At 44.7% G+C, this 144,179-nt stretch overlaps 1 protein-coding gene across 1 annotated transcript; it reads left to right on the top strand.

Annotated features, from left to right (window-relative positions):
• Positions 1-50,002: 50,002 nt before the first annotated feature.
• HS3ST2 (heparan sulfate-glucosamine 3-sulfotransferase 2) lies at positions 50,003-132,740 on the top strand. Its single transcript, XM_040973903.1, has 2 exons — positions 50,003-50,921; positions 131,977-132,740. Exons 1-2 carry the CDS (start codon positions 50,425-50,427, stop codon positions 132,593-132,595), a joined length of 1,116 nt encoding a protein of 371 aa, XP_040829837.1. The 5' UTR covers positions 50,003-50,424; the 3' UTR covers positions 132,596-132,740.
• Positions 132,741-144,179: the final 11,439 nt, after the last annotated feature.

The raw sequence follows: 144,179 nt of genomic DNA, 5'->3' as shown, positions 1-144,179 counted from the left end.
ATTAAATGGTTGGCTAGGCTAAACCGCTGCTAAGTTCATTGATGTGGATAATTTGGGGAGTTTGAAATAATGCTGATGAGAAAAGTAAAAAAAATTTTTTTTTCAGAGTTCTACTTTCATTGCAGTAGTGAAATCAGGTGAAAGAAAGTTGTTAATCCCTTCATCGGCAAAACTAGATTTGGAAACAGCTGTTGGGAAGCTCACTGGGGCATGGGGGTTGGGAAATGGAAAATGGTTTTCAATTAGTTTGTCACAAAAGGGAGAAGAACCATGAGGAGCAAAGTATTAGCCAATATACATACTCACGCTTAGGCTAAATAAATATGCCCATTCAACTTCTGTTTTAGCTTTGTGAAAAGAATTAGTAATTTACTTTCACCTGGTTCACTCCTATAGGTAGAGGAAAAACTTTTGGAAAAAAGACCTCTTCCACCAGCATTATTTAAAACTTTCCAAATGGGTGGGAAAAAATGGCTATTGGTTCATTAATGTTACTGTCCCCCAGAGGAATGGCTTTTGAAGATACAACTCTCCCCACTCTTTCTCCAGTAAGATTTGGTCCAAGAGGGTAGTGCTTTGGAAATAATTATGCTCAATGTGGGTATGCAGACAACATAAGGGCAGAAATTCTCAGTTGATATTAGTTCGCCATTTGGCAGCCTTGATGAGAGGCATGTTAAGGCCTCTCAATAATATATGGAACCAGCTAGTAGAATCGATTCCTTGTTATACTATGTAAAGTTAGAGGTTCAGAAATGGATACAGAAATGGTAACTGGAATCCCGTTGGCCAGCCTCTTCTTTAATGCCAAGGGAAAATATTATCAGAAAGCTTCTCTTCTAAAATCTAGTCCTTTGCAGATAAATTTGACAGATCAAAGTTTGTAAAACCTTGCCCACTCTGTGTGTGTGTGTGTACAGATTGGGTGGAGGAGACTTCTGGGTCACAGGAAGAAATATCTAGAGAACTATAGTGTATGGGGAGAGGATTGGGACTAGGGAGCTGACATTTTTGCCAAAGCGACATTGTGGGAGTTAGGGAAGGTCATTCTTCTGAGTTAAGCTAATTCTGCAAGGCCAACCAAGTCTTTGTGTGAGATAGTCTGCAGGCTTTTTGGACGTGGCTACTTGCACTCAATGTAAAGCCTAGTAAAAAGAATGTATAGCATGCCTGAGGCAGAAGAAATGAATGGTAGGAAATAGCCTTAGGGGTCAAGCCTTGGCAGAAGGGGCATTTGAAAGGTATTATAACTCTAAAGTGAGGAAGATGGGAATATGTTCACGTGGAGGAAAGGCAGTCGGGTAGATTCCACAGAGAGATGACGGATGGCTTCATTAGCTAGCATCTTATTAAGCTGTGAACTGGACGCAAAGACCCAACTCTTCTTAGTTATTATTGTGCTTGTGATATAAGAACTCAGATGTGCTTGAAACCATGGTCCCTTCCCCCGTGGGTGGAACACAAAGGAGTGAGGGAAGAGACGGCTGTACCGTACCCAACGCAAGCACCAGGGCCTAACATACATGTTTGCTCCCAGGAGATAAAGCCACAGCTCTGGACTGATTTTCCTTATGCTGTTTGCCCATACTTGGTATAAGAATATACCCACGTTTCAGGCGTCCTGGGAGATGCATGTTGAGAGGGTGGAAAGAGCATTTCAGGACCTATTGTACTGGGCACGTTGGACATTAGAGTAAATACAGTGATTCTGTGTGTATTAGCTTCTCGTCATCAAACTTGAAATTCCCGAGGCAGGCCGACAGGACAAAGCAGAGAGATTTGTTGTTGTTGCTGTTGTTCATGGTTCTGAAGATTCACCACCCAAAGTCAGAGGTGGAGGATATTGATTCAGCCTCTGCTGCTTTTGCTGGCAGAGCCCACGGGTGGCACAGGCCATGGTACAGTAGGGGGTGTTTAGGGAGTACACCTGTCTGCATATCTTTCCCTGTCCTCACAAGGTCCCTAGGATTCAGTCATGGATGCCCCACCTTAGTTATCTAATGGAATCTTAGTCCAACTTTGGGGTATAAATTCCTGCCTGAATTTGGGGGCCCAGTTATATTTCAACCACAGCACATATCATGCAAACACAACAAAATAAAAGCCATGAGCCACGGTGAATCAGAACCATGGCCCCCATCCCTGTACATCTGCGGACAGACTTGCCAGAGTGGCATTGGAGCCACTGAGCACAAATTCCTTCTATCAGGACCCTCTCGTGTCCTGACTCTGTACATATCAGCAATGCCTTGTTCATTTCTGCCAGCTCGCAGAATGTGGGCACCAAGCAGTGAGGGTGGTTGCTGTGGCACTTTATAAGGAACATAGATCAGAAATTGCCTGGAGTAGTGAGTGATAAGGAAATAATGAGGTTATGCTTGTCACTAGGCATTTTCACCAGCTGATACTAGTAAGGAGAACACTCAATCACTCCTTAACCACCCACTGACCACTCTGCCCCGTGTCTCAGTGTCCCTTCTCATCCAGACAAGCTTGTTTTTTAAACAGGAGGAGGGGAGAGTCCAGTGAGTGTCCTCGTAAGAAAGCAGTCATCATCACTCCCTTGCCATTCTGGTTTCCAGCTTTGGGCAACAATTCTCCCAAGGCAGAAGGAGGCACGTATGTGGGCACATCCTTTTCGTAGTCTGTTTTCCAATGATCATGGCTAAATTCCAAGATTCTTTTAGGGTCACAAATATGTTTCTTTATGTCGCTGTAACTGCATTGTCTCTAGTATCTTCCTTCCTTTTGTTTCTGCACGAGGACAGTGTCTCCAGGAGCTGCTAGGATAGGGAAGACCCTGTCTGTAGATCTGCCCAATGTGGAACTTCAGGAAGCAGTGGATGAGACCCTTTCCACCGACACAGAGAGTCTTTTGTGTAGCTCTTTGGCTCTGTAGGCGTTACTTATCAATGCTTCCCTGAGATCATCAGGTGAGGCCTCAAAGTGAATCTATTCCTCCTACATTATCGGCCACATCTGAGCAACCCCCCCCCTTTTTAATTGCATTTCATTTGATGACATCATTTCATAGGCTCTGAGGTTCCCCCATCTCCTCCCCGTACCCTCCCCGCATGGTGGATTACTCCACCTTATTGCAGTATTATAGTTCAAATCCAGTCATGCTTCTTTCATTGCAAGCATGTACCATGCATAGAGTCCAGCACCTTATTGTCCAGATAAATTCAACAGTTTCTTGGGGAGACCATCTCTGGTCTAAAAGCAGATGAGCAAACCCCTTTTGCTATGTGGGTCAGAGACTCTATTTGAAGTGTGCTTTGGAGTAATTTTCAGTTAGCTCTCGATGTTATCTGAATGAAGCTTTTCAACTTTAGTACAGATAAAGGCACTTCCACTCCTTCAAATGGGCTAAAGACAATCAAATTCTAGGAGATGAACACAAAGGACCAAGAAACAAGTGCTATGAAAAATGATACATTTAAATAAAATGGCAGGGTTATGTCAGTTTCCTATTTACTTCAGTAAACATTAAAGATTAACAACAGGTAGGCCTGGTGTGACATAGTAGATAAAGGTCGTGATGCTGGCAACCCAATTGGTGTGTCCCAGCTGCTCCACTTCTGATCCAGCTCCCTGCTGATGGCCTGGGAATAGCAGTTGGAGACCCAGATGAAGCTCCTGGTAGCTGAAAGATCTCACTGTGTGTCTCCTTCTCTCTCTTTATAACTCCAACTTTGAAATAAATAAATCTGTGAAAAAGAAAGAGGGGGAATGAGCATTTAACCTAACAGTTGATGTTCATGTCCTGTGGTAGAGTACCTGGATTTGATTTTTTACTGTCTCTTGATGAGAGATGGAGAGAGAGAGAGAGAGAGAGAGAGAGAGAGAGAGAGAGAGAGAGAGAGAGAGAGATTGCCTATTTGCTCTTTCACTCTCCAAATGCCTGTAAGAGCTGGGGCTAAGCCAGACCGAAGTCAAGAATTTAGACCCTAATCTCTGATTGGTAGGTATCAGAAGGTGAAATTGGGGGAAAAAGTGGGGACTCCCACCCTGGCAGTCTGGTTTAGGAAATGAGTGTCCCCAACACCTTTTAACTGTGGTGCCCAACAGCTGCCCTCCCACATTTGAAGGGCGCCTGAGAAGAGGTTATCACTGGGGTTAGCCAGAGGTTGCCTGTAGGGATCTATGGGGCTGGGGATTGGCAGCTCAAGCCGCCAGAGAGGATACATTCTCAGGCGTGCCAAGGGAGTGCCTGAGGCTTGTTGGCAGCTGCACAAAACATGGATCTGACACAGCTTTGTTCCTTGATGTATGCCAAGCTGCTCAAGCAGTACCTGGCATGCAGTAGATGCTCAATAATTAGAGATATTAGGCAGAGTTTGGCAGCATGATGTCATCCTCAACATAGAAATATCCTGCTGTACTCCTCAGTGCCTGCATCACCCAGGACTGTTCTTCATCTTTTGAAGAACTGTTCTTGGAGGAACCCCAACATCAGAAGGGCCCAGATGGGCGAGCCATGTCCCAGGATCACTCCGGGATTTCCTGGCTCAAAGAACAAAACCTAAAACCCCTTCTCCAGCTGCCTCCTTCTCACCAGCTGGAAACAACTCTGGGCACAAGTGACTTGTGCCTCTGCATATTTCTCACTTGGCAAATCAACAAGCAGTTGGATTAGAGGATTAGGCACTAAATGAATGGTTAATGGCTTCTGTGAGATGTTGCAAAGAAGGGGATGTGAAGCAGGTGGCAAGGCGCATGCAGAGCAGGCCTGGGACCTTGCTCTTGCAGAAGCCTCAAGAAAGGGGAGGAAACCCATTGATTCCTCTTTCCTGGAGGCTCCATCTGGCTGGTCTCATAGCCCCTGATCTTTGCATTGCAAAACCGAGATGAAGATCAGCCAAGCCATATTTAGTTAACAAATACTGTGTGCCAAACTTGTTCCTTGAGCTGGAGACAAGGCAATGAATGGTGCTGGCGCCTGTAGTGTCCTCCCCTGAACTCACAGTGGAGTGACTACACCAGGGCCACCTGGAGCTTGCTACATTGCAGGTTCTTAGGTTTTGTGTATGGGTCAACAGATGTTCTAGGTTTGGGTTGGAGACAGAATCTGCATTTATTCAAAACAAACATCCTGGGTGATTCCTAATGCAGAGAGTCCCAGCCATGCCTCAAGAACCCTCTGACCCAAAGAAATCTTTCTTGGGTCATAAGCAACACCCCATTTCCCCAAACTAGAATTCTGCCTCAACTTAGAGACTTGCATTGGCAGAAGAGGAAGACCTCCATGGCCAAGGTAATCCTTAAGAACGCTGATGCTGGAGATTGTCAGATCACCTTTGAGAAGGAGTACCTCGATTTCCCTCCGCTACGCCAAGTACATCTCTTGTTTCTCCCATTGGGTGCCACGTGAATGACTGGCTCAGAGATCCTGCTGTTAGCAAGTTCCTAAAGCTGAAGGGGGAGTAGGGCTTTTGAGACACTTTGCCTGGTGTGGTGTAACAAGCACACGAGGACCGGCACAGGGAGCCATTTTAGGCTTACTCTGCGGTGAGCATGAGTTGAAAGGAATGGCAGAAGAATTGTCTGTACCATCAGTGATTATTTCCTTCTCCTATATTTTCTCCCACAATCCAGGCAGTGGAATTTTCAGAAATTGGTCCAGCTCCGTAGTTCTAGAAAGACTGGCAAAGCTACCTATCACTTGTATTTCCCCATTGAGCGGGAAGGCTCAGGATACCTCCAAGCCCACTGCTTTCCTAAGAAGGATTTGTTGTGGTTGAGTTCCAATGGTTTGCATCATATAATCCACAAGGTACCCAGGGACTGCACAACCTGCAGGGGTGCTTGTCACACAGACTCCAGGGTGAATGGTTGTTCTGGGATTGTACAGCGTACCAACTGTCCCACCTTATATGGTGGTTTTGCCTGTAGCTGAGGACTCTTCGGGCAAATCTAAAACTCTGCCCCAGGCCTTTGGCTGGGTATGGGTGTGTGTGTCTGTGGCAGGGGAATGCATTTATTTTACTGCTTTCAAATAATATAGCCCCCAAAATGCAGACAACCAAAATCCCCCAGAGAATACGAGTATCCACATTTCCAATTGCACTGAACATGCATTCTTTACCCACCTAAGTGCCAATTTATACTATTCTGAGTTCCACTGAAATTGGCCCAAGCCCCTGGGGTTCTTCTTGCCTAGTTTCACTTGCCACCCTGGGATAATTGGTTTAAAACTGATTACTGGGTCACTAATTATGGGGCCTATTGACAGTGTATTTCAGCTTAGGGAAGCAATTAAAAAGTTCACCCTAATTAATCAGGGGTAATTAACAGGTCTTAAATTTTGTCAAGAGATTAATTATCAAGAAATCCAGAACAAATCAATGAGCATTCCAGAAGAGTGAGAGACGACTCGGTCCTTGGTGCTGGCGGGTATTTGGATTGTTCATCCACTCACTTTACAAATATTTACTGAGCACCTGCACAGTGCCCAGCCTGGAGCTAAGTGGCTCTGGAAGTGCCTTCCTGTCAGGCAGGAGGTGGTGGGACAGGCAACCAGGCACTTTTTCAGATGCTTAAGGAGAATCTCTGAAGGCACAATTGCAATATTCCAAGCTAATTGTTTTAGACACCCATTAGGTGTGATGCACAACCCCCTGTGCTGACATGCATTGTATCATTACACTAATGCCAGTGGGTACCTCCATTTGGCAGATAAGACGTGAAAGGCACAGAGGAGTTAGGAAACTTGCCCAGAGACAATGCTCAGTGCACCTGCCAATGTGTTAACGCTCTGATAAATGATTAGGTCAATTAAAGTCTTGTCTCACAGACAGCAAGCAGGAAGGCAGTACAAACAAGTGTTGTCTGGTGCCACACTGCCTGGGTCAAATCCTGAGTGCAGTGACTAACCCTGTGAGCCTGGGCAATTCACTCCACTTTGGACTCTACTTCTGTAAAATGGGCAGGTAGTATTACCGACTTCCCCACATTCTTTTGAGACGATGCACAAAAATCATTTCCAGGAGTTCTGGGCACATGGTATCACTCAATGAGCATGAGGCTGTAGTAGAAGCTATTATTGCCTTATCGCTGAACCATGAAATTATTTCTTTAGGTCTTCGTCTACCAGCTTGCCTTGTTCTACCATGCAGATCTCTGCTGGAGTTTTAGGAAGGCATCCCACTTTGGGGAGTGCGCAATGGGCTGAATTACGTGCACACAAAATTAATCTGTTGAAGGCCTAATTAGTGATGTGATGGTGTTTGGAGAAAGAACCATGAAGTCAGTAGGTTTCAAAGCAGTTAGGAGATTGGGGTCTTCAGAATGGAATCAGTGTGCCTGGAAAAGAATATCCAGGAACCTCTCTCCAGCCCCTTCCCAGTTCCCCTCTTTGTCTCCCTTTCTGTCTCTGTGCTGGCATCTGAGCCCAGCCTGCCAGCTTCCACCATCTCACATATCATGGTGTGCACCGACCCTAGCCTGGCTGATCAGAGTGATGACTTTCCCTGGTACAGGCAAAAGTGTCCCTGTAGACCCAGGGTGGCTGTCCTATGGGCTCTGCCTTGTGTCGTTGGGAAGCTGGGACACTGCTTTTATGATGGCTGTGAGGATGCAGCAATGCGATGAGATACAACCTAAGTCCAAAATGGACAACTGTCAGCAGCTGTCGGGGGAAGGAGTCTGCCTGGCAATGGAACCATTGCAGCGGAGACCTGAGACATGCAAACATCAGGGTCCTGATGATGTCAAGAGTCCTAGGATGTAGCTCAGCCTGATTTGCCTACCCTCTGCTCACCAGCCTCATGAGTTCATAGCATTGTTTTCCCTCAAACACGAAAATTATTTAAACCTTTTAAACTTTTCATTTTTCTTTTTTTTGAGATAATATATGTGTATATTTAGAATATTTATTTATTTTTCTTTGAAAGGCAGATTTACAGAGAAGGAGAGGCAGAAAACGAGAGATCTTCCACTTGCTGGTTTACTTCCCAAATGGCCATAATGGCTGGAGCTGAGCTGATCCGAAGCCAAGAGCTTGGGGCTTCTTCCAGGTCTCCAATGTGGGTGCAGGATTCCAAGGTTTTGGACCATCCTCTGTTGCTTCTCCAGGCCATAAGCAGGGAATTGTATCAGAAGTGGAGTAACTAGGACATGAACCAGTGTCCATATGAGATGCTGGAGCCTCCAGCGAATAATTAGCCTGCCACAACACTGTGCCAGTTCCCATATTTTAAATTCACATTATAACCAAAGGCTCTACTAGATAATGAGCTCAACACATAGGAAAGTGATAAGACCATAGGTGAGCAAGAAAACAGGCTCTGATGTGGAATTCTGCTACCTGGAACCCCAACGTCCAATTAACAGGGTGCTCAGTGCGTACTTATTGAATGGATTAAAAATATCCAAACTTTGCTGGAAGGAACCTTAACCAACCTGAATCCTACTTTATTCCTGTTGTTCACATTGAGAAATTCAATGGAAACCCTAATGGGACATTGATTTTTCATTTTTACCTTTGCAGTCATAAAAAAGGGGGGGGGAATTTTTATTTATGTTCAGAGTCATGAAGTATCGGGAGTAAGATGTGCCTTCTAAGCACGTTGAGGTATGGCTTCACTAGGGGAGATGATGTTCTTCCATTGCACACGACCACAACATTCTTTTTTTTTTTTTTAAGATTTATTTTTATTATTTCTTTTTAATTGGAAAGGCGGATATACAGAGAGGAGAGACAGAGAGGAAGATTTTCCGTCCGATGATTCACTCCCCAAGTGAGCGCAACGGCCGATGCTATGCCGATCCAAAGCCAGGAGCCTCTTCCGGGTCTCCCACGCGGGTGCAGGGTCCCAAAGCTTTGGGCCGTCCTCGACTGCTTTCCATGCCACAGGCAGGGAGCTGGAAGGGAAGCGGGGCTGCTGGGATAGAACTGGCGCCCATATGGGATCCCGGGCGAGCAAGGCGAGGACCTTAACCACTTGCGCCACCGCGCCGGGCCCGACCAAACATTCTTAACGACCTGGCTATTGTCTACTTCTTGAGTCCTATTTTTTCTTTTCTTTTTTTTTTTTTTTTTGTAATTCTTCCCTCTTTATGATCTATTCTTTAGGTGCATTATTAATTTTTCTTTTGGTCTCTTCAATTTAACATGTGATGGATGTTTTGCCCCAGGCGCTTTGCACCGGTGGCCCTTCTGTCTGGAATTATCTCAATATTTCTGAACTCCCCAACTCCAATCCAGATGTTCTGACACACTCCACCTGCTCAAGTGCCTGCTTTCTTTTGGAAATTTTCCTGCCCTTCCACCTGGGTGAGGATGCCTGATGCATCATTTTAAAGCTTAGGAATCCACCTCTCTTGGGACCAGAAAGTGAGGGGGCCATGCGTCCTTGGGGTTCCATGTGAAAAGAGATGACCTGGAGGCCACCTTGAGCTGGCCAGAGGAAACAGAGGCAGAGTCTTTGTATAGAGTGGGCTGACTGCCCTTACCTTTTTGCCCAGACTTCTGGAAAAATCTGCTTTGTGTCCTTTATGCTAACATTTGGGTTGGAGTTGAAAGGGAGAAGCAGTGACATTTAGGAAGATCCCACCCCAGGGTGGACCTCGTCCCTGGGGGATCCTCCTCATGTGAAGTCACACAGACTCGGAGCACCACACTGGTAAGTAACATCAGTAGCTGTGCCACGCTTTACTGAGCTTTCCCCAAGCCCTGCTTTGCTGTGTGTGTGCCAATCCTAGCTTACAAACGCTTCCGTCAGCACCAGGGACAGGGAATTCATGTTTCTCCCTGCTGAAGGGCAGAGGTTAATTAGTGGTACAACTGGGCTCAAACGTGGTCTTGTCTGGAGCACAAAACGGGCCAATGCAACACGCGCCTGGCCTCTTGGACATTCATGTCGCCAACCCCAATCTTCCAGAGTGGTGGGACCAGATCTCTGGTCTCAAAGATCCAGCAGCCCCTGCTGTTGGTTCTGTATCCCCTTCTCCCGGCCTGTTCCCCTCCTCCTGCCCGCCCCGGCTGCTGAAGTCCCAGCATGCCTCAGGCTGGAGCCAGACTGAGTTATGACATAACTCGCCTGAAAATTTCCCTGTAAAGGGAAAGAGGCCAATCTGATGTGAGTTATTCTTATTGTAAGCTCCCCCAAGCCGGGGACCTTGGATGATTTATCTTGGTATAGCCTACAGCACTGGAAACAGGGCCTGGCACACAGCACACAATAAATGTTTATGGAATTGACTGGCATTTTCGGAAAGATGGAGAACCGGTGCCACACACACACACACAGAGCATACACATTGTCCACACACACACACAAGTACATGCATGCTCTAACTGCATATCACACACACACACACACATACACACACTGTGTTACTGTGGCTGTGAGTCTGTATGTCATTTCTTTTCCAGTCACATGCTATGTGTGTCACTCCATCATTCATGTTAATTACACTATGGTGGATTGTACTACTGGGCCTTTTGGCTATTTGGAGACCGAATTAGAAAATGTAAAACCAGCCATCTTTCTTACAGAAGAAACTATTGCCACCATTGCCCTGGGGTGGGCTGCTGGGATGCAGCAATACAGAACTGCCTCTTCTCTGTCTTGCCTTTTGTTCTGTTTGAGTTTTTCTTTTAAGCATGCACCTGTGCTATCCTTTCATAACACAAAAAGAGAAACGTTTCGGAAGGAAATGAGAACAGCTGACTTGTTTTCCAAACAACTGCTGATTGCTGTGGAAGCTTTCCTGACAGGGTTAGAGCCTGAGGTTCACGTCTGCTTTGCACAGGTTCACGGGCACCTGGGTACACGTCACTGTCACCTCAAGGAGGGGTGGGGCAACCTGCACAATGAGCTGGCAACTTCTGGGCCCTTCTTTCTGAGAGCCCAGAGTGAGGTTCCTTTTCTCGGGAGCTGCGCTGTGCTGACCCCAAGCACTTCGTGGGGTGATTCTGTTTGCTGGGTCAGTAACAGATCTGCAAGGATTAGGCGAGGTAAGCTCTAAAATCTACTCAGTCCGATGAAAATCTGTCCCTTCATTCCCAGGCACAAGTGGCCGTGATTAAATCAGAAGCCAGGCTTGGGGGTGGAGGCAGGGGAGGGACCAGGGACTGGCTTCAGCCTTGGAGTTCAAGGGTCTGTCGCCACTGTTCTTGTGATTTTTGAATCCTTGCCATCTGGTCCCCAGACTCCGTGACAGCTGCTGGAGTCTTGGAGTGAAAACCGAGCAGGATTGGGGTCTCCAAGGTAGATGGGGTACTTAGAAGCAGCTGATGAGAGTGTGGCGGCTTTCTTCAGAGTCCAGGCTACCCCTGCGGGGATTAATTTCTACCAAATGACTTCTTAATGAGGGTACGTGCACCTCCAAATGTGGAAACTGGAAAGCGCCTGAAATGTAAAGCTCATCAGCAGGCTGGTTGGCTTTGGAGAGTGTGATGAGACCAGGTTAGCAGGAGCCGGCAGCTAGCTGAGTGGAAACGAGTAGTGTGAAATTTAGCAAATGGTCTTGCTCTTGATTCCTGCAGGAGGCACACCAAATGCCAAATTGGGGCCTCCCGTTAGAACCTGGAAGGCTGGGTCTGGCTTCTAAGGAAGGGCTTTATGGAGCCCACATGAAATGCTTTCACGTGGTAGGATTGCATGTGACAGTGTGGCTTCTGGGCATCTTTGTTTAAAGTCAGAATCTCTGCTGGCGATGAGGCTTGCATTCTGCCTGGACATGGATTCTCTTGGGCTGCTCCTTGGCAAAGAGACATGGGTGCTGCAGGTGCCATGGTCCTCACCTTTCCCAAAACATGGACGCTGTTCTGGGTGTGTTGGCTGCTCAGCCCTGAGTATTCCATGACTTCCCCTTCTCTTTCCCCCAAGACAAGCCATACTCTGCTTGTAAGAAGCTACAGGAAAGAGCACTTTGCAAACCTGGGTCATTAGCTAGGCAGGTGAGACCAACACAATCTCATTGCTCCTCCATTCCCATCCATACCTCTGCTTCGATTTGCTTTCTCCTAGGACTTAGCTCCAGAGAAGTATATCTCCTTGTGTGCCCTGTGGACTCTAACACTGGTCCAGATGAGCTCTGCCACCCAGGACTTGTGGCATAGGGAAACTAGGATGGCTATTAGCTAGAGATGAGTGAGCTGGAATTTATGCCAGCTCCACAGGGGAACTTGACCTCATCTATTGGTGTGACAAGCCCACCTTCCAAATGACACTCCTTTGTCTTACTCAGCATGAGGAAGGAGGTGATGTCAGGAAGGTCAACTCCATGTGGAGTTGAAAATTGCCCCCAGAAACCTCACAGACACTGGGATCTACCCAAGCCCCACCACTTTTGTGTATTCAACCAAAGCACCATGCCCTATCTCATTAAAAAAAAAACTGATGGCACAGGACAGGCCCTTTTCTGCTCTTGATTATACTCGGGGACCCTTCTAAGGCCTCCTTTCCTCCATGCTTGTCTCCTCTTGTGCAACCCTCTGACAGGTATCTCTCTGTTATGGGATGGCCCATATTCACATGCAAGTTTTGACTGAATCGCACTCCCACTTGGCCACTGTTCATAGGGCTCTGCTTTGGATTCTTATCTCTGTGTGGGCAAGAACTGGAATAAAGAGTAAGATATTTAGGGTTTTGAGGCTGGCCCTGTGGCACCGCAAGCTAAGCCTCTGCCTACATTGTCAGCTTTCTGTTTGAGACCAGTAAGTGTCCTGGCTACTCCACTTCCATCTAGCTCGCTGTTTATGGCCTGGGAAGGCAGCAGATGATGGGCCAAGTCCTTGAGCCCCAAGACCTACTTGGGAGACCTGGAAGAAGATCCTGGATGCTGGTTCCTGCCTGGCCCAGCTCTGGCTCTTAAGGCCATCTGGAGAGTGAACTAGCAGATGGAAGATCTCGCTCTCTCTCTCTCTCTGTAACTCTCACCTTCAAATAAAAATTTAAAAAATCTTCAAAATAGATAACACCTGTAACAGCCACACCTTTCTATAATTTCTCTGCTTGAGGCTGGGCAGGATCTGTGACTTCTAACCCATGTAATAGGCAGGATGTCACCCTCTGGGTTCTATGACAATAATTATGGTGCCTGTCTTGCTGCTGGTTGCCTCCTTTGCTGGCTTTGAGCAACCAAGTGACCATGCTGGGGAGGCCCATGTGCAAGGTTCTAATGGCAGCTATGACCAGCAAAAAGCTGGGGCTGATGGTCACTTTTGGCCAGCAGTCAGAAAGAAACACAGATCCTCAATCCTGTAGCCCACCATGATCTGAATCCTGCCAATAACCCATTGGCCTGGGAGCTGATTCTTCCCCATCCAAGCCTTTGGCTGAGATTGCAAACCTGGGTGATATTTTCAGCAAACTCATTATTGATGCTGAAGATTCTACAGCATTTATGAGTACAAGGTGATTTTAAAACAAAAGATCTACTTGTTTGAAAAGCAGAATTACACACACACACACATCTTCCATCTGCTGGTTTGCCCCTCAAATGGCTGCAATAGCTGGGAATGGGCCAGGCTAAAGCCAGGAGTTTCTTCCAGGTCACCCATAAAGGTAGCAGGAGGCCAAGGACTGGGACTAACTTCTGCCACTTTTCCAGGCACATTAGCAGGGCAATGGATTGAAAGTAGAACATTCCAGGACCTGAACCATTGCCCTATGGGCTGCTGATGCTTCAAGCAGTAGCTTAGCCTGCTGTGCCATAATGCTGGTCCCATCATTTTCTTAAAGATTTACAATGTGATGTATTGATGCTTTTATCACACACTGTGCTATGATAGGGGTAACTGGCATATCCATTTCCCTAAAAATTTATATATTTTTTGCTTTCTTTGTGAGAACATTCAACAATGTTTCTGCCTTTATTATTACATTTAGAAAGTCCTTTCCCACCGTCAACATTATATTTCCATTCTCCGACCTTGCTTTCTAGGGGAGTGTTGCTCTTTAGCAGGCTTTCTTTTAAAATTGGCAGCTGCTACATAGAATTTCTCTGTATTATAATGGGTTAGTCCAGCATAATTGAAATCTAGTCATCTGGAATCAGACTGGTGCCACTGCTGGCTCCCATCGATAGGTTCCTGGCAGAAACACCGTACATGAACTTGGAGAGGCCCTCCCCATGCCATTGCCCACCAAACTGCACTTCCTCTTCTGATGGTAGAAGCCACCTTGTATCTTGAGCTACACTTTCAGAACAGAAAGCTTCCTCGGGAGATAGACTCATGAGCATTGGGAGGCAGAACCATCGTCTGACCACAGGCAGGGGGCTGCAGAAGTCATCAGTGTTCAGAGTTGTGTAGTAAACAGGAGTGCCCTCTCACATGAGCAGAAATACAAGGTGGGATCAGGCACTGATTGTCAACTCAGTTCATGTTATTGTGTTGGGATCTTAATAACTCCTCTTACTATGCCTACTGTGTGGATGTTACCCATATTTTAAAAAATGAGAGTACTACAACTTAGGATCTTGATTCAGGGATGCTTTACTTGAAAAATCTCTTTTCACCATGCTGCACTGCCATTTCTTGTTTCTCCACATGCATATAGGTGAGAGTCAGGTGTGCAGGCAGCATTGGGAGCAGAATGGCCCCGTGGTGGGGCGTGGTTTCTCATGTGAGCTGTGTGAACACTGGCTAGAAAGGTAGCCTTATATAAATAAGGAGTTTGCGTGAGTCTCATGAACTCAGGGTGTACAGTCACCTGCCTATTGAAATACCAGAGCTTTCTAACATCCTGTGTCTTCTTATTCAGGGATGGGATCATCCTGCGTGAGCCTGCATTCCTTATACCAAGTTTGCCTTTACCATCATCCTTTGCTTTACGCAAGATTTATCCCTTTAGGGGGAGAAACTGTAGCTAGATCAGATATTCTTCATGTCAGCTAATGGAAGTACTCTGGTGTGCCTACCACTTTTCTGACACTTGTGAGTAGGAATTTTACATCCTAAGATCACAGGAGGATAAGGTAAGTTCACAAGATAGTGTTACTGTGAGCAAAACCACATTTCACTAATTTATTTCACCAATATTTATTAAACACTTCCTGTATGCCAAGCACTATTATAGATACTTGGGATACATTAAGTGAATAGGTATTTGTCACATATTAAATGAATTTAACTGAGAAAGAACCCACCTAAATGGAACTTACATTCTAGTAGAGCAAGGAGAAACCAAAAACATAATAAGAAATCAAATACTACCACATGAGGTGGTAGTGCTATTAAATTAACAAGGCAGAAGGGGAGAGGAGTCATAGCATTGAAAGCAGTGGACAGGGTAAGTGTTACTGAGAATGCTTCAGCATAGATACATGGCAGAGTGTGAGAGCTTAACAACTCAATATTTTTACGGGGAGAAACAAAGACCATGAAATTGGACTAAGCTGCAGGTGTTAGAGTAGCAGCAAGGGGAGTGTATATGGAGAAAGGGTAGGAGAGGAGTGTAGGTCAGTGTGAAAAAAAAGGGGCAGGAAGAGCCTACAGGACCATGTAAGCCATTGTAAGGACTCTGGCTTGTCCTTTGAATAAAACGGAGACTCGCTGAGGATCTTCCAGTGGGAGGAAGGACAAGATTAGACATGTCTCTTAGCAGGATCTGATGGCTGCTGAGTAGAGATTAAATCCTAGTTAAGCAAGCCTGGAGATAATGAGGTCAGTAAGGAATCTCATGAAAAACTCGTGAGATGATGGTGATCCCGGCCAGGAGGAGAGGAATAGAGTTGGTGACAGGAGGTTGGAGCCAGGATATATTCGAAGGACGGAGCACTGGTTTTTCCTGATGGGTTAGAGGTAGGGTAGCAAAGGATGAGAACATTCAGGGTGACATGAGCAGATCAAAGAATGGAGTAGGGCAGAAAGACGGGGAAGGCTGTGGAGGGAGATTGTCTCGAGTAGGAAATCAGGAGGCTTAGTTTCAGTTATCTGATGGCTTGAGCCTTACACCCCTCATTCTATCCCCCAACTAGTCCTGGCCTGGGACTTTGGACAGTGGTGGCTGAAGTGACTCAAAAGGAAACTGGAGAATGGAAGACGAGAGCTCACCCCTCCAATCCTCAGGGGATGTGCTTTATGGGTCCAGTCCATCCTCCCAGAGAAGGATGCAGCCCCACCCCCACGATGTGGACCAGGGCTATGCGCTTAGTTCTGAACAATGGGCTGCAGGAGGCATATTCACCTCTGTGCCAAAACATTTAATTATGATGACACTGTTTCTCTAGTTCACTGCTGTGTGAACATTGGAGGCCTTTATGTTCCAGAAGGTTTTGCAACTAGATGTCAGAGCCTCCTCCATCATCCTGGATCCCTACGTGACTCAATGGAGCAGGGAGTTCCCCCTGACCTCGCTGGAAGGCCCATCCTTCCATGAGTTGGATATGTTCCTTGGGAGGTAAAGTCACTGAGATTGCAGGGTTAATATGTTATCATAGCAAAATTTAAACTCTCTTGACTAGAACAGCTCTTCAAGACAGAAGAAAATGACAGCATATTCGATTTCCTCTTTCATCACTTCTCCTTTACAGAAGTAGAAAAGCTGTTAAGAATCTTCTGATGCTCCTGATAATACATCAGTGCATCGGAGCTCCCACCCATCCTGGGGGACTCAGCTCTGCCTGAAGACTTCCCCACCCCCACCCCAGGCAGGGGCAGACAATGCCTCCTTCTCATTCCCATGACAGTCTCATCATACCTCTATTAGAACACTTACATGTTGTATTGAAATGGTTTGTGTACGTCTATCTCTTCCACTAGAGTCTAAGTGCCAGAAGCCCCTCTATTTCCTTTTTAAGAATAAGGGGGGGGGGAAATACACCAAAAGAAGGATATATGCAGATCTAAGGCAGCCACGCCAAGTCTCTGCCCACAACAGTGTTGTTGTTGAGGCTGTTTGGGTTGCAGGTAACAAAAACCTCATCTTGTTAGTTTTTAAAAGAAACATTTATTTATGTATTTGAAAGACAGAGTTACAGAGAGACACAAAAAGAGATCTTCATCTGCTGGCTAACTCCACAAATGGTTGCAAAGGCAGAGGGGCTGGATTGGGCTAAAGACAGGAGCCTGAAACTCTTCTGGGTCTCCCACATGGATGGCAGGTGCCCAGGTATTTGGGCTTCTTTCTGCTTCTTTCCAAGATGTGTAGCAGGGAGCTGGATTGGAAGTGGAGCCGCCAGGACTTAAATGGCACTCATATGGAATCATTCTGGAATCACAGGCAATGGTCTGTGTTGGATTGCTGGCCCCAAATCTTGCTAGCTTAAATGAAAAAAAGAGAGAGAGATAGAAATGGTCGGAAGGATTCAAAGATACAGCAGTTGCTGTGATCCACAAGAAGGAAAGCAAGGAACTCGAGAAAGTGCAGGAGCCAGGACAACCCTGGAGTCTCAGTGGCAAGACTTCACCAGCCTTCACTCACTGCTGTGCCAAAGCTCAGCACTGACTTCTCCCAGACTGGGTCCAGAAATCGACTTTTTCAGGAGCATGAATCTGATTGGCTCAAGTGCCTGCCTCTGACCCAATCACTGCTGGTTACAGGCAATACGCATAGAAACTCAGAGGTAGGAATTTGAGTGTCTGACACTTCTCAGAGTGAAAGGGCTGGCACATCCTCTAGTTGATGTACATAAGATAACATCTTGTCCAACCTTTGGCAAAACTGTCTACATGCTACACAGCTCTGTTGACTCTCTTGACAGCATTTCTGATAGATTCTGTGCAAGTGTCCCTTCCAGAGCCTGCCTTGAGTGTCCCAAGTCATTCCAAATGTCTGTACAAGTTCCTGTGGATCCCTGAACACAACCAAGTGATTTGGATAATTTTGTTTGCCTTCAGCTGGCTGTTCTAGTGCCCCCAGTCCACTCACTGGGTTCTACTCATGGCTTTATCAGACTCCTCTGAGGCTGGTCGCTCAGTCAAGCTTGATCGTTAGTTGGGCACTGGCGATGCCTTTTTCCATAGGAAGCCCATAGAGAATGCTCATTGAGCTAAACTGTGATGCATTATTTAAATAAAGCAAAACAACTAGACAGTGTTTTCTCTTACCACTTTTTTTTGGAAAAGGAAACCAGAGCAAATTAGCGTCCATTGGAGAAGAGGGCTTGGAGCGTCAAATGTGGGACGGATCATCCCAATAATCCTGACTGTTTATTCCTATTCACTCACTCATTCATTCATCCGAGAACATCTGGATGAATGACTAAAACGATCAGTTCTTGGGCACATAATGCATGTGTGTGTCTGTAAAATATTTTGGAGGAAGATGCTAGAGAGAATGTTCATCTTTAGTATCACAAACGTGTGTTCCAAATCTCGGTGTGACTTAGGCTCTGTCTTGGGTAAGGGTGCTAGTAGCTGAACCCTAGTTCTTGTGCAAGCGAGTCAACTATTTTGGGGGGGGGAAACTTGGGAAGCTGAAGGGAAAAGGAAAAACAAAGAGAGGAGCAAGTGAATGTGTGGTTTCTGGTGCCTCCTTCCAGCCTCAATCCGTTCTCATAGGGAGCTCTGGAATGTGAACTGTGACTCTCTGAAAAGAAAGAGGTGTTGGTGTCCTCGCATCATTCCTCTACTGGCTGTGGGAGGTCTTGGGGAGGTGACTGTAGTCTTTCAATACCCCTAGGCAGAGCGGTCCCCATTGACAGAACCTAAATAAGTACCCACAGGAGTCAGTAACCAGAAGCTAGATGCTGTAACGAGACCTGGGGTGGGAAATCAGGAGCAAATACAGGTTGAGCAGGTGCAACGTGAAGATCCAAAATGCCCCAACATCCAAAACATTTTCAGTGCTGAAAGAATGCCACAAGTGAAAAATTCCACACCTGGCAGCACATGACTGAGTCGAAACACATACCCAGGGACAAGTATTTGGCCTATAAGTAAAGACCCCACTTAGGGGGCCAGAGTCCCACCTCAGGGTACAGGATTCAATATCTGACTCTGGCTCCTGACTTCAACTTTCTGCTAATGCAGATCGTGGAAGGCAGTAATGAGGGCTCAATGAACCGAGTTAAAATTCCCAGGTGGTGACTTTGGCTTGGCCTAGCCCTGGCTGTTGCAGGCATTTGGGGGGCAGGGTGAACCTGCATATCAGATCTCTCTAGATCTCGGTTGAATAAATAAACAAAGATTTTAAATGCAGGTACACTAACAGCAGTGTGTAAAATTACCTTTGGGCTATAAGGTATAAATGACATATAAATGAATTTTGTGTTAAGACTTGGGTCCCATCCCCCAAGAAATCTCATTAAGGCTATGCAAATATTGCAAAACCTGACAAAATTCTGACATCCAAAATGTTTCTAGTCCCAGGGACTTTTGCATAAGGGATACTATGTTTGTATGACAGGCTTGTAAGTATTCTAATTAAAAATAACACTACCCTGTAATTTACTGTATGTGAAAATGCTGAGGGATCAAGAGCTTATATAGCTCATCTAAGGTTACCTAGTTCTGAGGAAAAAGCGAATGCCAACAACAACTCATGTATTCATGAAAAAAACAACTGCAGTACTAGAGCAATTAAATTATCATCTGCTGAGTCATGGAATCCACATGATCCTCAAACAACATGTAAACACTTTGCATACTCTCTTCCATTTACTGTTCACAACCTACAGGATAGATCGTCTTATTTTCCTATAATTCAAATGTAGGGGAAAAAAAATCCCAAGCAGGATTAAATAACTAGCCCCAAATTTCACAATTTTAGTGTTGGTAGAATAGCCAGGATTTGAAATCAGGGATTTCACACTCTGCAAACCAAAAGTCTTAACCATAACTCCAGGAGAAACATCACGAGATTTCAGGATTCGTTTCTTTCCGCGCTGATTCCCTTTCCAGTCCCCAATTTCCTTCCTTCCCCTCAAGCATTCAGCAATCTTGTGAAAGTCTCTCTTGGGGGCTGTTTCCATTCGAGTGGAAATCAGAAACAAGGGTTTCCCCCTCAAAGCTTAAACCTTTAGGGAAAAGAGATCCAAGTAATGAGTGTATATATGTACTGGCTTGAAGAAATAAAGAGACACTAGAATTAAGGTCTTCTAGACTAGAAGAGGAAGAGAAGTATGAACAGTGTGTGGTAGAGAGAAGGGAGAAGAGGGATGGAGGGAGAAAGAGAGAGGAGAGAGAAGCAAAGGAGAGGGAAAGAGATTAAGACAGAACCAGCAACAAAGAGGCAGAAAAAAGACAGATTGAGAGAGAGAGAATGTGGTCTGTCACATGGACAGACCCCAGGCAGGCTCAGAGTCTCACTCTGCCCACCTTACAAAGACACTCAGAGAGCAAGTGGATGGAAAAGAGTTACACAGGGAGGGGCAACGGCTGCATTGCCGAGCAGTGCATGTGGGAGCGTGAACACCAAACTCTTCCCTTGGATGGGACGTGATCCTAGGAAGAACGAAAGTTAACTTTTCCTGCAGATCGCAATAGAGAGCTCGCCAACAATTGGGCTGAGCCGGCAAGAAAAGAAAGGAATATTGACAGCACACCTGAGTTTAAAGTTTGCCATGGAGGCCTCCCAGGGACCCAGGAGTCCTGGGTTATGTTGAGCAGAGAGACTTTCATGTCCTGAGGTCAGCATTCCTCATCGCTGAAAGAGAACATTTTTCTTCTGTCTCCACGTTGCTTTACTCCCTCTCCCTACCACATGATGGAAGGAATTGGAACGTGAGGTCTACTTGAACTGCAGCTAGAACCCTGCCTGCATACAGTCTTGGGAAGCAAGACTAGCAAAGTTATACTCAGCCCAGGGAAGTGAGGTGGGACTTTGTCACCAGCAAGGGCACTGGGTTGGAACGTTACAAAACAGCCCCTCTATGAGAAACTTAAATGCAAGCTAGCACCGCATGGTGACACTGAAAAACCAAATCTATGCTACTGGTAAGTGCAAGGATAGCTGAAGACATCAATTAGAAATGTTATAAACTTGATCTAGACTAGTAAAAATGCCCAAGGTTCCCTGTGGACATAAATGGAAAGCTAAGCCATAATAGCATTGCTATACCTCCAGGCTGCATGAATCTCCCATGGTATAAGTGATCCTCACTAGGATTTAGCCGTCATTCAAAAACTACAAACCGTGGGAAGACATGATCAACCACGAAGAAGAGTCAGCAGTTACCACGGGGTAGTGATCAAGCCCCAGAACTCCAGGTGAGGAATAATCTGAAAGAGCCTGGAAACTAAATTGGTTTGAATATTTTAAAGAGATCGAGAAAGCGCGAGAGATAAACTTGAAAGAATGGGATAGTACGAAAATATACAGCAGAGTTGAGAGAGAATCCAGCAGAATGCTTGCCAACATAAAGATACAGCCATTTCCCCAAGAAAAACATCTCAGGTGTGTGAAAAGTACTGAAGAGAGAAGATGGAGATGGAAGATGGAGGTTAGAATATGAGAATATAACCCTGAATAAAGGTCACAGGATGATAAGCGATCACATAAGCAGAATGTGGAAAGTGTTCTAGAAGGAAAGAAGAGAGAATGAGAAATGGGTAACATAAAATGAGAATTTCCAGGATTCTGGAAGCACATTGAGTTCTGAACAAGATAAAGAAAAATAAATCCACATCTGGACACATCAAGGTGAAATTATAAAAATAACAAAGATGGAGCAGACACCATGGCATATAGGCTAAGCCTCTGTCTGTGGTGCTGGCATCCCATATGGACACTGGTTCAAATCTTGGCTGCTCCACTTCAGATCCAGATTTCTGCTAACAGCCTGGGAAAACAGAGGAGGCTGGCTGAAGGCCTTGGAGCCCTGAACTGACATGGGAGAGCTACAGGAATCTCCTAGCTCCTGACTTCAAATCGGACCAGCTGTGGCCATTGTGGCCCTCTGGGGAGTGAACCTCTCACTGGAAGATATCCCTCACTGTCTCTCCTTCTGTAACTCTGACGTTTAAGGAAAATAAGTAAAAGTAAATAAACATTTTTTTTTAAATAACAAGGACAAGGAAAATTTTAAAAGCCACCAAATAGAGTGAAATTACCCACAAAAAGAACAGCAGACTGACAACAAGAGAAGTTGAAAGCAATGCAATGAGGCCTTCACAGTCCTGCAAAAAAGACTTCTGTCCATTTAGCATCCTTTGCCCATGTTAAAGATTAAAATGAAGATAATAAAAAGATATTCTAGACAGCAAAGATGGAGTGAATTTAATAATCCCAGCAGTGTAGTTCTGTAAAGCAGTCTTAAACACAGAATGAAGGAAGAGAGAAGTGGGGGTGATGTAAGCCAACAACCTGGTGATATTTTTGAGTAACTCCCGGGGAGCATTTCTCCTAAAAATAGTAACAAATTTGGGGGTAAGAAGTAAGAACCTAAGCTAAGCAACTGAACAACATAAATAATTGCTGGGGCAGTGGGGGTGGGGGACAGCAGAGAGCTCAGGCTTTCTTTTTCTTTTTCTTTCCTTTTTTTTTTTTTTTAAAGATTTATTTATTTATTGGAAAGGCAGTTATTCAAAGAGGGGCAGAGACAGAGAGGAAGATCTTCTGTCTGATGATTCATTCTCCAAGTGACTGCAACAGCCGGTGCTGTGTTGATCCAAAGCCAGGAACCAGGAGTTTCCTCTGTGTCTCCCACGCAGGTACAAGGTCCCAAGGCTTTGGACCGTCTTCATCTGCTTTTCCAGGCTACAAGCAGGGAGCTGGATGGGAAGCTGGGATTCCGGCGCATTCAAGGTGAGGACTTTAGCTGCTAGGCCACCACAGACAGACAGAGATTTTCATAAACATTTCTCAGACATTGATGATGAGAAAATGAAAAATAAGTGAGAATATCGAAGTTTTGAATGTCACAATCAATAAACTTGGCCTAATGTACACGGCAAGGATATTGAACCCCAAAATTAGAATATAGTCTTGTTAAGCACACATAAAATATTTATTAAAATTTCCCAAGGCTACAAAGCAAATCTTAACAAATACCAAAGGCTCAATATTATATAGATGACTTTCTAAATAATGCAGTGAGACTGGAAAAGAAGACGAGAAAGGCATGTAGACACTTCTTCTACTATACTTGGAAATGGTAACACTTTAACACAATTCACCTGTCACAGAAGAGATCTAATGGAAGCATAAAAATCTTTAGACATGACCAACAAAGAATATTACCTATTAAACCATGAGGATACCAACTCTCAGAGTTCTCATGGAACATTCGAGTCAAATTCCACACACGTAGGGGAAATGCAAATGGAAATAGTGGGGCAGGCACTATGGCATACCTGGCAAAGCACTCCAGCATTGCTTACTGGCATTGCAAGCTGTGTGGCTTACTAAGCTGGGGCACAAGATCAGTCCCAAAGGGATCCTCTGGGCAACCAGAGAGAGAGTGCAAACATGCTTTCGAACTCAGTAAGTCATCTTTGGGCACAGCCACTGGACTGGTCACCCCTCAATAGTGCGTGTGAAACTAAAAGGAACCTCAACAACTTCAGAAACATTAAAAAGAAAAGCCAAAATCATCAACATGCGTTACACATAGTAATTGCAAAGTTGTCCTTCCATGTGTTTTTGTGTGTGTTGGTGGCAATATAAATATATTCTTTCTGGAGATTGCAATGAAAAAGAACTAACAGTGCCCTAAAGAAACTCATGGGTTGGTACACACTGAGAGAAACATACACATGCTTATTCACTCAGTGGAATACTACCATATAATTAAAATAGCCTAGCTTCACCTAGATCAACAGTGAGAAATCTCAAAATCCTAACACCAAAGGTACAGCTAGCCAGTGGCATTTCTCTAAACCGCAAAGATGCAGTTACATAGGCAGTCCCAAAAGGAACCTTACCAACCTCACTCCTGTGTTTACATATAAGGAGGAAGGTCAGGAGGAGATTCTGATGGACCGGAGAATCCTTTGCTTTGCCTGTGACATTTGCTATGTGAACAAATCAGGAGCAAACACAGGAAAATGCACACACCTGTGCAATGTGCATGCTGGACACACAGATGACTGTCATTTTATTCACTGTGCTAGCTAAACAAACAAAAATCCAAAACAATAACCGTAAGAACACTGTCCTTGGATTCTCTACTCTGGAAAAAGCTCCTGTACCACATTGGTGTGTACTCGACTGGAAGGAAAAGCTCTCTGGCATTTAAGCTTGAGGCCCAGGAGACAGAATGTAAATTTATATCACACACTCCAACGAAATCAATAGAGGTAATTTCCTGATTCAAACCCATAGATGCACATAGAACCATCCAGATCTACAGACAATGAAACACATACAGTGGATGCTTGGCGGGGGGGGGGGGAGGTCGAGGGCCTGAATTATTCAGTATTTGTCTCATGTCCCCATCACGTTGGCCTTCAATTGGGGTGCGGTGGAGAAGCCTGGATTCGGCAGCCTCAGCTCCGCTGCTGACAATAACAGACCCGTGATGAATGATAATTGCGTTTTCTCTACATCAGTGTATGGAAATCTGTTTATAGATTCGGATTACAAATTCTGGAAGCTTTATATGTCTAATGATTTTGCACCGACCTTAAAGGGCTCCATACTATTTCAACTATGACTTTGCCTAAATTCCAGGCACTGCTGAATGAACGGTGATTTAGCCTGGTGGAATGAACTTTCCTGATGAAGAAAAACTAGCAAAGCCGCTTCTCCCATGCCTCAAGTTCCTTGTGTGATTCAGAAAACAGGTAGAAAAGGAAAAAGGCAGGCAGGCACTGGGGACGGACCTCAGCCAACAGCTGTTTTTCTTCCCTGGGCTTATTGGAGCTTAGTGATTCCAAATTTCATCATGGAAGTCCCTGTTGTGTGGGGGGTAGTCCATTAGGTCTCATTTGTGCCTCTTGAAAACCGAAGCCACTGGCTGTACAGTTCAGGTCTAACAGGATTAAAAAATACAGCAGGTGGACAATGGCTACAAAATCAAAAGCTACTGAGTGACACACATATTATAAAAAGAAAATTGAATTAGCAGTGACATTTTTTGGCCTGAGGTCTATTTTTTTTTTCTTTTGGACTGTGGAAATAAAGACAAACTTTGATCTAGTCTACTCAGAACCTGACAAAACATCAAGGGCCGAATATTGCCTCTCATCTTGTTTGTTTTTCCTCACGGCATCCCTTTGGTTCTTGGGTGTCTTCAGAATGGGGCCCTGTGCGTCCAGGAGAGGACTTCGGATGCTTCTGCTACAACAATCCCAGAGGAGAACTCCCCCAGGACTCTCAGAAGTAGGTCTGTGTCTACAGTGAGAGACAGCCATTGGCTGCTGTGGTTTGTGAGGGTCTCAGGATTTAAATGTTCCTCATTAGGGTGGAAAAGCCACAACGAGTGGAGGTGAAATAGCAAAAGAGCAGGAGAATGCTAGTCTGGGGGTTTCTAAAAGCTGTAAGCAGCAAAAGCTTTCTGGTTCTTAAAGACATGTTCATGGTCTCAGGGTGAAAAATAAGTGCAATGGGGGTCTCCCATGAGACCCAATCTAAAATGGCCTTTAACCTTTGGAAGATAAAGAAATATAGCTACAGCCCCTATTCAAGGAAGAAAATAACTGTCTTCGAAAGCAGGCACAGGAGTGGATGATTGGGCAGAGTGATGGAAGCTGCTTCCAGCTATGCTCACATTCCACCTCACCGTGCCCGATTGGAAGCCCAGCTTCTTGCTAGTGCTCCCGAGAAGCACGAGTGGATGGCTACAGTGCTCGGGTCCCTGACAACCATCTAGGAAAGCCAGACTAAACTCCCGGCTTCTGCCTTGAGCCTGGCCTAACTCCAGCTGTGTAGGCAAGTGAGGAGCAAATCAATAAATGGACAGAAAAACTCTCTCTCTCTCCCTCCAGGATAGCACTCTGCCTTTCAAATAATTTGCAAATATTTAAGAAATGGAAACACCAAAGGAAAATAAGGCAAAATACCAACTTTAAGAGGATCAGGGGAGACTGAGACCTTTCCACTGCAAGAATAAGTTCCAACATGGAGTTGGAGAATATTTGCACAATGTTAGTAGCTTTGGGTGGCTCAATATGCAGCCTCATTGGTACTCAGGTGCAATGGAAGCAGCAAAGCATCTGAGAGCTCTTCTCCTGCAGTCCAAAGGTCTGGGAAAAAGATATAAGTAGCAAAAGCTTTCTGGTTCTTATATAAAAGACATCTTCATGTTCTTAAGCCTCCTCAAGTCCAAAGGTCTGAGAACATGGAATGCTGAAAACTTTTTCCCTGCAAGTTTTAAGCAGAAGTTCATCTAGCTGCTGAGTGAATAACAGACTAGAGGGCTAAGAATGGGTATGGATAGTCAGGAGGAGCCCTTGGCCTATCCCAGGTAAAGACTGGCAGGTTTAGACTGGCACAGACATGGTGGAAGTAGAGGAAAGGATGGATTTGAGATATTTCCAGGAGGGTGAGGTTGGGAGGAAGATTCAAGGAAGATGAGAAGATGATATTTCAGTTTCCTGAAATAAGAAAGACTGGGAGGGGGAGGGTGCAAAAAATGGGATTGAAAATCATCAATCCAAATGGGCTGGTTTTGACCTTGCAAGGTTTGAAAGACTTATCACAAATGAGATGAAGGACTTCACTGTGTGTGTGTAAGTCTGGGACCACAACCAACATGGTCAGCCCATGCCTCTCTGGGTATCCCTGGGTATTCCTGATTCCTCCTTTCTCACCATCTCCCAAACCTTCCCACAGACCTCTGCAACTCCCATCCTGGGATCCTGACCTCCTCTACCTCCAGCCCTGTAGGTTTCTCTCCAAGTCTTGCTCATACTGATGAGTGGCACGCAGAGCCACTTACCAGTATGTCAACACAGAGCGTTTGATTCTCAACCCCCATCCCAAACCTACTTTCTCCACAAGCCTTCCCAGTGCAAATAACGGCACCGCCAACCTTTTGGTGACTGCAGTCCAAAGTATTGAAGCTGTCGCTGACCCTTTTCTTTAACACTTCACATTCAACTCTCCAAAAATTGTTTTTTTCATACTACAGAGAGAAAAAAATTGACAAACTAAAGATCTTGCAATACTCCAGAAAGTCCTGTCTTCTTTGGATCTTCTGGTCTTATATTCTGCCTTCTTCACCTTCCCTCCCTCTGTTCCTACCACATTAGCCTCCATGTTGTTCCCTCAGAGATCACCCCAAGATCTTTGTGTTGAGTCTCCCTTCTGCCTGGAACTCTTCCCTCTTTCATTCATGTCTTCATGACCTCATTAATGAGGCATGCCCCAATCCAATGTGAAGTAGCATCTGTCTCCTTCTTAACATATTTGACATATTTGACATATTTTCTGTATTTATTCGTTTGTCTCTCTCTCATGCTTCATTAGAATGTGCATCCCATGAGGCCACTGTCTTCATTCTGTTCACTAGCGTACCCCTGTATCTATAACAATGCCTGGCCACTAGTAGATGAATAACTGACAGTGTTGCTGATGACTAGAGATCAAGCAACCTGAAATTCAGCCTCAGTTATAATTTTATGTGACTTCCTTGAAATTCATTGTTCTTAGTTGTGGGGTAGGGACATCAGTATCCACCCTGCTTGGCTCATGGGGCCATGGGCCACTGTGTAGACTGAATGAGCTATTGTTCCCCATGGCTTAGCTGTTAGAATGATTTTGATATTTTCATAGGCCATAGTCCCATGCCAAAAATGCAAAGGAGAATACATGCAACTCAATAAACAAATGTTTGAAAACGTACTTAGAACTTCTATAGGAGATGGAGGTGAAAAGAAAGATAGGTCTACAAGAATCTAGCATGTTCTTAAAAAGGAATTTTCTGGTGAGTTCTTGTCTTAAAGGCTGAAAGAAGGAAAGAAGGGCATAAAACCAAAGATAAATACAAGTGGTAAGCAGGAACATGGATAGTTTCAGGAAGACTGTGTTTAAAAAAAAGAGAGAGAGCTAGGATGGCAAAAGTGTTAAGGATAAAAAAAAAATGATTTGGGGGGAAAAAATGACTTGCTCCCACCTTGAGCAAGAACAATGACAGGATTGTGCCAACAGGTGACGGATGCAAAGAAGAAGTTGGATTTCAGTTTGTTCCTAACAAAGAAAATGGTCTTCAAATTTGAAACACAAAATCCTTTGAGATGGAATCTACAGAGCAAGAGAGAACAAAAGAAATACATTGATTTCTGCTTCATTAAATGAAGTTGAGCCCCTTGACCCACTGTGACTGTCAACACATCCCTCACTTCATTTCTTCAATCTGTAGAACTTGGCTCTCAGACAGGTTACGATCTTATTCTGGGCATGCCCAGTTCTCAGCTCAGTCTGATATACAAGGTGGTTCCAGAACCACATTGATAGGACTTAGCAGATAAGATTCTCCTGCAGAGCAGCTTTTGTTATCTCCCCTTAGGCTTAAAGGGGTGTGAGTTGGGTGCGCATAGGACTGTTTGATCGTGTGTGTGTGTGTGTGTGTGTGTGTGTGTGTGTGTGTGCGCATCTGTGCAAAGGCTACCTGTTAACAAGGGGAGCAAAGGTCCCTTTTGAGGGTAGTGACCTTGGTTTATTATCTTATTACTTTTTATCCAAGTATCTCCTTCTCTACAGAGAGAAGTATTGGGGGGAACTATCAGGGCTATTATTCCTTTGCTGCTAAAAAGTACAACACAGACACATTTTCTGATTTTCTGGCATCCTGTTAAGCACCTCAAGACCAGTTGCTTGCATTTACTTTCTTTTCCGGGAGCCCCAGAAAATGTTTCTGAGATGCAATAGCCCTGGGAAAGGTTGTTGGAGACATGCCCCAATTAACAGTCGCTTATTCAACAAAGTGATGGCCCTGAACAGTTGTGTTTGGATAGCAGTGTTGACCATATGAAATCACAGATGGTCTAATACAATAGAGCAAATGAAGCCCTTCTCAGGATCTTGACCTCCTAACCCTGAATCACAATCTTTGGATGCTCCCTCCATTCTCTGCATGGCCACTAGTAAACATTTTTCAGAATTCTGTTGTTATTTGAAAGTGATTTCCTGGAACTTCAAAACAGCTCAATCTCATGTTTAATCTGCTTATAAATTCTTTCTTCTGAAACCCATTGTCCTCCTCCCCACTCATCCATGTGTAGCATACCCCTCTTGACTTCTCCTTTGTTCATAAGCCAACTCATAGTTTATAAATTATCTCCATATAGACTGACCTTGACTGTTGCACTGTTTCCACTTAGTATCCATGTGGTCTTCCTGTTGTTGGGATTCAGCTCTGTCCTCCATGATGTACTTACTCATTTCCCAAGTTCATAAAAGTAGACTTCCATAATTATTACTAGTTTTTTTTTATTCTTAGGATTTGTTTAATATCTTTCCTTTTTAGGTACTACCCTCCTGTTGCCAGCAGGAGACTAGGCAGCCTCCCACGTTAAACCCAACGAGATTTCCCAGACATTCCCACTCTATCTGCCTCGGTTGAGAAGAAGAGAACATTGCTTCTCTGGGGCCTCTCTTCCACTACATTTCTTTATCACTTTCCCCAGTGGTTACTATGGCAATCAACCATTCACTTAAGCCATGAGCACTGGTCATCTCCTTGGGAAATGAAAACTTACTGATTGAACCTGGAAAGTTAGTCATCTCTCACTTTCCACATCTTTTGCCTTCTAGATCATATACTGCCCACGCTATCTACTCAACGTTGCCATGAATTCCCTGTTCTTCCTGACCCAACTTGAGCCACAATTACTCTAAAATACATGAAAATGGGATTCTCAAACAATTGTCAGTAACCATCGAATCCTTGAAGGGCGGATCCTGAGTCTCTTTTCTCTCTTTTCACCCGGGACAGTGAGTAGCCACCGTGTTTATCGGAACAAGATCCAGAAAGTTGTAAGAAGATGCTAATCTTTGTTTCCACAAAAGGGCAAATTGTTTTTTGTGTTGAATAGCAACACCCTAACTGAACCCTTACATTTCTGTTTTGCAAGCACTTGGAAAACAATTACATATTTACCAAGTAAATCCTATGAAACTGACCTACTTTCCTAATTCTTAGGGGGATTAGTATCAGGGATGTGATATAAGTTGTGTGTCTCAATTTTTTAAAACATATACCATGTAATATGTCTTTATATTGTGGAAAATATGGTTAACAATATTTATCATTCTGAATACATATTCCTTTGGCTTGAAGTCCATTCACATTATTGCATAATCATCATCATCTATCTCCAACACTTTGCCATCCTTAACTCTTAACTCTCAAATTCTTACCATGCCCAACCTGTATGACCACAGTTCTACCTTCTGTGTCTACAAATTTGGTTATGCCAGGTACCTCAAAAAGAAGATTCATCCAATATTTGTCCTTTTTGCCACTGACTTGGTTCACGAAGATAATGTTCTTAAGGTCCAGCGTATGTCAGAATGTTCTTTCTTTTTAAGGCTGAGCCATAATATGTCTCAACTTTTTAATTCCCCGTGGTCCTGTGATTAAACCATAGGAGTGAGCAGACTGAGGGATGAGACACTGAAATATGACTGCATCCATGTCCCCTGTGGCAGAGGCTGTTTTGGGAATTTTCACAAGACACTTATCCAGATCCCATTCTTGACATGCCCAACATTGTCTTCAGTAAGTACCCAGAAGGGCTGTGAATGACACAGGATTGGGCACAATAGCTTTTCTGTCAAATGAATATGGACTTGAAATATATAGTGTTTTAAAATGATACACTGAAAATAGGGAGATGAAGCTGAGCAGCAATAAAAGTCATGCGCTAAAATTAGGTTGAAGTACACACACACACACACACACACACACACACTCCGGCAGAAGCACAGGATGGAGTAAAACCAAGAGCAGCACAGCCACCAGTTGTGGGTTTTAATTGACCACAAGCTCAGTCTGAGTCAACAGTGGGATGTGGTTATCAAGAAAAACACAGCTGATGGGATCCAGAGATGCATTAATAGAAGCATGATGTTCAGATCCAGGCAGGAAATAGCTCTTTGGGTCTTGATGGTTAGGTTGCACTTGCAATATTTGGTACTGCAGATTCTGAGGAATAAAACACTTGGAGGGCATTTGGCAGAGGGTGAATGATCTGGAAAACATGCTGCGTGTGGAGAAGGAAGCAGACTTGGAAACTTTGCAGGGAGAAGAGAAGGCATTGCAGGGGGGTGATCCAGGAGGTGATGTTAAAATTTTAAAGACTTTTTTTTTTTTTTTGTAAAGGAGAACTCTTGAGAGATCTGTGAGCAATACCTTAAGAAGTTCATGAAAAGTGGAATTAAAAAGTGGGTTTGTTTAGGAGAGGAAGAAAGATTTGGATCACCCTACCATGTACAGGACAGCTTCCTGGAACAAAGCAATATCCAGCTCAAAGTGTCCACTGTGCTAAGCTTGAGAAACTTGCTTTGGAAGGAAGTCTGTGCAGAGCCACGGCTGCTGGATCTCTCCGTTTGTATATCACCTGCCAACCTTGAAGAATCCTGAGATTTCACATAAGGGTTGGACCACTAGTCTCTTGTCTAAACAAGTTCCCAGTATATGGCAATATTATGTCTGCCTTCCCACATGGAAACAATTGCCTGGGATAGAGTAGCTGAAGTTTCCTCTGGATGGCTCCAGAGCTCTCAGATCATCACAGCCCTCTTCTGATGTCCTGTTTGATATGGCTGGCCTTTCAGATTGTCGCTCCCATATGCATGGAATCAGTGGTTCTCCACTTGGTCTATGCCTTGGCGTCACAAAAAAAAAAAAAAAAAGCTTTTATATATCCCATGGTTAAACATGCATCTTGCAGTTACTTTAGTCTCTGGGGGATGGGGCTCAGGCATTGCTGTTTTTGTTTATTTATAACTCTCTAAATTTGTTTCCAAGGGCAAAGGTAAGACCCACAGCTATAGATAATGAAACTACAACCTGTAAGAAGATGTTGTAAGACCACCAAAGTTATACTCACTAGACACTCAGTAGTTAGCAGGACTTTCTGATAGAGTGTAAGCCACTGAACAGGCTGCTTCAGAAGTAAGCTCCAGGAAACATTACCACTTTGGAATATCTGAGAGACTGAAACAAAGAAAAGATCTGCTACTTAGTATGTGGATGAACCTCAGGTGGGAAATATCCCCAGGGGCAGGGATCCAGGTATCATCCTGGAAGATTATAATCCAGATGATTCAGGTGGGCTAATGTCAGTTGAAAAAGCTCCCCAGACAACGCTGATGACTGCTTCTGTGGGGCAGAGCCACTGTGTGAGATAATGACCTCCACAAGCTCCCAATCTCAACCTTGGCGGTGACTCAGGTCCTTCAAAAAAAAAAAAAAATCCATGTAAATCCTCCAAAATGCACACCAAAATAGAAACATAAAGAATATGACCACCATGGCTTGGGGAGTATTTTACTACACACAGAAATGAAATTTGAAACTGCAAAATTTTCTGGTTTGATCTAACATGGAGATCCAACGGATTCAAGGGGAGAACTGTTTCCTAGGTTCTAGCTCCTTTTCTGATACACTTGACATGTGATGTTACCTTAAACAACCTCTCAGAAAGCTGCTGATACAGTTGTGTGAGAGCTCTTAGCTTCAAGCAACAGCCCCTGATGCTGCTTGCTTTAAGTGAAAAAGGAATTCTCTCCAATGGATGTTAAGATAAGGTTTTTAAATATGCTTGTCTTAATAAAGTATGTCCTGTGGACTCTCTCCTATGGGAAGGAACACGGTCAAGGTCTGGGTGTCCCAAACTGAGAGTCCAGAAAATAAGATTTCCCTCTCAACCTCTTAGTACAAGACAGGTTTTGCCTGTTGAGATTCATATTGTAGGGAATTCAGTAAGCATAGGAGAGCAGTTGAAGCCGGGTAACCTAAGGGAAGAACAAGCGTGTACTATGATGCTTTTACACCTAATGTTATGCATTGTCAGCTCAGAGGTTAGTAGATGATGATGAGGAAGAGGATGGTAATGGTGATGATGAGGACGATGGAGACTAGCCTTTAATGAGCATTCACTTCTATCAGGCACAAGGCCAATCTCTTTAAATCCATTATCCTATTTAATACTCAAGACGACGCAACATGAAGTTGCTGATCATTGCTATAACCAAGAGATAAGAAAGCTGAGATGCTGAGAGGTTAGATAACTTGATCAAGGTTACATGGGCTAACAAGAAAAAAGGCAGGCTTTGAACTCAAGTCAGTCTGGCTGCAGATGTATAAGCTTAACTGCTACACTAGACATCCCCCAAACAGTAGACTGGTGGGGTTGATTTTCAACCACGAAATTAGACTATTTGCTAACATTGATCTGCCTGGAACTGCACAAAATCTGATTAATGCTGTGGGCCAATGTTGGGCACTGAGTCAGGACACCCTTTAGGGTCAGTTCACCGGTCAGTGTGTCTCCTGGGACGGGCCATTGAGCTGACTTCAAGGATATTTTAGCACTGTGATCTGACACCTCCTCTCATCAACCTTCTCGAGGACCAAGGACTGACACAGGTCAGAGACATACAGATAGGACTAGGGAATCCCAGTAGAAATGACAAATGCATGGCAAGATGGAAGTGAAAGCACACACACCCTTGGCGGGGAGGGAGGGACAAGGCAGGTATTTTCTCGTCCCTCTTCTTTTGTCCTCCACAAACACATATGTTTTTGAGCATGGGATTATTTTTCTAAAATATATTGATTTATTTACTTGAAATGAATGAAGGGAAGGAGACACGTGCTCACGCGCACACACACACACACACACACACACACACACACACAATCTTTCATTAGCTGATTCACTCCCCAAATGGCCACAATGGCTGGAGATGGGTCGAACCAAAGCCAGGAGCTAGGAACTTTTTCCAGGTCTCCCACATGAGTGTAAAGAGACGCAAGTACTTGATTTATGTTTCACTGCTTTCCCAAGCATATTTGCAAGGCACTGGATCAGAAGTGGTGCACCTGTATGAGATGGCTGCACCACAGCAGGCAGCTTTACCTACTGTACCAATGGCCTCAATGAGGTGTTTTTAGAGATTATTAACAGAAAAAGATTTCTCGACTTTTCAGAGGGTTGGTAAGAAGTGAGAGATCCTGGGCCCGGCGCGGTGGCGCAAGTGGTTAAGTCCTCGCCTTGCACGCCCGGGATCCCATATGGGCGCCGGTTCTAATCCCGGCAGCCCCGCTTCCCTTCCAGCTCCCTGCCTGTGGCCTGGGAAAGCAGTTGAGGACGGCCCAAAGCTTTGGGACCCTGCACCCGCGTGGGAGACCCGGAAGAGGCTCCTGGCTTCGGATCGGCATAGTATCGGCCCGTTGCGGCTCACTTGGGGAGTGAATCATCGGATGGAAGATCTTCCTCTCTGTCTCTCCTCTCTGTATATCCGCCTTTCCAATAAAAAATAATAAAAATAAATCTTTAAAAAAAAAAAAAAAAAAAAAAAAAGAAGTGAGAGATCCTTTTATGGCTGAGGACTTTGGGGTGTGTTTCAGCTAAGTGACAGGGAGACAGAGCAATCCAGGTTCGAGAACGTTGCTGCGTAATGGTGACTCTGGCAAGTGTTTCCCAAACTCATCACCTGAGTGGAATTATCTGGGGTGCTTTTCAGACATATAGCCTTTGAGCTGTGATTCAGACCTACTGAATTAGGATCACTCATGGAGACTGATGGTCTAATAGGTGGTTGGCATGGTTTAAAGGAAACAGGATGCAAGATCATACTCAGCTTACCTCTGGGTCAGGTGAAATAAGGAAAGAGGCAGACAGAGCCTCTCACTGGAAATAAAAGTCTGGGGGCTAGAATAATGTTTTTCTGAGCGTGGGATGGTGATGAGCACAAGATAACCCACAAAGAAGCTGTGGCGCCGTCAACCCACGAAGAATGTTATTCTTTTTACCAACACCTTTCTGAGTACAAGAAGAAAGATTTGTATGCACAAAAACGTCTTTAGCACCTTTCTTGCTGATTCACCTTTTAAACAAGTCAGCCTCTGGAAGGCAGGGCATCTAAAAGATGTAATGACACTGTTTGTCTTTATGGTGTATGCTTTTCCTTTAAAGATCTACTATTTTTATTTGAAAGAGTTAGAAAGAGAGGGAGGAAAAAACAGAGAGTAAGATCTTCCAATTCATTGGTTCATTCTCCAGCTGGCTGCAATGACCTGGGCTAGATTAGTACAAAGCCATGAGCCAGGATGGCTTCCAGGTCTCTCATGTGGGTGTGGGGGCCCAAGCACTTGGTTCATGATCCAGTGCTTTTCCCAGGTGCATCAACAGGGAGCTGTATCAGACCTGGAGCATCCGGGATTTAAATCAGTGTACATAGAGCATTCCTGTGTTGCATGTGGTACCTCAACTTGTCATGTTGCAATGCCAGTCATGTATGCTTTTTTTTTTTTAAAGATTATTTATTTATTTGAAACAAAAAGTTACAGCTAGAGATAGGGAGAGAGAGGAATCTTCCACAGCTGGTTCACTTTCCAAATGGTGCTAATAGATGGGGATGAATTAGATTATAGCAAGGAGGCTGAAACGCCTTCTCCCATGTGGGCACAGAACCTGGGGCATCTTCTGCTGCTTCCTCCTCCACCGCCCCATTAACAGGCAGCTGTATCACAAGTGGAGCAGCTGGGACAAGCTGATGTTCAAATGGCAGCTTAATCCATCTCACTGCAACGCCAGAACCTCTTGTGTAAGTTCTTAAGGTTACCTTCAACTTTAGGAAATGATGCTCTTTTTTTTTTCCTTTTGAGTAATGATAAGACTCACTACTGGAAAACAACGCATGTGTACATTTAAAGTGTGAAATGATATAAGCAAATGTCACAGAAGAAATCCTATTGTTGGTACATGAGTGGGACAGAAATTACAAGGGTGCAATGGGAATGACTGAAAATATCACCCTGAAATATTCCCTAGTCCCTGTTCCATCTCTCTTGCAAATCCAAGTGTGGTAGAAAGGGCACAGAAAATTAAAGACCCCCACTGAGTAATTACCACACCTTTTTCTTCTGTTTTATTCTCTCATTGTATACTCATAAAGGGGGATTCTTGACGGTAATATATCACCTCTTTTAGGATGCTAATAAATTATCTGAGATGAACTGGAGGCCTGGCGGCTCGCAGTATCATCAGGCAAGGGAAGGGCGGGGGCTGGGAGGCAGCGAAAGGACAGTTGGAGGGATTATCAGAGAGGCAGTCGCTGATGAAAATAAAGATGCATTTTTCAAGGTCTGTAGCTAAGCCTCCAGCCATCGCTGTGTGAGCAAGGAATGCTAGAAAGTTGTTTGTGTGAAATGGAGTGTAAACTGCAGACTTGCGAACGAGGTGGAGGAGAAGGGACTGGAGATGGAGGGGGTAGAAATAGAATGTGTGGACAGAAGGAGGGACCCACTTAGGAAGCATTAGCCCCCTGCAAGTGGGAGACTGTAGGAGTTTGGCTGTCCTTATTTATACAATACCAGATCACGCTGCAGCTCACACTCTGTGTGTTTTGCTGCCGCATCCCCATCAACAGATGGAGGTAATAAAGAGACTAAAAAAGGAACCGCGAACTCGTGTGTAGCTTTGCTCTGGCAGTTTGTCACAGCACAGTCAAGAATCCCTCGCCGGTAAGTGTGCTTGTCAAGGTCACCCATGACCTCTTTGGTTTTAAATCGAATAGACATTTGACTGTCCCAGCTCTCTTCTGGCCAGGGAGGCCCTGCCTCTGGGGGCGCAAGGTTGGGCTGCTGCCTATTTGTGATCAGCCTGACTCGGGCTTCCTGGAGTTTCTGGAGGGCTGTTAGTTCCAGCTTTGGTCAATAGCCTATGTAATTAATCAACTTAAAGGGAGTGCTGGTTAGCAATGGATCCTAACCCTGGCGGCACATTAGCATCATCCAGGGAGCTTTAAAAATAATACCAAAGGCCTAGCCATACCCAGGACCAATTGAATCAAAATCCAAAGCTGGGTGTGTGTGGAAGGGGGGTGGGAGAGGTAGTCTTAGAGAGCGACTTTTTTTTTTTAAAGGTCTCAGGTTATTCTCACGTGCAAGCAGGGTTGAAGCTCAGGGTCCAAGTTTAGATATGCATGCACAATACCAATCTTTTTCTTTGTCCAATCCAAGATCTCTTACCTCCCCTTGCTTGGCCCTGAACTGGGATGGGAGACTGCCCCAGAGAGAGCAAGAGGTCATAACTCACTTAAGCAATAACCAATGGATGCAACTTTCAGGTTGCTTCCAAGTTTGTGTATACGTTATGTGCTAAATCACCTACCTTACACACAAATCTTGGTGTGTGTCTACAATCTATTTTCTTGGGACATATTCCGAACCCAGGTGAAAAGGCACGGAAATGCTCTAAAGTTTGTAATGCGTATTGCCAAAATTTTGTTCAGAACTGTGGTTGAAACACTCAAGTGTGTGAATATATGTGGCTTTTATTACTAAGCTAGGTAGCCAGAAGCTTCTCATGTTAAAAATATGGGCCAACTTAACAGGCAATGAATCCTACTTAACATGTAGGAGAGTACTTAAAATAGTTCATACAGGGACTAACATTGTGGTATAGTGAGTTACCATGCTATCTGTGACACTGGCAGCCATACAGGCTCCTGTTGGTGTCCTGGATGCGCCACTCCTGATCCAGCTCCCTGCTGGGGGCCTGGGAAAGCAGCAAAAGCTGGCTCAAGTGCCTGGAAAGCCTGCCACCCAACGTGGGAGAGCCAGATGAGCCTCCTGGTTTCTGGCTTCAACTTGGCCCATCCTTTGCCCTTGCAGTCATTTGGAGAGTAGGCCAGCAGGCAGAGGAGCTCTCTCCTCTCTGTAACTCTGCCTCTCAAATAAAGAATACATTTTAAAAATAATTCATGGCCAAAATGTAATTGGAAGAAGTTTATTCTGCTGACATTTTTAAAAGCCCATACAGTTTTTTTCATAATGTGTGTGTGTGTTTTCATAATAATTCCTGTGAGTTTTTGAAAATTCTATCAATTATTTCTTCTTTTTCTGAAATGGCTATTCATGTGTCTTCTAAGTTTTGCCTTAGTCGCATTCACTTTTAATTGTATTTGAGTTATTTTTCAAAATATATGTTAGCAGTTGCCAAGATGTATCAGCTTTATCCTTAGCCACTGCTTTCACGTTTAAAAATTTTTTCTTAATCCCCAAAATGGTCTTGTAATGAATGAATGATCTAATTTGTGACATTAAATAGTGTGTTTCATCTGAAATTTTGTCCAACAAATCATCTCAACTTCCTATTCCATTCCGTTCTGAACACGAAACCCCATGATTTGATTTTCTCTTTGTCCTGTTGATTAATATGCCACATGTTTTGTTTGGAGCCAACATGACACTATTTTCATAACTCTGTGTATTTTAACATTTGGCAAAAGTATATAATTTTTCTTTTTATTTTCAGAAGCATAATGTCTAATCCTGATGGCTCTTATTTGAGCATTATTTTGAAAAATCTTATAGATACATCTCAGAATTAAAGCAGATTCTCTCAATACTGTTTGTAAACATTGATAAATAGATTTATATACTCAGAAAAGTTCAGAGATGAGAAATGTGTAGCGCTTTAGAACAGTGAGAAAAGAGAAGATTATTCAGTAATTGATTTTTGACAGTTGTTTATCCAACTGGAAAAAAATTAGGTTACTCTCTCAGACTATATACAAAATAAATTCTAGGAAAATTGGCAGGATACATGAACAGTTTGTGGACAAACTTGAATGGCTAAGTAATGCTTTAAAAAGTCTCAGTCTCAGCAATGAGGAAATGAAAGTATAAACAATAATTAGATACAATTTTTTTAATCGAATGATTGGCAAATTATTCGTTTTAAGGTATAACTCATTAAAAATTTTACTTTTAAAATTACTTACATAGTTGGGAAGGATGCAGGCCCATGTGAGCTTCTGGTTAGGGTAGGGAGGGTCACGTTTGGAGGAAGGAAGGTGGGTGGGATATTTGTTTCAATCTTTTTTTTTTTCCTCCTGTGCTTACAAGGTGAGGTTTAGCTACTGAACCATCATGCCGGGCCCCAAAATTATTCTTAAGATAATTTCTTACTATGTAGAATTGACAAGGTTGAGATGAATTTCTGCGAGAGTGTAGGTTAATAGCTACTTTGCAGAAGATTTGGAAGATTGTTAAAAAGAGGCACAACATATCTTGTGGTCCAGAGTCTACTTTAGTGAAACGTGGACATGTTTCACAGTAAGGATTAGTTTAAGCAGGGCTCCAGCAAAATACAGAACCACTTCTCTCTTGGTTGGCAGACAGCCAAAACCTTAAGTCCTGAAAATGCCCTGGACCCCACTACCCAGATCCCTGTAATCCCTTCCCTTCTGCTCCATATTCTCCTGTAAACCCAGCAACTAAAACATTAATGAAGAGCATGGGGCAACTCTCCCCTTACCCTTAGGCTAGAATCTACTAAAGATATTTTAACTGCTCTTTGTGTTAAAAGATGTCAACTGAGGCATTATTATAACAGCAGAGTAAAAGCAACTCCAGGCAGAAACTGCCACCTGCCTACCTAATACCTATTTCCCCTTTCAAAATAGCAGAACTTACTATTAACATAACTGTCCCTCAAACGAGTACGTATCCCAGCTCTCCTTGCAGCCAATAGGATCTTGGGATAAGGTTCTAGTTAATGAAAGGTGAACAGGCATTAGCACAAACTTCTGGGACATCTTCCTAAGAGGCAGTCACGTGGACTGGGTTTGCAGTAGTAGGAACTTCAGCACCCTCTTCAGCCACAGGATCCCATCCAAGGCTGGAAGATGCTTGGATGTCTGAGCACTTCATGGAAGTCTCAAACAGACACAGATTACCCTCCCAAATATCTATAAACAAGACACAAAAACCTGTTTCTTTGAACTGCTGTTGCTTCGAGTGTCTCAGGGACAGGTAGCAAGATTTAATCCTCATGGATGCAATGCTAAATCTCCATGAACAAGGAAATGGCAAAATAAACTAGGAGAGGGAGATAAATATAAATTGGAAACAACTTGAGGCCTCCTACAGATGATGAAATGATTTGTGGCAACTGAGATCTATAGGCTTGTTGAGAGAAAAAAGCAAGTTGAAGAATATCATAATCATATATATATATATACTCTCCTCCCCAAGTCCCTGGCAAAGTATGCTGAGTTCTTTTTCCTATTTTTCTAAGAATAGTGAAATATTTTTCTAAACAGAGTGAAATTATATTAACTAAACTGTGATCATGTTGAGAACTTTGGAAAAGAGGAAGAAAGTACAAAAAGAAAAAAGCTGGGGGATGGGTGAAAGGATATCTTAGCTTCGGCTGCACTCTGTCACATTTTTACAAAAGGAATGATCCACGTGTCGCTTGTATAGCATAACTTAATGACGTTTCCTACCTACCCACCATCTGACCTTCTTAAACTATGCACATGCTCACCGTTTGCTACCCGCAGGACCTGCATTTGAAAACTGTCACAGCGGAAGATACACGTGGAGGAGCAGCCTCGTTGGCACAAAGGGATTAGCTGGAGAGACATCACCTGAGTGTTTTGTACTGGAGTAGTTCAAGGTTCTTTCAGAACCCTTCAGCTCCAGAGACTGTATTTCTCACCATTCTGCTGTGTCTGCAGCAATGAAATAAAGGCATTCATCTACAAGGACAAAGAAATTGAAAGGACGCAAGATTACAATAAAGAAAAAAATCGGAAGCATCACCTTACACAGCAAAACCAAAAAAAGTACCACCAAATGCCTGAGGAAAGAAGAACCACCTGAGACATCCTTACAATGGCTCGGGTTTGAAGAAAGTAAGAGAGAGGTCCAATGTTGAGCAGCTGGACCGCCCCCCCCCCCCACCCTGAGGATCCCTTGCTGTGCACGCATCCAGAAAACAGTGTTGCTGACTCCACAGCATCTTATGTAACAGGAATTGGATTAAGATGAGCTTCGGGTTGAGAACAGTGGAAAATGTGGTAAACTGGTCTGAGATGAATTAGGTTCCAGTCATCCTCTTATATCCGTAGTTTTTTTTTTTTTTACAAGTCCTAGGTCAAGTCTCGATTTTCTCACTTTTGAATGGAGCTAGTTCTTGGCATGCTAGTTGCCTGACAGTAGGAACAGGGTGGAAAGGATTGATCTGGACAGTGTTATTTTGGTTTGTGGTCTCAGAAGAACTTTTACTAGATTGAAAGCCCTTAGACCTAAGAGTGAGTCTTCTCTCTGAGTGAGGTTAGAAGCCACAGAAGGCTGAGAAAGGGTCCCTCTTGTTGAGACTGGAATTTAGGAAGACCTGTTAAAGGGCTGTATTGGAGAAGAGAACTAGCCGAGGCACTTAAAATTAATGTGATTCATTACAATGAACTGGTTTAAAGAGTTATGAAAGGGTGGGAAAAGCAGGATGAAGTTACTTACAAAGTACTAAACACCCCTAGGCTGTAGGAACCAGGGAGAAAAATGTCAACAGAGACGGTGGCCATTATATCACCGTGGTTCCTGGAGCATCTGCTACGGATACCCCTGCTGTCTACAGGTCCGTGGCCACACCTGGCTTACAGCAAGTGAGGGGTCATACTCCCTTTAACACTACAGGATTGTAGGGGCCCCAAATTACCTTAGAAGTAGCAGATCTGTTACATTAGCTGGAACCACAGTCTATGAGTTCTGTGTTACTGATGCTTCAGCTGCCATGCTACATGAACAGAAATTAGAAACCCTTTGCCACCCCTACTGTTGGTGCTTATGCTAATGAGACACTTCTAGATGCAAAACATGGTTGTTCCCTCCCATCTGTTTGCCAGTTCCTGCCAAGACCACCCACTGACTGGAAACCTTCTGGATTGGTGCTAATGTTGTGGTACAATGGGTTTAGCTGGCATCCCAAATAGGTAGGGGTGGGAGTTCTGGCCGCTCCGTTTTTGATCCAGCTCTCTGCTGATGTACCTGGGGAAAAGCAGCACAAGAGGGCCTATTCCTCCATGGGGGAGACCACAATGGAGTTTTAGACTCCTGCCTTTGACCTGGCCAATCTCTGGCCACTGGGGACATTTGAGGAGTGAACCAGTAGGCAGATCTTTCTCTCTTATCTCTCTCTCTTTCTCTTTCTCTCTCCCTCTCTGTATAATTCTGCCTTCCAAAATAAATGAATATATCTTTTTTTTTTAATAAAGAAACTCACTGAAATGGATTCTGGGAAATATAGTTTCCAAACTTGCAGCATGTTGCAATCCAGAAGAGAGTGCAGGAGAATGGAAAAAGGAGGTGAGAAAAAAAAAGGGCCTGAGTGCAACTATTGCAAAAATTTAGATGAGAGAGGCTGTTAGGTTTGATAGGATGATAGCAATAAAGGTGGTAAGAGTCAGTCCAATGCAGCATATTTTAATGTAGTATAAACAGATTTGTGGACATATCAGATTTAAGGACCGAAAAAGAGCCAAAACTTGCTAGATTTGTTTGGCTTAAGTCAATGACAGATGAGTTGTTATTTACTTAGATAACTAACACTATGATAAAATGAAAGTTAAGAACATCAGGCAAAGTTTTGTTTGGGACATGTTTAATTTGAGATACCTATCAGACATCTAAGTGGAGATCCCCATGAGTAGATAGTTCAGGGAAAGGAGATAATACATTTGAGATTCAGTATTTAGGTGGCATATCAAGTCATAAGCCTTAGGATGTCACCAATGAAATTCTTATAAATAGGAAAGGGATGATGCCCAAGGACTAATTTCAGGATATTCCAGATTTGAGGCCAAGCAGGCAGACAGAAAGCATCAAACAAGGCTTAATAGATAGAGAAAGCTAATGGAGATATCAGGAGAATGTGGCATCTTGAAACCAATGAGCAGCATGTTTCAAGAATGTCACACGCTGCCTTCAGGGTGGGATCAATAGCATTAAAATTTGAGCCAGGTTCAGCAACAAGTCACTGAACTGGCTATCTTGGAAAAAGGTAGGGGAGCAGTTGGAGCAAAAGAGTTCCAGGGCGAATGGTAAGGGTCTGACTGGATATCATTCTTGAGAAGTGGAACAGTAAAGGAGGCAGTGTCCATGAATCTTTAATTGGAGGGACCTGTGAGGTCTGACTGGGTAGTTGCTTTTTTTTTTTTAAGATGTGAATATATGCTGGCGGAAACAGGCCAGTGAAGGGTAGAGGGGGTCGGAGGATAATGATGCAGAAAAGGAATGAAGAATGGTTGGAGTCACATCATCGAGAAGAGAAGACTGGATTGGGTATGTGCACAAGTGGGGAGGTTGTTCTTACCTAAAGGACAGACAATAAACTCCTACTAACAGGAGACAGAACAAAGTGTGTGTTCCCAGACACAGGAAGGTGGGTGGAGATGGTGGTTGAAAGCTTCTTCTGAATCCAGAAGCAAGACCATCAGCTGATGGAGGGGGGAGGAGCTGTTAGGTTTGAGAAGAGAAGGGATGTCTAAAAGAGGGATCTCGGCGAACTTGAAAATGAGTGGATGAGAAAATGTAGTGTGATTGCTAGGAAGTATTAAGGGTCCACTTGAGATTAGAGATGAATTTTAAGTGAGACAAGTCATCATGCTTACACATTCACTTTGTTCAGCTGTGTGGGTATGAGCCCTGAGTGGGAGGACTGTTGATGTTAACCAGAAAATCGCAGTGACAGAGGGTCAAGGGAATTGATGATACTAACAACAGCAACAAAAAAGTAGTTATCATATTTACCCATGGAATTTAAACTGAATAAAGAGGAAAGCTAAGGCATGAAGAAGGTGCCCAATAAATAGAAAATCCAATCTTTCCTTTAAGATAAGCTGTCTGTGTCTTCTTGGCTAAAACTGTCCTCCAACAAGAGGGTATTTGAGGGCATTACCTGTGTATTTTCCAGGTCAGCATGTATTGAAAACCTGCCATGAGCTGTGTCCAGAGAAGATATTTGGTTACTTCCCTAGAAACTATCAGGGAGACATGTTGGATTTAAATTGGGGTCTTAGTTGATTGCTGAGAACAGAAACCCTCTTTTCTTTTTATGATTTATTTTTATTGGAAAATCAGATCCACAGAGAAAAGGAGACAGAGAGAAAGATCCTCTATCTGCCAGTTCAGCCCCCAAGTGGCCACAGTGCTCAGAGCTGAGCCGATCCAAAGCCAGGAAGCAGGAGGCTCCTGGATCTCCCACATGGTTGCAGGGCCCTAAGACCTTGGCCCATCCTTTACTGCTTTCCCAGTCCACAAGCAGGGAGCTGGATGGGAAGTGGAGCAGCTTGGACAAGAATATGGGATCCTGGAGGTTGTAAGGTGAGGATCCACACCATTGTCCTGGGCCCCAGATTTCATTTCGCTTTCGATGAAATTTTCAAGCTGATTGAAGAATGTCTATCTGGGTTAAACATAATATGTGCATCAATTAAAGCAGCTTAGTACAAAAAGAAAATGTACTGACTGATACAACTGAAAAATTATCTGTATCATACTTGCTAATGTTTATTGAGGGCTTATTATTAACCAGGCTCTGTTACAAGTGCACTGTATTCGTTACCTTGTTGGAATCTACTGGTGGAGTCAGGACTTGAACCATGAATGCTGTTTCCAAAGGCTACTGTAAATCACAGCTTTGACAGAGGTAATAGTCAGCGGGCCATCAAGGAAGGGTGGTGAAGAAACCAAGCAAGTCTTAATACAAACACCCAGCTTAAATCCTAACCACCAGGCTGAGTTGGAGCTAGCTACTGACTTGCTCCCAGGGAGTGTACAGTCTGATTAGAAGGCAAGGCTGTAAGATCAAGTGAGGCAACATAGTGTAGGTTCAGTAAAGCAGGAAGAAGCTGGGTTCACTGGCCAGTGCTGACTCATGGGAAGATGATGAGGTGGGGCAGCATGGACCTTGAGTTTCTCTAGTCATGCTCTTTACACTGCTTCCCTCTTTCCCAGACTGTAGCATCGTTGAGAATATGAAAAAACAAACAAACAAACAAACAAAAAAACCAATCTACTTGAGATTGCTTCCTTGTTTTTAAAACAAGGATGGTCATAATGCTTGCTTCCTTGGTTGCTAGAGGGTGCTAAATTTAGGTCATGTATCTGAATGTTTATCCTAGTCCCTGGAGTAAACACTAAATTATGATAATTATTTTGATGATGATTATCAGTTACAGAAGCATCCAAAATGGAGAAGGACAAAGGACTTGGACAGAGCCTTACGAAGTTCTTAAATCAGCCATGGACTCTGGAAGTCCCTTGAGTTTTTGCCTTCTGGTTTTATCCAGACATGGAGCATGAGCCCGGATTTCTCCCATCCTCACTCATTCCTACACGTAGTACACTCATTCACGTCCTTTAGCCTGAGATATGCGCCTTAGAGAAAATCTGCAGACTCTGCCCCTCACCACGCTTTGCCTCACAGGAATCAGCTTCTTTGGGATATTTTCTCACATTTTACAAAACTCCGCCCTAGAAAGAAGATGTGAAACTTGCGGTGAAATGAGACTGAATAATAAGACTTGATTAGGTCCAAAGATTTAAGGGAAAGAACATTTCCTTGTTTCATAATTTCAGATTCAAGGTCTTAAATGTAGAATATTAGAGTGGGAAGGAACATTCAAGATAATGCAGAAGCAAAATAAAAATAGAGACTCAGAGAAAGAAAATGAAGAAACAATGTGTTCCACGGATGCCACTGCTTCTGAGCCAACTTTCCCTGCCCTCTTAACTCCGTGAGCCCCTTCAAGCTTCTCTTCCTGCACGAGTGATCTCAAACTTCTGATGGTTTTGTTTCTATAGCAAAAGTCAGTTTCTGTCACTTGCAACTCACTGGGCCTACCAGATGAATAGATGAGTAGGAAATAGCAGTGAGGAGTAAGCAGACAGATAAGACACAAAGAGACACAGAGGCTGAATCCTGTGACTGTTTCAAGTTTGAGTCCTGGTCTGTGCATATCCTTAAAAATAAACCTCGTCTTGCAGTGGAGGTAGTAAATGTTGCTTTTTTTGTTTTAGCCTTAATCAAGACTCCTTCAATGTCAAGTCATGATAAAATACCTAACCAGCTTTCAGGGCCCATGCCTAGACGCAGCATGGCTGGATGCAGAGCCTCAATGGACAGCATTGGGAATCTGAGTTTCCATGTTTTCCTTCTCCTTTCCTCTTGGTGGGCTTCATTCTCAGTATCTCCTCTTGTTGGCAGAGGTGGTCACTGGGAGCCTCGCGCTTCTTTCAAACAAGTTCAACATCCCAGAAAAAAGTTTCTCTTTTCTAGTAGCTTTAAAGGAAGTTATGTAGTTGATTTTCACTGAGAAGATTTGAATTGCTTTTAGTTATTGAGATGTAAATTAGAAAAATTGTGGTATAGATGAGAGTCCTGGCTGCTCCCCTTTTTAATCCAGCTCCCTGCTAATATACCTGGGAAAGCAGTGGAGGATGAACCAAGTCTTTGGACCCTGCATCCAAATGGGAGACCTGTAAGAAGCTCTAGGCTCCTGGCTTTGAACCTGCCCAGCTCTGTCTTTTGTGGCCATGTGAAGAGTGAACAGAAGACAGAAGACTCTCCCTCTCTCTCTGTAACTCTGCCTTTCCAACAAATAAGAAGGATTTTAAAATAATAAAGAAAAGGCTGGTGTGGTCATTGTCAAGTATGTGACTGTGGACTAGGCTCAGTTCAAAAATACTGCATGCAGAAAGAATAAGGGAAAACTATCTCTCTAAAAGTGACAGAAAGCACTGGCTCTCCGCAGCTAATCTTTCATTCTGCTTTGGTAACAAACAAACTCTACAAATTTTAGCCAGGCCCAAAGCCACCCAAAATCAAGACAACATTTTGAAGGATGTCTTAAAACTAGAGAGCATGTGACAAAGTTTTGATCAATTGAATACAGGTGAATATTTTACAATAGCTTCCAAGAAATATCCTTCAAAAGATCTGGCCTTTTGCTTCCTTACCAATGGTCAGAATGTGAATATGAGAGCTGGAGATGACTAAATCTTCTTGGAACACAGGATGACATTACCACAGAGGAACACAGCCAAGCATGAAGCACGCATACCCTCCCTGAATGAGCTTCATCCAGACGTTCACTCAATCGAAACATAAACACATATTTTGTGTATTTGTGACATGACAAACTACATAACTCAGCATGAGTCTACTTGATATACTCAAAGAAGAATCATGGTAATATTGCAAACTAATAGGCATAGGGAGGGATGGGCAGGCATGCCTTGCTCCCTAAGAATGTTATCCCAGTCATGGTCATTATTCCAGTTGGACATTTGAAGAGAAAAATGTGCTTGGCATGAGTGTACTTTGAACTTCGGAGTTTATGAATCCAAAGAGGAAAAACAATTTAAATATTAAGCCAAATACAGAATTATGAGAAACATCTATAGCCATGAATTTTTTTTTCCTAAGAAGCAAAAAAAGCATTTGTCAGGGAGAATTACTCTACATTTAACCTCGCAATCTTAACAATAGAGTGCAGAAATAACAGGTTCATAATTTGAAAAACTGCTGAAAAATATATATTAGAACTCCTTTCAGCATATTTGTTTTGACATTTTTATTAACGACTTGAATGAGGAATTAATTAAATTGTAATCAAATGTGGAGATGACATGATGCCAAGAAAATGGTCCATGCCTTGGATAATGGAGTTATGGAAACAGAGTTACGAAACATCAGAACCCAAAAGGCCTTAAAGTTAGTCATACTCCACATTTTACAGTTGAGGAAACTGAGGCTTAGCTGGCAACCCATTCGCCAATGCAGCCTGGAACCAAGGATCAAGCTTTGATACAATCATTCTACTTTTTCTTTTTAAATAAATGAAAGTTACATCATGCCTTGAGATTTAAAAAAAAAAAAACTGGGGCAGTGAACTGATGAGACAAGATGACATTTAATCAGAACCAACGTGTAAGAACCTCCATGTCCAAAAAAAAAAAATCCTCCTGCACATGCACAGTATGGGGTAGATGTGTTTAATCAGTGGCACTTACAAGAAACACTCAGAGATGGTACTCGGTGGCTGGCTGGAGATGTCAGCACCAAGATGTAGCTACAAGAAAAGATAACATGGTCTTAGGTCACATTACCAGGAATAGAGCTTAGAGAATGGAAGACAGAATTTTGTTGAACTTTTCACTCCATATCAGCATTCTTCATTCTGTCCCTCTCTTAGAAGAGACAAGTTAGTTCACAGCTAGCCTGGGAGGGGACTTTGTGAATAATGGTCAAAAGAAGTTGGAAAGCTATTATGAACTGCAATTAGAAACTTGCTCGTGGAGTTAGACTGCCTGGGTTTAATCCTAGCTCTGACAATTATTTAGGATTATCATAACACTTATCTCCAAAGATCACCACCCCCCCCCCCCAGTGTAGTACATGTCACGTGATTAGCACAACGCCGACATCAAGCAAGCATGCAATACATGTTAGCTTCTATTGGAATTAAGAAAGCAAAGTGTCATGGGGATAGTGGTAACAAACTCATAGGTTGGGATGAATATTAAACAAATCAACACATATCATGTGCTTGTCACAAAGCTGGTAGCTGTTATGATTAGCTGCAGAATGGGGGTTGACCTAAGGTTTCTAGGGACAAGCCTGGACTAGGGATAGAACAGAGGACGAAATCATCGCCTGCAGAGTCAGCATCCTGTATGAGCGCTGGTTCAAGCCCCGGCTGCTCTGTATCTGGCCCAGTTCCAGGCTAAAGTTTCCTGGAAGCCTGCAGATGCTGTAACAAGTACTCGACTTTTTGCCACCTAAGGAGGAGACCCAGATGGAACCCCGGTCTCCTCCCCAGCTATTTTGGCCATTTGGAAAGTGAACCAGTGGATAGATGACCTAATTTTGTGTGTCTCCCTCTTTGGCTGTCACTCAGCCTTTCAAGTAAATAACAAAGACCTCCAGAATTTTTAAAAAATATCCCCCCGTGATCTATGGGACTTTATGATCAGGTGAGTCCTTGAAGAAGAAAGTCAGCTGTAGCTGACGGCCATCCAGACATCCCTTGGGGCAACTCGCTCTGTGGTCACCAGGACATAGGTGACTTGGCCTTGCTGCTGAGGGATAAACTGTCAAGTTGGCCGTGGACATTCAAGTCTATCTTTAGGTCAGCTTATGATGGCAGATATTCACGTGGTCCCTTAGGAAAGTACTGGGAATGCCACTCAGGCCCACAGTAGACTTAGTCACAGAGAACTGTCTTGTGGGCAATCACTTAAGAACCTTCAGAGTGAAATGGCTTCTGGATGAGTCCTTCCTGTCCTTGTCTCCTCCTATCACAGCCACTGCCTGTGCACCCCAGCTGGGCCCTTAGCGACCCTGCGACACCCTGGACAGCTCCCCGGGGAGCAGTCCACCGCCAGGGGGCGGCCTCTTGCGCGCCATTCGCAGCTTCTGGCTTGTTCTCTGGCCAGCAGCGGGGAGAAGGTGGAGGATAGGGGCGCGAGGGACTGGGGTTGTGCTTCGCTGGTGCCAGCCGCCGGGGTGTGAGTCAGCGTGAGGGGGAAAAAGGAGGGGCCGAGAAGCTCGATTAAATAGTCACGGAGTCTCACTTATGCTCAGCCCCTCCACCCTTCCCGTCTATAGGGTCCGTTACCGCGGTGCGCCCCGGGTGTGACTGGCGCGACGGCAGGGGAGGAGGGTGTGTCCCCGTCCACGCTTCTATGGCCGGGTTAGGGGCTTTCTCCTCCTTCCGACCTCCCCACCGTGTGGAGTGTGGGGGTGTGTCCAGGTCAGGACGTGCAAGCTGTGTGCGCGCTTGCGGGTGTGTGGGTCACTGCGGTGGGACTGCTTCTGCGCCCAGGTCTCTCTATTTGGTCTGGATGTTGGCGCAATCTCAACCTGTGTTTCCAGCTCTGGGGGTCCGGAGGCCAGCGTGGTGGCAATGTCCAGCCTCCTGGTGGAGTATGCTGTGTGCCTCAACACCCTCCCCTCGCCGCCCCGGTCTGCCCAGGGATCCTTAAGGGGAGGCCTGTGTGGGAAAGGGCCTGGGGAGGCAAGCCCCCGGGAGGGATGAGAAAGAGAGGGGCGCAGGGGGCGGGCCAGGTCCCCGGGCGCGGCACGGGCTCGGGGGACCCGCGCGGCTGACGTCAGGCGACTCCTTAAATAGAGCCGGCAGCGCGCTCAGCTCGGCATTTCCCGAGGAGCCCGTTCGCGGCCGGCGCCAGCGCCACCGTCCGGCTCGCCCGCCACAGGCACAGCCACGCCGCGGCCGAGCGTTCCGTGCGCCGCGCTCCGCGGAGCCAGAATGGGGCTTCGGGCGCTGGGCGCGCTCCGGTCGCGGCGCACGTAAGAACCGAAGAGCGCCAGGAGCCGTCCCGCTGCCCGGAGCCCCATCGCCTGGAACCAGGAGGAGATGCGGGGAATACCGCCGCCCGTTCCCCAAGGAGCCGCCGCCTCCGGGATCCCCGGGTGCGGTGCGCGCCCCGGCCAGCAGCAGCAGCAGCAGCGCCTGGAGAAGACGGCGCGCCCTACGTCCGACCCGCGCGACCCGGGCAGCGCCGCGCCAGCCCTCTAGGCGACCGCAGGGCCACAGCAGCTCCGCCGCAGGTGTCCCTCGGAAGCCATGACCCCCGGCGCGGGCCCATGGAGCCATGGCCTATAGGGTCCTGGGCCGCGCGGGGCCACCTCAGCCGCGGAGGGCGCGCAGGCTGCTCTTCGCCTTCACGCTGTCGCTGTCCTGCACTTACTTGTGCTACAGCTTCCTCTGCTGTTGCGACGTCCTGGGCCGGAGCCGCCTTCTCGGAGCGCCCCGCTGCCTCCACGGGCCCGGCGCGGGCGGCCAGAAACTTCTCCCGAAGTCCCGCCCTTGCGATCCCCCTGGGCCGACGCCCAGTGAGCCCAGCGCTCCCAGCGCGCCCTCCGCCGCCGCCGCCGCCGCCGTGCCCGCCCCTCGCCTCTCGGGTTCCAACCACTCGGGCTCGCCGAAGCTGGGAACCAAGCGGCTGCCCCAAGCCCTCATTGTGGGTGTAAAAAAGGGGGGCACCCGGGCCGTGCTGGAGTTTATCCGTGTGCACCCGGACGTGCGGGCCTTGGGCACGGAGCCCCACTTCTTCGACAGGAACTACGGCCGAGGACTAGACTGGTACAGGTAAGGCGCTTCCTCCCCACTGCGCTCCAAGGGTCTCCCATGGGCTACCCCCTAGGAACCGGCTCCCTGCGATTTCTCTTTCCTCCCGCTGGTTGTGTGGAGTTAGGCGGACACGTGTTGGGACCCTGGCAGAAAGATTTGCCGAAAACTTCCCAGTGATGGTCTTGCCCTACCAAGGGCGTTTCCACTAGGATTGGCTAGAAAAAGAAGGAAGGGCCACAGGCCACCCTCGCTGTGGGCTGGAGGGCTTTTTCTGTGCCCAGAGGGGTTCCAAGGAAGGGGCCGGCCAGAACGCACTCCCATCACGACTTGGGGAAAATTCTTCCTGCTCCATGGTGCCCTGGGGGGAGGGGGCACCCTTCTCAAAGTGAGTCAGAATAGAGATCCTTGGGGGCCTGGCTGTGTTTGGGAGAAACCCCAACCCCTTCCCCGGGAGCTCAGACCAAATGTGAGGACAGCAGCCCAGGGTTCGGAGTGCGAAGGAGCCCTTAAGGGGATCCCATTCTCAGTGGCCAGGTCTTTCCTGCTGTACCTGGGCCAGACCCTCAGTTGCTTCCAGCCCTGGGGACGGTGGTCTTGGAGCACATGGGAAGAACCTCGGATACTAGTCTTGGCTTGTTTGCTTAGTTTGGGCAAGTTCCTTAAACTGCCCCAGCCTTGATTCTCCCCCTTCATCACCACAGACAGCAAAAAGTGACTTTTTGCCATGGTTGCCTCTGAGGTCTTTGCACTAGAAAAGAAACTTCGACACTGGGTGATGCCTGTACACATGTGGGCCTGGGAATCCCAGTGGGCATCTCAGGGTAAGGCTGACCAAGTCACGTGGAGACTGCTCTCTGCTGCACTGCCAGGGGTGACTTATCTGGGCTGATGGTGTCTGGCAGCACTGTGAGCCTCTTCAATGCATGACGCTGAAGTGTAGGGTGGCCAGTATGTGGCCTGATCAGGGCATCCCTCGGGTGGCAAAATGTATGGAGTTCCTGGGTCACAGGTGAACAGTGGTCCACCTGCCCCCCTGAAGACCTCCTAGAATCCCCTGCCCAGTGAGGCTGCTTCCTTTCATTTTAAAGAAACCTTGAGGCAGTGGAGGTCATGTTTATATTGGACCAAGGCCAACTTCATTAGAAAGAAGACCTCGCTGAACTCTTCATAGCGGGTCCTGGATTTGCAAAGAAGCTGGCACTGCAGGGACTGACGTGGCCTCTTTTGCCTGTGAAACCTGGCCTGCAGTGGTTGTGGTTGTGGGGGCAAGGGATGTGTCATGCACCCTCCTCAGGAGACAGACACACTGGGTCCCAGCAATGTTGTGTGCAGTTGGTGGAATGTTGGCACTCAGGGGTGGGTTTGGCTCTATGTCGAGACTGTTGGCTCTCTGCATTGAAGCTGTAACCCACAGGTAGGTGTGTGACACTGTGCCTGACCCCAGGGTGACAGAAGTCAATGTGATGAGCAGCAGAGACTTGCTGCAGTGGGTCAGCCATGGCCACATTCACATGCATGCCAGGGCTTCCTGGATGGGGAATCTGAAAATCATTACAAAACCTTTAGCCAATCTGAAGAGTCTTTTAAGTGCAAAATAGCAACACTGTGAAATCTGGCTTTCAGAGAGTGCGGTCCGATAAACACCTGCACTTGGAACCCAGGCTCTGCCCACTCCCTTCTCTCTTTGCCACCGCCACCAAACAGCACACCTCAGCCTTCCTTCCCAGAGCCCATGTCATTCAGGGATGGCTGCTTTTTATTTTTAACCTTGGCATGTGTGATTCTAAGCCAGCTTAGCTGTGAACCTTAGAGATGGGAGCCATATCTTTTTTTTTTTTTTTTTTTTTTTAGCACATTTGGATTCTGCTAAAATTCTCAGCTTAGTCTTGGTAGGTTTTATTTAACATCAAGCACTCTGACAGCTCCACTTTTCTCTCCATTCCTCCCCGCTTTCCTCTTTTGGGTTTCTATAAGAAAGACTGTGCAAAGGTCCGGTCAATCATAGTCATCCTGTCTCCAGCACTTGCCTGGAAGGGTAGGAGCCCACAGCATCCGCACAGTGTTTCTCACTGACACAGATGGACAGTCTGAATCAAGGGTTTCGTTTGTGGGTTGCCTTTTCTGTGCAAGGCGCTACTGCCCATTAGGATGCAGTTTCTTTCATCTCCAGGGCACTTCTCCGTGTGTTTTTGACCCTTTATGATCATCCCAGTGTTGAGCATGAATTGAAGCGATGATGCGAATTTCTTGGATCCTTAAAAACCATGCCATCTTTCTTTTGAATTTCATGAGACAGATGGCACAGGTGACAGTATCCTATCAGGATCCCTATCCTTTCACAGCTTGCCATGACAAAGCCAGTGTCCAACGCATCCACATGACCAAGGAGTTCTTGTACTGCCCACTGGGTTGGACTTCTTATTTCCCAAAGTGATGCTGCAGAGTTGTCAGTAAAGGCTGTTATTCTGATTTGCCCATGGTGAAGCAATGACTTCCAACGGAAAACTCAACAACTTTAAACCCTTAGCCCAAAGGGAAAATTTCTTCCCATGGGCAATGGGGACTTCGATGCTGAAGGCAAACAGTATAGCCAGCAGCCTGGCAAAATAGGACACAGAACTCCCACTTTCTTTACTTCTAGCCCGAGCCTCTTTTGGGGAACCAGCCCAGGCAGGCCAACCTCACAGAGCCCCGCCCTCTGCTGTAGGATCCCTCCCATCTGATACCTTTCTGGATAGCTGCTGGGATGCCTCCCTCCCCTGTGGACTTGGTTTGGGATTTCCTCTTTAACTTTCCTCCCCAAGGTAACAGCTGGCCCCACAGGGTAGGAACTGCAAGTCATCTGGACAGAAAGGTGACACCAGGGAACCAGAAGACCAAGGGTGGCCACCAAGTGCTGTGTGATTTGAAGCAGCGTGGTGCCCTTGGGTCCTGACTGCTTTGCCATCAAATGGGACCTGCTCTCACCGTCTTTGAAACATGTTTTCAATTCATGGAGGTAACCTGGGCATCCCCTTGGCATGTGAAGTTCCAGGAGGTCCTTTACCCCAATGCTACTATGATAACTACTTCTGAACTAGCAACACAGGCAGTTATCACTGCTCATACTATTAGCATTCAGTTAGTTTCTGTCCGTGCTAATACTACTGAATGGGGCCCAAAAATTAATTGCTAGGAAAGCAGTTCCTTGCTTTCTCATTCTTTTTCCTTTTTGCTTCCCCACCTACCTTCTACACTGGGAAGAAGTCACTTCACATCTCTGGGTGTCAGTTTGCTCAACTCTAAGGTGGGGATGAGGCCCAGCCAGCTTTGCAGTCTGATGAGAATCAAGTAAGACAATCTCTGTGAAAATGCGTTTCCAAACTCAGTGCTGTATTTAGGACATTATCGCATTACCAAGCTTGGGTGTGAGATAGACTAGTCAATATCTTCCTCTTTTTTCAGGGACTTAAGTTGTGCCATGTCTAGTAATTTTCTCAGTCTCTGGGGAAATGGAATTCTGCCTCAAGTGTTCTCAGTTTTGCTGGTTTGCCAGGGCTGTGTGTGTGTGTGTGTGTGTGTGTGTGTGTGTGTGTGTAGAGAGGGAAGCAGTGAATCTTTTCCAAATGTATTAAAATGCCAACAAGAGCAAGCTAATATGTGATAATTGACTCAATACTCTCGTGTCCAAATTTTAATAGATGACCCTGTTCTGTAAATTTCAGACTCCATTTCACAAGTGTGTGACTGTTGATTTGTTCAGCATCAATGATGTTCTTAGGACAACGTAAGGAAAGAAGACACAATATGTGCCCTAGAGGCAGACAATCTAAGAAAGAGAATTTAAAAAGCCTAGAATGAGATTTTTCACATAAGCGAGCTCATTCCATGTAAAATTCTAACAACAAAACAAAACGTGGGAGAGGTAACCTTCAGGAAGAAGGGCATTTTCTAGGAAGTAGTTAATGCAAAGGCTTTTTGGTAATCTTCTAACCAACTGGTCAACACATGAAGCAGGTGGATCTGTGCTCACCGTTAGTGCACAAGTGCGCATCCCCCTAAGCATGCAATCACACGCACCTTCACAAATGCAGCGCATCTGCAGACTTGCATCTTCCTAAAGAGTTTTCCTGCCTTGGTTCAGAAGAACATCACCCGCTCTGGTGAAACGAAACCCTTGAGTCCATAAATCCCCATCCATCTTGCAGCTCTCTGTCAGCTTCCCAGCACACTGGAGGTATCATAGTTCCAGCACATATATAGTTCTTGCCAGGCACAGTGGAACATTGGAAATGGGCAAGTACAACTGGTCTTGCTGAGGGATCTTGTTTGAAAGAGCCGAGTTAATTTCCCCTTGGAGTTTCAAAAGGAGCTGGGAATGAAAAACAAGATTTCCCCAAAGCCTGGAGAGTACAGATGCTGAGGTGCAGAAGATGCAGCCAACCCCAGAGCTTTCAGTTAGTATGAAGGGGTAAGATTGTTTTAGATGTGACAGTGTGACAAAAGCACTGACCAGGGATTCTGAGAAGCATAATACTATTGTCTCACATTTGAATACCTCTGAAATGAGGATGTGTGATGTGATGGATGGTGCCTTGGAGGCAATGAAATACAGTGCTTCAGTATTAGCTGGAACCCTTCCCCGCTGCTGGATGCTCAGATGTGGCCATCCTGAGATCTGTTCTCTTTTGGACCTTCTAAAGAATCAGCAACTCCTTGGTGAATGCCTGACACAGCAGGAGTGATTCTCAGACCCAGCTCGGGTCTTTTCTGATTGGCCTAGGAGCTACACTCGTTTAGGACTCATTGAAGTGCCACTCATGTCCTCTCTTTGAATGAAAGCATCTCTCATGGAAGGTATGGGACAGATCCTCACCTGGAGGGAAGGGGACCCAATGGTGACAGGGAGGCGTGTTCCCCATGGGCTGCTGAAGGAGGCTCTCACTGCACTTCCTGCAGACCAGAAGGCACATTGCGAGAGTCTCTCCAGCTCTGCGCAGTCTCAGCTCTGCAGGCTGCTGCTTGCATGACATGTGTGCTTGGAGGTGCTCGTGCATCGGGAGTGCAGGGCTATTCTCCTTCCCTTTGGTTAGACCTCCATGTGTCAGCTGGGAATGATGGAGTGGCAGAATGGGTGTAGACGGGGAGGAGGCACACTGCTTCCCCTGGATCCCAACCCACCAGAGGACTTGAAGGGGAGGCCGTCTGTGTATGAGGCTCAGCCATTTGTTGTGAATTAGGCTGGAGGGTCCTGAAAGGTCATACAGCCAGCCTAACCTCATAGGGCTCCCATCTCCACCAGTGCTAACTCCAGGGCGGGTTAATCCATTTGTTTGTCAAACGCCCACCATTTGCCAGGCTCAGTGCCAGGCTGCTGTAGGCCAGCTCTGCTGCCACTTTGTTCTTCCTAATGGGCTGCGCGGATGGCTGAAGTGCTTTGTAGTCCACGGGCAGCTTGACAGGGTGGGTAAAAGTCACCAGTGAGTGGAAATAACTTAGCGTTTCACAGGTAATTGCTGCCTGTCAGACTGCACGGCTGGGCTGTTGGTCCAATGCTGCACTCCCAAGGGGCTTGTTCAGTGGGATAAAGGGCCAGAACGGGGGACAGGGGAGCACATTGTGTCAGGGACATGGGCCAGATGTGCTGAGGATTTGAGCATCACTTGGATTTCCTGGCATGAGTTAACTAAGTGTGTCGTCCCCAACTTTCCAAAGAGGAACTGGCAGTGTTTGCACCTCAATGCCCGTGGCCACCAGCTCCTGTGAATGCTCCCCAGGCATGAAGATGAGGGGCATCTCCTCTAAGTGGACCTTTCCCCAAATAATGACACAGATTCCAGACATTCCCGTACCATCTTCATCATATTTGCCAAATTTGGCATGAGTTCTACTAGATTTTCTTAATGTAAAAAAAAAACACGATAAGGTTTTATTTATTTACTTGTTTCAATTTTATTGGAAAGGCATACACACAGAAACAGTGGCAGAGGGATCTTCTGCTTCCTGGTTCACTTTTCCCAGATACTCGCTATGTGCAGGACCGGGCCAGGCCAAATCCAGGCAGCAACTCCATCTGAGTCATCCATAAGGCATGGGCAGGAGCCCAAGTGCTTGAGCCAGCATCACCTGCCTCCCTTCCTGTGGTGCACAGTAGCAGGAGGCTGGATTGGAAGTAGAGCAGGCACTTGATCGTGGATTGTGAATTGTGATATCTTAGCCACTACATCAAACACCTGCTTCTCTTTTCTATGTTTTTGTTAAAAGCAGCTCACTTAAAAATTGTGATTTTTTTTCGTAAAGAGATGATTGGTTTTCCCATGAATGCATGTATTCGGAATAGATCATGTGTTCATTCCATGCAATTCAAAAGTGACCAAGGGTATTCTGTGAAATGAGCTTTCTCCCTTCTGCCCTGTCTTCTGGCTGTGGTGTTCCTCTTGCTAGGAGCAACTACAGGCATCTGTTGGCATGCATCTTTCTAAAGACAGAAGGATTTGTAGACCTGAAACATCCTGTGCAAATATAGTTAAAATAAATATTGTTTTTAAAAAACAACTTTATTTTAAACTCACCCTAAACGGAAAGCCTTTGTCACACACCATAATTAGAATGTACGCATAAAAATAGGTAGAAAGCAAAACAGTATGATTGAATTTCTGCTGACTGGTGCGGCTGAAATGTTCCAAGCCTGCAGGAACAGTTAAAAACAGAGGGATATGAACATGGGCCTGTTATCTTTGATGTAATCAAGTGGAATGAAAATGAAGGAGAAATGATCACCAACTTTCTCACCGTGTGATTCAGCACTACTCCATAGGTCTGTGTCACTGTGAAATCGCCAAGAGGGGGGAATATGCCGGACATGAGGGCACAGACACACTCCTGGGGTTGGCACAAAACCCAGCTTAGGTTTTAATGATGTTTCTAGCTTTTCACATTCCTTTGATGTGTTAATGATTGGGAGAGACAAGCCTAGGAAAACTCAGAACAAATCTGAGCATTAAGAGAAAGGTTTTCATCTGCAATATTTATAAGGGAGTGTAGCTTTAAGGAGCGAAGAGTTTGCCAGAGAAAGGGTACAGCAGAGAATGAAAGGAAGAAAAGACAAATCTCCAAGTCCATGATGGGGATTTCTCATTATTTTCCCTGGTACAAAATTCACAACTTCTCCTACAGTGATCAAATCTACCTGGGTTGTTACACACCACGGGTATCTTAGCATCCCAGATGTCAGGGAGAGGTGTGTTTCTAGCACAGAATCAGTCCCTGTGTGCGGTAGCTCAGGGTTTTTGTTTTGATGTTCATGTGAGACAGGATGTCCCTTAAAAAAAAAATGCTCAGGATGCTTGTGACACTAACATCCTATCTTACAGGCCAGTTTTAAGTTCTGGTTGCATGGCTTCCAATCAAGCTCCTGGCTTAGGTGGTTGGGAAAGCAACAGATGATGGCTCTAGGACCTGGGCTTCTGCCACCCATGTGGGTTGCTCAAATGGAGTTCCAGGTTCCTGGATTCAGCCTGAAGCAAACCTGGCCGTTGTGGCCATTTGAGAAGCGAACGTGTGTATGAAAGATCTCTTTTCTTCTCTGTCTTTCCTCTTCTTTCTCTGCTACTGTTTTATTTAAATTTTTAAAAACTTGCGAGGTACATCAATCCTGTTCTTCTGTTCTGTGACACATGGGGAGGGAGAGAATCTTTCATCTACTGGTTCATTCCCCAAGTGGCTGCAGCAGTTGGAGCTGGACTGGGGCAAAGCCTGGAGCCCAGAGATGCTTCTGGATCTCCCAAGTGAATGCAAAGGTCCAACTCGTTTTTTTCCCCACTGTTTTCCCAGGAGCATTAACAGGGAGCTGGATTCGATGTGAAACAGCCAGGGTTCAAACTGGTACCCATATGGGATATCAGCATTGCAGATGGATGCTTAACCTGATATACTACAACAGCAGTCCCTGGTCACTTTTTAAAAAAATTACTATCGGTCTTCTCATTATGAAATCTTGACTCTCTTCTTTGTAGCTGTTTTCTAGAGCTCAAAATGGGGCCGTTATTATCTCTGGAGCACCTGCTGTGTGCCAGGAAGAGTTGTAGTCACTGTGGGAAGAGCAGTGAAACAGACAGAAATCCCTGCCCTCAAGATGTCTATGTATGATTGCAGAGGAGATGGCCCACCAGACAGAGGAGGAGAGCATGTCTACCTCCTGTGATCTCCCTGTGATCAGGAGAAACACAGGGAAGGAGGCGAGAGGACTTGGTGGAGAGAGGAAATCAAGGTGTTTTTAAAAGATTTGTTTATATTTATTTGAATGGCAGATTTACAGAGAGAAGGAAAGAAAAAGAACTTCCATCTACTGGTTCACTCCCCAAACAGGGAGATGGCTAGAACTGAGAGCAGTCAAAGCCAGGAGCTGGGAGCTTTTTCTATGCCAATGGGCCCATCCTTCATTGCTTTTGCATTCTGTAAGAATGGAGCTGGATGGGAAGTGGAACAGCAGGGACTAGAACTGGTGCCCATATGTAATGTTGATGCTGCAGATGGAGGATTAGCCTGTTGAGCCACCATGTCGGCCTTGGGCTTTAAGTTTAAAAAAAAAAATGGGTGCTTAGGGTAGGTGTCAGTGAGGAAGTGGTATTTTAGCAAAGACCTGAAGGGGCTAACAGAGGAGCCATGCTGTGATCTGAAGGAAGAACTTTCTAGTAGAGGACAATTAAATACAACAACTCTTGGGACAGAAGGACAGCTGGCAAGATGGAGAGAAACCTGGGGGACAGTGTGGTTAATGTGCAGTGAACCAGGCGGTGGCTGGACCAGGGGCCGGATGGAGCAGAACCCGCTAGGTCACTGTAAGAACTTTGGCATCCAGCCCATGTACAAGCAGGAGGTACTGGATTGTTTTGAATTAAGGGGTTTTATGATCTGCCTTGTATTTTAGAAGGATCTCTTGGACAGGCAGCTATGTTGGGAAGTAAGAACGGAAGCAGGAAAATTGTCCAGGAGTCTCGTAGTTGCAATGGTAAGAGCGCACAGGGAGCTCCTTCCTCTAAGGGTGGAGGGAAGAGGGAGAGATGGGCAGATGCTGGAGACCATGTAGGGGTACAGGTTGCAGAACTTGCTCATGAACTGCGTAGGAGCAAGGTGTAACAGGATTCTGTAAAGTTGGTGGTGGTGATGCGGGGGGTAACTGTACAGCAGCTGCTAGAGATGATGACAGCATCTTTCAAAGACCCTGTCAAGCCAAGGACCGAGGTCTGAATCTAACAAACTTCTGGTACAGTCCCTGGTCAAGGGTCTATTTATAGGTGTCCCTGTGCTAACCAAAGAAAAGAACCCTTTGTCCTACTATAGCTTGGAGTCTTTACACCCCAATAGGTGGGCGATGGCAGGGTCCTCTTTCCTGTGAGATGTTTTTTTGACTTTCTCTTTTTATAATCAGACTTCTTAGGTAACCCTTTGAGATGTTTTGAAGGTTGAATTAGCTCAGCTCTAACCCAGGAAAAGCATGTGTCACTCAATGTATGCCACCCAGCTTCTCACTATTGTTCCAGCCTCATCGACGTGCGTGATGGTGAGGTGGCAGCCTTGATGACATTACTAGATTTTTAGGGGGCTTCCATCAAACAGAATTGAACACCGCCATGCGTTCCTGTGAGATTATCGGGATCTGAATCTCCCTGACTTCCCCAACGCTGCTGAAGCAGGAAGAAATGTTCCCTGCCTTGGCAGCCTCTTTGCCGTGTGTTTCTGCTTTGATGGTTTTAATGAAGATATGAAATCATCTACCAGCCTTCATTTTGTTCAGGCAAGATGGCTTTAAGTGGAGGTAGCATTTCCTAGGATCAATCCCCATTTTCAGAAGTGGATGGTTAAACTCTCTACAGTTTATGGCCACTTCGCGCTGAAACAGTGTGGGATATGAATTATTAATTCCATGAAAAATGAGTTAAGTCATTGCAAAGCTCTGTGGTGGCACAATTCCCACTTTAGGTGCCCTTTCTCATATTTCCTCTAGTACAGACATCTCCGTTAGCCAGAAATTCTTGGGTAACTGGGCCAGCTCTCTATGCCAGTCATTTTGCCAGGGGAGAAAGCACTTGACTCCACTCAGTGGTTCTTTCCCGCCAGGACAGAAGTGGAGGAACTAGACACAGATGGCTCTGGGAGGTTCTTTCAACAAAGCGATTGACAGATATCAAATGTGGGTGCCATTCGGATGACAACTGTACAAGCATGGCTTAATTTTTGAGCTCCTCTACTTGGTCCTGGTGACTGCTTTCAGGAAAGAAAAGCTGAGCTGTTTCAGGAAGTAGGAGCAGTGGCTGGGCCACAGAGAGTTCTTTGCTATGGAGAAGCAATTTGGAGTGGTGAAAGAATCCAACTTGGTATCCCTAAGGACTCTGGGCATGTACGTGAACGAGCGAAGTCAGCTGAGGGATGATCAGCATAAGAGACATTCGGATAAGTCTCTTTTGGAAAATATACTTGCTCCAATAGTCACTTCCAATTGATTTCTAAATTTTTTTTTGGCTGGTCCTGTATTGTCAGATCTCCCAGTTGTTTTGTTCTCCAAAAAAAGGCTTCAGATATGACATTCTTCAAAAAAAAAAAAAGTGCTCAATGTGTAATTGTCTCTCCCCAATTCACAACTTTTCCAGGACATTTTTAGACCATAGAGGATAAGTTGGTGGACTGGGTATAACCTGGAATCTTTCATGGCACACAGTAGGCCTGTGAAACTGGCGCTGCTGGCATTTAATCCCGCTCCTGCCACTTATTTGCTGTGGGATAGGTAGCTTCATGATTTTCGTGATTCTAAGCTTCTGTTTTTCGTATATGAGGAGCGGGAAGGATGCTTGCATGCTTTCCCACCCAGTGGGCTGTTGTGGTGATTGGGTGCAGTAAGCACATGTTCGATTTTATTATTGTTCTTGTGGACTGCCCTTCCAGGATCATGTTTTAAGGAAGTGTGTCATCAACAAGTCCTTGGCCAAGCAGGGAAGACAAGAGATGTTCCCTGTCATAGTGTGGACGTTTGTCGATGTGAAGAAAATGGGGATCTTACCAGTTGAGCCAGTGATGAGCAGAATCTACAGCCAAGATGGGGAACTCATTTAGTTATGGATGTGGACTTCCGGGAAGGAGCCTGTACTCTCTCCCCATGCTTTATTGTCACTCATGGACATGCCCGCAGAACATAGGATTGTGAGTTTGTGGCATTGCTCCATCCTGCTTCTCCAGGGGATGGAAGCTCTCCACTGTCCATCACTGCCCAGCTCACAAGACCACCTTCAGAACAGCTCAGAGTCTCGCCATCCTTCCAATTGTTCTCTTTTCATCAGTTATCCAAGCAAGGTAGAGGTGCTCTGATGTTCATGTTGCCGGTGCAGGAATTCATGCCTCTCTGATTCTGGTGGTCTGATTGAGATGGGGGTCCCACTTGCAGGCCACTCTTGTTGACAAGGAGAGGCTATGGGATGAACAGAGGTGGGTCATAAAGATCAGCCTAGAAGAGTTTCTGTTTAGCCTTGATTGGTGATTGGCACCTGCAGAGTGACTGAAGGATGCTAGATTGGTCAGCAGAGGAAGCTGGAGGGAAAAAAAAAAGTGCTCGAGCAGAGAAGGCAGCTGCCTTTCCAGAGAACCAATATCTACAAAGATAATATCACAGATGACACAATTCCCTTTCAAACAGAGTGATGGTTTGATGCAAAGGAAAGTTTGCTTGCATGATAAGGGTTGAGAGGCTGGATAGTTGAGCCACTGGCAGAGGAGCTGGGAAATCATACAGGCTTTACTTTGTTTCCTAGGCAGTCTGTCTGTAAGCTTTATCAAATGTACAGCCATCAAAGTTCTCTGTAAAATCTGACACATTGTTTCCCAGCCTTCAGCCTTTTGTGTTTTGGGTATAGGAGGGTCCTTCAAAAAGTTCAGGGAAAGAGGAATTAAAGGACAAGATTATTTCAGTGTCCAAAATATTGACATCCGTGCCTAGTCTTTTTCATCATGGACACTTTGGGAGAGGATATGCAAATGTCATTGACTTTATGATCTAGTCAAGTTCACTTAGACCTTTGACTCCACTATATTCACTTAAACGTGAAACTTTCTACCCTTATCCTAAGTGGGGCTTCCTTCTCTTGCCAGAAATGGAAAGGGGTCATAAAGGCAAAAGCAGTGAGAACCCAACAGTACAGTTCACCTCCAGCCAGATACTGCTGCTCCCGCCCTGTGTGGCAGGCAGCCTCTTTCTGTGCTGAAGAAGGACACCAAAAAGTATTAGAGAGATATTAGCAACGTTTCAGCAACTAAGATCATGTCCATAATGTGGTCAGGAGACCTGGACAGAATGAAAAAGGAGAGCTAATTGTTTCCTAATGATAGTTAAGTTAGTCTTTCAATTCATATCAAGAACCATCTATTTTTTTTTTAATCACTGATGGTAAAATGCTGAACCAGGAACCTAGACTTCTCTGAGTTTGATATCACTATATCACTTTATCATATATGGTTGTCATGGCCCATCAACAGCTTGGGAGAGACTGGCTGACATTACGAAGTCTGGGTAGTTTAAAAAGCTGTGATTCCAATTTAAATTGCAAATCGATGGGGGCATTATGGGAAAGTGAATGCAGACATGAAGAACAGGAGGAAAAGAGCCAACACTGCAATATTTTTAGATCTTTTTTTCCCCCAGATTGGTTTTTGCATCGTTTGTATCTGGACTCTACATTTGATAAATTCCAATATCTGCTCTCTAATATATGACCCAAGAGCTAACACAGTTTGTTTACAATTCCAATTCAAGTCACCTATGTTAAACCTTTGTTTATTGCCGCTTAAAAACACTATGATTTGGATGAATCTCAAAGGCATTATGCCGAGTGAAAGAAAGGTTATGTGCAGTATATTTCCATTTATATGACACTCTCAAACAGGCAAAACTCAAGCGATGAAGAACAAGTCAGTGGTTGCCAGGGCTCAGAGCAGTGGAGGGGGTGGTCATATAAAGGCAGATGAAGGTGGCTCTTCCAGGGTGCTCTATGGAGACACCCTGAGGGACCTGCTGTGTATCTTGATGGTGATGGTGGGCAAGTGAGTCCATGTGTGTTAAAATGCACAGAATGAAACAGAATGACAAGTCTACCTTTGTGTGTAATCTTTTAAAAGATTTTAAAAGATGAGTCTTTTAAAAACATTAAAGAAGAAAAGTTTCTTTTTAGAAATGCATCCCGTGGCTATAGAACACAGTGACCGACAGGCTTTTGCCATCTCTCCGCAGAGTGTGATTTCTAGCGATCGGGCAGACCCAGCCCTGTTTCATGTTTCTTAGCTTCACCATTCTTCCGTGGCTGTTGGTCTGTTTAGTCCATTGTGAGGTTAGTTTTGGTTATTCGTGTTTACCTATGTGAAAAATAGTGATGATCTCACTGTGTTTGTATGAGGGTGTCTGAGGTCCGTCACCATCATGGTTTCCAATAGATACTTGGATTTGCTGTGGTAATTCATCTCTAAGTCACTAAACGGACAAACAAACATCCACGTGGTAGAACTGATCATAGCCAATGACGAAGGATATAGGCTGAGCTGAGAAAAGTAACGAAACGGGGTGGGCAGTGTGAGGCGGCAGGTTAAGCTGCAACTTGGGATGACCATGCGTGTATCAGAGGGCCAGTTTGAATCCTTGCCTCTGCTTCACTTCCCTCTCCCTGCGAACGGTCCTGGGAAGTAACAGGTGACGTGGTTCAAGTGCTTGGGTCACTGCCTCTCATCTGGGCGACCCTGGTGGAGTTCATGGCTTCTGGCTTCCACCTTGCCCAGATGCAGCTGTTGTAGCCATTGGAGGAGTGAACCAGTGCGTGCAGGGTATCACGGTCTCTGCACTTCTCTCTGTTACTCTGCCTTTCAAATAAATCTATTTTAAAAGAAAAATATGAAAGTGGAAACAAAATATGTACTACCTTTTGTCTCCAAGAGGGAAAGAAATGATTTATATTTAAATGTTCTTCTTCATTTGTAAATACATCAGAAAAGGTTACCCAAGAAACTAATGGCAGCAGCTTCCTTGGGGGAGTAAGGGAGGGAAAACAGGGGAAGGAGAAAGACTTTCACTAGACATTTGTATATTTTTTGGTACTGTGTAAATATATTCTTTCACAAATTAATTTATAAGTTGTACATCATGGAAAAATTAGGAAACTGACAACATAATTAGAAAATGCCCAAAATTGTACTCATAGTTGTCATTGCTGTCCTAATTCTGTTTTGTGCCCACATATGAAGCATTATATGTTAGGCCCGGCACCATAACCCATGGCTAAATCCTTGCCTTGCATGCACCAGAATCCCTTATGGGTGCCTGTTCGTGTCCTGGCTGCTCCACTTCCCAACCAGCTCCTTACTTGTGGCCTGGGAAAGCAGTGGAGGACGGCCCAAAGCCTTGGAACCCTGCACTTTTATGGGAGACCTGGAAGAAGCTCCTGGCTCCCGGCTTCAGATCAGCTCAGCTCTAGCCATTGCAACCACTTGGGGACGAACCAGCAGATGGAAGATCTTTCTCTTTGTCTCTCCTTCTCCTTAGAAATCTGACTTTCCAATAAAAAAATATTTTAAAAAATGTGTCTTACATAGTAGTTTATACTGTTGTGGGCCCATATATACAGTATGTAGCATAGCTTTATATACCATTTTACAGCTTGCACTTAGCATCTGATATGGGGGGGTCTTTGCGTGCCAATAAATTTGCACCTGCAAAATCATTTGAGGTGGCTGTAGATTTCCTAGTGTAGCTATTATCAAACCACATTTCATTTTAGTTGCGTGCTCCACTTAACCAGAACGCCTAGTAGTGGTCATTAATACTGTCCCCACTTTTATTATTAGAAAATGAAAAGGACAGCAACCAGTATTTAACCCCAATTTCCCTCCTCAGGAGAAATCTTTCACAGGGGAAAATTTTTGTGTGAAATAAGCGTGCCAAAAAGGTAGTATCAATTTTTGATACAATTGAGGTCCTTCAGAAAGTTCATGTGCAAATGGATTAAAAGATACATTTATTTGCTGCAAAAGATTGAATTTTTTGAAGATCTCTGCTATGCATGGAGTGCAAAAATTATATGCCAAAATAAACATCTTTTAGTCCCGTGTTAAAACAAATATTCCAAGTTTCCGTGTCTTGCCAGCTTCTCCCTGTCCCTTTGATAATATGACTAAGGCGTGTGTATTTCACCAGCAGTCTTAAAGGGATTTCTCTCGCAATCTTTTCAGCACTGAGTAACGCCTTTCATCTTTGCCATCCTCATGCCTCAATACTAACTCCTTCAAGCTCAAAATTTTTGACCGGTATTTAAAAAATATTTATTTGTGTTTGGTGTCTGAATGTTTCAGTTCAATATTTCCCTATTGGATGTTTTCTCTTTTCATTTTTTTTTTCAAAAAAATTTTTTTTTATTTATTCATGAGAGAAGAAAAGGAGAGAGAATTGCCTTCCATTGGTTTACATCTTAAATTCCTGCAATAGCTGAGGCTGCGCTAGACTGGAGCCAGGAACTCAGCTTGGGTCTTTCATATGCATGCTGGGACCCAAAGTACTTGAGCCATCACCCACTGCCTCTTGGCGGGAGAAGAAGCACCTGTTTGTGGAGCAGGGGCTCCCACCCAGGTGCTTCATTATGGGGAGAAGGGCATCCAAGTGAGAGCTTTAACCTCAAGGCCACAAGCATGCCAGCTTTTTGCATTTTGTTGAAAAAATTAATTTGTGTATTTGAAAGGCAGATTTACACACTGAGTGAGAGAGAGAGAGAGAGAGAAAGATTCTTCCAAAAAAAAATCAAGAACCAGGAGCTTTTTTCTGGGTTTCCCGTGTGGATGTAGGGGTGCAAGCATTTGGACCATGTTTTGCTGCTTTGCTAAGTGTACTAGCAGGGAGCTGGATTGGAAGTAGCTGAGACTTGAAATTCCATGCAAGCAGCAGCTTAATCCACAGGGCCACCACACCAGCCTTCCTCTGCATATTTAATTAGTATCTTTATATCTGGGCAAAGATGTGACAAAAGGTAATGTTGCACAGGGATTTCAAATCTGCTTCTCTCCCAATATTCCACTATGTTTGTGATATTAACGTCTGTCAACACAATATGTCTCCATAGTAAACAGTGAAATAGCATCCCAAGGCCTAACACAAAGGAGCAGCCCACTGTCTCAATCCCCTGCATTCTGATTCCTGCTTAATGGAGGCAACCAATTTTCAATTCTTGGGCTCTCTCTGCTTTTCTATACTTTCATATTACCAAATAACATGTTTATATTGCTATGTCTTGCATATCACAAAATGGATAACCTTGGGAGTTAAAATTGCACCTGCCAATCACTCAGGGGGAAAAAAAATTCAAAACTGTCATTGTGCACATCGTCAAAACTAACAATACCGTGTGCTTTACTTGTCGGAACTACTCAGATGTAGCCAAAGCTAGGCTCAGTAGCAACTTGGCTGCTTTCTCAGATGAAGACAATGAATTGACAAAGGAGTCCGCCCCAAGTGCTAAAGGAGTGATTAAAGTAAACATAAAGAATCAAAGAAATCACTTAGGAAAAAAACAGGACCAGCAATTAATGAATGGAGGAAAATGGTAACATGGATTTTTTAAAAGTAAATTTTCTTGTAAAAACCAATTGAAATAGGCAAATGTCTATGGTATCTACCCCCCAAAAATAGTAACAATAAGCGAAGTTAGAAATGAGAAAGAATACAACCATGAGGTTTTTCATTTGTTTGTTTGTTTAATATGCACAAGGCACAAGCATCTTCAGGATATTGAGAAAGAATTAGGTAAAAGCTAACATCTAATATAAATATAAAATACTGTTCATGTGTTTGTACATTTAAAAGATGTATAAACTACTAGGGATATGGAATCGTGAAATCCTGTGGGTAGCACTTTTCCCAAACACTAAGAACAAGCCATAGAAGTGGAGGGCAGCAGGGCAGTCATTGTGGCTCAGTGGGTTAAGCTGCTGCTTGGGACACCTGCGTTTCATATTGGAGTACCTGGTTGGAGTCCTGCTACCCCATTTTTGATCCAGCTCCCTGCTCAGGTGCCTGGGAAGCAGCAGATGATGATGTAAGTATTTGAGTCCTTCTGGCTTCAGCCTGGCCCAGCCCCTCCTGTTGCTGCTGTTTGGGGCGTGAACCAGTGTGTGTGTGTGTGTGTGTGTGTGTGCTTCTCCCTCCCTCTCTGTCATTCTGCTTTCATAATAAATAATTGAATAAATTCTGCAAGAAACAAATGACAGAAGTGCTAAGGTGGAGACAGTAAACAGGAGATGGTTAAGGTCAAATTTTTGACTTGATGGTGAAACTTCTGGGTGAGATACAGCCCCACATCAAAGTATTGGGGTTCAATCCCTGGTTCCAGTCCCTGGCTCCAGCTTTCTGTAATGCATCCTTGTGGAGGCAGCAGGTGATGGCTCAAGAACTTGTCATCCATATGGGCAGAACTGGATTGAATTCCCAGCTCCTGGCTGTGAGTTGGCCCAGCCCTGGCTGTTGTGGGAGGGTGAACCATCAGACAAGAGAATACTCTCTTCCATGAAAAAGAGATTCATAATGTAGAATAATTGAGCAAAAACGTTGTAGCTGAGAGCGAAAGAAAGGGATGTCCACAGTGGTCACAGAGGAGGGGCGGAAGAGTGAGTACAGTGGCTCTGGCTGCGGATCTGCCTCTGGGTGCAGTTACTGAGTCATCTCATGCAGCGTGTATTTGATTTTAAACTTTGCGTGGGATGGTATCCTTGAGTTTCCTAAATACACCAAACAACCCACGTCTCCATTGCTTCTAGTCCTCATCTTTCTTTTTCCATTAATTGTTACCTAGGTTTAGTTGTTTGCTTTTATTGCTTGCAACCAGTTGATGGACTTTTATTAAATACATATATATTTTTTTCTACATATATTGATTTATTTGAAAGGCTAAGAGATGGAGACCTCTTATCTGCCGGTTCATTTCCCAAATGCCTAGAACAGATAACACTGAGCCACACCAAAACCAGGAACCTGGAACTCCATCCAAGCCTCCCGGGGGGTGGCAGAGACCTGAGTGCTTGAGCCATCACCACTGTCTCCCAGGAGGTGTATGAACAGGAATTTGGAATCAGAGGGGTGCCAGCACACTCCGATATGGGATGCAAGCATCCTAGTATGTGGACCACTGTGCCAAATACCTGCCCTGTAACTTTGTCTCTTGCAGGTTAATGTTTTAACCTGAGCCTCTGGCAAGTTTAAGACTGCTTCCTGCTTTTCTTCCCCATGAGCGATAATTTGGCTGAATTGTAATTTTTAAGGCGAAATCTTTCTTAAAGCATCTTTGAAAATGTGGGTCTCTTGTTGCAGGCCATTGTGTGTGTGATAGAGGTTAATGCCAACTGAATTAATATTTTTCCTATCCAAGTGAACTGGTTTGTTCTCCCCATTTAGATGGTGATATAATCTTCTCTATTATTTAAATGAAAATCATTGACCCTGAAGCCAGTTTGCTCTGAGTTCGACTCTGGACTCTTCTACTTATTAGCTGTGTCAATTTAATTAACTAGCTTGCACCTCATTTTCCCATGTGTGAAGCAGGGGTTGCAATTATGCTGGCCTATTAGGGCTAGTGTGAGGATTTTATGAATTAGCAAGTACACAGTTTAGAAGACCAAGCCTAGAGCAAGGACTATATAGATGCTTTCTGTGCTGGCATTACTAGCTAACTGTTAAGTAAAAATTTTTATCTTATCTTGCTTTTACTTTCCTTTGTTCCTGTGAGTAGTGGCTCCGTGCCACACCAGCCAGCTATTTCTGGGGCTCTGCTACCCCACGGTGCCTTGGACAGAAGAAGATGGCTGAGTCTTGCTGGCCTGTTGACATCAGCCTGTCTGATCCAAGCGAGTGAAGTGAGGCTCAGGAGACCTGTAGCGTGACGAGAGGAGAGTTTTGTCTGCTACTGTTCACTAGTGGGTGTCTAAGGATTTCTAGTCTTGAGTAGAGAAATCTCTGATCTGGTTCCAGCAATTTCGACAGCTTGTCTTTGACCTTTGACCAATGACTTGTGCACTTCTAGAGTTAGGTTTTTATTTCACTGGAGAGTTCAACTGGATTTGTGTATCCTGAGTGGAGAACCTGCCTTTAACTGGGTGGTTTTAGGTGACAGGAGATGACACACCCTCACGCTACATCTATCAGGTGCATGGTGACAATGTGATTTCCTTTTCAATTACTCATTCTGATTGAGTGAAGGATAAAGAGTCAGCTTGGTGTTACTACTAGGTTTTTAGCACCTCTCTAACATGCTAGTTACAATTAGGCCTATTACATTTTTTTCCGTGTTTTTTATGTTGATATCTGTGCCAAGAGATGTTGATTTTGCATTTATGAAACTGGCAAGGTTTTAGAGTTTAACAAATAATAAATGTAGATAAAGGAAGGTGGGTGGATTATAAAGAAAAACAGTAAACAAGCAGCAAGAATTGTTGGGATTGTGTGTAAAGAGCTAAATTTGCAGAAAATGGATGCAAAGGTCTTTGATCAAGTTCTCGAATCTTGTTGAATGAGTCTGCCTGTGCGAGTCAGGCTCATGATGTAATATCCCATGGGATTTTGAATGACCCCTTTCTGGATGCTTTTGGAATATGTTTGGAGCTGACCTACTGGACACCAGTCTTCAGGTGCAATGGGTTGCCCCCCCCCCCAGCACCCAAGGAGCAATTTTAACAGTTGGGAGAGGTTTCTCCTCCTGCGGCAGCTGCAGAAAGAGCCCTTCAAAATCCTAAATGACAGATCACCTCTTTGGCTGGTTTGATGTCCTTGTTTAGTTCAACCCAGGTATGTTATAGCTGAATAGTTGGGGCCAGAGTCCTGGCTGGGGAGAAAATCGTTATGAAAAGCTATCGATTAGGTGTCTACAGCTGCTGGAACTCAGCCGCAGACGTTCCTCGAGCTGCATTTGTGAAAGGGCAGGGGTTGTGGAGAAGGGCAAAGGTGTGATGGAGTGAGGAGGCAATTTGTTTGGAAGACTGTGGTGTGCCAAGGCAAGCAGCTGTTGGAAGGCAGCTCTTCCTTGTGCTGGGTGGTGGCGAGGACTGCACAGGTGTCTTCCAGGTGGTTAGTACTTCATGCAGCCTGGGGAAGCATCTAAAGCATTGCTGTTTTTCCCCCTGGGAAATCTTGTTTGTCTGTCATTGCCTTCCTTTTGCACCACGAAGTCCTGGCCTTGCTGAGTGCTATCCTTGCTACCCAGATGTGAAAACCCGACCCTACCCCCTGAATGCAGAGTTCAACCTGCACAACACAGGCTGCCCCCGTCTCCCTTCCCTGTGACCTGTGCTGAACTGTGAAGAGCATGGCACATCCCCTCACTGAAGACCTTGGCAATACTGTATGACCCAGTCCCTAATTGTCCTGGGCATCCTTAAACCACATGTGCATGACTGCTTATCTGTGCTTGTGCCTTCTGGACCTTGAAGAGTGTGTGAGTCATGTAGAGGTGGATAAATATCTGTTGAATGCCTGCACTAGAGTTGGCACCACATGGGCAGGGCAGGGCTCAGCAAAGCTCACAGGCACCCACTCAGAGCCCATCAGACTATTGGCTCAGAGTGACAAATCCAGGAAAGAATGAAACCCACTTAGGCAATCTGGAAGGTGCTCTTGACAAGAACAAAGGTGTAAGTAGTGAAGGAGGAGTATAAATAACAGTGTTCCCACCTGCCTATAGCTTCAGAATAGTTGTAATTTTGAATGGCCTGTCAATCACTTTCGATAAATTAAATCACACCTTTGAGCTGCATTTCTCGGCATTGTTTTCTTTTCAGCACAAAAGCTGCCACATAGGTAACTTTCTGGGAGTTTTGTGAAATTTTCCCTCCTGGGTAGCAGTAACTTTACTCCTTCTCTTCAATTCAAGACAGCATATTGAAGCTTTTTTGTCCCATTGAGATGACACACATTTTCCCCCTTCACCTAAAGATTCTGATCTGTCCCCCCTCCCCACCTGCTGCTTTTGCTGCTTAGAATGAATGTCTTGTTGCTTCTTACTTTCATTTTGTCCATAAATTTCTCTGAGAAGATGATGAAAGCTATATTCCCCTCTCATCCTCCACAAAGCTGTGAATACACACATGCAGTGTTCTGTGTGGGAACTGATTTGATTGCCATGGAAGCTGAGTGCCTACAAATCTGTGCCATACGAATGTGATCTTGCCCAAGAGCCACCTATGCCTCTTCTCCTTGGCTTTTTAAATGTCAATGTCAACGGTCATTTCCCAGCAAGATAAAAAAAAAATCTGAACTCCAAGCTGTGCAAAATCAGACGAAAAAGTTGTCTTTAACTTTACTTATCAGGAAAGTTTAATGCTAATGCCACCAACATCAAGCTTGTGTAAGAAGCTTAAAATGGTGGCTGTGCATGTGTCATCTTTGACATTAAATCAATTCTGGCTTTTACTTTTGAGGGTGACAGGCACGTGACTTAAAAAGAAAAGCAAATGGATTCCGTAGGTAGCTTTGCCTGAGGAGTGTGGCCTTCCTTGGGTCAAAGAACACAAGATTCCTTCAAGACTCCTTAGGTTAAATTCGTTCCACGTGATTTTCTGCATAGGCATGTTAGAGGGGTCACCTCTGGCCCAGTCTGCATATTCTTTGCTTGGCAAAGAACCTTCATCATTTCAGAGCTGTCACCCGCTTTTGCAGTTTACCAAGAGGAGCTCACCAAAATGGGAATTTGCTGAGGGTGTCAGTGTGCAGCTGAGGGCTGACCGCGAACTGTTGGCTGTACTGGCAGCAGCAACAGCTTTAGGAGCTGCAGGTTGAAGGGCATGACAGAGTGATGGTTGCGGCCATGACCTGCCCCTCCATCCTGCCCACCTGTGAGGTGATTGCCTTCTCTCTGGTGCTCCTGGAATCTCTTCCTCTGCTCCAAGCCACAAGTCACCTCGAAGCCTCGCTGACTTCATTTTCTTCCTCCACTACTTTTGAAGTTGTCTATTTTGTTTACATTATTATACATCTTACTGATTTTAATTTTCTTGGAAATAGAGAGTTAGAGAGACATCTTCTGTTCATTGGTTTATTCCCTAAATGCTTACGCTGATCACTGCAGAGCCAGGCCAGTGCAGGGAGCCTGGAGCTCAATCCAGGTTCCGCATGTGGACAACAGGGACCCGAATACTTGAACCATCACCTTCTGCCTGCTCAAGTACATAGGAGCAGGAAGCTGAAATCAGCAACAGAACCAGGACTTGAATTCAGGCACTCTGGTGTGGGTATCTCAAGTGGCAACTTACTCTCTGCCCCAAATGTGTTGACATTCCTAAGTGATTATTCTCACAGTGTTGACTTATCAATATTTTACCTTCTTCCCAGATGATGCAAGAGCCTTGGCACACTGATAAAAAAAAGTTCTTGGAAGATGGAATCGAAAGATAAATTTATTTTGATGCAAAACTGAGTCTTAAAACCTATGCATAGATTTCTTAACAGTTTGCTTTTTTCATGAATATTTGAAGACCTTACATATGCATGGATTTTGAATCTTTTTGATACTAAAATAGGCTTATCTTTATGTTTCATTGTCCATGAACTTTCTGAGGTACCTTCATTAATGTCTTTTAAACATTCATTTACTTATCCTATTTATCAGAGAATCACACATATGTATGTATCAGAGAGAGATAGAGAAATAAAGTCAAACCAAAGAGATTTCTCATCCTCTGGTTTGCCAGATGCCACAACAGCCAGGTGCAGCTGAAGTTAGGAGCTGGGAGTCAGGGATCCAGTCCCCAGGGACCTGCTGCCTGCCAGTGTACATTGACAGGAACCTGTGGTTGGAAGTAGAGCCAGAACTGGAACTCCAGCATTCCTCTAGGGGATGCAAGTATCTCATGCTTATTTCCTTTCCTAAAAACAGTGAACATGTTCTCTTTTGTCATTCCATCCAGTTTTTTCTTCTTTTTTACTTCTTTTTATTATTATTATCATCATTTTATGATACAGTTCCACAAGCCCTGGGATTTCCATTACCTTGTCCCCAAGTTGCTTCCTCTCCCCGACTGAGTTCCACTATATTATTAGTATAGTATAGTTCTTCATAAACAGTCACACATCCATCATTGCGAGCATGGACAGTGGCAGAGTGTCCAGCATCGTGTTGTCAAGATATAGTTAACAATTTCATTGAAAGTCCATCTTTGATCTGTAAGTAGAGTATCCAGTAGCATGTTACTTAACTTCATGGCGTTGTAAATTTCTGTTTTCCTTCCAGGTGTTGATTTTGTTTTGTGGCTTTTCATTTGACAGTATGTATAGTAACTGTGGAATGGAGACTATCATATGCAGATGTGAGGATACAATACCATGTGCATCTCTACTTACAGTGTTTCTAATCCTCTTATTTCCACTATTTCTTTCAACCACTTCCTCCTCCTGAGTTCAGTTACTTTCTGCAGTTTTCTCTTTGGTAGATTCTGTCTTTTTTGGTTTTTTTTTGTTTGGCAATGAAAATGTCTCTATTTTGCCTTCCCTCTCAGTGACTGGTTTAATTCTGTGTTGGCAGTTATTCTGCCTCAGATCCTGGGAGGGATCTTTCCAGCATCTTCTGGATTTTGTGTTATTGAGAGACCTGCTCTGAATCTTAACCATCCACTTCCCTGCTTGCTTTTCACAGTATCTTTGCTGTTCTGTGGACCCATATACGGGTTTGCTTTATTTATTCATTTGTTATTTTTCAAGAGTACAATTCCTATTGTTGTTAGCAGTAGTCACCATGTTATACTATAGATCTCTTTAATCTCTTCCTCTTATCTGCCCGAAATCTTGCATTCTATCTACCAACATCTCCAAACATCCCCCAACATGCACACACACACACACACACACACACACACACACACACACACACACTACCCTGACCCAGCTTTTAGTAACCATCATTCTCCTTAACAATTTTCTTTTAAATCAGAAAACATTTTACTTCTACATTCTGAGGATTAAAGACTTTAAAACTCTCAGCCATTTAGCCCTGTGGACATTTCTTTCTTCATTCTCTCTACTTCTTTCTTCAAGCACCTGCTGTTAGACACGTGTGACACCTCCTAATGCGTTTCTCCCATCTCAACATTCTCCCCTGTTTTCTTTCCTTCAATCTCTGTGTGCTGAACCTGAGACTGTCTCCTCTGTGTCCTCTCCATTTTCTCATCTTTTTAAGGGCATGGATTTCTTAGTTTGGAAAGGCTAACATTTTCCCTGCAAAACTTAACATTGGCTTATTTCTTTTTGCCACCTCCTTTAAGGTGCTATTTTTTTTTCATCTCTTTGATTATGTTAAACACACGTACTTTATGACATCTTTTAAATTGCCTGATTGTGGCAAGCTTTGGGGAAAACCCATTGCCTTTTCATCATGTCTTTTCACTTCCTGGTATGTCTTGTGAGTTTTAGACTTTGAACTCATCTTGACTGGGCTTGTTTTTACCGTGTAAATACCAGGTGTCCTAGGTTATGGAAACCATGGGGCACCTTCACATTTGTTTCCACTGCACTGGGACAAATCTTTCTGTTCATTTCTTGCCTTGGTAATCTCTGCCATGCGAGACACATACTCAAGCGTTTCAATGTTCTAGATTTCAATGTTGTTGTTTTTCCACCCAGAGCCCTGAGTAATTATAAAGTATCCTTAAAGTTCCCCTAGACTAGTGGGAAGAATTTCTCCAATCTTCTATAAAACAGCAACCCTTGTAAGAATCTCTGTTCCCTTAGTTCAATGGTAGTCAGTTCTAGAGTTACACAGCAGAGTGCGGCATCTACAGTTCACAGTATGTGTTTAAAAACAAGTAGAAAGAGAAGATATGAACATGGAAATGCTAACGATGCTAATTCCCAGACTTAATCAGTTTATGCTGTGTACTTGTGTTAAATATTGCACTGCATCCTTTAAAGAAAAAGGGATAAAAATAACAAAATAGAAATATTAGACTAATTTTAAAAAACTATGTTTTATATGAATTTGATTGTAGCTAGAGATGCTAAAATTGGCACCATTTGAGATACCATTCACACCTCTTAGATTAGCCAGAATTGGAAAACTGCCACGTTGTTGGAATGAGGAGATCAAGGAGCTTCCGCACACAGTGCTATTAGAAAGTTGGACTGGGGCAGTCCTGAAGAGCAGTCAAAACTTGTGTCAAATTGAACATGATAAGCCTCAGTGCTCCCTTCCTGGGCATGCCGCCCAGAAATATTTTTCATGAAGTTCTGCAAAAAGATACAAGGACAAGGAGTAATTGCAGCTATGGTGATGGGGAGAGCATCTCCTTGTTCACCGCTGGTAAAATGGGTGTACATGGGTGGATGTCCAACATGTAGTTCCCGCAGCACATGGCATCTGCAGTGTAGAAGAGCACAGAACAACACGGGTAGACCTTAGAAGCATAGTTCTCACTGAAAAACACAATAAGAGACTGAAGCGTTTAGCATAATGCTGTATTTAGGTAAATTTCAGCAACATTTATTTGAAAGGGAGAAAGACAGACACAGAGAGATCTTCCATCTGTGGAGTTATTCCCTAAATGCCCCTAACAGGAATGGTTGGGCCTGTCCAAAGTCAGGAACCTGGAACTCATGCCAAGACGCCTGTGCGGGAGGCAGGAACCCAAGTGCTTGAACCACCACCTACTGCCTTCCAGGATATACATGAGCAGGAAGATCTGAAATTTGAACCAAACACTGATATGGAGCACAGATGCCTCAAGTAGAGTCAGAAAACGCTTGACTGCCATTCAAAAAAAAAATCACATGCAAAGCAGTAGTTTTATAGGCAGACTCAAGCCAAAAGACATAAATATATTAGTGGATTACATTTTGTAGAGGGGAATGAAGAAAAAATGTATTGGATCTCCGCATACAGAAATCTTAAATAAGATCCCTACCTTACACCTTATACAAAAGTCAACTCCAAATAAATCAAGGATCTAAATCTAAGACCCGACACCCTCAAATTACTGGAGGAAAACATCAGGGCAACTTTACAATGTAGTGGCACAGGCAGAGGCATCTTGGAAAAGACCCAGAAACATAGGAAATGGTAGAAAAAAATTAGACAAATGGATTACATCAAGCTAAGATGCTTCTGCACTGCAAAGGAAACTGTCAACGAAAGGAAGAGGCAGCCAACAGAAGGAGAGAAAAGATCTGCAAACTCTGCAAATGACAACGGATTAATACCCAGAGATCTATGAAAAGCTCAGGAAACTCAACAACAACAAAACAACCTAGTTAAGAAATGGTTAAAGGACATAAACAGGTAATTTTCAAATGATGAAATACAGATGGGCAACAGACACAGGAAAAACGGCTTAGGATCCTTAACCGTCCAATGAATGTTCACCTCTCTTCATTTAGAATGACTGTCACACAGAAATCAGAAAACAATAGATGCCGGTGGGGGTGTGAACCAGTGCAAACGTTATGGAAGACAGTATGGAGAGTCCTTAGAAATCTGAAAATAGGATTTGCTATATGACCCTGTCATCCCAATCCTGGAAATTTACCCAAATGAGATGAAGTCAACATGTGTGAGAGTTTTTTGCACAGCTGACTTTAGAATATGGAATCAACCCATATGTCCATCCATCGATGACTGGATAAAGAAAATGTGACACCTACATAAACGTACACATTCTGTGGAATACTATGCACCCATAAAGAATGAAATCACATCTTTTGCAACAAAAATGGATGCAACTGAAACCCATGGTGCTTAGTGAAATAACCCAGTTCCCCAAAGACAAATTTCCCTGATCTGTAGGTACAAAAATATAATCTGTATGAGCAAGGTGGATGTTTTGAGAGTTGATTATTTTACAGCCTTTGTCTATTATACTCTTGAGGAACAGTGTGGGGGTTTTTGTCTGCTTGCTGTTTGTTAAATTCTTCACTGAATGGATTGTTAGGCCTGTGACTTTGAAGGGAACTGAAATCATGCCATTGTAGAAATTCAACAACAACAACAACAAAAACAAAAACAGCAAAAATAAGGAAGGAGAAGGACAGGTGGGAGACAGGTGGGAGAAGGTGAGGTGGACGGTGTTACTGTGATCCTAAATCTGCATTGTAAAATACATGAAATGTGCTCACCTTATATAAATAAAATACTAACAAAAATAAGAAATGAGTTCATAGACAGACCAGCAATGGTGATAAGCCCGAGTTAGTTGTATGATTAACTCTCTGATGCTTCAGAAAATAAGAAAAGAAATATATGCTCAGTTGAGAGTACCATTTTCTCCTTGAATTTGTGCCTGATCCGGTCAGCCCTGTGCCTTCTCTGAAATCCTGGAGTTTCCACTTTCTTTTCGTCTTTTTCCCCCAAATCTCTGGAAAGTTCTAGAGTTGCCGTTGTTGATTGTCACATGGCTGCTTCGTGGAGTCACTGAGAGAGCATGGATTTGGGGGGCAGGAGCCTCTTTCCTTCACTGTTGGACCAGGTTACTCCAGCTTTTGAGCTTCGCTTTCCTCATTTAGAAACAAGCAAACAGACCTTTGAGAACTGTGACAAGGACTCAGTGAGGAGACCTGAACTCTTCCCAGTGTAGCACCTGTTGTTTGGACAGTGAGTGCGCTGCCCTCATGTGCTGGAAGTCTGGTCCCCAGAATGCGATGCATCTTTTTAAGAGGTGGCTCTCCGTGGGAGGTGTCAACCTTGGAAGTGACTGAGGCCTCTTCTCCGGGTCCCTGGTTATAAAATCCTGAGCCTGGCTCTGCCCAGCTTCTCTCTCTCTGCTTCCTGGTTTGAAATGTGCTCCTCAGCCTCACACCTGCTCCCGCCGTTAACCTCCACTGTGATATAATGCAACCAAGTGGACCCTTGCAAGAATGAGCTAATATAAGCACCATGCCCTTGAACTTACAATGCAGTGAGCTCAAACAGCCTCTTGTCCTAACGGAGTTAGCCAGCCCTGAGTATCTTGTTATGGTGACAAAGGCTGGCCAACGCAGTGCCTATGGCCGATCGTAAATGCCAGCATCCTTCCCCTGACTGGGTTTCCTGGAATCCCCAGCTCATTACAGTGTGTTTTGTCAAGACTGTATGAACAGAAATTAGCTGATGTTCACCATGGACTGGAGCAAAAGATCATGGCTTCAGTCCTAGTTAAAAAGAAGAACCTCCATACAGCATTTTTAAAAAGCATCAGGTTTGCTTCTGAGCGTGGCTGTGAAATCACCTCCTTTGAATACCTTTAGAAAGGCGTTCTCTGCTTTCACACCCGCCTCCACCATCCCACTCCCTCGCTCTATTTCTCTGCCTTCAGTCAGGAGGACTGTGTGACTTCTCACTCACCTTCCTCCCTGCTGCTGTCGTGGAGAAGTACTCTTGGTGTTCAAGTTGATTTCGCTCTCTCCATTGTTCTCTGCTGTCTGTTAGAGAGACCATAACTGAACGTGGGGCTCTGTGATTATCCCCATGCCTGCTGCCGACTGAAGAAACCCTGACACTGTACGGTGGACTGTGGTGATTTTCCGAGGCCTTTAGATTGATTGCATTCATCTTAGCAGCAGGTTACACACGCTGTAAAATTATCCAGCTGCTTTCTAAAATCTCGCATTCAACCTGAAAGTCTTTAAAAGCTTTCACATTTTGAACATTCTAAATCCAGCAGGTTGGGACAATGCAACTGACTCACCGTGCTTAGGGCTGCTGTTTTAGCCTCTCCAGGCCTTGTTTTTCTCATCTAGGAAAAGGGAATGATTTTCAGCATGGTGTGTTTAAACACCCGGAGGGATGGGAAGCGTGTACTGTGCTCTAAATAGTGCTAGCAGCTGTAGTGTCTTTCATCGACCTGACTTAAAGCCTCCCACCCTTCCACCCCTGGCAGCCAACAAGGAGCTTCCAGACACATGTATTTACCTCTTGACAACAACCCAGTTCTCTGTCTCTTCAAAATAAACCAAAATTGAACACAGTGGCTGGGTTTCTGCTCAGAATGACTATATCCTATCTTAGAATGCCTGGGTTTAAACCTCCACTTCCAACTCCAGCTGCCTGCTAATACACACCCTGGAAGACAGAGGTGATGGCTCAAATATCTGTGTCTTTACTACCCAGGTAGAATTCCTGCATTAAGTTCCAGGTTTCTGAGCAGTTGGGGGAAGGGAAATAAATAAAAATAAATTAATACAAATAATAAAATGAGCCAATACAAGACTGAACACTAGGGGTGGAGAAACACATCTTTTACTACAATGAATGAGGTATAGAAATATCACGGCTCTTCTTTTTGTGGGGGATGTCACGTGTTTTAGCATCTACTTCTTATCCTGTGTCTATTCAGACTGGCTGAATAAGCCATGTTGTGCTGCAGTAACATATCAATGGGTCAACATTGCAAAGGTGAATCTTTAACTCAAGCTACTTATCTTTCTGGATAGCAGGAAGTTTGTGCTCACTGTGACATGAATATCTAGAAGTGATAACTGTAGCTAGGGAGATATATTGGCTCTGTATATGTCATTCCAACTCCTGGGGCTAGTTATTGGGGCATGGTTTTTCCTGTGCAACAAAATATGGAATGCCTCATTAAATATGAAGTTGGTAGAAATGACAAAATATTTTTTACTATAACAATCTCAAATACTGTATGTAACATATTTGCACACAAAGATTTTGCTAATATTTATCTGAAATTCAAGTGTAACTGGCTAGTCTGTGTTTTTATTTGCTAAAACTGGCAAGCCTCTATGGGAGTCCCCTTTACAAACCACTTACAGGGAGCTGGTGGTTCTTTCCAGGCCAAATTGGGACTGAATGGCATAGGCCATAATTATTCACTCTGGCAGCTCTAGGCTACTTTGTAAAGCAAAAGGGGATTATTTTTGGCTCATGGATGTGGAGGTTCATAGTCCAAGATCAGAAGAGCCCCTTTGGCTTGGCTTCTTGGTGACAATGTTCTTGCAGGGTGGTCAGATGAGGCCAGGCACCAGATGGCAAGTGATAGAGTGTACCTGTCTGTCTAGAGCTGTCTCCTGAAAAAATCATTGGCATTCAGTTATGGAGACTTCTTCCTATGAGCTAACTGAACCCAATCCTAAGAATCCACCTCTAAACATCATAATTGGATTGGATTTTTATCCCCTTAGAACTCTTTGAATAAAACTTTGGGACTCAACTTCTACATGGGTTTGGGAAGCACTCACTTATTTCTATGCAACACACAACCTCAAACTTTTGCTGCTTAAGCCAACTTTGTGACAATTCTTGCTTAACATCTCTCATTGAGTTGCAGTCAGATTTCAGCTGGAGTGCATTGTGTGGAGGTCCTACAGCGGGGATGGCTAAGATGCTCCGTCACAGGGCTGGCAGTTGATGCTGGCTGTAGGCTGTGAACTCGGCTGGGGCTGTCAACCAGAGTGACCGCATCTGGCCTTTCCATATGGCTTGGGCTTCTTGCAGCAGGGAAGCTGGCTTCTGAGAAGGACTGTATCTCAAGAGCACATAGTCTAAATGGTCCAGGCAGAAGCTACAAGACTTCTTGTGACTTAGTCTCAGAAGTCCCAGAGCATCATTTTTGCCCGATTAGTCAAGTAAGTCACTGAGGTCAGTCTAGACTGAAGGGAATGGGGTCTCATCTCTTATGTAAGGTGCACTATGTGTGTCAAGGGAGCGAGGGAGCCACTGGGGTCATCTTGGTCACGTTCCATCACATCCATTTTAAGTGTGTCATGTAATTGAACCCTCACGTCGACTCTATTTGGTAGAAACTGGTGTAGCTTCATTTTATGATGAGAAAATCAAGTTTTAGTGAAGATAATTGCCTTAAATTCAACAGCTAGTAAGTAGCTAAGTAAGAACTAGAACTCAAGTCTATTGATTGCAAGTCAGTGGGTTTTGGGAGTTGTTGTTTGTTTTCCTTCATTGTAGCTCAGCTCTCTCCCCTTTGGAGTAACATGGCGAGTAACACAGCTTTAAGTGGAAAGATGGAAGTTTTTCTTTCTGAAGTAGACAGCTGTCAGAACCCATGTCCTTCTCATTTTCTCACCTCCCTTTTATTGTATCATATTTCCTGGTCCCTTCTAGGATCAGCCGAGATAAAAGGTGAAGAACTTCTGACGATTTTCTGTAATTTTAAGCAATAATGCTCTTGATGGCTGTGATGGTTTGACTTATTCCGTTAATATTCATTCCCATCTCTCTTTCTTAGGGACACCATCTGTTTCCTTACCCCAATAATGTTGGGTTTGACCATGTGATGCTTCACCCAGAAGCTGATCTGACATAACCAAAGACTTCAAATGTGTTATGCATGGGTAGACTTATTCCGTTTTGCTTTTGTATTCCCTCATGAGAGCTCCAGGAATTCTAGGCATCCAGGTGGTTCTAAAAAGACCAAAGACACACACAGCAGTCCTGGGCCTAACTTTAAGCTTAGACTCACGGCTGGAAGAGCCTAGTTCAAGCTCATGCCTACACCACGAAAGTGATTTTTACATTACCAGGGAACATTTAGTCATGTAGGGACATCTTTGGTTGTCACCACTAGAAGCTGTGGACTTCAAGAAGGAAGCCTTTGGGGACGTTGCAAACATCGTAAAAAGCACAGGACAGTCCCTTAAGAAGGAATCCGCTGTCCTAAAACGTCAGAATTTTAAGCTTAAGAGATCCTGATCTAGATCAGGAACAACCCAGCCTACCCGTAGACACATGAGCAGGTAAATGTTATTTGAAACCTCTGAATTTGAGAGAAGGCTTTTAATGCAGCCTTAATGTGACAAATAAATAAACGACACACGTAAGGGCACATGTGAAAGGCAGGTGCTTCAGACAGGCTCAATAAATTATCCCACCATCACCTCACTCCGTTTTCCCTTCAGAGAGGAGGGCACCAGCTCAGGGCCTCAAGATGCCTCCGTCATTCCCTGAGGCTTCGTGTCAGTCTCCTCCTTGCCCTCAGACTCACGCCTTGACTCGCTGCCTCACAGGGCATGCCCCTGCTCTTCGCTGTCACATTCAATTTTATGACTTGTCTCCAGCTGGTTGTTCTTGCTGATTTCCTCTGGCAAAAGAGCTCAGCCCCTTTCCGTCAGCATTCCAGGCCAGACCCCTCCGCTTTGAGACCACACACCTCAACGGCAACCGACGTTCTCTCTGAGCTTTTCCAGAAAAGATGAAAAGGAATCCTATTTGGTCCTTCACCAAATCCCCACAACCCTTCGGATCTTCTTACGTGGTCATAGTTCACAAACTGAGAGAAGAATCGAGTTCTGCTACATAAAAGAATGTATCGCAGCATTTTCTATCTACTAACACGCAATTTTATTTTATATCCGTTTGCTTTCTTTGCCCACTGTGGAGGAATTTGTAAAAATGGAGGGATAATTTTGCATGCGGGAAAATGCACAGATCTGAATGGCATACCTTCATGAATTCTTATATCTTGATACACCTGTGTAATGGGTGGGATGGGTCATAGCCAAACTGTGGGTCCACTACAGTGCATGAAACAATTGCATGAAATCAGCTCCAGGCTGGGGTCTATAAGGTGCATATGAAACATGAGACTTAGTGTTTAGAGTTATGTCTTATCTCCCAAGGTATCTCATTAGATATGGGTAAATGTTTCACAAACTGAAGAAAGTCAAAAATGTTAAATACTTATGGTCCCAAGTATTTGTGGATAAGGGAGACTCAACTTGTCCTTGGAATAGCAGAAATGTCATAGGATTTATGCTGGTCCATTGCAGGTGACTCCAGCCTGGACCGAAGGTGCCATGGGCTGCAGTCTCACCCTGTCTAACCTGAGGGAAGCACAGCCAGTGGTAGGACAGAGATACCTCCAGCAGAAGTCAGCGATAGGATGGGCAGAGATGGCTGCAGAGAGGACAGCTGGGAGGTGGAGCTTCCTCCCAGACTGGAAGGCTGCCACAAGCATACCGATCCAGTGGAAGGCATCTCCCAGACTTCAGCCAAGATACATGGAGATCCTCTGAGGAGTGGTATCTCTGTGGCTCAGGATCTGGTCAAGCAAGAAGCTTGGCACATATTTAATGCTCTAAGCAGGTTGACTCTTGTTAATTTTGATTATTTGTCTTTTCCTAGAAAGCATCCATTTCATCCAGCTTTTCAATCTGTGAGCATGGACCCATGTGGTCTCATAGTAGTGTTTTGAATTGTCTGACGGCTTGCTAGAGTGTGACTTTACTAATGTAGTGTCTGGGTGCTGAACTTGTGGAGCCCCTCCATTACTGCTCATGGGGTATCAACAACTTATCTATGTGCAGAGTTGGGATTCAGTCTTCTAAAACCCCCACAAATGGATGTTTTTACTGCGTAGGTGACGTCTGAGGTCTGGCTGACCTTTTTTGTTCCCTCATCTCCCCTTTGGGTAAACTTTTTCCCTGAATATTTACAGAATATTTCCCTGAATTTTTTTTCCTCGAAGTTAGAACTTTACCTGAATACGTGTGATGAGCTTTCCTCCTAATATAATTTATACTCTTTTGAAATATGGATTGGAGCTTTTCTTGAATTTTAGTATCTAATTCACGAGTGTGCATTTCTTCTTAAAAGTTTTAATTCATTTAATGTATTTGAAAGGTAGAGAAACAGGGTGACATGGAGAGAGGGAGAAAAGAGAGCCATACACTGGCTTACTTCCATTTAACCCCCACCCAATAACCAGATTTGGGTCAGGTGGAAGCTGGGGTCTTAATTCATGTCTCCCATGTGGGTGGCAGGAACTCAGCTACGTGAGCTATCATCTGCCCTCTTCTGAGATGTACAGTAGCAGGAAGCCAAGTCAGGAACAGAACCAGGACTCCAACCTAAGCACATCTGATATGTGACATGAATGTCCCAAATAGCACTTCAGCTGGCACACCAAACACATGTCCCCTCAAGAATGGTTTTTCTATGTGCTACACCACACCATCTGTCATCTGGACCTCCCATCTCTCACCACTTTTTCTCTGTTCTTTTTCTCTGCCTCCTGCAGAACCTTCTCAAGTTTTCCCCATCACTAATGAGTGTCTCTTCTGCCTCGTTCAGTCAGCTGCTTCTGTATCAAGTGCATTTGGGAGTAGTTTAATTTCTCCTGGCTTCTAAGCCATAATCATTTCCATCTCTTTGTCTCATCCTGTATGTTTGAGTTTTAAGGATTCTGCATTTTTAAAAAATTGTTTTTGAAAGTACAAAGTGCATTGCTACTAGAAGCTACTTATTCTCCACTGTAAATCATTCTCAAAAGCACTTTTTTTTTTCCTCTGCCCATTTTATGACATAGACTTTCCAATGAAACTGCTAAATACATCTTGACAATAGGATGCTGGACTTTCTGTCATTGTCTATTCCTACAATGTCATGATACACTTAAATAGCAGAATGATGGAATTGTGACTGTTGCTGATGGACTGTACTGTTCTAACAATATGGAGGGGGGACTGGGAAGGAAGGAGAATGGAGAGTATGGAAGGGGAAATCCCTAGATCTACGGAACTGTGTAATGAATGTAAAAAATTTAAATTTATTTCCACTTGAAAAGCACAGTCATAGAGAGAAAGAAACTGAGAGAGAGAAACAGAGAAAGAGAGAGACAGAGACAACAATCTTCCATCTGCTGGATCAGAGATGGATTGGTCTAAAGAGACAGAAGCCACAATTGAACCATCCTTCATTGCTTTCCCAGGCCATCATCAGGGAGCTGGATCAGAGGTGAGACAGCAGGGACTCAAACCAGTTCCCTCAAGGGATGCTGGTGCCGCAGGTAGAGGCCTAGTATGCCACACCATGATGCCTGTTTGACATAGACATTTTTCACAGGCGCCGCTATTTTTTTTTTTTTTATTGCTTCTAATTGATTAGAGTCCCAGCCAGGTCTGGCATTTCCTTCCAGGCAGAGAACAGTGGGTTCTCCTAGCGATTTCCTTCTTCATGGAACTTCAGCTAGAGGATTTTGTGAGTTCAGGATTGATAGAAGGAAGATGAGGTGACAAGTAATCCCAGCTCTGGACTGGGACTTCTCCAACTCTGACAAGGCCATCATGGCAGGTCCCAAATAATCCACATGTGCAAAGCCCGTCCATGTAACAGCTTCCAGCCTTTTCCACAAAAATCTCTGCTGCCTTGGGGGCAACTCTCCCTTCCCAACTGCCTAGGAAGCTCCCTAATTCCAGAGGAGCTCTCTAATCTCCCATCTCAGGGGTTGCTTGGAGACTTGGTGCTCTTTTGAATGCAAATGTTTTAAAAACAAGCCCAGACTGGCATAAGCAAAATAGGAACACATTTTGTCTTGTGTTACTGAAGAATGCAGGGGTGGTTCTGGCTGCTGGGGTATCAGAAACAACACATTCATTCATATTCTCTCTTCATTCAAGAGTTGGCTTCATTCTCAGCATCTTTCCAGTGGTGTAGTGCTAGCTGCTGCTTCAGCCCTGGATCCTCACAATTCCAAGAGCATTTTATTTGCTCTCTCATTCCCATAAAAAGTTTATCAGTGACTCATTGGCTTTGATTGGACCTTATGCTCCTATATGAGCCGTTTGTCACACATAGAGGTGAGCTACTTTGCCTGATTTAGGGATGGGTCATATGTTCATATTTCTTAAGCAAGGATTTAGGCTTACCTCCACCCAAAGTCTTCTTTTTAAGATTTGTTTTTAAGAGATCTGGCATAGTAGCTAGTGGCTAAAGTCCTTTCCTTTCATATGTTGGGATCCCTTATGGGTGCCGGTGTGAGTCCCAGATGCCCCACTTCCTAACCAGACCCCTGTTGTGGCCTGGGAAAGCAGTAGAGGACAGCCCAAATCTTTGGAGCCTGCACCCACATGGAAGACCCAGAAGAAGCTGCTGGCTCCTGGTGCGGATCAGCTCAGCTCTAGCCCTTGCAGCCACTTGGGGAGTGAATGGGCAGGTGGAAGATCTTTCTCTCTGTCTCTTCTCTCTGTAAGTCTGACTTTTCAATAAAAATAAATAAATCTTTTAAAAAACATTCATTTTATTGGAAAGTCATATCTACAGTGGATTAATGGGAACAGGGTCATGAAGTTATAGAGGATTGGCAGACAACAAAATTTGAACCCAAAGGGCATGCGAATCTTCAGGAAGCTGAGACTGAGGGGGAAGTGGATATTTAAAATGGTTCTGAGTCCAGAATAGCAGGAGTCTCATCAACCTTTAGGGCCGTTGTTCAAATCAGTCCTCACGTTCCTCTCTTTTGGTATATATAAAGGAAAGGGGTGTCGTTCTGTTCTTTAAGCTGAGTTTGAGCATGGTATTCTCTAGGTGTAGGTCTCGTGCTGGTTGGGGCAACAGTGGGAGATCTCAGGAGGCTGGTATCCCTGCAAATGAACCTGGTTAAAAGTTTTATTAGAAAAAAATTCATAACCCTGTTCCCAGCAATCCACCATAACCTCATGGAGTCGTACCTGAAGCACCTATCCACCAAACCCTTATGACTCCTCCCCCTAGTCCTTGCCCATCACCACACCTACCAATTTCCTGCATCTCCAACAGCCCTATCCACCAATCCCTGGTGGCCCCGTGATGCCTGCCCCCAGCCATAAAGGCACCCTCCTGTGTGTGTGTATGCCATGCTTTTTCATTCTCTCTTCCTGTGGAGGCCCCCTCCTGCCATTATGGCAGGAAACATCTCTCTTCCTCTTTTCCTCTCTCCGCTTCTGCTCAGTCCCTGAAGCCTGCTGGGGCGGGAGGGGGTGGGGGGAAACCGGTGTGGCCAAAAAAAAAAAAAAAGTCATATTTACAGAGAGATGGAGAGACAGAGACAAAGAGAAAGATCTTCTATGCAAGTAGCCACAACAGCTGGAGCTAAGCCAATCCAAAGCTAGGACCTTTGCCAAGGCTTTGGGACATTCTCTGCTGCTTTCCCAGCCCACAAGCAAGGAGCTGGATGGGAAGTGGAACAGCTGGGACTCAAAACGGCAGCCACGGGAGATCCTGGCATATGCAAGGCCAGGATTTAGCCACTAGGCTATGCACTGGGCCCATATACTCATATCTCTTAAGCATGGATTTGAGCTTACCTCTGCCCAAATTCTAAAAAGAAATGGAGTCCTATTACTACAAGAAGGATGAGTAGGTGGTAGGTGGCTCTAGGAATCAAAGTATATTGCAGAGGAATGATCCACTTTGCACTCTGCTTCCTACGCATGGCCAGTTGGAAACTGACTTAGCAGGACTGCCACATAACCTTGGATAAGTTGCGTGCTGTTCAGCCATGCTCATTTAAGGGAGCCCAAATGCCATCGTGAACATAAGGCATTTAAATACCTTTTCCAGTTTTCCAACAGGCAGAAGGAGTGTTTTACTCATTGTACGATGGTGCCATGTAGGCTGGTGGTAAGTAGCAGGCCTTAGAAGATGTTTTTACTCAGTTACTTTCAGCAAGCTGCAATTCCTTTTCTAAGGTGCCAGTCCTGATGCAGTTTGTTGATTATATTTACATGGTTAAGTTTATAAGTTTTTGATATTTTACCTTTTCCCGTGAAGTCTCATTAGCAATGCCTCCTTCACTGGTACATAAAAATATTTCAAGAAGCTCATGGAGGAGTGTGCCAGTGAGCTCAGACATGTGATACCCAAAGCCCATAACAGAGGGCTTGGTCCAGGTTCTGGCTCCTCCAGCTTTGATTCAGCTGCTAATGTGTACCGTGGGAGGCAAGAGTGATGGCTCAAGTCTTTGGGCCCTTTCTACCCATGTGGGAGACCCAGATGAAGTTCTATCTCCTGCCTTGGCCTGGCCCAGCCCTGGCTATTGGAAGGCCTTTGGAAAGTGAACCAGCAGAGAGAAGATCTTTCTGTCTCTATCTTTCAAATAAAATGAAAATACATAGATTTTTAAAGGAACTAAGTGCAGGGATGAAGGTCATCATAAAAATAATTTTTGAAAAATCTAAATGTAGTGATCAAGTCCACGTTTTTAGTGTTCACAGCTATTCTGTATATACAAAAGTTGAGACTCGACTCGCTTCACATGATATTCCTTCCACCTTTCCACACTTGTTATCCAAACACCACCTTCTCTCTTTAAGAGGGCTTTGATGATTTCTTTAAAACAAAAATGAAAACAAAACCCTCTTTGCTATTTCCACTGCAACCTCTTGATGAGTCTTTGAGATGATTTTAAAGCATAAACAGTGGAAAATGCATTAATATACTTTCCTTGCTAGCCCCATTTCAAAATGAAAGGGAAATGTGTTTGGGGGAAAAATTTATTTACGTTTTTGGCCAAATGCCCAAACTTTATAAAGAGCTCAACACACAGAACAAAGTTGAACTCTGTCTAAATAAACCCCACCATGCCTCAGATTCTGCGCCAAGGAGAGCTCTTCTGGGGACATGTTTGCTAATGATAGCCTGGACATCAATAATGGAATGTGAAAGACAATCTTCTAATCAATTTTTTTTCCTGCTGGTTTAGATTAAAGCACAGAAAAATGCCCAAATACTCCATCTGCTTCCTCTAAGATTTCTGGTAGGCTGGAGCCCAATTATGGCTGCCTTATCCATTTTTAATAATCTACTTATGATCATGCAAACACAGGGTGTGATTATACCCACATCAGCTTCTGTTTCAGAGTTTCATTTCCATCCATAATTAATATGCCACTCTGCGACGGAGGGGAGCTGAAGGAGTATGAAGCAGGAGAGCGTTTCTGGTTGTTCTTCATTCACTTTACAAACCGTTACTGATGTCTACCGTGTGCTGGGTGCCTTGCTAGACACCAAAGATGAGAGACCTGTCTTGGCGCCTTCTAGTGGCTCTTGGATTATCCAGGAAAATACATTCACTGTCGTGTGGCAGGTGCTTGTTTTTGAACCAGAACATGCAGCTGCTGGGCTGTATGGCATTCCCAAGTGATGCAGCTTGGGATAATTAGATCAATGTGTTGTTGCAAATGGAATTCCAGAAAAGTTTGTTTTGGAACCCATTAGTTTGGAGGAGAGCTTCTTAGGAATGGAGGCTGTTCTGAAATTTAATGAGGAGGTTGGAAATAGAGTCAAACTTACAACCAAATTGCCTCAGATCAAGTCCTTGCTTTGCACTATGAGATGTTAAGTCCCTTTGCCTGTCTGGGTGTTCCTGCAGGGGCAAGGTCAGGCACGTGGTTCCCTCCCTAGGATTCTCTGGGATCAAGTTCATGAGTTCTTTGCATCACTCCAAAATACTATAACAGCATAATAAATAAAATGCAATGTTTTCTTTTTTAAAAAGAATTTTTTTAATGTATTTGAAAATCAAAGTTATAGAAAGTGAGAGAGAGAGCTTCTATCTGCTGGTTCATTCCTCAAATGACCACAAAGGCCAGGGTTATGCTAGGCTGAAGCCAGGAGAAAGACACTTTCTCCCAATCTCCCACATGGATAGCAAGGGCTCAAACACTTTGGCCATCTTCCACTGCTTTTCCTCAAGCCATTGGCAGAGAGCTGTATTGGAAGTAAGCTGGAGCTCCAGTAGTGCAATTGGTTAGCGTGCGGTACTTATAAGGAAGTACGCTGGAACGTGAACCAGTCCCTGTAAGTATACTAGTATCCCCGATTACCTGCTGCCCTACAACACTGGCCTTAGAAAATGAGGTCTTGATGAACAGAAATGAGTCAAAACTACTTTGTCCTTATTTTTCTGGTCCTGTTTTCTTGTGTAATTCCATTGCCAAAGGTTACCCATGTTCTGGAAAGATTGGAGCCTTCACATTAGAGCCCAGTATGAACTATTTTTGCAATACTCATGGTACAAGTTATTGCTCTTATTTGCAAACAATAAAAACTGCTGCTCATAATTCTTAGCACATGGGGGATACTTTGAGAAAGACACCAGGACTTGCCAATTTGCAGGCGGTTGGAGAACTGGATTTAGTACATGTTTTGTTATTATTTGCTGCAAATGTAATTGAATCAATAATTTACGAATCATTTTCAGAGTTACAGCCTCCAGCCCTCCTTGTGTCTTGGAGGGAACTTGCGTTAAGAATCCACCCTGCCGCCCCCTTCCTGTCCCAGAGCCTTCCCTCTTGAACTGGAGTGGTTCCTCTCTTGCCCTAGTTAGCTCCTTCGTCCATCTTAAAGGAAGTCTATGTCTCTGTCTTCAGAATTCCGACTGCTAGCTGGAAAGAAAATCCCAGCAATCTGTAACCTATGATTTATGGCTGAATGACACCTACACACATTAATCTCCAGCAGCAACGGAGCAGCATCAAATGAGGATGGCAGGCAATAAATGCTGTATTTCTGGAGTGTGAACAAGTCCCTTTGATCTGGTCTGATGAAGGAGGGCTTCTCGAGGGAGGTGGTGGTGGTTGAAGTGACAAGTGATAAAGTGGCAGTGAACGAGTGGCTGGCAGTGGGGTGAAGGCAGAACTGGTCACAGGTGCTCCTGCTGCTTCTCGCCTGCTGCCTTGCTGATGTCTGGCCATGCTGTCCTCTCTCCAAGCCTTGCTCACAAACTCTCGACACTAGAATTCTCTTACCCCACGTGGCCAAATGGTTTGCTTCCAGTTTCAAATCTCTGTTTCAAGGTCAGAAATGAATGAAATTTAAAGTGATAACAGTGCAAGACTCGTGTTATTGCTTCCAAGATCTCCCAAGGAACAGATTCTACAAGCAGCTTCCCAGCTCATCGCCCTCCAGCATCTGTTTCTTGCACCTGCCAGGTTACTTTCCTGTCTTAGGGCCTTGACCTCTGCTTCTTAGAGGGCTCTACTTCCCAGTCTCTGCATCTTCTCATCATCTGAACCTAAGCCTACTCCATTCCACTGCCTAAAATAGATTCTTCTGCCTATTTACTTTCTTCACAGAAAGAAGTGCACACACCTGTTAGACTTTCACTGTCCATCTCCATGCTCACCTGGATGGACCCTCTGTGACAGTAGGTGCCTTTTCTCTGGCTCATTCCCCATCTCAGGGACTGGTTCAACCCTCCCCTGCACCAAACTCTGCCACATGTAGCCACTGCTCAGTAAGTGTCAAATGAATTTATGAATGAGTGCACCAACAAGCCATGAGGCCTTCATATTTTTTGATCTGAAGACAGCTGTGTGGGGTTGTGTCTCATTCACCAGGCAGGCTTCTCCCTGGTTTCTTTGAAGAGAATCAGCCTCAAAGGTCACAAACTGGCAGGCCAGACTATGGGCTAGATAGAGCCTGTGGAGTTATTGCAATGCTTTGATTAGCTCCCCATAGTGCTTTAGATGCAAACTAACCAGGCACCTGTTGTATTTGCTATCCCAGCTGTTCAGCATCGATTGTCAGATACCATCTTCCCTCATTGGACTCGTTTCTGTGGTCTGCCTGGGAATGGTAGCTGCACACCTCCACCCTGGATCACTGGATCATTTAGACTCAGAACCAACCTTCGATGACTTCTACTGCTGTCCTGTGGTTCTGTTTGCAGAAGCCTGGCTGGGAAGCCAGACTTTTCATCTGGGACTCAACCAGGCTGCCAGTGGGGAAACCTGTCTATGACCTTCCCCAGGCACAGGGTGCAGTCAGAGTATGTCTGATGGTTTTCATCTTTCAAGAGCAGCTGAGCAAGGTTGACAGCCTGGAAGGGAGAGGAATGGGGCAGAGGATAAAGGCTTGAACTATCTCACACAGGGATGTAGGAGGCAGCCCCTGCGAATAGCAGCCTGCTGGATTTTCTTCACCATTGGTGTTCTCAGCATCTTGCTCAGCTTATAACACAATGGATGCAAAGAGAAATTTCCCTAGTTTGATCATACCTGCCAAGGCTGTTCTTCTCAAGGAGGTCATGTTTACAGGCATGAAGAGCTGATGTCTTTGAGTTGACTATATCCAGTCATCCTGTTTGGTGCAGCAATTGAGTTGCCAGATACCTGCCTTCGTTATTGCAGTGACTGGGTTCAGATTCCAGTGACTCCACTTCTGGTCCAGCTTCCTGTTCCTGTACATTCTGGAAGGCGTAGGTTCCACCTGCTTAGGTCCCTGCCACTCATATGGGAGACCCAGATGGAGTTCTGGGCTTCTGGCATTGGTCTAGCCTAGCCCTGTCTCTGTGGCTATGCCTGAGGATGCTCCACCTCCTGAATCCTGTCCTTTGAGATGTGACATCAGTGGATGTTGTTCCTGATGTGTGTCACTATGGGACCACAGAATTATTTCTTTCCTGAATGTGCTCTTAGCAATAACCCCTTACTCTTGCTCTTCTTCCTCCAAGAAGCCCTCCCAAATCTCTGCCCTTCCAGGCTGGAATCCTTGGGAAGGATCCAGTTTGGGGGCGGAGTGGGGGAGCTGAAGATCCTCAGCTCCTGCTATAGCACCTATGGTTCAGCAAACTGCCTTTCCTTATAAGACTCATTTGCATGTACATGGCTAGATGTCCCAGCAATGAGACCGTCTTTCTAGCCCTGTAGGTGCTACCTATGGTTCTGCAGATCATCCAAGCTCTGTGTCAACACACTTTCTTTTCATCTTTTGTAGCCCCAACATACAGTGCTCCAGGTTCCTTCCCACACTGAATTGGGCAGGATTCAGTGGCCAGGGTAATTTTCAGTGCACAGGAAGACTCTCTCCAAGTAAGTAGGGTAGAAACTGATGTCCTATGGCAGCAAACAGACTTAACAACCAAAACCCCAGAGGGTCTGGCAGTCACCCAACGCACTCCTCCCCTCTTCAGCAGAGGCCAGGCCAACATGGTCATTGTGAACTTTCTGCTACTTCTGGAGGCAGGAACGTGACGAATGCCTGGTCCTCGCTGACTGTCTTCATCAAGGATCATCTGGTTACAAATAGCAGGAACACATTCAAATTCAATAAAGCAGAAAGAAAGGATCTGTTATGAAGTTGCAAGGACATTTCACAGAACCAAGGATAGGAAATGTGGCAGGAAGGACTTTGTGAAGAACGGTAGCCAGGAAGCAAATCAATAAGCATCCATTTGAGCAAAATGCAGACGTGAACTGGCTGCTCTGGTTCTCAACCCCCAAGTGTCCTGGAGAGATTGTTTGACTGGCGTAGCTTCAGCCAAGTGTTCATGGCAGGTACATCCTAGGTCAAAAGAAGCAGGTTATTCAGCAAGAATGTGTCTGCAGTGACTGCTTCTGCAGGTGCAGGGGCTGCTCACATCCAGGGGGATGGGACATGAACAGACAACAGAGATAAACCAGTGATGGAAATCACAGCCTGTCTCTTCTAGGAGCATGCCCCAGGATGCTGAAATTAACAAATTAACCCAAGAGCTTAAGCACTTCTTCTTTGAAAAGACAAAATAGACCAATCCTTTGGCTTTCTTTCTCTTAGGTTAAGGGGCATCAAGTCAAGGGGGAAAATCTCAAATGCTCAATATTAAAAAGACAACCCAGCGAGGGTGGGTGGTTTTTTTTTTTTCAAAAGATTTTATTTATTTTTATTGGAAAGGCAGATTTACAGAGAAAAGAAACAGAGAAAGATTTTCTGTCTGCTGGTTCACTCCCCAAGTGGCCACAATGGCTGGAGCTGAGCCAATCTGAAGCCAGGAGCCGGGAGTTTCTTCCAGGTCTCTCATGTGGGTGTAGGACTCCAAGGGTTTGAATCATCCTCGACTGCTTTCCCAGGCCACAAGCAGGGAGCTGGATAAGAAGTGGAGCATCTGGGACCCATAGGGCTACCCATGATGCTTGCAGGTGAAGGATTAGCCAGTTGAACTATCATGCCAGCCCCAACAGCAGGATATTCAAAGAATTATATTGCCTTTATTAAAAGTTTCATTTAGAAAGGTGATTTTTTTAGAAAAGAAATTTACTCAAGAAAAAAGTAGAGAAACTGTAAATATTGTTAACAACCATGGGAGTATTTTTTTTTAAATGCTTCCTTCCCCCCCAAAAAAACAGTAAGCCAAAATGATTTTATGTATGAGTTCAAGCACACCTTTAAAGAATGAGATTCTTGATGCTATTCCAGACATTGTATCTAAAACACAGCTCTATTTATTTTAGTAGCAAGTAACTGGATTCCCCTGATACCAGACTCTGAATACCAAGGCAGAAACCTGAGTAGTACAGGAGTAAACAGTATTCAGTTAAATCAGCAAAGAAAAATATGTCTTTAGAGAGTTCAGAAAGTGAAGAGAAATGCACTGTAGCCAAGTAGGAATTCTTTTAAAAAAATGTCAAGAAAGTTGTGTGATTGGGATACGGTTAAAACACCGCAGTGACTCCATGGAGGACAGAAAACATGTGGTCAGTTGGATGGCTTCAAGAAGGCATTGGTGGAAGTCAGCTGTCATTTCTTCTTTCTCTTTTAAAGATTCATATTGGTTTGAAAGTCAGAGTTACACAGAGGAGACAGACAGATCTTCCATCACCTGTTTGACTTCCCCAAATGGCTGTAACAACTAGGACTTGGCCAGGCAGGAGCCAGGAGCCAGGGTTTAGAGCCTTCTGGGTCTCCCAGGTAAGGCAGAGGTGCAAACACTTGGACTACCTTCTGCTGTTTTCCCAGGCCATTAGCAGGTGGATCAGAAGTAGAGCAGCCAGGACATGAACCATCTGGGCTGGCAGTGCCTCAGGCATCAGCTTTACTTGCTGTGCCACAATACTGGGCCTGACAATGGTCATTTCTGTAAACGAAATGTTAACTCAGGGCTAGAGGGAAGTTTTTCATGTACTGAGGAATATTAACCTGCCCGACTACTGACATTGTGTTTAAGGCCACATTGCAAGCCTCAGGTAACATGGTTATGCCTGTTTAGCTTTGTTCTAGGAGGAACAGCCAATGCAACGGGACAAGAAAAAAAAAAAAGAGAAAAAGAAATGCAAATCCTGAAGGGACTTGCATGGGATTATGATGGTTAGCAGTTGATGGTATTGTCTGTCTGCAGAAGTGAAGCAAATCCACTGACAAGCTGTTAGAATGAAGCTAAATGGTGGGGGGAAATTGCACACACACACACTCATTGTGTGTACAAGGACAGGGGAGGGCTTATTTACAAGAAACATGTCATCTATTTAAACAGGTGTGCAAAAGAATCTATGTGAAGCAAGCCAAAACTTTACTGTGTAAACAAAAGGGCTGGCTAAACAGAGGGTGCGGTATATATCCAGATGACAACTCTCTTCCAAATGAACTGATGCGCTATTCGGTTATATGGAAAATCACAATAAACGGAAACTTTTAAAGTTTATATAGATGTTGGAGAACACTGGAGAAAATTTTGAACATGAGGAGTACATCTTATGATATTAAAATACAAGCTTATCATAATTCTAAACATTAAGATGCTATCAGAAAGGTGAGTGGAATAGAAGAAGCAATCCACAAAATGTGAGTTTCATGTAGAGTAAGATGGCATTTGAGTCCCTGGGAAAGGCTCATTCAAGATATAGTGCCAAGACAACTGCCTTAGCCATTTAAAAAAATGGTTCTTCCTTCATAGTCTACCAAAATAAGCCTCAAAATGACAAACACCTAGAAGAAAAAGTACTACTGAACTGGAGCAGATGTTGGGCAGTTAAGATGCTACTTGAGGCACCAGCACTTCACCTTGGGGTGCTTGGGTTCGAGTTCTATTCATTCCAATTTCCTGCTAATGCACAGCCTGGGAGGCTGCAGGTGCTGCTGAGGCACGTGGGTCCTGGCCATTATAGAGGAGACTGGAGTGAGTCCCAGGCTCCTGACTTTGGCTTGAGAGAGAACCCGGTGGCAGAAGATGAACTCTGTCCCTCTCTCCCTCCGCAGCCTCACGCCTATTAAATAAATAAATGGGGGGGAAAAGGAAAGAAAACCAGTTTATAGTTACAGAATGGTACACATCTCAGCATGTCACCTAAGACAGAAAACAGGTAAAACACTGAGGAACTGGGCAAAATAAAAATGCTCAACATTATTACATTGAAAACAGTTGTAACAATGAAGCCGACAGTGAAATGGACCATGGGATATACAACACATCAAATCCAGGCTTGAATGTCGTTAACGTGTAAAGATCTATTATCTTATTTCTTAAGGCAGGAACACTGTAACAGCAAACTGGGCAGCAAGTGTTGAACAAGGGGTGTGTAAAAGCAGGACTCGAGGGGCTGGTGTGGCATGGGGAGTTCCACCGTCTCCTGTGACGTCGATACCCCATGTGTGAGAACCTATATCTGAGTCCCAGCATGTGGGAAAGCCAGGTGGACTTCCTGGGTCCTGGCTTCCATTTGGCCCTGACTGCAAGTGACCATCTGGGAAGTGAACTAATGGATGGGAAATCCTTGTCTCTGCCCATCCCCTTTTTTCTCTGTCAGTCTGTCTTCCAAACTGCCACCAATTTTTTTTTTTTCAAAGCAGAGTTTAAATGGACAATCCTCAAATGAAAAAAAATATAGATTTTCCAATCATAAGAAATGAAGTAAAATAATGGCAGCTTTACCCATGAAATTTCTGTGGTTTGTGAGGATGGATACAATTATGTTCCAAGAAAATTTCAACGTTGAGAAAGCTTTAGACTCCATCACATCCAAAATCTGCTTTTTCAAAGCAAGAAAATAGAGGATGTATACATATTTAATCTCGAGGAGTTTTTAAAGGATAGTTCATAGGGCTTTGTTTGAATTATTTAAAAATGCAAATACATGCTGGCTGTAAGAGATGGGTACAGAATACCATACAACTGTTTAAAAAGATGAAGTAAATGAGTGTCAACTATTAACACAAACTGTTATTCATCCTGAATGATCAAGTGTAAAAAGGCTACTGAATGACACCTTCATTTGGTTTGCTTTTAAAAAGTAGTATACGTGCCAAAAATCCAACACACAAATGGGAGCGTTAAAAGCTTGGAAAGATAATACAACACCCTGCTAATAGCACTTAATCTCTGTCTGGTGGGATGCTATGTTTATTTTATTTTTTTTTCTCCTTTTCTCCAACGTGTTCCATCAGCCAGAAAAATGCAAAGTCAGGAAATATTTAAAAGTCAATGACAGTTAAGTTTCAGATCCATTTCGGAGCCTAGCCCTGCCCAGGACTGTTGTTAATCTAAAGATGAATTCATCTTGCACCGTGCTCCATCTTACAATGCCCGGCATTGATTTGTTTCTTTTGGAGTTAATTTTGCTGCAGTTGCTGGCTCAGGCCCTCCGAGCTGGGGGTGCCTGTTTAACTCCCAGGCCTTTGTATCCCTTGCCAGATTTATTCAGCAGTTTATCTAGTGCTTTTCCTAATTGAATAAAGCTCATAATTTCATTTTTAAAATACATGGGCCCATTAGTGTCAGTAATTAGACATTAACAAGTAGGAAGATGGCCCATTAATGAAATAGTCGTTTCAGGAGGCTCCACTGGTGCCGTCTTGCAAGGAGATGGTTCATAAATGCTGGCCCTTGTGGACTTGTGATGGACGTGTTTGTGCTCATCTGAACAGAGTAGGCCCAACAGTGAAATCAGCATTTTCCTAACAGGTATAACTGCAAGAACTGCCAGCATGATCTATGTTCTTGGAAGAACAGCCCAGAAGCCCAGGGAAGCTGGAGGAGGAGGAAGAGGAGGTGTTAGAAACACAGCCCCCCTGGCTTCCCGTGCAAGGCCTCCCTTCGTGGGCCCAATGGACATGCCTGTGAATAGAAGACCTTCTCTCACAGGTGGGAGGCAACTTGGCATTGTAGCTTTCGTTAGCATCAGGCCCCCAAGAAGCTCATATCCAGCCTGGCCGCTTTCTAGCTCTGTCATCCTGACCATGTTGTTGCACATTACTTAGCTCGCCCGAGATTCTTTTCCCTGATTCAAGATTGTAGACCAAGGAAGGAGCGGGCATTGTGGTATAGTGGGTTAAGCCACTGGTTATGAAACAAGCATCTTGTATACTTGGGAGAGCCTGTTTGAGTTTTGATTACTCTGTTTCCAATCCAGCTTCCTGTCCATGTGTCCGGAAAGGGAGCAGGAGATAGCCCAAGTGCTGGGCTCTTGTCATCCACGTAGGAGACCCAGATGGAGTTCTTGGCAACAGGCTGTGGCCTGGCCTAGACCTGACTGTTGTAGCCATTTGGGGAGTAAAACAGTGGATGGAAGATCTCTCTGTCACTCTGTCCCTCACAAAAACTATTTTAAAAAAATCATAGAGCAGGTTTCAGCTAAAATCCCTACGATTTTCAACCTCTTATTCATTTAATCCCAAGGAACAGAAGGAGCCTCTTGCATCACCCAAGATCCAGCCCAGGTTGAAAACAGACTCCGGAGTCTGGATCTTGGCAGGTAATTGACTCTGTGAGAAAATCAGATTTGTAAAATCTTTATATCTAATGTGTACTTGGTATGCAATATTATGAAAATGGATCCTCAATTATTATACTTTTTAAAGTTTTGATTAACAGAGAATCCTTGTGTGTTCCCATGGCAATATTTCAGTGCACATGTAAGCCACAAGCAATCAGATTGTCTTGCTGCGTGTCCATTTTCTTAACCTGGTCTCTGTGTTTGCAGTCCGTCAACTCCTTTCCTTATGCAGGATACAATGCGTTTTTGTGAACTCCGGCGACTCCACTGCAGAGTGGAACATGGAAATTGGTTGCTTCTGTGTTCGGGAGCCTTCACACAGAACAGTTCTAGACTCTCTACAGACTCTAGTTATCACTACATGCAATTTTCAACAATTGCCACATATCAGAGAGACCACATGGTGTTTATCTTTCCATGTCTGGCTTATTTCACTTAATGTCATGACGGGCAGTGCCATCTATTTTGTTGGATATGTCAAGATTTCATTCTTTGTATGGCTGAATAATCCTAGATCGATTGATAGATGATGGGTTTCACGTTTTGTTGAGCCAATTAATCCATTAATGGAGCAAACGCAATCTGTGAAAATCCCAGAGTTTACAGATAAAGAAAATTGAGGCTTAGCGAGAGCGAGTTATAACCATTCCTGGCATGAGAGAAAGTGGCCAATGTGGAGTTTAAGCTCAGGCTATTTGACTTTGGCTGAAATGCTCTGGGATACGCCGTCTCCCGCTGACATAGTCAGATGTGCATCATACACAAAGCAGTGCTGTGTAGATAATTTGTGGGAATCCATGGATTCTTGGACTCCCCACCCCCAGCCAATGTCTTTGGAGTGAACAATAATAGAGTATTTGGGGATTGGGATGAATCTGACCAACTCTTGCCTACTCTGCTTTGACAGGGGCTGTCAACAGCTTCCTAACTGATTCTCCTGCTCTTTCTTCTCATGCATTTGAACCCAACACAGCTGCCCACAAGATCTGCTCCCAGCACTCCTTTGCTTTTGCTTCCATTCAGAGCAACCGCTGCAGTCTTTCTGCTACCTCCAGGGGGTCCCACAACCCCTGTCCCCTGTCTCTGTGTCTCTCTAAACTCTCCTGCTCCCTCTCCCCTGGCCCATCCCATTCCAGCAGTACTGGCTTTCTTGTAGTCCCTTGACCCCATCTCGGAAACTGTGCACCTGCGCTTCCCTTGCCTTAGAATGCTAGCTCCCCAGAGAACCCTGTGCCCAGCTCCCTCACCACCTTTATGTCTTTACTCACACATCTCCTAATGGAGCGAAGTCTCGCTTGGACACCTTTGCAGAATCTTAACCTCCCTGACCTCATCACCTCCTGCCTACTTTATTTTTGTCTGCCTAAGACTTAAAATCGCCTAACACAGTGGCTGTATTCTTGTTTACTGTCGGTCTCCTGTAATAGCACGCTGCCCACAAGGGCAGAGATTTTCTCTCATCTGTTCAATATATCCCTGGGTTCCAGGATGCTACCTAGTACATAGCAGATGATCAATAAATATTTGATGAGTGAATGAACCCGGCCCAGTGCCCTTCGTATCTACGGAGATCTGTGATCAGATGACAACATCCTGATGAAGCTAGCAAGACGCGTATACGTATACGCATTGTAGCTGCTGGGCTAGAAGTCTTTGTGTAGCTCCAACTCTCATGCTGCCAGACACAAGGAATGACTTCCAGACTCATCTGGGAGGCATAGCAGGCTTGGAAGGAACCTGCAGGCAAGGGACCAGGCATTTCTTTGGGGGCCAATGTAATGGTGACACATGGGCCCCATGTTTCTCTGGAAAGTCTGTTGACTTTTGATGGAAACAAGATCTGGATACTGGGGAAACCCAAGGAGCCAGGAGCACAGCGGACACTGTGATGAGATGAAAATTTCAAAGGCTGCCTTGTAAATCTGCTGTCTTCAGAAGTCACACCATCTTGTGATTTGTCAACACAGCACTAACTTGTCAAATGGCAACCCTGGAGATAAGCCTGAGCAAAAGACTATTTAATAATCTACCCTTCACTTCTCGTATCGACCATGAAGATGATTATTCCAGACTTATTTTCCAGGAAACACATCTCGATTTTATTGTCATTTTACCCTGAGTTTTATCTCCTCTATCAAATATAACAACTTTCACTCTCAGACAGTATTTGGCCCAAAGAAGTTCTATTTGGCTCATATGATATTTTGAGAAAAAATTATTGGGTGCCAACTTAAATTCAAATGTACCAAACAATTACATTTCTGGCATATCTTGGAAAATAGGCAAACTGGGCAATCCTGGATCCATTTTCCTGCTTGGAAACCATCAGATGAGGGAGAAAGTGGTTTTGTCTTTAGGTGGAACTAGGGTGCCTTTAAGTCCTCCATCCTCCTCATCAGCCCTCCCCCCCTGCAACTGTTTATAGACTCATGCAAGTATCTGAACCAACAGTTCTACCACTAATGAGGAAACTAGGGAGAGATTGTATGCTCGGCCTCAGAGTACAACATTCTCCCAGTGTCATCCTGGAAAACCCAGAGCGTGGACTTAGTAGGCAAGCTTCCTCCCTTTCCAGGGCATTCATGTTGGTTTATAGGAAAGAGCCTACTTCTATAAAGGGGAGTTTTAAAAATTCATGGAAAATATAATTTAAAGATAGATGTGTCTTGATGCCAAAAAAAAACCCTGCAAATCCATGCCTGATATTTTTTCCCACAAATGTTTTGAAGATATTTCATACAGTGACTTCCAGACTTTCCACCACAAATACTGAGCTCACTGGCTGGAAGTGTAGACTCTGCAGCCAGAAAAGCCTGTTAACTCCTGGCTCAACCACTCACCAGATGTTTGATTATGAGCAAATTTCTTAGCCTTCCCAGGCCTTGGCTTCCTCCTCTGTGAAGTGAAGATGACATAGATTTTGCCCCATTGGGTCTGATCTGAGGACTCAGTTGATTAAGTAAAGTATTCAGAAAATGATCTAACATGCAAATAGTTGCCAGAAATGTTTACTGGGATGAAGACACTATGGTGTCAAGAAAAAACTTTGAATTTTGAGCTTCTCTGAGGCTAAGCTTTAGCATCAGTGGAAGCAGAACTGACCCCACGGAGTCAAAAAGAATTTTGCAGTCACTAAGTTTAGAATCTAGAACACACATTCACTTTAGCTTATTTATCTGAGAGGAGTAGACAATGCTCCAACCTTTTGGTTCATTCCCTCAAGTGCCCACAATGGCCAGGGCTAGGGCAATGCTGAAACCAAGAGCTAAGAACTCAATTCAGATTTCCCACCTGAATGGCGGGAACTACTTGAGCCACCTCTGCTACATCCCAGGGTATGCATTAGCAGAAAGGCAAAATAGAGAATGGAGGTGGAACTCAAAAGCAGGTACTCCAATGTGAGATGCCAGCATTCCAACTGGTGGCTTTAGCTTTGTGCCTTCTAAGGGCCTGTATTAGCAAGAAGCTGGAATTTGGAGCCAGAGTTGAGAATCAAACCCACTGGGGTATGGGAGTCCTAACTAACATCTCACCCATCAGGTCAAATGTCCATCTCCTGTGTACGTTTAAATGTCGTTTAAGTCTTACTTCACTTTAATGGTAAGTTTCTTGAGTCATCATTTCTCTTGACTTCTGCTTGTTCCCAGGTAAGTTTGTTGGGTGACAGATAACCAAACCTGGAAGAGAGAAGGCAGTGGGAGATGGTAATTGTGAGTACTCTGTCACTCTCTTTATTCTACAGCTTTTATAAGTGACCATTCTGGAATGTTCTGGGCAGACATCCTCATTAGCTGGATTAAACCGAGTTAGTTTGCTCTGGGGCAACACAAAATCCACACGTTTCAGGTGGTTTTAGTTGTGTAACAAACTACTCCCTAAACCTAGTGGCCAATGCAACAGGCATTGACTGAGCTCAACTACTGGGTAGGTTGGCAAGTTGACCTGAGGTCATCTACACAGTGCTGTTTTAGGCCAGCTTTAGTTGTTGATGGCTGATTACACTTATGCATCTGTGGCCAACTAGTAGGGCAGTCCCTGGGTAATCACCAGGGGTGTCTGTGGTGTGGTGATTTTGTCTAATAGGATATCCAAGGTCATGGGGGTCCTGTGGGACCTGCCATCCTCCAACAGGCTATCTGGAGAGACTCAAAAGCAGCCGCAAAGTTCCAGAAGCCTTCAGGCAAGGAAAGCATCCCAAGGGTGTGTCACATTTTCTACTGTCTTACTGACCAAAGCAAGCCTCACAATCAAGTTTTGAATTGGTGTGGGAGGATGTTAACAAAGGAACCTGAGGAAGGGGAATCACTGTTAGCTGCTTTTGCAAACCCGGGACCACAAGTGTAAGCTAAAACACTGCTCCCACAACTTCTACCTGGGGGCTGAGTATGTGTCACAGTGTAGCCTATTCCAGCCTGATTCTTAGGGATTCCATACCTTGCTTCAGTCTTCCATCCCTTGCTTTCCGGTGTGGCCTGACTTGACCAGAAGAGCTTGGGCAATGGGCCCACACAGCTGTGAGTCTGTGTCTCTTGGATGCCAAACTGTGCCAGAGCCATATGTTGTCTGGGAAAAAGTATCATTCACTGAGAGAATCATTGCTAAGAGCTGGCAGGGCATCCATTGGGGGCGGGAACCTGTCCTAGTCAAGACAAAACTTGGAACTCCAATTACCTCCAGGCCCCAGGAAGCAGAACCAGCTAAGCCAATGACAAATCTCCTGGTTGTACCCAGATATCTGGATCTTGTGTCGCTTGGAATGGTGTTCTGAGTCCCTGAGGTCTTTAGAAGAGACTCCTGAGAGTTTATCCCATTTCCCTGCATGGCTCCCCCAGGGCTAGGTTGGTGCAGCAGAAAGGACTCTATCCTGCCGCTGAGTGTGCAGCGACTGATGGGCAATGCTAACTCACAAACAAGAAAGGGCGTTGGAGACCAAGACTGGAGAAGCCCACCTTAAGGGGGCAATTCTCATAGTATGCCATGCTGTCAGGGTACATGCTGTGGACACCAGATAGCATCCTGGCCACTAACCAGCAAGTTTGCATGGTGATGAGTGCTATCTTTGAAAAGGGAAATTGAGACACAGGGAGATAAAGGCACCTGTGTTGGCTCAGCCAGAGTTAAATGATGAGGTCATGATCAAGCCATAGGCTCTCTGTATCACTCCAGGACCTACACCAGAGTGTCCAAGATGAGCAGGATGAGGGAGAGGCATGGCCACAAGGAAGGGTTGAAGGGGGAGCTGAGAAAATAGTGAGCAGAAGGAACAAGAAGCCCTGGGTAGGGTGGGGGGCGGGAGCTTTGGTGCGAGGGTTTAGATTTGTCACAAAGGGGGAAAAAATCCAACCTTTGCAAAGCCTATGGTGCCTGCAGCAGCCTAACCCAGCAAGGTCCTGACCCCAGAATCCCTGGGGACAATTCAAGCCCAGGTGCTCTAAGGCGTCCAAGGCTTGATGGTATGCTCAGAGCTGAAACAAGGAAAAAAGGCATGAATAGTATTATATTCCACTTTCTCCCTTTCCTAAATTCAAAACCAGTGAGTCAAGAGCAAGAAAAAAAAAAGATGATCCAAATGTCAGCTCTGTCCCCAGGAAGGGAGCTGGGAACAAGTGACTTTCATCTTGTAGCCAATGGAGCCTGCGTTGGACTGCTGAGTTGTGCCTGGTCATCAGTGTGGCTGGGTGACTGCTTTTATGGACTCAGCAAGCCAGTGCCAAACCATCAGCACAGACTGCTTGGGTTCTGGTAACAGACTCCACCTTGATACTGGGTCATTGCCAACCCCATCTCTCTGCCCAGATAGTCCCAAACTCGGGCAAATGACCAGTCTGGTTGAATTCTTCATATTCCAGCAGAATGTGCCATGTACTTCAGTGTCTTGGTGACCTTGGGGCCCTTCACGTATCTGATGCCCTGTAAGTGGGGGCTACTGATGCCATGAGCTCTGCCTCAGAGCAGGACTGAGCTTCCTGGGGGACTGTAATTAAACTTCTCCTTGGTCTGTGTTCTTGCTGGGTGTCTTCCTCATCCTGCACCATACCCTTAGAAGGACAAAGGCAGATGGTGACTGAGGGTGGGTGCGGGGGAGGTTGTACATGCTCTGCTGGTTTGGCAGCCCAGTTGGGAGTCAACTCCAGGGATCTGATGCTGAGTGCATTTGGCCCAAGAGAGCTGGCCCTATTTTCCGTGAGATTAGCTGTGTCCGAGGTGTGGTGAGGGAAGGAGAGGGGTTCAGAGCTAATGAGCTGAGTTCGTGGCAGCATTAATGCGGCTGCACACCCAGCAGGCACTGCTATCCATCAGTCTGTCAGCCTCTCTGGGGGCCGCTGGAGTGTAAATTAATCTGGAGGTAGCAACTCCATTGCCGAATTCTTCTTCCAAATCTGTTTGTGTCTGAAATTTTTTCCTGACCTGCCAGAAAGGGGGAAGGCAGCCACTTCCATCTCCTGTTATCAAAGTCTGTGAATTGTCCATGACCATGAACCACATGCAGGACCCAAGAGTCCTTGGCCTTGGAGGGAAATCTACAATTGCTCTAGCATGGATGAGTTATGGACAGGAAGGAGCTTCCACAGATCCACAAAGTTCATGAAGCATAGAGCTTCGTCATCCTCTGGGACTATTCTGCCAACGTAGGTATTAGGGAATCACATAAAACACGAAAAAGACTCAACTTTTCCAAATCCCCTATCTTGATTTATCCTCTTTCCAATAAAGATATGGAAAAAGTTTTGATGTTGCCACGTGTAGGCACTTGCCAGACAAGTGTCTGTGCCCCTCTTAGACTAGAATCAGACCATGATTTTGATTTAGGATCCACTTTTGTATCATATGGTCCTGGCTAAGGAATATTTAAGATTTTACTCCTCCCACTCGAGGGGTACATGAACTGGGCTGGCCAATCAAGGATGACATGCCATTGTGATTTTTTTTTTTTTCAGGGATGGTGTGAGAGTCAAAATGGGTCAAGCCAAAATTCCCTGAAAGTTACTTTTTGACTCTGTTAGGAGAGTCTCTTCCTATGAGATCTGTCTGTTGCCAGACACATAGAGGAAGTAGTGTACAGAACAAAGCCATCACCACTAAATGAAGACAGAGAATCTCAAGGTCCCAATTTGATCTGCCTCCCCAGGTACAAAGTATCTGACTCAGTGAATTGTTGGACTTCCAAAGTAAGTATGGCAATAAATACGCTCATGTTGGAGTGAGTTTCTATTCCTTGCAACCAAAGGTCTGATATTTAAACTCAGCTCAGCCATCAACTGAGTCTGTGATCTTGCAAAAGAGTTGACAATATTTGAAATCATTTTCTTCATATGAAGAACAGAAATAATAATGGCACATGTCTTGTGTAGCTGGGGGAAGAATTACATGAGAATACCTGACTATTTCTTGACATTCACAGATGCTCAATGAACCAGTGAAATACTGGTTCCTTTTCCCTTCCTTCTCTAGGGCAGAGGGAAACTTTAGAGCAAAACTACATTCCTTGTTGGGCAGCGCAGACATTGGTGCCATTGGAAGAGGGACACAGCAAGCTTCAAGGGTTGCCCTCAGGGGTTACTTCATACATTGTGTCCTTATTTTGGTTTCAACACCTCCTTGCGATCACTGGCCTCCTTTATTTCACTACAGGAAGTCCCAGGATACATGCCCCACCATGTTGGAATGGCAGAAGTCAAAGGAAAGAGTTGAGGGGACAGGAAGCAACTTCATAGGGATAGCTACATTGGATGACAGAATCCCAACTTCTCAGCAGAATGGATCAGAAAGGTTTCCAGTGGCCTTCAGAAGCTAGAAAAGACACTTCATTCCATACACCTAAGACCTAAGACCTTTATTGTGCCAGTAGCAGTGAGTTAAGCTGCCATTTGGAATACCTGCATGTAGTATGGAAAAGCCTTGTTCAAGTCTCCCTTCAACTTCCAACCCAGCTCCTGCTAATAAAGGCTACAGATGATAACTCAAGTACTTGGGTCCATGCTATCCCATGGGAGGCCTCGGTGGAGTTCCAGGCTTCTGGCATGGAACTGGTCTAGCCCCAGCTCTTGTAGACATTTGAGGACTGAATCAGTGGATGAAAGGTGAAAGTCATTCTCTCTCTTTCCCATGCAGCCTCCCTTTCAGATAAACAACCAAACATTGTAATTCTGAAATTGGCAAAAATGAGATCTTTGCTCACTTCTCTGTTCCCATCATCTTCTCAAGTGCCTGGCATTTAACAGGCAGCAGGGTAACAAGAGAAGAGGAGAGATCATTCCAGTGGCCTACAGACGGGACTGCAGCACCAGATCATCTGATTTGGCCTTCGTTATGTTTTGTTTTGGTAGCTGTCAGTGTTTGTTTTTTTTTTAAATTCTAGAACTTTATAACTAGATAATTTCACTTAAAAACATTTATTTCTGACTTCCTATTTTAAAAATAGCATATGTGGGATTTCCTAGGAGAGTCCTTGGAATCAGCAGAGAGAAGAACTTAACTGCATTAAGATTCCCAGATCACAACAACGTTCCTGCTGTTCACTTGTTCCATCTGGGGAAAATTCAGATTACTTAGTAGTGCTTCTAGAGAGAATATTATAAGCTGCAGCCAGACACCAATTCCTTGAGCACATTGGCAACTTGTGCCTCTGAGAATCACAGGATGAAAGAAAATGATAACAAAGAAACTCGAGTGACGCCCTGTTTGTCACTGTGCCCTGGCCAACTCAATCTGGGAGTTTTGACATTCTGTAAGAGAGAGCCAGACAAATTGGAGAGACCAGGAAGGCAAGGAAACAAAAAAAGAAATCCTGGCTAAACGAGTGAGAGCTGAAGGAATAGGAGCTATTTTGTCAGGACAAGAATCATCTAAGATGGAAGTTGGTGTTTGAAAAGCTGTTACATGGGAGAGAAATTGGGTCTGTTCTGTGTGGGATGAATGAGAAGTTCAAAGGATCACAATCAACACTATCAAAAAATAAAAAAATAAATACAATGACCTGTCTTGGGAAGTCACTAGAGTGGCTAAGATAACTATTTAACTGCTTTGTTCTTATGGAAGGGGTTTCTTGTTTTGTTTTTAGCTTGAGGGTGAAATATTACACAGTGGCTGAACTGTACACTTCCCTTTTGTTGAGGATGGCAATTAATCATACCCCTCCTCACTGTCTGGTTCTGAACTAAATGTAATGAACTGTTTCTATAGAAGCAGGTGGACACAGCCTGTGTTCTGATCAAGTGAAGAATGTTTGAATCCAAGGCCCCCAAAATAGGCATTCTAAGTTACCTATTAGCCCTGACACCTGATTTTGCAATCAAGCTACAGGCTTAGTCAGAACACCCACCCTGACCAACACAGAGGGGATCTGATCCATCACATCCTCTGTAAGTCTAATAGAGGGATGTCTTCCAGACTAGTGTCCTGATTCCAGAACAGGTGGGTCCTGACCCAAGTGAGATGAGGAGCATGTTTCCCTTTGATAAGCAAGTCCCAGAAACAGAGGAAAAGATCCAGGTGCAGGGTCGAGAGAGAGGAGTTGAGTCATTCTTGAGTTCCACCATGTAGATGGTAATTTTAACACCTAATACTTATTCTGTGTCATAGATCATGCTCAGGGCTTTACACAAACTCCTTTATCTTAGCGTGTTATTTTATTTAGTCATTGCAGCTGCCCTATAGCGAAGCAACCCAAGGCTCAATGAGATTAAAGAACTTGCTTCACAAATTAATCAGAGTTGGGGCTAAGATTCCAGACCTGGTCCATCCGATTTCCAGTTAGAGCTCTTGCCAAAGCAGAAGGCAAAGCAAGCGCTTCATGCACAGTGGATTTCAGAGAGGATGCAGGTGCTGGCCAGAGCTTCTGCAGCCTTTATCACAGGCCTCCTGATAGAAGGGATTGCACAGTCCGCATCTTCCTCCTGGGCTCTGGGGGCAGGCCCGCGGTATCACATTTCAGTGCGGCATCATCTAGGGAAGTCTAGAGAAGCCTTTAGACTTCTGATTCAAACCTCTGCTTGGCCCCTTTCAAGCTGCATGATCTTGAGTCACTTTTCTAACCTCAGTCTCTCCGTCTACAATATGGAGAAAGCTATTACTACTGTCATCCTTTAAAAAGGTAAGCAGGCTCAGATCGCATCTACACTTCTGTTTTAACTGTCATTTATTTTTCTTCAGCCCTCAGCCTTTTTTTTTTTTTTTTTGCTCTTATCTGACATCCCACCATCACCAGTGCCTCCAAATATTGCCTTTAAAGTTCTATGAGAGTTGGTTTGGAACAGAGTGATTTTCCTCACTCCCCATTTTTCTTTCATTAAGCCTTCAATCCAAGAAAATCCTCTAGGTGCCAATCTGATTCATTGCCCCTGAAAGTGGAATTGAGAGATGCAGGGAAAACACTGGGAACAGAAGTCTCACTCACTGCTGGCACGGCCTTCCTCTGCGTCTTGGCGGATTCCACTGTCCTGCATGTGTGCGTAGATGCCTCTCTCCTTTAAGAAAGAGGGAAGGCTTCCCTAGGGTAGCACCTTCCTGATGGTGTATAACAGAGTGGGAGGCCTGGAGCAGTGGGCTGGTCAACCCCATGGGTCACTGGAAACGAAAAGGCTGGGAGTCAGAGATTTCACTAGTCCATCTGAACCAACTCTGCTTTGTCAGCCTCTCTCCAAGGGTCAGGCCATCAAAAATATATTTTCATTTCCTAGTTTATAAGTGGAGACCCAGACTCCCTCAAACTCTAATACTGAGAGTTAAATAAGACATCGCATGCAGAGGATGCAGTTAATACGCAGATGCAAAGGAGTCTCAGAGGCTCATTTGCTTTCCCCTCAAAATCCTCTCCAGGCAGCCACGGATTCTACATTATGGCTCGAGTTAGATGCACAATTAAACCCAAAGCAACCCATTTATGGATATGAGATGCCAAATTTCCCTGCAAAACGTAGCAAGCTACCAGATGTTTTGCAACAATAAACAATTTGAAATACAGCTTTTTGTTTCCCTCTCGGGTCTTCATGGACCTTTCTTGGGAAGAATAAGTTGGGGATGGGGTTCTAGGAGATGTGGCTACTCAAATCACATCCAGGGTCTGGATGACCTACTTTGAGGATCCACATCCCACTTTCACACCTCAGTTTGCAGTCCTTCATCAGGTGACCTTGCCCCTGCAAATCCTTGTGTTTCCCGTTGTCTTTGTCTTCTCAAGGTGCTGTAACAAAATAGCATAAACTTGGAACACGTATAAACCCAGGAATTGATTCTAAAGATCAAGACACCAACAAAATCGGTACTGATGATTGACAGCTGCCTTCATGCTATATCTTCACCCAAAGTGTTTGCTTTATCTCATAAATCCAAGAAATTCAAGAATTTCTTGGCTTGTCTACAACATTTTATGTGACCGACTGCTTGCTTCTTCAGGAAACAGTACTATCTTTTGGTTTCCACTTCATCATATTGTTTGCTGGGATACAGTTTTACACTGACATAATGGAGATGATCTTGTATGCCCATCAATACAATTAGGCGCCAGCCTTCACCTGCTCTCACTGCACTGTAAATGAATTTCTACCTTTAGCATTTCTCATAGATTTGTAGCCATTTGTCTCTTCAGGTTAATTATGAGCTGCTAAATTAACACCCCACAAAAAAAAAAAAAAGAAACCTTTTTTTCAGTATCAAAAACAGTATACTACATAACATTAGTATCTCAATGTTTTTTTTTTTTTGACAGAACTATACAAGATCCTTGGTTTCTTGAAAAATCAAAATGGATCCTAATGCTTTCATTTTCTGATGCACACAGATGTGTCTGCCTGGAAATCAGAGACAAACATTTGGACACACAAATATGCTTCCTAAAAATAAACAAAGGAACACAGAGAACAATAGAAGCTTCTAACTCAAAAACTTTGACAAATTTACAACAAAAACCAAACTCAGCTGCAATGAGAATAATTATAAGGGGTAATTCGATACGCGTCAGTCCGCTGTTCACATACGGTACATTGTACTAACAGTGTAGACAGATACAGAAATATTCCTACTTAATCCTCACATATTACTTCATCCATTTTATACATGTAGAAATAGACTTAAAAAAATGACTCAGCGTGTCCCAATTTGTTTTAAAAAAAAATGTATCCAAAAGGCAGAAAGACAAACACAGAACCTACCCACTGATTCATTCCTCAAACAGCTGCAAGCAGGGCCCAGCCAAGGCCAGGAGCCGGGAAATTCAATCAGAATTTCCCACAGGTGACATGAATCCAACTACTTGAGAAATTACCTGCTGCCTCCTGGGGTCTACATTACCAGGAAGCTGGGGTCCTCCTGGTAGAAACAGAACTGGCACCTGACTCCAGACATTCTGATAAAGGATGTAGGTGTCCCAACCAGTGGTAAATGCCACTCTGTGCACCAGTGGTTGTTTTTTTTAATGCGATCACAGCCCACTCCCATGCTTTTTTCATCCCATGAAAGTAGTTTAACAGGAGAAGGGGGTCCACATCTATATTCAATAATTTACATGTAATACATTTACATTCAATAGTTGCAGAGGAGTGTATATGTTCAACAACTGTTTTAAAAGATTTATTTTAGTTTTATTTGCAAGTCAGTTACAGAGAAAAGAAAAGGAAGAGAAAGCAAGAAACATCCACCGGTTAACTCTCCAGATGGCCTCAATGGCTGAAGCTGGGCCAATCTAAAGCCAGGAGCCAGGAAGTTCCTGCAGGTCTCCTCCTATGTGGGTACAGGGACCCAAGGACTTGGGCCATCCTCTGCTGCTTTCTTAGCCATGAACAAGGAGCTAGATCAGAAGTGGAGCATGAACCAGTGCCCATATTGGATGTGGTGTGCCATGCACAAAAGCTTAGCCTACTACACCAAGGTGCTCGCCTCATCAGGTTTTATGTTTTAAAAACCACAACTAGAGGATAGAATGAGACTTGACAGTTTAGAAATTGTTAAGTCTCTCTGAAATAATGAACTTTTGGCAAAAACTATTTAAAAGTAAAATGAAAACAAGGGGTGGGCATCTGAAGCTGAGGTTGAGCTGCTGCTTGGAGGTGCCTGTATCCCATAGACTCCTCCTCTTGCTGCCTGTTCCCTTTGAAGCCACACCCTGGAAAGCAGCACTGGTGGCTCAAGTACTTGGACCCCTGCCATGCTTGATTGAGTTCTGGCTCTTGGCTTCAGCCTGACCCAGACACAGCTGCTGCAAGAATTTGAGAAGTGGATTGGCAGATGGAAGATTCTCTCTCTGTAAGGCAGAGTCAGACAGAGGAGGGGGAGCGATATCTTCCACCCACTGATCCACTCCTCAAAAGGTCACAACAGCGGAAGCCAAGAGCCCCAAATTCCATCTGAATCTCCATGTCAGTGGAAGGGGACCAAGTACTTGGGCCATCTTTCACTGCCCTCCCAGGTGCATCAGTAGGGAGCTGGATCAGGCGGGGATCAACTGGGACTCGAACTGGCAACCATATGGGATGTCGGGCTTTGCCTATCGTGGCCTACCTCACTGCATCACAATATTGACCCCAAAATAAACTTCTAAAGTAAAAATAAAATACTGCCTTTGGAGCCATGATTATCCTTAGCAATCATTTAAAGATGTAAGAGTTAAATAGTGAATATCTTCTTCTAAGATTCTTGGTGCAATAATGAAAACCCACAGTCTCTCTGACAATCTCATACAATCAGGAGGAAAAAAAAAACCTGATATAACTCTTTCGACCTCTTTGCTAATCAGAAAATTCTTTTTCATACAGTGCTTAGAATTAGATAATAATGTTACATTTATTTGGCAGCCTTTCCTCTGGATTAAAAAAGTGCAGCCAGATGAAAGATCTCATTTGATAATCACAATAACAATCAGATGTCGGGGTTTTCTGCAGACATTCGCTTTTTAAAGGAACCTTGCTTTTTCCCTTTGAAGTCGTCTAATATCGTTAGTCCTAATAGAATCAAACTTTTAAGCAGTTTCCTTCTCGTTTTCCTTTTAGAGGTTATGTCATAAGCAAGCTATTTATAAGCTTCATGCTGAGGCCATATGTGTTCTTTGGGAATCACATTTTTCTTGGTGTCTCAGAGTTCCTTAAAGAGATCTTGGCTATACGCACCTTTCCACCATAGAAGACCTTTTCTTTCTGTTTCCAGGAAATGTCCCTGCTTCCTTTCCATCCTTAGGCACTCACATTTTTGTTGTCACATTTGTTTTGAAGATCTGCCATACACCAGGTACTGTGCAAAAACATTTACATCTCATTTACATCTCATCTACCATGATCAGCCATCCACACACTCGGGCGTTGTAATAATCCTGTAAGATAGGCATCACCTCATTGAATAAATGGACCCATTGAATAAATGGGAACATTGAGTCCTCCAGAATGTAAGTAACTTCCATCACATACGTTCCATTAGGAATTCAAAGCCACAGCAGACCAACTCCAGGGTATGTGAGGTTTAGCCACTAAATTGCTGTGCCTCCCTATTTCGAAAGTGCGATCAAATTGACATAACCACGATGAGAAACCCAAGGAAAACGTTGAGCTTCACTGCCCAGCTCTGTGTCTTGTTGGAGACTCTGGGAAGTAAAGTTGCCTGAGACTAACAGAGATGGGCCAGGGTCTGCTGACATGCTTAGTTAATCCGCCTGGAGAGCGTTTGATGAGGAGTCTGGTTAATTAGTTGGGGAATTTTTTTTTTTTAACGAGCAGATGTGCCATGGTGAAACACATCTTTGGGGGCCCCAGGGAGAAGGCGGTGGGTATGTCCCGTAGCAGTGTGTACTTGGATATCTTGATTCAGCATTTAGCTGAAGGTGGGGTTTTTTTTTGGTTTGCTTTTGTTTTTGCCCCAAAAACTCAGGTATCCTGGCTTGCTGCCAGCTTGTCTGATTACGCTCTGCTTCAGTTCTTCGCACAATCTCAGGCAGGCACAAAATGAACAAGAGTGACGGCCAACAAGCGCCGACTACTTACCAGAGCATCCTGGGAAATTTCCACATCGCCAGTCCTTTCCACGATCCCGCCAGAGTAGGTTCAATTCTGTCCCCTTTTGTGGGGGAAACTGAGGCTCAGAAAGAGGTTAAACAGTTTGGCTCAGGCTACGTAGCAATCAGTAGCAAAAAAGAGATTCTGACTTCTTTTTTTGTCTGAGCTGGGGTTGTTGCGGTGGTGGGGTAGCAGCTGTTACACCCCTCTCCGAGTGGCAAGGATCTGGCTGCTCGGTCCAGCCTCCTGTTCATATACCTGAGAAGGCAATGGATGATGATGGTCCCTTGGACCCTTGCCACCCCTGCTGGAGTCTTAAAATGGAATTCCTGGTTCCTGTTTTCAACCTGTTGCCACCAGTTGGGGAGTGAACCAGTGGATGGCAGGTCTCTCTGCCTCTTTTTTCTTCCTCCCTCCCTGATGCTTTAGCCTTTCAGATAAATACACAAATTCTCCTACTCTTCATCTAAATATGTATATATGTGTGTTTGTGTATATATATATATTTATATATATATAGAACAAAATTTCAAAAGGTGCTAAAAGGATGTGATTTGTATCTCAAAGGATTAAAATAAGAAAGGATTAAATAATTAATGTGAAAATGAGGCAGACACAAGGTTTAACTTACACATCTTTAGTAGCTAATGCATGAGAATATTTTGCCAGTTTTTGTACCTTGCCGGGAGTTATGACTTGTAATGAAAATGAATTTGCTTATAGGCCTTGGCCTTCCCCAGAGGTCCACCATAATGGTCTCACATATCACCTCCAAATTCTATGCATCTGCACCTTATTTTCTCTTTGAAGTTATGGCTATAAATTGTTTGGTTGAAATGGACTACTGCTCTGTGCTGAAGTTTCCTATTTAGAATTTATAAGTGTATTGGGGGTGAAACAAGGAAAGTTTTTGTATGAATATCAAGCAAAGAATAGCTATTCTACACATCTTCCAGAAAAAAAAAATTCATCAAGAGCAGCCACTGGTATATTTTTATATATATTGGGAGAGAGAGAGAGACACCATCAGCGTATCAGGGAGTGAATTAATGTTCCTGAGGCAACCCAGATACCCACACACACACACGTGAGCCAACTGTAATGGGTACTGTGTTTTCTAATTTTTTTACCTACTAATATCGTTGCTATGTCTCAAAGATTTGGATGTTCTAAGTAGTATCCTGTAGAATGTTATTTATAATCAAAACATAGCATTTCACTAAATGCAGGTACTATCATTGAATCAACATCAGTATTGGGTACCTCTAAATTGCTTCTATTGTTTCATCACTTTTAACTAAATAATACTGTGTTGAATATCCTTATACTTTACATCTCTCTACTATTTTTATATTTTGACAGCATATAAATATGTAATATGCTGCATATAAATATATTTTGGCAAGATATAAAGATAATATGCATAGCAAGATAAATTCTACTGGGTACCTTGCATAAAATTTAAGCTTACTTGTAATCCTTGGATAAGAGCATGCATCTCTTTTTTTAAAAAAAAAAAATTCATCTATGTATTAAATTTGCAGATATTTGATGGAGTAACACAGAAAGCGGGGAGAGCCAGAGCAATTCCCCATCCACTGGCTCCTCCAAAGGACCTTGGTGGTTGGGGATGGTCCTAGCCAAAACAAGAAACCAAGAATTCCATTGTGTGTCCCCTACGGGTGGCAAAGCCCTGGCACTTGGGCCGTCCTCTGCTGCTTTCCAGGCACATTGGCAGGGAGCTGAATTAGAAAGAGAGCAGCTGGGATGCCAACTGGTACACTGATATGGGATGCCAGCATAGCAAGCAACAGCTTAATTCACTGGGCCATGATGCCAGCTCATGAGAGCATATTTCCACGTACATGGATGAAGTTACACAATTTTTAAAGCTGTGTAAGATCGAAATGCTGTCTTTTCTGGATTTCATTGTTATTTAATGAATTTGAATGTTTTTCCAATTTCTTATCTTCTTTCAGGAATCAGGCCTTTTGTCTTAGTTTTCTGTTAGTGTGTTTTTCTTGTTGATTTATAAGAGCCTTATGAAAACATTAAATATTTGTATTATATATGGGACACAGTTTGTCTTTTGCATTTTCTTCCTTTTATGCTGATATTTCTATCTTCTGCATTCTTAAAACTTTTCTTTGGTCACATCTCAAGACTTTTGTTTTATTCTGATGATATCACAGTAACAAATTCCTTGTTTCATTATCAAGACTATACTCTGAAATTTTAGTACTTTAGATCACTTTTCTTTCTAATTTTATTTTTGATTGGAAAGTCAGATATACAGAGAGAAGGCGATACAGAGAGAAAGATCTATCCACTGGTTCACTACCCAAGTGGCTGCAACGGCAGGAGCTAAGCTGAACCAAAGCCAGGAGCCAGGAGCTTCTTCTGGGTCTCCAGTGTGGTTGCAGTGTCCCCAGGGTTTGAGCCATCCTCTACTGCTTTTCCAGGCCACAAACAGGGAATGCAATGGGAAGTGGAGCAGCTGGGATTTGAACCGGTGCCAGTATGAGATCCTGGAGGCAAGGATTTAACCATTAGGCTATCGAGCTGGACCCTAAATTACTTTTTAACATGAAATTATTTTATTCCTTATTATTTAGCATTGGAGTAGGTAGTGAATGAGAAAAACTAATTCCATTCTCTCCAAATGATTAGGTAACTATCTTAATAAAATCCAAATAACTCATAATTTCCAAATAGTTTGAAATGCCACCCTTATCATGTTTTCTTTTTCATGATTTTGCATTCTGTTCTATTAATCCACTTGCTTGTCCCTGAGCAAGAACCACACTGTTTGAATTACTGCAACTTTGTAATAAATTGAAACACATGCTATGGAGATGTCGTCTCACCCATTCTCGCTTCTCCCGAAACGCATGGGCTCTTTTCCTTAATTTATGAATCCCGTGGAAACTTTATTATGTAGAATTCCCTTTATAAACCCTTTTGATATTTGGCTTGGAATTTCCTTTGATTTGCACCTGAATTGATGTTTTTCTAGTGTTACAATCTCCCTTCATCTATTGCAGTTCTCATTGAGTTGTCCGTAAGTTCTAAAAAGAAAAAAAAACACTAAACATTGAGTGCATTAGTGAGCATCCTTGTCCTGCCTCCGTGAACTCACAGCCTGCAGATTACACGGGCAGCACGAGAGCCAAAATGCTTGAGTTGTTATGGTGACTTCACTATGTAGTACCTTTGGTTCTCAGAAAGATGGCTTCTCTGTGCCCACGGTCCTCAGGCAACTAATACGGTGATAAAAGCCAGGGGAATATCTACCTGGCGATATTGTGGTGAGGTTCAAATGAGACAACACATCTGAAGGCACGTAGGACTGTGCCCCCCACAAGGCTATCAGTAACTGTTAGCTGTTGGTGTTACTGCATCCTCCAGTGTGCTAGCTGTTGGTGTTACTGCATCCTCCAGTATGCTAGCTGTTGGTGTTACTGCATCCTCCAGTATGCTAGCTGTTGGTGTTACTGCATCCTCCAGTATGCTAGCTGTTGGTGTTACTGCATCCTCCAGTGTGCTAGCTGTTGGTGTTACTGCATCCTCCAGTATGCTAGCTGTTGGTGTTACTGCATCCTCCAGTGTGCTAGCGCCTGGGCAGAGACAGATGTTCCATTCCAGGCTAGAGCCTTCCTGCCTCTCAAGGTTATTTTTTTCATAATTAGTAATGGATGTCAAGTTTACTAAGTGCCTTTTCAGAATCAGTTAAAATGACCTTTTTTTTTTTTTTTTTGCTTTTGACCTATTTCTGCTCTGAATCATAATTTGGGATGCTGTGGAATGGCATCAATCTCCATTGGTGCTTGCAACTTTGCCTTTCATAATAGGTTCATTTTGGGGGGAGGTGGGTCTGCCATTTGTCAGTGGGGTGGGGGTCGATTCAGCTGCCTGCCAGCTTCCAACTCATGTCTGCCTGCCCCTACTTTTCTTAAAAAAAAAAAAAAAAGATTCACTGATTTGTTAAAACAAAAATCAGAGCTATGAAGGGAAAGGGAGAGAGAGATAGAGCTTCCATCCACTGGTTCACCCTCCAAGCAGCTGCATTGACTAAAGCTAAACCAGGAGCCAAGGCCCCAAACTAGAAGCTTCTTCCAGGTCTATCACAAGGGTAACACAAGTACTTGGACCATTCTCTGCTGCTTTTCCCAGGCCATGAACAGGAAGCTGGATTAGAAGTGTAGTGGTTGGGCTTGAATTGGCACTCACATGGAATGTTGGCACTGCAGGTGCAGAGTATCTGCGATGCCACAACGCTGGCCCCTCTCCTCCATGGATGTTCCCACTAGGGACCTCCAACACTGACTCTGCTCTTGCCCAGATATCGCATTCCCATCAAGGTCCCTGATACCTCCAGCTTCCAAAACTTTTGGAGGTTCTGTGTCAAGAACCTCTCTCTCACAGCCGCTCAAGTTTCTCCCTCCTCTCCCATGTTAGTCCAGTAGCCTGCAAAGTCCATGTCCCACCTTCCAAAAATATGCCTCTATGTGTTGTCTGCCACTGACTCATGAGCATTTCTCATTGATATTTTCACTTTACACTTTTCCACTTATGAGAAATCCAGAGGTGGTCCACGAAAGAGCAGATGTCCACGGAGGAATTTGATTTGTCCGGTACCAACTAGTGGGCCCTTTCTTCATGATTCCCTGGGTCTCATGTAATTCCCTTTGCCGTGAGTGCTACTTTCCCCAGAATTAATATTCTGACTCTGGCCTTCTTTAGAATACATTTTTCCTGATCTATCACAACTTTTGTGTTTCTTTCCTTGCATTCTTGGTGGCCTTATGAGCACAAAATATGACTAGGTTTGATTTTATCGTCCTTATTTATTTCGCTTCACCTTTTATTTGAAATCCAAAGAGAGAAAATATAGCATCCATCCTGTGGTTCACTCTCCAAATGAGTGCAGCAGCCAAGGCTGACCCTTGTGGAACAAAACCAGAGTCCAGAACTTGTTCTGACGTTCTCGTGTGGGCGGCGGGGACCTGCTGCCTTCCAGGTGCACATTGATAAGAAGCCACGGGCACAAACAGACCAGGACTGGAATGAGACACTCCGAGTATCAGATGATCCTCAATAAGGTTTGCTTTTGGGACAATAAATTCTTGCTGTTCTCATTTTTTTAAAAACTATCCTGTTTGAGTTATTGCCCATGATTTTTTTAAAAAAAATTTTAATTTATTTTTAATTTTTGATGATGATGACATAGTTGATCCAAGTGGGAAGGCTCAAGGGTTGGGAAAAGTGGATGTGATCATTGCTTCTCAATCTTCCGTTTCTCCTTCTTGTTTCGGGGGCGTGTGGAAGGCTAAGGGGAGAAGCCATACCCAGCCTCCCAACCGCACCAGAACCCAGGGATGGAGAATGACCAGGGTCCCAGTGTGGACACGCTCCGAGAGTTCTGCTCAGGTGGTTTCAATAATTTTGAAATGTTGCCAGTCTCGCCAATCCGAGCATGAGGGAGCCCATTCAATGTCCATTGGCTGACATAGTAGGCCTCAAAATCTCCATTCACCCAAATATTTGCTGTCATCATTTGGCTGGGGTAGTTGTTCTGTCCTCCTTCCTCTGGGATGGTACAGATGTCCCCTGAAGCACTCAGCGGGCTGCCCTACCCTCCACGTGCATCTGGGCCAGCTGCCCACTACTCCTTCTTTTCCACTGAGGAGGGCCGGTTCTCACAGGTGGGCCAAGGACCTGGTTATTTCCCATGACTTTAACAAATACGAGTGCAATCTTTTTTCTGAACTTCTGTCATCTTACTCTCAAAGTTTTGCAAGATTTTTCTCTGATTTTTTTCTATCATTTTTATTGCATAACCAGCATGTAGATTTTGTATTTTTCAGTATTTTTGAAAGTATATGCCTTGTTTTTAATTCTTCACCTTATATTCTCCTAACAGAGTGAATGAATACAGTCTCTTTGAGTATACCATGTGTGTACAGTGGTTCTCTCTTATCTGTTGGGGATATGTGGCAGGGCACTCCAAGGATTGCCTGAAATTACATAGTACTAAAGTCTTATCTATGTCCTGGTTTCTATACATAAGTCATTATGTGAAGTTTGATTTATGACTTAGGCATATTATATTAATAACAGTAACCCATAATAAAATAGGAAAAACTGTAACAAAATAGCCTAATAAAAAGTCCTTTAAGCTGTATGACTTGCTTCTATGATTTTTTTTCATGGAACACTTTTACATCAGAGTTGAGTACAAGTAATTGAAACCTCAGAAGTGAGACGAGGGGAAAGGGGAATGGCTGTACATTCATTGCTCCTCTTCCCTCCTTCTCTTCCTGTACGGACAGTTGCTCAGTTCATGGACATGAACTAGGGGTTTTGGGTTCCACTGATCAGTTTATTCATTCTATATCTCTTCAAACTCCTAATTTGGTTATTAGCCACTAAAGACAGTTCTGGTTGGGGCCAGTGCCCTACTGAACCCCAATTACCTGCGTCTCTGAGTTCTTTCACACTGTTACTCGGGCTGCTTTTATTTTCAAGGAACTTTGGGGAGCGCTAGAAGCAACGTTTTCCAACTGTTGCATTCTTAAAATGCTTTTCTTTCACCTTCATAGGCAAATTGGCTAAATGAGTATTGACAATCACAACTTTGTTTCTCCTGAAAAATTCTGCAAATGATCATTGATGTGTTTTTCTAGGATTCAGTTCTGCTTCGGAGCCCAGATGTCTTGAATGTGTAGAAAAATTGTTTGGTTTGCTTTCCTCATCCTGGGTACCTATAATACTCATAGCCCATCACGTATGGGTGGATGTTTGCAAGCATGGATTGGTGGATGGATGGATGGATGGATGGATAGGTGGGTGGATGGATAGATAAATGGATATATAGTTTTTATTTCATTAGGACTCAGCTATCCTTAATGTTTACCCACATTATGTTTCTGGAAATATCTTTTCAATTAAATCTCAGTCTACAGTTTAGTTCAATTTGTTTTGGATTTCTTCTTCAATAACAGCAGCAAAGTACACCCTGTCTGTAACCACTGTGCTTTCCATGTCTCCTCTCTCATCAGTTCTCTCGGTGGTTGGCGGGACCTGGACTGTGAAAACCCACGAGCAGGCTTGAGTTGGTTCTGCATCTTAGTTGTTCGGGTGGTGTGCAGGTGCACTCCGAGATACTTGGCAGGACTTTGCTCAGTTGTTCGGGTGGTGTGCAGGTGCACTCCGAGACACTTGGCAGGACTTTGCTCAGTTGTGCCCCACTTCTTAAATTCTACTTTTCATGTCACACTAGTGTGTTTTCATCTCAGGCCATGCTCACCCCTGACCTCCTCCAGGGTTCCCCTGGCTACATTTTCCCAGAGAGAGAGAGAGAGAGAAAGCAAGAACAACTGAGCAAGAACATTTTCCAGTTAATTCCCTGAATGGCTACAACAACCAGGACTGAGCCAGGAATTCCTTCCTAAGTCCCACCTAGGCAACAGAAGCCCAAGAACATGGCTATTATCTCCCTCCTTCACAGGTGCATTAGTAGGAAGCTAGTTTGTAAGTGGAGCACCCAGGACTCAAACCGGCACTCACATGTGATGCTGGCACTGCCACTAGCAGCCTAACCCACTGCATGCCCCCCAATATTGTTTTGTGCCAGAGGCTCCCAGAATTTAGCCACTGGAGGGCAATCTTTTTTTTTCTAGTATTACTGTTTGTGCTATTCTTCACAATATTTCTTTTAGATCAGTTCATGCTTTCTACCTTCATTATATATTTAAGTCTCATCCTGAGTGAGAAAATTTGCTAAATAAAGGTGATGCCCCACTTCTAGTTTTCTAAAATATGTTCAATGCACAACTGCAAAAACCACATTTCATCCATGAGTCACTTGTGTACCCCCCAGACCATCAGGGAAATGCTTTCCCATCCGGCAAATTCTTTCTAGAGCTCAGGCTGCTGCATTTCCTCAAGGAGCCTCAAGGTTTTGCTTCCTTCCCATCTTATAAGCAAAATCTGTGGTGGGTATGATTCATCCTCTGGTGCCTCCCTCCGATGAGGTGGCACCGTGACAAGCACTGAGATGCCACAGCCGGCGAGGCAGGCATCATCACTTCCTGAGGGTGTCGACAGACAAACGTGGGGAAGAAGTGAAAAAACAAACAAACAAACAGATCTGCAAGATGACTGCAAACTGTGCTTTGAGCTACGAGGGAAAGAAGCCATTGAGTCTAGTGAGTGACAGTTGGGAGCAGTGAGAGTCAAACTGACAGCTTAGAGAGGAGAAGGGCCAAGCATTCCGTGTGCAAAGGAGGGTGGAGTCCCAGAGATAGAAGAGAGAAGCGGGGAGCTTCCAGAGAGCCTGCTGGTTTACCTTGCTGAGATTGTTGAATGCCTTCCAAATTTAGCACGCAGAGCTGAAATCTTCTGTACTAAAGCACTAACCTGTTATGTATCCTCTAGGCAGCTCTTGGACCTGGCAGAAGCCTTGGTGACCTAGCAACAGTGCATTGTGGCTCTGGGCTTTTCCCTGCATGCCCAGCACCACTGCCCATTTCTCTGCTCGCCAACCCCACCAGTGCTTGGCATCATTGGGTTGAACATGTTCTGATGCAATGACAATGTTTTGGAGACAAAATGGAGAATACCTTCCTCCTCCCCAACGCACCCTCCGCACTCCTTCCCATCCCTGGTTTGTTTTCCCTAGGGAGTCCACAGGTACTGATGGAGGAGAGCAACCAGGTGCTCTCTCCAGCAGCTGCAGTTGGATCACCTCCCACTAGAGGGCACTGCTGTGCTGCCAGAAGAGGGGTAGGCTGGTGGAAGCGAGCCCAGCCAAATTTTTTAATACCGCTGGGAACTCTGGAGTGAGGTTGTCACGTTTGGTTTTAAACATAAATTCATTAACTCATCCAGGCATCGGTTGGAGAGACTGCAAGGGCCTGGGAAGCATTCAGAAGTGGTAGGAGCTGGCTCGGGAGCAGACGGCAGCAGCTGGAAGGAGTTCTGTGGACAATGCAGGAGGGCGTCTGATGGTGAAGGCAAACGTGTCCGGACGGGAGACTGGTTTCAGAAGCCCACTCCGTCCTCAGGCAGCCTAGTACTGGACAGGGTGCAAGACTTCCTAGGTTGGAGACAATCATGAGGATGTTCAGTTTGGAGGCTTTTTTCTTCCCTCAGTTTGATGTGAACTCTTCTGCTGATGGCGTCCAGAAAAGGCAGGGGTGGTCACTTGCAGAGAACCGGAAATGGTTGATGTGCAGGGTTGGCAGAGCCAGGTGTCCAAAGCAACAGGACCGAAATTGCTAGTTGTGTTGGCCATCCGCCACCTGCAGTGGAACTGACCTGCCAACTGGTTCATTTTGATGCAGCAAGTGTAAAGAACTAGAACGTGGGCTCTCCTGGGATGTGGGTGTTGCTGCGATAGTTGGTGAATGTGTGGGTGTCACTAACAGAGACAAGGAGATACGTGGTCATCCAAGGGAAAAATACAGGAAATGTAGAGGAGAGCAAGAAAGCCACGGAAAAGAAGGTATCCAGAGCAGCATCTGACACTGCAGTCAAGACACCACTTGGCTTACCCACAGTTCGTATCAGAGGGCCACAGGTTCTAGTCCCTGCTCCTGGTTCCAGCTTTCTGCACCCTGGGCAAGCAGTGGTGATGGATGACACCCAGGCATCCCAGTTCTGACCTGGTCCAGCCCTGGCTGTTGCGAGCATTTAGGGGAGCAAGTCAACAGGTGCAAGAACTCTTTCAGTCAGTCCTCTATCTTTCCCCGCAAACAACCCTTTGTTTCCCAAATAAGCAAAATAAAAAATAAAGAAGCAGGCACTGGGTCTGGCAGGAGCATGCAGGGGGTGCTGGGAAACGTAGTTCTTGCCTGGCAGTGCCCTTGCTGTAGGAAGAGCATTGCCCTGTGGAGAGGGGCAGGTGTGTTTTTGACAGGCGTCCCTCTGTCTCTCACACAAACATCCATTTCCAGAAGCAGAATTTACTGGGTGAATGAAATGTGTGGTTTTTTTTTTTTTGGATACTCATTTTATACCCTCCTACCAATATTGGAAACATATTGGTTCATCTTGCAAATAATAACTGTTACAATTTTCCAAACATAATTTTCCAACCCTACACATGAACAAATGAACAGTATTATTGTACCATGGCCTTTATTTGCATTTTGAAGTTTAACAAATATCAACTATCTTAACTCTTTTCCTATGGTCCATGTCCCTTTTCTCTACTAGCTGGTTCCCTGATGTGTGAGAATTCTTGGGGGGTAGGGGGGAGGGGACTACAAGTATTTCTGCAAAGTAAAGCATGAATTCTTCATTTTGGGTCTGTAGTGTACGGCTGCAAGTATTTTTTTTTTTGCAATTAGTCATTTTATTTTTATTTTTGGTATTTTTCCATCCCAGAGGCATCTTTTTTTACTTGGTCTAATTTTTCATTCTTTCCCTTCTTGATTTTCGTCTCATGCCTAGAAAGGCTGTTCTTGTGCCAAGATGAATTTTTTTTTTTTAATCCTCACGTTTTCTTCTGGTGCTAGAATCGCGCTGGAATCTGGCTTCCATAACTGTCACTTGGATCATTTGTTTCTCTGTGCCCTAGTTTCCTCAGCCCCAAACCAGGCACAGTGAAAGCGCCTGCTTGAAGGCGGTGCTGCAGGCAGAAGAGATGGTTCTCACACGGAGTTTATTATACGCAATCTTTGGTCTGCAGACACCGCACAGTGAATGCCAGCGATGAGCTGGTTTATGATCCACGACTATGGACTGTTGCCTACTAACTACCCCCTTTCTGTGGTGAGCAGGTGGTCAGATCCAAACTCAGGTCTCTTTGATTCTAAATCCTATGCACAGAATCAGCCATGGAAGGAGCAAGAAGATTTCAAAAGATCCCTGGAAAAATAAAATGAAAAGATAACTTTAAGGGAAAGTGTTCTGTTTAGCAGTCAGGACCCACGTGCCCGCCATCATCAAGTGCCTGGATTGGAGCCAGCCTTCTGACTCCAGCTTCCTGCTAATACACACCCTGGCAGGCAGCAGGTGGCGACAGCTCAGGAAGTCGGGTCCCTGCCATCCAAGGAGGGGCGCCAGGATTGAGTTCCAGGCTCACGGGCATGTGGAAAGAGGATCAGAAGAATGGAATCCGCCACTACCCTGCCCTTCTCTCTTCCTCTCAAATAAACAGAAAAATTTTTTTAAAAGTAGTTGTTTTGTGTGTGTGTATATGTGTGCAAAAAAATTGAAGCTCCACCCCCCAAACCAAGGAACCTTAAAAGCTCATGGCAAGCACATTATTATGAGAAAAGTGTGCAAGGCTTTTTCTTTTTGATACCAACATCTTATTAAGGAGTATTAATAGTTCCCTGGTTTCAGGCATGGGATCCTTCCTTTGTGGCCTCCACCTGTCACACAGCAAGACTTGAGATAAAGCTTGCTATACACAAGGTATTGCTTTATGAGGGCATCGGCAAGCCAATGGCCAGAAAAAGAAAAGGCAGGAAAACAGGGAAACAGGAAACAGGAAAACATCGCTGCCCCGTCCTCTCGCCTCTACACCAAGGACCCCGCAAGGTCCTGGAACGGCTGTAGGGGCTTAAGCCCCAGAGAAGGGAGACTTCCCCTATGTCCCATCAGCTTCTCGTTCACAGTCAGGGATGGAATCCAGCTGGTCAACTGGGGATAATGAGGCCAAGGGCTGATGGAGTTTAGGTGCCATCTGTTAATAAGAGTTATCTGGAAAGCATTCCCATGAACTAAGGACCTGGAGGAGTGATGGACAGCAGTCAGGCCCGGCCCCTCCCTCAAAAGAAAGAAGCTGCTAGGTGTCAGGGAAGCTGTGTTCAGGGGAGAAGCCTCACCTGGGGAGATGCATGTTACCTACTCAAGGTGTGGGTCTGCTTCTTGGTGAACAGAAAGCAAAACCTCCATAAAAAGTTGTTATCATTCAAAGTAGTTTGATTTGCAGGCACTAAGGAGACAATGGGGAATCATTTCCAAAGCGGTTGCTTGCTGCTCAAGCAAAGGGAAGTAGTTATGTTTCCCCTTAGGAAAAATAAATATGGAAGAGGGGAAGTCATTGTCATCACATTGGGTGGGCTTCTGCAAATGCATTTTTAGATAGATACCCCAGTACATACCACAAGTGCAGAATCTTCCAGAGTTTCCTGTCAGTAATCACTGTAGCTATGCCAGTTTGTGAGTACATAGGTAGGAAGATGGAGCTGGAAGCAGGGCCAGGTCTTGAACCCAAATACTCTAAGATAGGATGTGTCTTTTAACTGCTACTGCAAATGCCTGGATGATTCCAGCAAGCCATGTATGATGAGAACATTGTTGTAGACGATGTGTCCCTTTAACTATATACCCAAATGCCTGCCACCATCCAGGGAGCCCTACAGCAACAGTGCCCAGGCCTCAGGTCCACGGTGTCTGATTGAAGCGGTCTGACAGGAGACTGAGCCTTTTGCCTTCTCCAAAAGCCATGAAACAGTCCCAGCTCTCAGGCTGACCTCATTACCCCACTTTCCAGCCACACTGAACAGCTTTGGCCTGGGGACAGTGTGTGTATTGATGGCAAAACCGATTCAAGGATGCAAGGAGCCCCAAGTGGCACTTAGCTCTGACATGGGATCTTGGATCCATGGATTGTGCCAGGAATCGTGCTGGGTGGGCATCATGAATAGAGCCATGGCTGCAAATCACTGATAATAAAAAAAAACGATAATTAACTAAGCATTGCCACACAATGGGATGAGTAAGTTTGTGGAGATAAATGGTGAGCTTGCTGAGGTGGAATATCCAGTTTATAGGAAGTTGGACGCTCCAGGTTAGAACACAGAACTGATTTCTGTGGGAGCTATGAGTACAATTTCTGAGCCAAGAATTCCCATGTGGTTGTTAAAGGCTGGGGAAACCATGAGATCACCTAGTAGGCATGAATGAGAGAAGTAAGAAAGAGAGGGCTCCTTGGGAATCATGTGGATTCATTTAGTGAGAGTTGGGCACCTGAAAAGGGGATGAAGGGCTTTGGAGTGTAATCAGATCGGACAGGTTGTTGGCTTCCTTAAAAATGTTGCTGCAGACCTTTCTTTGTGCTATGGACTATGGTAGATGCTGGAGACAGAGCTACAAAGAAGACACAGCCTGCTGTGCCCTCAGGAAGCTTATCATTCAATGAGGATAATGCAGTTTAATGAGAAGGAGAGCCAGCAGATAGCACACAAGAGATTAGAATTCTTGGACTGCAAGCAACAGAAACCAACTTAAGATACCAGTACTGTATTGGAAGGTTGTGCAACAACACACAGAATCCACAGGAAGGCACAGGGACCGTGTCTAAGGAAGTCCACAACCCAAGAGTCATTTGATTCAGTGATGTAATTTCCTCCCTGGCTGTCCTGTCTTTGTAGGTGTTTGCCATTTGGTTTTGTACTTGATATGCCAGTGAGATAGGTGGAGCTTCACCTTGGGACACAGGGTGGGGGAATGCTGTGATGCTCTGGAGAGCACTAGACTTGATCAGAATTTTCCAAACTGACAGCAAAGAGAGAGGTTCATGGGTCCTCCTGACCAAAGTTACTAGCTCAAGAATAAAATAAATTCCAAAAATACTGCATCTTCTATTCCTCCTGGGGATATTTTTTTCATGTTATTATAGGATATTGCAAAAAAAAAAAAATCTGTTTAATGGCTAGTGAGTCAAAATTTCTTTCTCTTAGGGAGGAGTTTACCTCAACGTTTTAAAGTGTTGTCACATATATAAAGTTCAATCTCGTCATAAATCCTGACTCCTAATTCTAATACGCACCACAGTCATAACGCAATAGAGCCAGATTTCTATTAAAACCAAGTCAGAAGAATTCTACTCGGTTGTACTTATGATTGTTTGCTCATAATGATATCCTAGTAAGAATATTGACCTAGTCAATATTAACTAATGGATGGTATTAAAACTTTCAACCCACAACGGTCCATGTAGACCTTGTGCACTGGAAGCAAAATATTGGCTATATCAGTCAAGTTACACAGAGAATTTGAAGGTTCAAGGGACCAGTGGGAGGCTTTTTGGCAAAGGAGTTAGGGAAAGGGAAATGAGCACAGATGGGCAGGTGAGCCCCTCCTTGGCTTGGTATCTGAGACTTAGCAGGAGAGGTTCAGGATGGCACAAGGATCAGTTTCTAGAGAGAGGAGAGAAAGGTTGAGGAGTTGAGGTGTTCCAGCTCACACCTTTCTAGTATGAGTACTTGTGTGTCAAGGGTGGGTAGCAGGGGTAGGGTTGGGAGCATTGACCATGAAGAATGATGGGCGGGCCTGGGAAGAAAAAAATATGAAGATTAATGAGCAGTGCTGAGAGCTCAGCTAAAGCTAGAATTAATAAATATGTGAAGGAGTCCCTTGTTACGGTCAGCAATTTTCCCCACTGCTGGTTGACAACACAGGGACAGTTTAGAAAAGATGGGGGCCAGCATTGTGGTGTAGTGGTTTAAGGCACTTCTTGCAATGTTGTGAGAACCAGTTCAAGTCCCCGCTGCCCCTCTTCCAATCTGGCTAATGCCTGGGAAGGCAGCAAAAGATGGCCCAAATTGTTGGCCCCATGTGGAAGACCCATATGGCATTCGAGACTTCCGGCTTTGGTCTGGCCTAGCCCATTGTGGCCATTTGTGGAGTGATTTAATGGACGAAAGATTCCCTTTGCCGTTTCTCTGTTTCTCTGCCTTTCAAATAAATAAAATTAAAATCTAAAATAAAAATAATTATAAAATATGGAAGATTAGAATGATTCATTGTTACAGATTGGGAGAGCAAGTAGCACAACAAAGAAGGTGATGATGATGATGGAGGAGGAGAGAAGAAAACAGCAGCAGCTTCTATTAAATGATTGGTCCTTGGTCCCAGGGAAAGTTTGGAAGAAAGTACAGTCAAGTACACCCAGGGGGGTTGGAAGACACTTGTAGTGAATCTGAGGTGAGGTGAAGGTGTAAAGGAACTGGGCTGTAATCTGTCCTTTCCTAGGTCTGCCATTACAAATCTCCACAAACGAGGTATCTTAGAACCACATGGCTTGACACAGTCACAGTTCTGAAAGGCAGAAATATCTGAAACCAAGCGGCCCACAGCTCTGAGTAGGCCCTGTGTCTGTCTCCCAGTTTCCAGTGGCTTCTCAGCAGATTTAGGGTATCTTGGCCGGAGTGCTAATTCTGGCATGACACTCTGCCTCTGTCTTCAGGTCATCTCTTGCCTTCCGGGTCTCTTCTTCCCTTTAGTTGGATTGAAAGCTCACCCAAATCCAAGATGACCTCGCCCCTAAATCCGTAATCATATCTGCTAAGACTTGCCTTTTTCTAAAGAAAGTCATCATGGGCTCAAGTTCGACTTATCTATGTCATGGGCCAACACTCCACCCTCGGCATCGTCATAGTCAAGCTACACACAGGCTGGAGAAGTCATTCGAGCTGATTTCTAAAACAGCTGTTATTTCTACAAAACAAAGCGATTGCCCCCAAGGAAGATGTTCTTAATGTATCTGGGCAGATATCTCTTGCCAGCACATACGTCAATGGTTTACTTTGTGTTTTTGAATGTGTCACAAGCGCAGTCACATTTTCAAGTGGTGGAAAGGGTTATATAAGTGTTTCTCACTGATCCTTGTCTAGTTCTACACCCACCTCAATCTCCTGTTCAGAAGAAACTACATTGATTTCATTGATGATTTTTCAAACATATACATGGTTCATCTTGCCTTTTTGTTTGTTTAAAACTAATAAGTCAGGGTTTCTAATGGTATATGTGGTATCTCTTACTTTTTTTTCATTTAAAACTATTACAATCAGGGGTCGACATTTGGCACGGTGGCTAAGATGCAAGTTGGGGCACCTGTATCCCATATTGAATTGCCTGGGTTGGAATCCCAGTTCTACTTCCAATGCCCATTAACATGTACCCCGGAAGGCAGCTGTGATGTTTCCCAAGTATTGGGAAGCTACCATCCACATAGGAGGCCTGGACTGAGTCACAGGATTCTGATTTCAGCCTGCCCCAATGGGTTGGAAAAGCTCTCTCTGTGTGTGTGTGTGTGTGTGTGTGTGTGTGTGTGTAACTGCCATTCAAATAAAGTTGACAATTCAATGCTTAAAACTATTTAAGAAAAATAAAACAAATACAATCATCCCTCAGTATTCATGAATGAATGTATGGTTTCAGGATGCCCCACAGGCATAATAAAAATGGCACAGTGTTCACAGAAAATCTATACCGTCCTCTCACATAATTTCTGTTCTAGAGTCTGTTTATTTCCATTTGTTGGAAAGACAGAGAGAGAGATTTTGCTGAGAGGAGGTATTAGGAGCTGACCACTGTCCTGGCACAGGAAATAAAGAGTCTTGTCTATTGAAAAGTTAGTAATTAAACTGAGTTAAGCCATTCTGCTTTTGCAAAGCTTATTATGATGCAAGCACTGTAATGTATTAGATAAAGCCATGCTTAGAGCACCAGCATCCGTTATGAGCACCGGTTTGAGTCCCAATTACTCCACTTCTTCTGTCTTTCATTATTTTTTTAACACTGAAACTTTAAATTTAATGTTAAAGAAAATATAAAATTCTTCTCTTTTGTGTACAAGTATCTTATCCAGGTTACCCCAGTTCAGTTGGAGGGGTCTGGGATATGGATGTGGAAAAACTCAAGTATTTGACATCTGTATATGTATGAAGAAGTTGAGCTGGGCAATCTGACTACATGGAATCAACCATGAGTCACAACTGTTAGCTTAAAACCATCACCTGACCATGGACACACTAGATCAACTTGTCTTGGCTTCAACCGCTTAGAAATACAGAATTTTTAGAAAATGTTCCCAACAAGCTTGAGACACAGGAAGTGAGAGGATATACATCCGTAGCTATTTGTGGAGAGCAAAGCAGGAACTTGCACTTTGATGTTTGCTGGTGTATGTGCTCATGTACTGAGGGATTCAAGGGCTCACATATCTAGGGCTGCTTCACCTCTGACCCAGCTCCCTACTAATGCGTCTACGGAAACAGTGGAGGATGGCTCAGGTGCTTGAGGCCCCTATCCATGTGGGAGACCCAGAAAAGGCTGCTGGCTCCTGCCTTCAGCCTGGCCAAGCCTTGGCTCTTAGCACCATTTGGAGACTGAACCGGTGCAAGTACAATCTCTCCCTGCTCCGCCTTTCCTCTCTCTGTAACTCTGCCTTTCCTATAAAGAAATAAATCTTTTTTTTTGTTTGTTTGCTTACTTATTTTTTATTCATTTGAAAGAGAGAGGTTCCACCCCACTGATTTACTCCCCAAATGTCCACAACAGTCAGCACAGAGCTAAGCAGCAACCAGGAGCCAGGATCTCCCTCCATCTGGGTCTCCCAGGTATGTGACAGGTGCCTGAGCACTTGAGCCATCTTTGCTGCTTCCCCAGGCACATTAACAGGATGCTGGCTCACAAGCAGAGCAGCCAGGACTTAATTAGGTTCTCCCAAATGGGAAGCCAGGTGATAGCAGCATCAGTATCAGTGAGTAGCCCACTGCACCACAACACCAGTCTCTTCAAACTATTTTGAGTTGCTTTGGCGTTGATTGCTCCGATGCAGAACCCACAGATAAAAAAGGGCCAACTGGTGTTGGAAATCGTTCCCACAGATCCACACGCTGGCTGTTCCATGGGCTGACTTACGTGATCAGTGTTTAGGATGTCTGCCATCTTGAAGTAAACCTGGGAAACAATCTTTTCTTTTTAAGTAAAAAAAAAAAAAAAAAAAAAAAAATTAAAGCAGGTTCCTCACTCGGAGATCCCCCAACGAAGGGCTTCTGCACAAAAGGTGGAGAGAGATGGTGTCCCGTGCCCGAGGCCTGAGGTCTGACGGTTTGTTGCTTTTGCTTTCCCCTGTCTCCTCCTCTGCTCCCCTCACCACCTCCAGGAGCCTCATGCCCAGGACCCTGGATACACAAATCACCCTGGAAAAGACCCCCAGCTACTTCGTCACGCAAGAGGCCCCTCGCCGCATCTTCAACATGTCGCGACACACCAAGCTGATCGTGGTGGTACGGAACCCCGTGACCCGCGCCATCTCAGACTACACCCAGACGCTGTCCAAGAAGCCGGACATCCCCACCTTCGAGGGCCTCTCCTTCCGCAACCGCACGCTGGGGCTGGTGGACGTGTCGTGGAACGCCATCCGCATCGGCATGTACGCGCTGCACCTGCAGAGCTGGCTGCAGTACTTCCCGCTGGCACAGATCCACTTCGTCAGCGGCGAGCGGCTCATCACCGACCCAGCCGGCGAGATGGGGCGCGTCCAGGACTTCCTGGGCATTAAAAGATTCATCACGGACAAACACTTCTACTTCAACAAGACCAAAGGATTCCCTTGCCTGAAAAAAACAGAATCCAGCCTGCTGCCTCGTTGCCTGGGCAAATCCAAGGGGAGAACTCATGTACAGATTGACCCTGACGTTATAGACCAGCTCCGGGAATTTTATAGACCTTATAATATCAAATTTTATGAAACAGTCGGTCAGGACTTCAGGTGGGAGTGAGCTACCAACATACAAAGCCTCCTTTGCGGGTTTCGCTCTCAGAGCTTCCTCTCCTTGTTCCCGCCACGCCCAGGCTCCGTCTCCCTTTCCCAATTCGAATTCCATCATCCTGGAACTCAGACGCCCAGTGAAGGCCAAAAGACCACGGGATCCCCACCACCAGCTCCCGGCAGTCTCTCTGGGCAAAGCTTAGATATGCTTCTGGCCTGACCCGGAAGTTCCAGAATCTTCTTCCTGTCTGGGCCCTCCGAGGCCTCGGCAGAGGGAATTGCGTTAAGAGTGGGTCTCCCACAGTGACAGGAATTCTCCATGGTGACCGTGCTGTGGCTGTGAACAGAGCGGTCTGTCCCTGTCCCTGTCCACCCAGCAGGCGGATTGCCGATTCCAAGCAGCGCATCCCTTCCCTCTGAGCTTAATCCTCCTTCCCCGCCTCCAAGGGTCACCCTGGGTGGTGGGCTGGCAGACCATTTTCATTCTCCCCAGATCCTGGTAGCTCTCCGAGAGCTTGCAGGGCTGGAAGTAGACACCGCTCCCCGCCCATCCCCACCCCCACCCCCGGCTGCTCCCAGGGCACAGAGCCTTGGCAGAGAAGGCAAAGCAGTGATTTCCAAGCCTGTGGTCTCCACGGTGCTTGAAGGAGACTGTCTTTGAGCAAAACTTTGTCGACTTCTCCCCACCCCCACCCAGTCCCTGTGGACAAAAGCACATACTTCTGCTGTTACGGGTACTTTCCTCACGCGAGCTTTCACGTTCAGCATGCAACCGAACCATGCTTGTCCATGTGAAATAAATACGGCTCTTGAAGGCTGAGCTCTCGTCTGGCAGCTGGGGGATGCAGTCACACATTCACTCAGCTCCTGCCGGTGCTGTCTGGGGGTGGTTGCTGAATGCTGTAAGCTGTGCACTGCATGGGGTAGAGAGCAGGGTGGAATGGAGAAGCAGGTGGTGGAGATGGCCAAAGAGGTTCTGACAGAAAGATTACATGAAGACCTGACGGGCTGATCCCTTTCTGGAATGTTCTTTTCTATAGACTAGAAGTACCAGACTGAACATCCAAGGTCTGAGGGGACATCAGATATTATTTTTTGTTTGACCAGTGATTTGGGAAACCACTGGCAACAGTTAAGATCTGGCAAAAGTTACATAAATATATGGATTTTCGGCTTCTTTTTAAAAATAGGAACTTGGCTGCACTCAACCTGCAGTCCGGCTTGGAAACCCTTGGCAGACTGCACTGATCTAGGTTTCGAGCTCCCACCAAGCCCCACCCCTCCCCAGCACCCTTTTATGTCATCTACATGGCCCCAGTAGGAGTCTGGATTTCCAGTACTGTCTGTGTGTATCTGTAACCTCAAGATAAAGCCTGAATCCCCCAGTGTGGTGTCCACCATGATCTCCCACCTCTGCTCACTCATCCTCTGTTCCCAGCTCACACAACCACGTGCCTTTCTCTGATTCCTTCAAAGCCACATAACCTTGTCCATGTCAGTTCCCTGCCTCATCTCCAGCAGACAGAAGCCTACCTTCCCTCTAAGACTTTGCCCAATTACACCTGCTTGAGATGTGTGATGCTGTCCCCTGCTCAGCTGAAGTTATCTCCCCGCTCTTCCATCTCCATTTGGTAGCTTGTGTGTGAGTTACTAACAGCTTTTTTCACACTCAATTATAATTATTAGTTAAATGCACCTGCACTGGAGACCATAAACCCCTCAAGGATTAAGGTTGTATATCTTGCTGGCCTGGGAGATGTCTGTCAGATGAATGGATAAGTGGGTGGATGGATGTTGGAGGCCTTGGGGACAAGGACCAGGATGTCCCAAAGGGCTGTATGTCTTGAGACACACTTGCCTGGTGGCACTGCTGACATGTGACTGGAGCTCCCAGGACCTCCCTGCCATGGTCTGCTCTATCAGGCATGAAACAGAGGCCTGGAAATCACAAGGGTCAAGGACAATAGTCAAGAACGTGAGTTCTGTGTCTCAGCCCCTCTGCCTGACTCAGACACCCTCCCGGGGATCAAACGCTTGGGACCCTGTTGTCAAGAAGTCATTTGGAGGATTCTGTCCCTCTGGGTTTCACCTAGCGGGGGGGGGGGGGGGATAGAGAAGTGACAGAGAAGAAACGGAGAGTTGTCACCACGCCCCTGGCTACCAGAAGGATAGGTTATGTGCAGCGCTAACTACATCTGCATCCAAATTATTTGGTGTCCCGAGACCCTGAGCCATGGGTAGCCAAAGCTGAATCCACAGGGAGACAGAAGCAGAATGGCACATACCAAGGAAAAGTGGGTGAAGTGTGCCTGTGTAGGCTGGTTGGGAAGATCACCCCCATATCAGAATTGACAAAGAGTCTGAGTTTTAAGTGCACTTGGACAAGTGTATTGCCCTGTGTGTACAAACCTAGGCTGAGTAAGTCCCCTCCTGTTAATGGGTGTATCCATCATTCCATGCAAACGAAAGATGCTGAAAGACCTTACAAACTTCAGTTTTTAAACGAGCGGAACCTGGAATTCGAGCTCAGCAAACTGATTTTTAATCCAGCGCAAATGGACCCTTTTGCCCAGGCCGCCGCAGGCAAACTTGCACAAGATCCAAATTAGCATGGCTTTAAATAGATGAAGTTTGACTATTCAACCTCAGTCTAAAGAGGCGTGTGTGTGTGTGTGTGTTTTAGATTGCTGAAACAGATTCCCCAAACAGCAGTGCCTTACAAAACTGCAAGACTGAAGAGTGTCTCTCTGGCAAACAGCCAGGGAGGGGCACCAGCGCCACGAACTCCAGCTCACTGGTGCTCACGCTTCCAGATGGTTCATCCCACATCTGCGTTCCACTCAGCAGGAAGGGAGTGTTGAAATAAATGAAGACCACCCTGAGGAGTGTGCACAGGGCAATTGATTCAGCCCTTGCAAGAACAGGGAGTCTTGTCATTGGCAAAGGCTCAAAGGCAAAGGAAGAATGGGAAAGCTCTGGAGAGGAGCAGAGGGAGGCTTCAGGTGCGTCCTGGTGGTGATGACCTGGGAAAGATGCACCCGGGCTAGCTGGAAGTCTGGCATCTCTTACTATTGCTTTGGGATCTGTTTGACTTTGTGTTTTGGGTACTGAGTTGGAAACACTGACAAAAAGGGAGGAAGCTGCTCTTTCCCGATGGGTCCCTGTTCTGGGCCAGGTGCTACAGAGCTCAGGGGTCAGAGTGCCATTGCCATGTGGACTGCCCACTGTCTCTTCACATCTTCCAAATCCCCAAAGGGGCCAGGGAACACACATTCCCTCACTGGAGGCTTCACTGCTTCTATTCACAGCTTCCTCATTGTGAGTGGAGCCCCCTTGTGGTTGTGCAAGGGTACCGCTTGCACACATCCTCTTGGGGAGAACTTATGGTACCGCTTCACTCACATCCTCTTGGGGAGAACTCAGTCCTTTGATCATGCTGAGATGTAAATGAGTCTGCGAAATGTAATGTTTTATTTGGGTGATCCCAGGATCAAACACATGCTCAATGCCTTTTAAAACAAAGTCAAGTGCATTTCATCTGATGATGCAATAAAGACACATCATGAAGTGTTCCACTTACCTAAATGCAATTCTCTCCCCTGAGAAAGACAAAGAGAGAGATGATTTGAATAAGGTGAGCACTTGGGTCTGCTGCTTGGCCTTGTGAACATAAGCTACAGAATAACCAGAGAAAGAAGGCACAGCTCCTCTGACATTTCATTTCCCACGTGTCCTTCACAGCATGGATTTGGGGCCTCATTTATTACTATCTGGATCTTGATTAATATTCAAGTTGAATATGCTTGATGGCTCCTACATGCAAGCCGTGTACCTCCTGGGACACTCCACTGGATGAACAGAAGTCTGCGGCCATGTGGGAGGTGCAGCAGCTTGAGTGCCTGTGTCCCTCCCAAGTTCATGTTGAAACTTCATCTCCACGGCAATGGCTTCAAGAGCAGGCGCCCTGGGCTTTGCCTAATGGGTGGGATCAGCACCTTGGCCAGAGGCCTCGAGGGTGGGAGTTCTGACCCCAGTTCCCTTCCATCTCTCCTGCATGGAAAAACTCAGGGTTCAGGCCTCCAGAAGTAGAGAGCAAGCCTTCATCAGATTCCCAACGTGCTGGTGCTCTGAGCTTAAGCTCCCGAACTAGATAAGTCAGTTTCTATTCCTGATACATCATCCAGTCTGTGGCTTTTTGTTACCACAGTAGGAATGGGCAGAACATTGTAGAGATAGTGCTTTTCTAAAACGTTTTCTTATTTGCTATTTATCAGAAAGAAAGAGAGAGAGCACGTGCACACTCATCCACTGATTCATTCCCCCAAATGTAGACAATGGCTGGGCTTAGGCCGGGGTCAAAGCCAAGAGCCAAGAGAGAATTCAAGGTCTCCCCTGTGGATGGCTCAGCTCCCTGAGCCATCACCTGTACCTCCCAGGGTGCACACAGGCAAAGGAAGCTGTAGTCAGGAGTGCAGCTGAGTCTTAAATCCACCCGCTCAAACAGGGGGCCTGTGGTCTTCATCAACGTCTTGACCATTAAACTCGATGCCTCCTGCCCCAAGACCTCTTGGGCTTACAATACAATCACTGCCCCTTACACACACTCAGACTACAAGAGTGAGGCTCAAACCATGAGTGAAAAGTGGTGAGAGCAAACCATATCGGACACGAAGGAGTATGGTAACTTCTTAACGCCTCCTTCCAGCTTGCTAGAGGGAGCATGTTGCTAGCACACCTTCCTCAGTCAAGAGTGCTTGATGGATCGGCACCCCAGGAGCCTGTGTGTGACTGACAGCTACTTCACTCCACACGTCTGCAAGGTGCAGGGATGTGCCTGGGTGACTGACAAGCGTCTGGCTGATGTACAGTCTGACCAGAACATGATTGACTGCATGTGGGTAATTGGATCATGGCTGAGTGCTGCGTGCTTTGACAGCCGTGGCCCTCCCCCGCACACCTCTGGCTGGAGCTTGTCTGGGGAGCACCAGGCTGATAGACAGCTGCCACCACTTGTCGATGGGCCTGCCCCTCTGCCTGCAGAAGGGCACTGAACCTAGAAGGAAAGTTGCTTTGTAGTTTGTAGCCACACTTGTGAACCTGACTCCATTCTCCTAGGCTGAGCATCTGGCCATTCTCAGAGACAGCTTGGGTCGTGCAGCTCAGCAGTCCCAAATGAACTTGGAATTCAATTCCAATCTTTTCACAGTGGTTTAAGAACATCACAGGATGATCCCTCTTTCCAGAGGCCATAGCTGTTGGGCGCCCTTAGATGAAGACACAGCAAGGGATCCTGAGGTGATAAGAGGAAGCAGAGACAAAAGTCCCCATGGCAGGACATTCAGGGCACCAAGGTGTTTGGGACAGGGCTTCTATTTTGCACCTGCCTTTGAACAGTGTGACTTGTGTACTGATTTAAGGGAATAAAATACATTCACATCACTGTGCATCACTTTCTTATAACTAAAATTTTTCTTCTTATTTTGCAGAGGAAAAAAAGTTGAGGGCTAGAGATCTTTCTCCAAGCGGCTTGTCTGAGGTCATACCACCAGGGCTCAAGTCTGTAACTTCTAACTCTACATTATGCTACAAGATTGAAATTAAAATTTTCTTTCAAGAAGAAAGTTCCATCAATGAAGTTCGTTAAGATGGGAATAAAGAAGAGAAGGGCCCTATGTTGTGGTAGCATCCTTGAAGTCCAGTATTTTTTTTTTTCTAAGAAGGGGAGATAGCAAGATGCAATTGGGTGTACATCCTGTTGTTTCATTTGTGGCAACAAGTACAAAGTGGGCGGGGAATTCTGGCTTAGGCAAGCCTGCTCTCTGAAATGAAAATGATGGTTGAGGAGTATGATTTTCATGCCAAGGCTCACTGCAAAATTCCAAATAAAAAATTCAGTAAGACAAAGGTGGAGAGGCCAGCATTGTGGCTTTGCAGGTTAAGCTACCAGCTACAAGGTGAGCATGCCATAGGCATGCCAGCTCCAAAACTGGATGCTTTGCATCCAATCCAGATCCCTCCTAATACTCCTGGGAGAGGAGAGAAAGCTGGCCTAAGTGTTCGGGCCCCTGCAACCCAAGAGGGAGGCCTAGATGGAATCCTAGGCTCTTGACTGGCCTGGCATAGCACCAGCTGCCATAGCCATTTGGGGAGTGGACCAACAAACAGAAGATCTCTTCTCTCTCTCTTCCTCTCGTTATGGCATTCCATTTTTCAAATAAGGTTAAAAATTTTTAAAAAGTGGAATCCCATCAAGGACTATTCTAGTAAGACAAGTTCTGTAATGATGGAGCTCACAGGTGGCTCCTGGTCTTCTGACAGAATGAACAGAAAAAGTGATGGGCAATGTGCCTGGGGTGACTTCATGGTGCGGACTCCAAGGAGAGGAGGCCAGTGTCCTACAGAGAGAGAGATCTTTACGTGGCAGATCCTGGTCGGCATGATGCACCCTGGAGATGGACTTTGACAGGAAACTCTGGGCTTATCCACACATGCGTATTTTCTACAGAAAATCGTGACAGATATGAATTAGTAGGAACATCACATATTGGTTGTGTTAAGATGCTCCCGCAGGGGATCGAGATACTGTATAAGAATTGCAAATTAGGGCGGCCCAGCAAGATGGAGGGATGAGAGCCTGTGGGTTTCTGAGAGGCAAATGCGATTCTGTCCTCCCTCCTAGGACCTCGGCCACCTGATTCTGGCACCAACTATAGGAATATGATTCCCCTCTAGCATTACTGGGGAGCACATAAAAGACAAACATTCTGAGACTTCTAGGCAGGGGAAAAAAATCTATTGACTAAAGAAATCAGACAAATAGCCAACAGAAATGATCAACTTATGATGAAAACAGTTAAATGCTTGATTATGCCACAAAGACGAAGGTAACTGGTATATACCCACAGACACAGCCATGACTGTGTTTCCTTAATTGGTTTTCAGTTCATTAAGCAATTCCAAAAGTACATTGCTGAGTCTCCAAATTACCAACCAGGGTCTTATCTTTGAAGATTCTGAGGTAAGAATGCTACACGCATCCAGGTGCAGCTCACAGCACCAGTGCCTGCCACAGCTCACAATGTTTTGCCACTTGAGTGCATAAAGTTGAAAGATATGAAACAGCCAATATGTAATTATTCTAATAAAAAAGTGACAATTCTTTGCCTCAGACTTTGAGAAATTTGAGTATGTCTAATTTATTTTAGGGCTAGCACAGTAGTATATCAGGCTAATTCTGTACCTGAGGTGCCAGAATCCTCTATCAACGCTGGTTCAAGTCCCGACTGCTCCACTCCTCATCCAGCACCCTGCTTATGGCCTGGGAAAGCAGTGGAGGACGGCCTCAGCCCTTGTATCTCTGTACCCACGTGGGAGATCCAGAAGAAGTTCCTGCCTCCCAGCCTTGGACTGGCCTGACTCTGGTCATCATATCATTTGGGAAGTGAACCAGCAGATGGAAGACCTCTCTGTCTCTCCTTTCTCTCCCTCTCTCTGTAGCTCTGACATTCAAATAAAATAAATAAATCATTTTTGGAAAAAACAAATGCTGCTTTCCTCTCCCTTATATTTTAGGCAGTGATACTATTTACAGTTTCATTAATCGTTGGGATCAGGAGTTGGTTTCACCATCTAATAGCTCTTTACTACTGTTCAAGAGCAAAGCTAGGGTTGGTGACAGCAGGAGAACTTCCCCAAAGTCCCATTCCTGGGACATCTGGACAGATGACCATTTTGGTGGTTGGTGGGAAAGAGTGGTGGGCATGAAAGCTGTGTCATCCTTCCACATCTTGTTTGTTCCCATGCTCATCCAGTGGCCTGTTTACAATTCAGGACTTAATCTATGTCAAATTTCTTTGCCTTCTCTTTTCTAAATTTCTTTGCCTTTCCTGTTGCCAAGTCCATCCGGCGACCTATATAAACATCCCAAATTAGCATTGATTCAGCTCCACTTCGGGCTGTGCAAACAGTACATCATGGCTCAAAAGACAGTAATTTAGAGAATGTCTTTTAATATAGAGACTTTATAAAGACTCAAATGGAAGATCGTTCCATCTTTTCAGAAGGATTTTTTTTTTAGTTGGAGAGCTGTCACCCTTTAGAGAAATATATTTGGAAATCACTTTTGATTTTGAGTACAAATGTATAGCAATTAACCTTTTGAGAAAATTAAGCCCCAAACGGCCACAGGTAGCAGAGTGATCGAAACTTTGGGGTTAGAACAATTTTATGTCTCCAGTTTGGATGCCAAGATTTCTCCTGCCAAATCTTGGTCTCCTTTTTAGCAGGATTACTTTTAGCTAAGCAGAAGCTGCAATTCAGACTTGGACACGCAGAGGCTAAAAGGGTGCTGGTCTCTCAGTTTACTTTGGCAGTACAACAGGCTTCTGATTCATCCACAAGCTGCATCAAATTGTTGAAAGAGACAGACTCATTTTATGCCATTTTATAAAAGCGAATTTGTTATCCTGCCCCCTGAGGTTCTCACGGTGAATTTAGAAAAGTGAGAGGGAGACAAAATGAGAGAATTAAAAGCCTTGGATCAATACTACTAAGATCGTATGACTGAACCTGTAAATGATTTATATATATGAAATCGAAGCCAATAAGATGCCAAAGGTCTTTGCTTATTTGTTCTAACCACCCTCTATAGAGTGAAACCAAACCAAGCCCTGATCAAGGTCAAATCCCTGGACCGAAGGTTCTGCCCCTTGTAGAGGGTGTTAAGACAAACCGGCTTGATCCTTGGTTTATGAAGATGAAATGACGCAGGGAATCTTCTTAAGAACTTTACTCGTTCATTTTCTTTTTATTTGAAAGGCAGAGAAATCGAAACAGAGGGATACAGAGATAGGGTGGCATCTTCCACCTGCTGAGTCACTCCCCACCTGACTGCACAGCGGGGCAAGGTCAAGTCACAGCCAGAACCCAAACAAGGTCTCCCATATGGGTGTCAGGAACTCAAGCGCTTGAACTGTGACCTGATGCCTTTCAGGACGTGCGTTCACAGAAAGTTGAATCCTACATGGATGCACTTAAACCTGGCACTTCAGTATGGCTTATGGGCAGATAAGCCTGCCCCTCTCAAGGACAGATAACTGATTCGATATCCCCCAAATTACAGGCATCTGGGCATCATCTTAATAGTTTTGCCATTTCCACACACTACTTCTGCTACTGTCATCTGGAGCTTTGCCTTTAAAAAAAAAGATTTATTTATTTATCTCATTTGAAAGATAGAGTTACAGAGACAGAAGGAGATACAAGAGAGAGAGATCTTCCATCCATTGGTTCATTCTCAAAATGGTTGCAACAGCAGGTGCTGGGCCAATCTGAAGCCAGAAGACAGGAGCTTCTCCTTCGTCTCCCACGAGGACCATCCTCCACTGCCTTCCCAAGTCGTCAGCGGCAAGCTGGATCAGAAGTGAAGCTGCTGGGATTTGAACCAGTGCCTGCATGATGCTGGCACCACAATTGGAGACTTAGCTTGCACACCATTGGCCCTCTAAATCTGTGTCTTTAAATCACCTCTTTTATGTACTTTGATTATTTTATTCTCCATCATGAATGGAAAACCAGTTCCACAAACTAATTAATTGAAATGCAAAGTGTGACCATTGCCATAAAGTCATGTCTTTCCCTTTTTCACCTGCTTTCTAAGAGAACGGACTTTTACAAAACACACTTGAGTCTCACCTGCCCTTTCTACCCTGCACAGAATTTTTCTACAGGGGGGTGCAGTCACTGGTTCACATTTCCTGACTGGGCAGAACTAGAACATCCTAGCTCAGATTTCTGTCATCTTTCCTTCCCACCTAGGTTAGAATCAGGCACTGCTCTGTCTAAGCAGCTCTCCTCCTTCGGTTTGCACCTGCCCCCCAGGAGGGCTTGTCCATCATCCCAGCTGCTGGTCAAGGTGCACAGGAAATAAAGAAGGCCCCTTGATGCTACAAAATCAGATCTCAGCCTCTTACTTTAATACAGTGAGAACGTGATCTTAATCTCTCAGCTGCCTTGTGCTTTGTCATTTCCAGATCAATTCAAAATCCAGATGATAAAATCCAGACTCTCAAACCTCAATATATCTTGATAGTTTATTAGAATGATCAAGGCAGAGCTGGCATGGTGAAACATCAGGCTAATCCTCAACTTGTAGTGCCAGCATCCATTATGTGGGCTGCTGCTAGTCCCAGCTACTCCACTCCAATGGCCTGGGAAGGCAGTGGATGGTGGCTCAAGTCTTTGGCAGTTCTGCCCAGACAGCGTGCCAAGCCATGTGGAGGCATCTGCACAGCGTGCCCTCAATGAGGGCACTTGGAAGAGAGGGCAGTGCCTACCAGCTCCTGCTGCTGGAATGAACTCAGAAAGGAAACTGCTTTGACCAACAGGAAACTTCATTTCCACAGTGCAGACTCCCCCGGAAACTCACTTCCCACTCATCACAGACCACCAAACCCCACTCGAGCCAAAGGGAGATACTAAAATACACACGTTCCCGTCTTCCCTCCATCAGAAACAAAACCCCGTCCGGGGGCCCAGCTGCTCTCTCACAGGCCCGTTTTTAAAATCCAGAATGGATGAGAGGATCATCCACTGTGAAGATGCTCAAGGAAAGAATATTTATAGGGAAAAGATGGGGCGGGAGAGGGGTGGGGAGAACTTAGAGGAGATTTAAGCATTTAAAAAAGAAACCGAGCTAAAATTTCTGGTGTAATGTTTGCCAAGAAGCAAAGCCTTTTTATAATTCTTCCGAAGGCCATATTTTCTACAGACTTGAAAGGAAACTGAATTTAAGAAAAAAAAAAGGACAAAAGGGAATGCTGGTTTCTAGGCCGGGTTACAAGGCCAGAATTTGGAGTTAGATAAGCCAGTTTCAAACGCTGCCTTCTGCATGTTGTGTGTCGTTGTGTTGTGCTGTTTCAGCTGTGTCAGTTGGATTGAGTGTGGTCTCTCTGAGCCTTGGTTTGTCGGCTATAAACGAGGTAGGTGATGATTCCATGGAATTCCTGGGACTACACAATACGATCGTGCATGACGAGTGTTTTCTAAAGCTGTGGGTAGTGTTGCACACACTCTTTTTGCCTGTTAAAGCAAAGAGGATCAGGGCCCAGAGCTGTAGCCTGGTGGCTAATGTTCTCGTCTTGCATCCACTGGGATCCCACGTGGGCACTGGTTCATATCCTGGCTGCTCCGCTTCCCATCCAGCTCCCTGCCTGTGCCCTGGGAACGCAGTAGAAGACGGCCCAAAGCCTTGGGACCTTGCACTCACGTGTGAGACCTGGAGGAAGCTCCTGGCTTTGGATCAACTCAGCTCCAGCTGTTGTGGCACTTGGGGAATGAACCAGCAGATGAAAGAATTTTCTCTCTCTCTCTCTGTATATCTACCTTTCCAATAAAAACAAAGTTGTAAAAGGAAGAACATAAACAGGATCCGAATGGGCAGTTAGTGCCACAGTAAAGGTGCCTGTGGTCCCGGTCAGAGCACCCAGTTTCCATTCCCAGTTTGGCTCCTGACTCCGGTTTCCTGCCAGTTCAAACTCTGGGAAGCAGTGGCAGCGGCTTACGTCACTGTGCTCCTGCACCCGGGGGAGAAGCCT

Source organism: Ochotona curzoniae, unplaced genomic scaffold (genome assembly GCF_017591425.1).
Source record: "Ochotona curzoniae isolate NIBS_2020 unplaced genomic scaffold, NIBS_Ocur_1.0 contig_2321, whole genome shotgun sequence".
Taxonomy (NCBI): Eukaryota; Metazoa; Chordata; class Mammalia; order Lagomorpha; family Ochotonidae; genus Ochotona; species Ochotona curzoniae.
This window is presented reverse-complemented; position numbering and strand designations above follow the sequence as displayed.

Coding starts and splice junctions, on each gene's coding strand:
- HS3ST2 (XM_040973903.1), top strand. CDS start 50,425: ATGGCCTATAGGGTCCTGGGCCGCGCGGGGCCACCTCAGCCGCGGAGG. Junction 50,922..131,976: donor CGAGGACTAGACTGGTACAG/GTAAGGCGCTTC, acceptor CACCACCTCCAG/GAGCCTCATGCCCAGGACCC.